The following is a 144179-nucleotide window of genomic DNA, read 5'->3' as shown; positions in this document are numbered from 1 at the left end:
GAATAATATTAAAAAATAAAATCAGAATTGAAATGACATTCGACCTTACAAGTCCTCTGTAGTTTCCTTTCTCCCGCTCCTCTACACCCTTTACCACACTGTATTATGTCTTTGTGCATATGTTTGTAACAGGCAAAAATAATCGAGATAGACCCATGGTTCCTTTTGAGAATATGTATAGAATCACTTTCTAAGTCGATTTATGCATGTCCGTCCGTCCGTCTGTCTGTCCATGTTAAATTGTAAACAAAGTACAGGTCGCATTTATGATCCGAATTTGATGAAATTTGGCACAGCTCATTTGTTTGGCCCAAGGACAAACCCTATTGACATTGGGAAAAATCGGTTCAGATTTAGAAATTTGGCACAGAGTTATGAATTAGATCGAGAATGATGTCTGCCAAGTTTCGTGAAAATCGGTTCAGATTCAGATATAGCTCCCATATGTATTTTCATCCGATTTAGGTAATTGGTGCAAATCTTTCGATTTGCACGCATTTTGGTATAGGGTACTGAATTAAGTCTAGAATGATGTTGCTAAGCTTCGTTAAAAGATCCATAGCTAGGCCGATTGACACAACGTACAGATGTTATATAAATTAGTCTCTGGCAAGTTTCCCTGAAATCGGTTCAGATATAAATTTATAACAAAACGCGTCGGCTGTTAGGATACATATGTAAAATATACCCAAAGTGGTGAAGGGTATCATATAGTCGGCCCAGTCCGACTTTTCTACTTTCCTTACTGGTTTATATTAAAATAGTTATGCAATTTGTTCCGCGTTTTGGGTTTGGTTCTAAGACTCTGTTGTAATCATATCACCTGCGGTGGATATCGAGATAAAGACCTGAACGTAAGGTTCGATAATGAACTATAACCCGTATTTAGACCTAGCCCCTGTGTGGAAGGTACCAGAAGGAGTGGACCGATATTCCCCATCTTCGAACATGAACTAAGCTTGGAAGAGATAATAAGATGGCCAAAGTTTGTATGAAATCAAAATTTTCTGAAACAAATTTGGTCCAAAGAAACATGGGGTCTAGGACCAATGTTTAGGTTTGTAGAAATGTCGGTATAGGTACACTTTTTGGTATGTTTCTTATATTTTTATTTCAAGTACCTGTCAGTATATCTATGGTGGAGGGTATCCAAAGTTCGGCCTGGCCGAACTTAACGCTTTTCACTTGTTCTTTCTAATTTTGCTCCTTTCAACACTTCTACGCTAATTATTAATTCTTTTTTTATGTTGTAAATGTGTTTCTCATTAAATTATCTTCGCTTAGGTTGAATGACTTAATATTACCACAGGCAAAGATAGAGAACATAGAAGCGTGTTGTCAGTTGTTGGCGATATGAATCTCAAATTCAATCAACATTAAACTTCTCAACAAGTCCATCTCTTGTTCGACGAAATCGCCTTGTGTTAGACCGCCGCATATTTTGCCAGCAAAGGGAAGTTTCACTTCAAGAATTGAAAACAATTATCTCTGCCAGTCAGTAATATAAAGAATATAAATATATAAATGAATAATTGGTGAAAAATCAAGGCCGAAATTACTTTACTTAGCTGGCTTGTTACAGAACGGTTGTTCCATAAGCCGAGCTTAAAAAAGATTTCCAAGCGCGTCGGTCTTGTGCGCAAATCCACCAATTTGGAAGACCACGTTCCAAGATGTTGTTTTCTACTTGGTCATTCCATCTAATTCGTGGCCTTCACCTTCTACGGGAACCATTATATGCCTTTTGAGCTGGGGCATTCTCATTCATCCTCACAGCATGGCCTATCCACCGTAGTCGCTGCAGCTCAATACGACTGACTATGTCGATGTCCGCGTATAAATTGTAGAGATCGTGGTTCATTCGACGCCGATAGTCACCGTCGACGCTGATCGGCCCGAAGATCTTTCGGCTAATTTTTCTTTAAAACACCCCAAGAGCTGCCTTATCTGCTTGCGCAAGTACCCATGCTTCTGATCCATATAATAGCACGGGTAGTATCAGCGTCTTGTACAGTGTGAGTTTGGTCTGGCGGGAGGTGGCCTTGTTTCTAAACCATCAGAATCCTCCGAATTTCAAAACTGATGTCATTCGTTTTATTTATGGTGGTACCAAGGTATATAAAGTCTTTAACTACCTCGAAGCTGTAGTTCTCAAGTTCCACAGTTGGTCCGAGTTTACTGGACGTCTTGAGCGTTGATACCATCAGCTTGGTCTTCTCGCCGTTTACTGCCAGACCCACTTTGGCAGACTCCTTTTGCGTCTCGTATGACCTTTTCCAGCAGGATGTGAAAAAGATCACACGACAAACTGTCACCTTGTATGAATCCTCGTTCGGTATTAAAGGGCTCCGATAGGACATTTCCTACTTTAACTGCTGACCTTGTACTATGTAAAGTTATCCCGCATAGCCGCATTAATTTTGCAGGTATGCCGAACGTAGACATGGCTTTAAACACCTCTGAACGGATAGGGCTGTCGAATGCGGCTTTATAGCAGAGTTAAAATCTGGTCAATGGTGGATTTGCCAGGTCTGAAGCCGCATTGGTATGGTCCAATGATGCCATTGTTCTTAGTTCTTAGTAGGTACCAGATCTCTCCACAAAATATTATTAATATAGGTTAATTTTTCGTATAGCCCCCATATCAGAGTACCCAAGACGATCTAAGGCACCATGTCCGTCCGTCTGTTGAAATCACCCTATCTTCTGAAGAAATTGAAATAGGGTGCTGAAATTTTGCATAGGGTAGACTTTTGTCTGCAGGCAGGTCAAGTTCGAAGATGGGATATATCGGTCCACGTTTAGGCACAGCTCCCATATAAGGGTACCCCCCAATTTTCGGTATTCTGGGGTCCATTTTTTCTGGTAGCCCCCATATAAGGGTACCCCCCAATTTTCGGTATTTTGGGGTTTTTGAGCGCGTTTTTCAACCGAATTCGCTGTAATTTCGAATTTTTAGTTCGTATGTGGTAACAAATCTCCCTACCAACAATTATTAATATTCGCTACCCTTTTTTGGGTAGTCTTCATACAACCTCCTTTTTATATTAAAATAATTATCTGATTTTTTTCCGCGTATCCCCATGTTTTGGCATTCCGCCATAGTAGTGTATATATTCTGTACTCGAAATATGGAATTCTATTCCGATTTAGCCATCTGTTTTAATAGTTACAATATACCTACCCATTTTCGGTATTTTTAATATTGAGCGTGAAGGAAGATACTGTGATGCCAAAATGTTTGTTTAGAAATAGAGCTATGTATATGGGCAATATTGCCAATTTTTTAACATAGCTGAAGCGGAGTTTCACCTATTTAGAACTCGGGAATTACTTAAGTATATGAAAAAAGTGAATAGTTTTGGGTTAATTGATCTGTCGTTGCAAACATTTCATATTATTGACCTCCAAACTTTATTTTGGTGGAAGCAGTGTCTACTTTAATGTAAAAAATGTGTAAAAACAGGTTGAGGCGACAGTTTCTTTATGTTCTCTATCGATTTGTGATTAAGCCACTCATTTCACTATCTTCGTGTCAAAGTAAAACTAGAAGCCAACAAAATGGGGTCTACGCTCTTTATGTATCGTTTTTCAAAAATTTAACAGCATCTACCTTTAAACGATGCTGAATTTTTGAAGCTCGATTTTTAGTTTTTTTGAATTTTACTCCTAGCTTTAATACGTAAACAGGTATTTCTAAAAACCGATTATAAGATAATTGTAGTCGCGAATTACGTTTCGGATGACATAAAATCTTCTTCGTGAAAATCCATCTACTAGAACGGCGAGGACTGGCCTTCCAAAAACACGAAATTTGGCAAAAAATTTTGTTGAAAATATCGCGGATTTAATTGCATTTTCTGTGGATAATTTATCTCAAAAATAGTGTGAGCTGGGTCCATTAAGAACCATAGATGCTTAATGGACCGCATTGAAATCGGTATAAACCGATGTATTTTTTTAAGGTGCACACCGAAATCGGATGCACGTTAATGGCATATGGAGTTTTCGGAAATTATTCGCGTTTTACGAGTTTTTGGGTACTTCAATGCATTGTGTGGTACATCTTAGCCGTCAAATAAAATTTCGCAAAATATATATGGATTGGAAGATAAACTTCAGTACTTCCTGGAAACCGCATGCGATTCAAATGATTTTGAGAATTACGCGATTTAGACGCAATTTAAAATGTACATTTCATAATATAGTTTTATTTTAAGATTTATTCCTACTTATAGAACCCCAAGATTTATCGGAAGCGTCTTGCTATAATCGGCAAAATGTATACTTATACACAAAAAGTGATTATGTTAATATATGTAAATTTTCCCGCGAAATTCGGTGAAATAGAAGAATAAACCCAACATTTTTTTCCTCAAATTTCTTGTATAAAATTAAAAAAAAATAAATTTCATGTCATTTTTTCTTCGAACAAAAAGCTAATATTTCCCTCAATATCTTGTTTTGTTGTCGTTGTAACTTACAAACCGCTACACAGACTTGTGTAATATCATTTGATTCATCGTGGTGTTTAGATTAGGTAGATATTTTTAAATTAATTTTTAGTTTGATAAATGTCATGAATACAATGAAAATAATGACATAATCCAATATATTTTTATTATTTTTCTCATATTTCGCGAAAATGTGCAACCTTTTCGCGATTATTATAATATCCGCATATTCACATTTTACGAAGTAATTTTAACCAAAAATTTGACCGCGAATGGTTTCGGAGTCAGAACATTTTCCTCTATATTTGTAGCAAAAATCATTTTAATTTCGAAATAGAGCTATATCAATTTAGCATAGCTCCTCATATAATGATAACCACAAATGTTCGGTTATTCCTGCACGATGTATAGGTTCCCTTTTTGTATGGTCCCTATATTTTCATTTCAAGTACATGTCAGTACAGCTATGGTGGAGGGTATTCAAAGTTCGGACAGGCCGAACTTAACGCTTTTTCACTTTTTAATTTTCACATTAATGGTATAAAAATTTAATAAAATGATTTCGAAATTTCCACTAGATGTGAAAGAACAAATGAAACAAGAACCAATTATAACGGAAAGACAAAGATATTTTATCATTGAAGTCAACTTTACTAATTCCATATTGAGTATCATTAATTTTCTTCTTTCAGAGAGTTGGAATAATTGATTGTTTGAAATTGAGAATGGGTGAGAATGGAAATTGCTATATTGGTGCACCCGTGCAAGGGACCAGGCATGTTGAGGTTCCATCGATTATGTCATCCATAAGTCTATTTATCGGTACCTCAACGATTAACTTTCGTCATCAGAGAATACAAATCGCTAAGGAAGAAGAAGGGGAAAGCTTAGATACTTTGACTCTAAACATTGAGAATTGTTTTTAAAAGAAATAAAACATTAATTCAGACCGCTAGCGTCTTTTAAATTAAGCGTTTTATTTTAACCAACCACCACCAGTTCCTAATTAGCAACACGTAAGTACCTGTTGTATACCTGTTGTGTTGTTCGTCTATGTGCACCAAATAATTTCGGTACACAAAGACGAACAAAGCTAGTGTTGCCGTAAAATGAGCCGGCGTTAAAATAAAACACAAATTTCTAAGAGCACTTCTTGTGCATAAATTCGAGCGAGCGCTTTAATATAATTTTGTTCGACACCGTCTTTTTACTGACAGTAGATGTCGAAGGATTTGTTTTTAATGGACTTCCTGTAGAGTAGATCAGCTGTGTGTTGCTTCTGCTGTTCTGTGTGTTAGATAATGTACTGATTCCGTTGTTCTCCTTTACCGATGAAGTTGAAACTACATTTATCGGCGGTAAAATCCCATAACCAATTTCATCTGTGATCGTACTTGCCAATTGCTGCGTCCCTCCTGTCATTGTCGGTGACGACGTTGCTTGCGGCTGTTTAAGCATATCCAAAGTAGCCGCATCGGCGAATTTCTACAACAAACATCGGTTGTTGTATTTTGATATGTCAAAAACAAAAATATTCGCAACATTTTTTTACACAAATTCTTGTAGAAAATGTTAATAAAAGTATTGCCAAACAAGTTCTTCGAAATTCGAAGTTTTCATTTATAATTTTGTTTCTTAATTTTTTGCTTCAGCATTACAACAACATTTTTGATATTTATTTGCACCAACAGCTGGCCCGATTAAATATACATTGATCAGATCCATAGAATTAGGTATAGCTTAATTAAGTGAGCCACACACGTCAAACTTGTGCTTTCGATCGTTGTGAAGCTCCTAGCCCACACGTCAAACGGATCCACAAAACTTAATTTCGTATTTATTTTTGAAGCGTTAAGATGGACAGCGATAGTGATGTCGGAAAAAATACCAAATATTTTTATTTAATATAAATTTATTAAATACTTTTATTTTTTCCGGGAAAAATATATTTATTTACCACACTGTAGAATATGTGTAAAAAACATCAAAATATCCTCCAAACATGTGTCGTCGCACAACGAAAAATTACACATTTTCAATTTCTTTCGATCGGTGTGCTCACCGACAAATCCACGATCCAATAATGTCACGTTAGAGGCGAATTGGCTAAGAAACACCTCCGAAATGTCAAATTTTGTATTGAAGCGGTGCATTTGTGAAACGTCAATTGGTAAAAACAAATGACAATCTCAAAACATACGACAATTGGAAACAAAATGGAAAAATTTAAATGTTAGTGTCTGCATAGTGTCAATGTTGAAAATTTCGTTTTCGTTAGTTGAAGGTTTTAAAAAATACGACCGTCTTAGTATAAGGACCAAAATGGTATGTTATTAAATTGGAATTTTCATTGGAAAACAAGGTCAATTATTAACACATTTTTGTTTTCCATTTCAGATATTCAATATAACATATACATTTTACGCTGGTTCTCCTCAACACTTTCATTATCAAAATGGTGGTGGTGGCTAAGTCGTAATTGTCGCTATCAAAATCAACTGCAAAGGGAGTTGCAAAATCTACAACAGTATATAAAAGTCCCCAAAATAAATTTGAACAATTGAAAGATGAAATGCGAATGCAACAAAAACAGATAAATTCTCCGACAACAGTCCATCCACAAAATTACCTACGAACATCTCAACCGGTAATGGAAAACGTTGCACCTCCCTCTCAGTTCCTTTTCCCGATAAATAATTACCAATATTCTCCAACACAAGGATTATTATTTGATTATGAGTATCAAACTATGTTACATCAACAACATCCATTACAAGGACTGAAACTATTACACAACGTCAAATGTCATCCCAATAGGTGCAACAAAATGTTCCCGTAACAAATTCTCAGAGCTCTGGTAATGTTGCAGAGTTTGTGTTAAAACGACTGGACAACAACAAAATTATATATTCAAAGACTCCAAATTTACTCAAACACAATCGAATGATGACACACCCTTTGCTGGTACAAAGCATGGTACAATTATAAAAGGTAACAGCAAATCCCAACTGATTTGATTCCAACGTAATACTAGTGTCAATATGAATTTGACAAATTATGTTTTTAAAAAGGACCCAGCAGGAAAATTGGGAACGCATACAATTTAAAATTGTTCTTTATTAAATGTGCTCCCGTATTCAATTTACTCAATATGCCTGCTGGGAAAGTTTGAGGAAGCAACTCTTTCTTCATGGAATAACTCGCATTCCCTGCATTTTCACTTGTGTTACACATATAAGTGGCAATAGCTCAATTATACGAAAGATGTGGAAGCGATAGAAATATAAATTTGACAGATGCGGTGGAGTTGTTTATATAACACGGACTAAACCCGAGTGGTGTACAAGGAAACCAAGTCTTATGTATCTGAAAACAAAGTGTGATGAAAATAATTCAACAGACTTCAACATCTAATGGCTGGCATCAATGGGCAGTTCACTGAGGTGTTAGTCAAACATGGATATCATGCTACCAAACAATTATTTATGTAAATTTTTTTTTTTGATTCAAAACAAAAATAAATGACCATGGAGTTTTGTCGTAAGTCTTTCGAATTCGTTCATTTAGAATTTCACAAAAACAGGCTGTAAAAAAAGAGTATTTGTATTTTTTAATTTATTCAAAAATCTTTAATTTAAAAAATAAATAATTTACTATTAAAAAGTCGTGGACCACTGAATAATGAAAACCAGAAATATATTGAATATGAAATGAGGGTCACTGATGGAGTGTAAAATAGATGTAGCCAAGGGTTGAAATTTGGTTGAGAAGTAGAGTCGATAAAAGGAGGTGGTTTTGGAAATGTGTAATCATGTATGCGAAAAGTACTAAACTGTACTATATTAGGTACAATTTGAATTTGGAGAAAAATATGAAGCTAGAATCCTGAAATTTGAAATGAACATTACTGTCGAAGTGTAGAATTGGGATATGTAGGTAGTTTTGGATATCTATGGATACTAAATTTTATACAAATTGGATTTACATGAAATGATAGAACTGGAATCCTGGAATTTGGAATTGAGATTGAGGAATTTGGGAAGTTTTGGAAATTCGAACTTATGATTTTTAAGGTAGTTATGAAAATTTAAATTTATACATGAACCAACGTATGCCAAATTTGGATTAGTGCACTATTTTTAAATTTGGTTATTTAATTTTTTCCCAAAAGCATATCTATAAAAGAGAATTTTAATTCTCAAATTAAATAACACATATAGATTTAGTTTATATTAATGTTTATTCATTAAATTATTTAATAAAAACAAAAATATATTTAACAAGGTCTCGTTTTCATATGAATTATTATAATAAAATTTAAAATTTACTTTTGTTTTGATCTGAATTCAATTCATAACGATACTATATATTTATTGTTAAAAATACAAACAAAATGAAACTTAAAACTTAAACAATAATTTAGGTATATTAAGTTCTTTTGTTAGCTAAAATGAAAATAGGAAACACATTCTGAATTAGATAATAGTTATATTATATAATAAATATCAGGCTTACCTCTTCATAAATTAATTTTTATAGCCCATTATCAGATGTTTGGTTTTTTGGACTTTCAGCCTCTTGTTTAAATGCCGTACTCTAAAGTTAATCCGACATTTGAAAAACAATTCTTTGACGTGAGGGGGCAGATCTAGATCAGAACTGTTACTTATTAATTGGTGTCGATTTTTATATGAGTGCGATATAGTAATCCCATTCATGTTGTTAAAATTTGATCCAGTTTTTTTTACCTGTGAGACCCTTTTTTTAAGCGACCCTTTCGATACCTGGTCGACCCATGTAAATGAGTTTTGTTGACATTCTGTTCTACAAGATTGAGCTTTTTTATAAATTACCTAATATTACTTCCTCGTTCTATATTTAAAGTCTTGCGGTGAAGGGTGGTCATGGAGACCACCTTTGCTTCGGATTGCGCCAAAGAAGTTCTCAAGCACATCTTGGTTGAAGCGCCGCGTTAGCATGTACGTCATGTCATACTTTTTCAAATAATCATACAACATTTCAAGTGGTTTATTGGATACCAAAATTCCATTCTGGAAGATTTCCAGGCCTTTTTGTTTGGCACAACAGGGACAGACATAACTTTACTCATTCTGTCTACTATTTCCTTTTGCTTCTGGATGTTGTTTCCAAATGGTTCCTAAAATTAATAATATACATAAATAAGTTTTAATAAATAATTTTACAAACAATAATAAAGGTGTTCTTCACTTAATTTAAATGTTATTGACGTATCATACTTAGTAGTATTTTTCAATAAATCGGTTATAGTCCGTGTTGTTATTAGTTGACTTTCTATTAGAAGTCCAGTATCCAGATAGTGGTTTCTAATAAACTTCAACAGGTGAGGAACATTCGCAGAAGTAAACACTTTTTCTTCTGGATTTGAAGGATGTGGAAAGCATGGGTTCTCTATATTAAAGGAAGTTTATTAATATTGGAATATTGTAAATAAAATAAGGAAAATAAAATAGTGTTTAAGTATTGGTTCAATGTTTATTTAGAAGCGAATGGATATTATGAAATAAGGTCATGCATAATGATAAATGAAAATAGCGAAGTGAATGCTTAGTTTATGTACTAGTTATTTTATTTAAATTTTTATCAAACTTTTTCTTACACATATCTTAAATTTATCTTTAATTACCGATTGTACGTTACTGTGGTATCCATTTACAAGAACAAAAAACGATGCGATAGCGTGTCAGCCCGTTGATGTGTATGTGTTGTGTTTTGTGCGGCATTCGTTACTAAATACTTACCATGTGTTATGCCTAAATCCTTCCACAACTTACGATTTGATGGCCCCATGTCGCAAACTACAGGAACTACAATGTACCCTGCATCTTTTAGCATCTTTGTGGGTTGGGTGCTTTGTTGTGGGTTGCAGAAAAACATTTTGTATTAGTACGTTCCTGGAGGCTATATCTTAAGCGGGAACAATGTTGATTACATCGTGCAGGAATTACCGAACATTTGTGGTTAACGATAACCACATAAGGGGCTATGTTAAATTGATATAGCTCTATTTCGAAATTAAAATTTTTGAATCAGAATAAATTTGTTAAGCTAAATATGAAAAATACGTAAACTCGGTAGGTATCATTATATGAGGGCTAGGCCTAAATGCGGCCTTAGTTCATTATATCCTCCGCAGGTTAAATGATTACAACAGAGTTTTAGAACCAAACCCAAAACGCGGAACAAATCAGATAACTATTTTAATATAAAAAAGGGTTTATATGGGACTAACCCAAAAAGGAGGTGAATATTAATAATTTTGCTAGGGAGATTTGTTACCATATACGACAACAAAATACCGAATTGCAGCGAAATCGGTTGGAAAATTTTGGGGTACCCTTATATGGGGGTTTTCCAAAAAAATGGATCTATATTCATAATATAATGTGGAGAGATCTGGTACCTATTAAATTTTTTGTGGAGAAATTTAGTACCCAATAAGAACTCAATTTACCAAATTTCAGCGAATTCGGTTGAAAAACGCGCTCAAGAACCCAAAATACCGAAAATTGGGGTTGCCCTTATATGGGGACTAGCCGAAGAAATGAACCTATATTTATAACTGTACCAAATTTCAGCGAATTCGGTTCAAAAACGCGCTTAAAAACTCCAAAATACCGTAAATTGGGGAGTATCGTTATATGGGGGCTACCAGAAATAGTGGAACGATATTTATAATTTGTACCCAAAAAGAACTCTATGTACTAAATTTCAGCGAATTCAGTTGAAAATTGGGGGTACCCTTATATGAGAGCTATGCCTAAACGTGGACTGATATATCCCATCTTCGAACTTGACAAAATTTCAGCACCCTATCTCAATTCCTTCAGAAGATAGCGTGATAACAACAGGCGGACGGAGGGACAGACGGACATGGCTAGATCGTCTCAGAATTAAAAAATGTTCATCAATATTTCATTTCTTTCCACTTGACACATTCTTGTTCAGTCGTCAAATACATCATTTTTTATAACTTTTGATCATTTTAAGATTACAAATATCTTTTCAAGTACCAATTCCGACGTAAGGACTTGTATTTTACATTTGCTCATTAAATTTATTAATTTGCTTTTTGTTTAATACTTCCTTCTTGTCTATGTATCTATTACTTGTTATTACAGGTCTATAAATATACCACCCAAAGATGAATTTTTATCTATCATGCTCCCAAAAACATTTTTTCTAGTCCAGTTTAGTATGATGGATGGTAATATATTACCACCGATTAACATATCAATCTTATTTGATTTTAAACATATTGGATTTAAATAACAAATTTGATTTCTCGCCAGAAATTGGAATAGTTTTAGTTAAATTATTTCGAATTGTTGTATGTGGCTAAAAAACCAAAATATAAGCCGTTAATTTCAGAATGTAAAGTGAATTGCTTTGAAAAAAATGTTTAAAGTTAGTTTGCATTTTTTTGGCAAATCAGACGATTATTTTTATAAGGTTTCGAAGGACCATGTACAAGAGGACTTTAGGGGTTTTAAATCTACAGAATAGCTTTGGAGCAGAAATTAGTTGTTGCACAAAGAAGAAGAACCATAAATGAATATTAGACAACACAACAGGTTTACATGCGAAACAAACGCGTTGCTACTTAGGAACTGGTGGCGGTTGGTTAAAATAAAACACTTGCTTCATTTAAAAGACGTTTGCGGTCTGAGTTAATGTTATTTGTTTTTTCTTTTAAAAACAGTTCTCAGCGTTTTGCGGCAAGTGTTTAAGCTTTTCTCTTATTTAGCGATTGGTATTCTCTGATGACGAAAGGTAATCGTTGAGGTAACGATAAATAGACTTATCGATGACATAATCAATGGAACCTCAACACATCTAAGACATCTTTATCCTACGATTTAGCATATATATATATGTATATATATATATGTATATATATATATTACCTCTATCTATACACCAAAAATAATAAACTTTTTGAGATTTTTCAATTCTTCTACACTTTTGAAGTTCAAAGTGTTCATAATATTTTCCATTGTTGTTCCAGATAGCTGTGCTAAACAGTTTAAAACCTTATTTATACAGTATTTTTCGGTTAATTGACCCTACGGTTAATTGTTTTCCACGCTTAAATGAACCACATGATGGGGCAAAAAATATTTCATAGGAAAATACATGTAAATTTTCTCGGATAATTAAACCCTGCTAATTGATTTTCCCGCTTAATTGGTTCAAAATTCATATAATCAAAAATAAATTTGCTTTTACTTTTCACCGGTTAATTGCATAATAATAATTGAAAAATAATCTGACATTTGTTTACATACATATTAGACATTATTTGTGAAAAAGACTAGGCGGCATCTCTACTAATTCAAAACATATGTTTATTGCTAAGGAAAGCATAGCTGTGTTCAATATGTTACGAAATGTGTTCAATAAAAAAACATATGTTTCATTGGAATTTGCAATTTGTTTAACAACAAAATTAAGAAAAAAATATGCCTGCTGGCTTATTAATTGCCCTGGTTTCTACCAGAAAAAGTCTAATGATACTGGAACGTGTTGAAATAAGCATTTATGGATATTTTGAGAGAAGTTGGTCCTTTCATACACAAGGATACCATTCCCGAAAGCCTGCAGTTAGCAGCTACCTTAAGATTTCTGGCTGTTGGTGGGTTTCAGATGATTTAAAAATAAGTGTTGATCGCACAACAATGTGTAAAATATTGTGGAGAGTAATGAAAGTCCTGGAAGACAAAGTGTGTGCAAGCTGTGGACAGCTGCATACCAGGAGGAGCCCTTTTTTATTTTCTTTAATTTTACTATAAAAAATAATGTTAATACTGTATTTTTTATATAAATATTGTAAAAACACGTTAAATATTACTTCAGCGTGCTTTTTCAACTTTTACGTGCTCAGAGCTGCGCTCAAACGAAATTCCTGGAAGAAAAGACAAACGCCCATGTGCTGCATTTCGAGTTTGCTCGAATGTGAAACATTTTCCCAAACTTGGTGTGCTCCATTCCGAATTCCCAAAAAAATATTGGGAATATCGCCCATGTGGCATGTTCCGAAAGTTTTTGAATTCCCATACTTTTTTAAATTCCCATGTTGTGCAAAATGGTGTGCTCAATTTCGAGCGAAAGTGCGGCTCGAAAGCATAGCTGTGTTCAATATGTTACGAAATGTGTTCAATAAAAAAACATATGTTTCATTGGAATTTGCAATTTGTTTAACAACAAAATTAAGAAAAAATATGCCTGCTGGCTTATTAATTGCCCTGGTTTCTACCAGAAAAAGTCTAATGATACTGGAACGTGTTAAATTAAGCATTTATGGATATTTAGAGAGAAGTTGGTCCTTTCATACACAAGGGTACCATTCCCGAAAGCCTGCAGTTAGCAGCTACCTTACGATTCCTGGCTCTTGGTGGATTTCAGAGGGTAGTGGCAAATGATTTAAAAATAATTGTTTATCGCACAACAATGTGTAAAATATTGTGAAGAGTAATGAAAGTCCTGGAAGACAGCGTGTGGGCAAGCTGTGGACAGCTGCAGACCAGGAGGAGCCCTTATTTATTATCTTTAATTTTACTATAAAAACTAATGTAAATACTGTATTTTTTAAATAAATATTGTAAAAACACGTTAAATATTACTTCAGCGTTCTTTTTCAACTTGTAGGTGCTCAGAAAAACACGTACGATCTCATTTCGTTTTCAATCCACAAGGCTATATAAGCTCGAATTATATTCCCAATATTTTTTTGGGAATTGGAAATGGAGCACACCAAATTTGGGAAAATGTTTCACATTCGAGCAAACTCGAAATGCAGCACATGGGCGTATAATTCGAGCACATATAGCTTTGTGGATTGAAAACGAAATGAGATCGTACGTGTTTTTCTGAGTACAATATATTTTTACAATATTTATTTAAAAAATACAGTATTTACATTAGTTTTTATAGTAAAATTAAAGAAAGGGCTCCTTTTATCAAAAACAGCGCGTAACATTTTTGAGATCAATCTGGCAACTCAACCACCATATAATCAAAATAAAAATTGAATCTAAAAAAAATCTTTTAAGAATTCCATTAGTCCTTTTAATAATGTTTCTTGCAGATGTGTGTACTTTATTATATCGATTTTGACAAGATCCATGCTCCTCTTGTTTATAGGGCGTCAGAAAATGTCTCTAAAGCTTAACCACTGTCTCCTAGAAGCCAACTATTTTGCATACCATTTCCTCTTTTGTTAATGCTGCCTAGCTGCACTCATATGCCAAATAAAAGCATCATGGCTGGATCCTGGTCCACAGCTTGCACACACTTTGTCTTCCAGGACTTTCATTACTCTCCACAATATTTTACACATTGTTGTGCGATCAACACTTATCTTTAAATCATTTGCCACTACCCTCTGAAATCCACCAACAGCCAGGAATCTTAAGGTAGCTGCTAACTGCAGGCTTTCGGGAATGGTACCCTTGTGTATGAAAGGACCAACTTCTCTCAAAATATCCAAAAATGCTTACTTTAACACGTTCCAGTATCATTAGACTTTTTCTGGTAGAAACCAGGGCAATTAATAAGCCAGCAGGCATTGGTCTGTTCCCGTACTGCAAGAATGTACTCGATTTTACTATTTTCTTCGATATCATAAAGGAAAAAATCGTTATAGTAGTAAAAACTAGTAGATTCTTGCAGTACGGGAACAGACCACATATTTTTTCTTAATTTTATTGTTAAACAAATTGCAAATTCCAGTGAAACATATGTTTTTTATTGAACACATTTCGTAACATATTGAACACAGCTATGCTTTCGAGCCGCACTTTCGCTCGAAATTGAGCACACCATTTTGCACAACATGGGAATTTAAAAAAGTATGGGAATTCAAAAACTCTTGGAACATGTCACATGGGTGATAAACTTAATTTTTGCATGTTCATTGCTATTTTAAGTAACATATATTAAGTAACAGTTATTCCAAATTTTGGACAGTATTTATGCTGAATCTTACCAACATTCTATCACAAAGAAAACTTTATGCCGAGTCATACACTTTTGCTACAGGAATCTCATATAAGTTTTTAAAAGGGTTGCAGTCAGGATTCCAAGACATCCGGGGCAAAATATTTATATTTTAGTCAGAAAACCAAGTTTTTGTTTGGTTTGGGGCATGGAGGGAAGCGTTATCATGGTGATAAAGTATATTCTAGTACTTTTTTAATCAAAATGTGTTATTAAAACGACGTGTAATAATACATTATACATTTCAGAATCCATTTTGTTAGACACATCACAAAGTGGAAGCTTACATTCGTACGAGTATGCACCCCATACCATATGACTTCCCCCCAGAAATTCGGCTTCGATCTTACCACATGTCTTTTTTTAATTTTCGTGTATGTTACAACTATAATAGTTTGGTCTATATAAAACAACTTACTCTCGTCAGAAAATAAGATCATTTACAATTTATTTGTCCAATTTATCGAATTCCACTAATTTCAGTAGCGTTCGTTAAATGTTGCTTGGTTATTAGTTTATTCCATCTTATTTAAGATGTAGATTTTAAATACCGTATTGTAACTGATACCTAAAAAATTCTTTAATTTTGTTGTTGGAATATCGAATTCCAATTCTACTTTATCTCTTAAAGAATAATTGGAATTTTCCTTTGTTGATGTTGTTACACCACAATTTTTCCTTTTTTAGACCCTTAATCTAATCACACACTATGAATGATTTATTAATTTTCCAATTTTTGTATTAGAATGTTTATATTTCCTCATAGAATTGATGATATTTATCTCCGAATATATAATATCTTAACTGAAACCATTTATGCAAAAAATATGAACAATTTATTACACTTTTTTATTTTTCTTTTTTGAATTGCTTACAAATATTGTTGATCCATTATAAGTTTGTTTGGTAATATTAACTTCCGAATCACCATAGAATGATTTTTGACGTATGTTAAGCATGAGTACCGAAATTGGGTGGGTATTGTTAATTGGAAGCCACTTCAGTGGAACAATGGTGCTAAAAGCTTAAAAATACCTAAAACGGAGGAGTACTAAAAATTTGGGGCTATGTTAAAACAACGTCATTGTTGCCGTTTCAATTAAAAAAAAACATCAAAATGAAAAAAAAGCCAAAACGATGGGCTTATATTTTCAATTTGTATTAAAAACCATCCCAATGCCATGTTCTGACGGGCATTCGAACAACGTAGTTCGCTCTCAGAATTACGTATATGAATTAACCCGTTTATACGACACTATTCTTAATTCATGTCATCAGAGTTTTTTTATTTCAAACTTTTTGTTTCTTGTTTCACACCAAAATTGTAACATATTTGCGTGAATCACATATGGATCTAAATAGAAAAAATAATTCTCTTTCTCCTGACTATAATATCAACCCCTATCTCTTTACTTTTAATTCATGTTTTCCATTTTTTCTGAAAATATTGTTGTTTTCAATACATTTTTATATTTTCTCAACGCAAATGTCACATTTAAAAAATGGGAGAATTTTTGTTTGGGTTTCCCCACTTTTGTTTCTCGTTTTGTACGCTAATTAGAACCAAGGGGACAGAAATGCACATTGCATTATGTAGACAACAAAATTTACATCCTTCTGCATATATAAAAACTAGAATTGTGGTTACTTTTCATTCATCATTTTCAATTTTACTGAAAAAGTTTGAAAAATTTTAAATTTTTTTCATGCTGTCAAAACTAATTTATTTTCGATAAATTCTCTCAATTGTTGGAGATGGGACAAAATTCTTTACATCTTGCAGCATATATAAAAACTAGGAAAATTTTTACTTTTCATTCATCATTTTCAATTTTACTAAAAAAGTTTGAAAATTTTATAAATATTTTCAAGCTGTCAAAATTATTTTATTTTCGATAAATACTCTAAATTGCTAGGGATTGGACAATTTTCTTGGTTATTCAGAGAGTGATTCGAATTGAAAAATGTACATACAAAAGTCGGTGTTCGCTCAGAAAATTTTGTATTGGGAACTAAGAAATTACTTCATAAATAAGGGTCGAACAACGAATGAGAGAGCGAACAACGCTCGTCTGTACATGGCATTACACTACCTTTAGTGTTTCTCAATTGCCGCATCTCGTTATGTCAAACGATCCATTTTTGCAGTTTAATTATCATCCTTTCGGCTTCTTCCAGTTCGTCAGATATTATGTGCTCACTTTTAATTGGCATTATTTTAAATTTTCTTGGAAATCGCAAAATATAGGCCATGACATACTTTTTTATATGAGGAGATCATCATAATATTGTTATGCCATTCTGTTGCCACAAAAATTGTAGCTGCATGGAGACTCAGTATTGTTGTTTAATCACTCATTCATTCAATAACCATTTGCGTCCACGAAAATTCACTATATCCACGGTAAGCGAACAACAAATCTTCTATTATCATCCAAGCGCGTTCTTTCATTGAAGAATTTGATTGATGTTTTCCCATCTTTTTTTCTGGTTTCGAAATTGGCATATGTCGGTCATTAATTAGGTATAGCCCTCATGTAATTATAACCCCAAATATTCGCTAATTCCTACACTGTTTAATCTAAATTGGAGTAGTTTGTATATTCTACCATGCGTTATTAGTATCAGTCCACGCTTTGGATTTTCATTAAAAATTCTGAAATTTGTAGGTTAGGATAGGTTAAGTTGAAAAGATGGGTCGATGATACCACCACATGTTCAACATGAGAAGGACATACACATAAGCCATTTGAGGCCTGTTGTGCGGTCTAGAAATACGGAGAAAGTCAAGACAAGAATTAGTGAAAGTTTATATAAAAACATTTGGGTTTGATTTCCCTATGAATCTAGGAATTCCGTGTTTTTTTGCGAACTCCTTTAATCTTCTCCATTCACACCCCCTCAGATCGCTTAGTCCGTGAAGAGTGTCATTTCCCAAGAATTGTCTCCGAAGGCATGTAAATACTGGGCAATGGCATAGGAAATGTTCCAGCGTCTTCCCCACACGCTCTGCACATGCTTCTACCTTCGCATCCAATCTTGAGTTGATGTGCCTTCAGGCCGAGGAGTCCCGTCAGAATACCCGTCAGTCGGCTTATTTCTTCTTGTTTAGCGTTAGGATTTGCTTAGTTTTGTCTTCACTTGAGTCGCCCCATAAGATTTTGGTGATTTTTCCTGTCCCCTCATTATCCAAAAGGGTCTCATTTGACCATTCCCTCATTTCTTGGGTTTGGCGGTATTCGCATCTATTGTAGGTAGTGCAGTAGCACTCCTGGCTAGTTGATTTGCTATCTCGTTGCCTATGATTCCTTGGTGAGCCGGTACCCATATAATTCATACAGTTTCTTGTTTTGAGAAATCATTAATGGTATTTATACATTCCAGCACAGTTTTGGAAGACATTGCCTTTATAGCGCGTTTGCTATCCGTAATAATATTTATTGTATTTTTTCCTTGGTTTGAACTTAACAATTTAAGACACTCTGTTATAGCTTGCACCTCCGCCTGTAAGATCGTGCTGTGATCTGTAAGACGAAGAGAAATTTCGGTAACCGGTTCTTCGATAAAAAGTCCCAGTCCAGCTTTTCCTTCTTATTTGGATGTATATATAATATTGTCTCTATGACCCTAGTTGGTGTTGTACGCATTGCTCCACATATTCCTAGGCAACCCATTTATTATCCATTGCTGTCCACCAGAAAACAGACGCGTATGTTAGAATTGGTCTAATAACGTTCTTATATAGCATTTCCACATTAAATGAAACCTTTTACAAATTAAATGAACCCTTTTCGAAATTAAGTGAAACCTTTTCCAAATTAAATGAAACCTTTTCCAAATTAAATGAAACCTTTTCCAAATTAAATGAAACCTTTTCCAATTGAAATGAAACCTTTTACAAATAGAATGAACCCTTTTCCAATTGAAATGAAACCTTTTACAAATTGAATGAAACTTTTTCCAAATTAAATGAAACCTTTATTCTTATCTAAGAAAATATAATATTTGCAGTAATTTTAAACCAATATTTGAAAATTAAATCAAAGAATATTAACAAATATTATTGTATGGCTATGTAATTAACATAAATATTCTTTAATTCGGTGTGATTTCATTTAATATCTTTACTACATAAAACTAAATAAATAGTAATACAAACTGGGGTATTTCTTGACATTTAAATAAATAAATATTTAAGAACAAGAATTGAATACCCGGTCCTAAATGCGAAATACATATTTGACTTAATAAATTGTTGATGATAAGGTAACTGCTTATCTTAATGAATAGAGATGGTATTTACCGGGTAAATACCCAAGGGGTGGGTAAATACCGGGTAAATACCCATTTGCGGGTATTTATTTGGGTATTTACTATATTGACTCGGTAATACAACATCTTACACCTTATTTCCGGGTTTCTGTTATCAAATCGATTTAGAATAGATAGTTTTACGATACTTTAAAGTCGTGGGTATATACTTGGGTAAATACCCGAGTTTTTACCCGAAAAATGGGTAAAAACTCATTAACTGCCGAACCACTTGACATAGGCGGCCAAAATTTTGCACACATGTTTCTAATGACAAAGCAAATATAGAAACCCAACATGGGGTTCCTGGGTCCAAGTTTTGATATAGCCCCCATATAACCGTATCTCCCGATTTAAGGTATTTTTTGCCTTGTAAAAGGTTTCATTTCAATTGAAAAAGGTTTCATTTAATTTGGAAAAGGTTTCATTTAATTTGGAAAAGGTTTCATTTAATTTGGAAAAGGTTTCATTTAATTTGGAAAAGGGTTCATTTAATTTGTAAAAGGTTTCATTTAATGTGGAAATGCTATAGATCCAGTGTATCATCTTTGGATCGAAACCCCATTTAGAGCCTAAGGCTCTTTTCATCTATTTAAGTTTCTTATCTAGAATTACTCCCACTCCTTAAATTTTATTGATATGGCTGTCGTTTTGTTTTTTAAGATGGGCTTTTCGTACTGATCTATATTTGCCCAATCGTATGCGATTTTTAGCACCGTTTCGGCTTTCATGCATAGTATGTTTGAATTCTTTCCCCTAAGAAGTATTATAACGGCATAACAGACTAGTTCAAATCCTTCGTCGATTAAGTTCCTTAAGAGTCTGTTTATGGTGGTTACCCATAGGAGCGGTGACAAAATCCCTCCCTGTGGTGTTCCCTGACCTACTTTGTCTCTGGTTGTTATGTCATGTATGCTACAGCTTATCCATATATTCCATAGCATATAGTTAACCCAGTCTATGATTGCCCGGTCAACTTGGAAGGTATCTAATACCGTAGACAGACGACAGCCTTAATTTGCATTAAAAAGTTCTTAATTTGAATTAAAATTTACCCCTGACAGACGAGAGTTTCTGCATTTATGAACCAGTTTTTTGTTTCAAAACTATTGTTTGTCTGTGTGTAGGAAGAAAATATTGACATGTGTTTACAATATTTTTTAGGATTACATCTTTTTGAAATTGATACATGGCAGGAAGGAAAACTAACAGCTATAATGAAGATAAAACAGCTCCAAATTTGAAGAAATGTTGAATTTTGCCTTTATTTCTAATTTTTATTTTCGTAAACGTAAACAAATTTGACAACAAACAATTTATTTTCTACAGCATTGCCATTGCTTAATTCAGTATAAATTCAGTTTGATTTTGTGCATTAACAACACATAAAAATGAGGATAATGTACAAGTTAATTTGAATTAAGGCTGTTAATGCAAATTAAGGCTGTCGTCTGTCTAGGCTATAAGGATTGGATAAGCATATTAGTGTTGACATTGTTGAAGGCTCCTTCAATGTCAATGCATTCCGCTAAGGTATACATACGAAGGAGCTCTCAATATAGTGTACTACCTCATGTAAAGAGGTTTCCACTGATCTCCCCTTTACATACGCAGGTTTGTATTTCAGCGTATCATTGGGTATACTGTTCTTTATTATGGTGTCGATTGTATGTTCCATGGTTTTGTGTAGGAAAGAAGTTAGTCTTATTGGCCGATATGATTTTGGTGTGGCGTAGTTTGCCTTGCCGGGCTTGGGTATGAAGACTACCCTGGCTTCCTGCGAGGCTTTCGGTGTGTACGTCAACCTTAAGCATGCATTAAAGAGTGCGATTGTTTCTATACTATTACTCTCACCGTCTACTATAGTTTCGGGTTGGGTGTGGGTCTTGGTTGGAAATTTCTAGATTTTTGAAACGTCGTTGACGCTATCTACCTGTTCGCAGAACAGCTTCCAGGAAGTGCGTTTGGCGGTTCTTGTCAATTTATTGTATTCTTTCCGTTTATCGTGGAAGTTGTCCCAGAATACTGCAGATTTTTTTCGGCGTGCTCTGTTTTCTGTTCTGTTTTCGGCGTGCTCTTGTAAAGCTTTCGGACCTCTTTTCCTTTGTTCCGAATCTCCCCTGTTATCCAGGGTTTTTCAAAGGCAGATCTCCTTTCTCGAAGAGGACAACTTTCTTCGAAAGACTTAACAATTACTTCCGTTAAGTTGTTGACGTTCCTGTCTGTCATTCGTGTCCAGGCATTCGTAATTTGGTTGCCCAAAACCCTCCTTGGCTAGTCTCCCAAATTGTATCCAATTTGTTTTGGACTTGTTTGGGAAGTGTATTTGTGGGCAGAAAAGGAGTACTCTTCTGAGACTCTCCACTCCCTGACCTCAACTATTAAGTTTGCTGAACATATTGTTATATCTAATACCTCCTCTCTAATTCTGTTAACGAAGGTAGGTTTATTGCCTATGTTAAGTGTTATCAGATCGTTAGAATGCAAATAATCTAGAAGGGCCTGACCCCTTTTGTTAGTATTTGGACGGCCCTTTGCAATATGATGTGAGTTAGCATCGCTACCAATTAGTACTTCGTTACCTGTTTCCTGTGCTTTCTTCACCCGAAAGCACTGTACTGAAGCAGGAGAGTGGTAACATGGCGTCCGATGTTGGCAACTCTGTGGAGAAGAGAAATCATAAATTTTTGTGACATATTATGCAGGTTCTCGGACGAGACCCCGTATTTGCATAAAAGAGTTGGTAATTTATATGGCTTAATCCAGATACCCTGTTTTTAATTGTCCAAGGTTCCTGGATCAGTCCAATGTGTATTTTACCTTTTATAATTGTTCCATCAAGGCCAGGGTTGCCGTCTCGCTCCGACGGAGGTTATTCTGGATGACTTCTATCAGTTGTCCTCCAGTAACCGGTTTTCTTGGGAGTCTGTAATCTTCACATCGGCTCCCTCCTCTTTGTTGCTGGGTATTTTCCCCTCGCTGTTTTCCTTGGCTTCATCGTCTCCAATCCTTGCCTTCCCGATTTTGAAGTACACGGCATTGGACACGTAGTGCGCCTCGCCCTTGGTCTTAGCCAGTCTTGCCATTGAAGACCTGTTCAAGCGAAGCCCACTGTCTCTGACAATGGCGCTAAGCCGACTTCTGACCTGAAGCCCAGTTCCAAGCTGAACCCGTGTAAGAATGCACAGGAAAAGGTAACTGAGAGTATCCCAAATCAGAATGTCACCCATAAGGGTGATCAACCTGCAGAGGGCTCTGTCTCAAAGCCCGATTCTGCGCCTAACGACAAGGGGAGGCAAAAGCTCTGGGTGGATCCAAAAGTGGTCGAAGCAGGAAGAAGGGGAAGTCAGCAAAGGAACCATCGTCTCCTGGAAGAGCAGATGTCGCCCCACAGAATAAATCTGTGAAGCGTATCCGCTCTACAGAAGGTCCGCAACCCTTACCCAAGAAGACGATGACTTCTCGTCTGGTAGATCCTTCTACCTCTTATGCGGCTTGCGTTGGACAACAAACTGCGGAGGAACGACCAAGTACGGAGAAGGCTTCAACCTCCTCTGGAAAGGCGACCTCCAAGGCTCGTAGTCAACGACAGCGTAAGCCGTATGACAGACCAACTAAGGTAGCCACCGAAGAAGACCTTCTTGTGGTAATCATAGACAAAGCTGATCCTCAGGGTAGAATCAGTGAGAGTCATTGGTTGCTATTTGAAGGAGCCCTTCGGTCGGCTATCGTCTGTTGGACGGACCAAGGGGACCGACAGTTTGGTAGTGCCTTCATGCAGAAGGGTGCCAAAGTCATTAACTGTCTAAACAAGAAATCCAAGGATTTCCTTGTGGAAACCGTTAGTGGCTTTGACGCGCTCTGGGAAGGAGCTAACCTTGCAGCGGTATCCCTTGCAGAAATTTCAAAAAGACGGGTCCTTTCGGCCTCGGTTCCCACACCTTCTGTGGATAAGGAGCTTATGCTGGAGATGCTGGCGCTGCAAAACCCCAGCCTCACTACATCGAGTTCGATTGTGGTCAGTCTAACTCCCTGTAACGAGGATGGTGGTATGGTGGCGAGAGTGGCGGTTGACCCACCAGGGGAGAAGTATCTCAGGGAGCGTGAGGGGAAACTGAACTTCGGTTCAGGATGGGTTCGGTTTCGACTGAACACATCCACCGAAACTGCAAGGCCGCAGCCGCCGAACTACTCCTGTCCCTCACGAACTCGGAAGTGGACATTGCCTTAGTTCAGGAGCCATATATTTATAAAAATATGGTTTCTGGACTAAGGAATTCCAAATTTGATATCTTCGCCGCGTCCATGGGGACAAGGTGAGAACATGTATAGTAGGTAAGAAGAACTTAAATTTAATCTCTCTATCTAATTACAGCAATGGTGACATGTGCACTGTGAGGCTGGAGCACAAGACGGGGAAGGCCACCCTGGGGTAGCAAGGACACAAACAAACGAGGTGAGTCCGTTTTTGATTTCATTTTATCCTATAATTTACGTATATGTAAATGGCGTAGTGATCCGACTTTTAAAGTTAGGGGTAGAGAGGAGGTCATTGACTTAACCCTCTCTGATCTAGACGACTCCGTCATCAGAAATTGGAGGGTATCTGATGAATGTTCCTTCTCGGATCATTTAAAGATTCTCTTCGTGTACTCTTTTGACGGAGATAGACAACAGCCTTATCGGAATCCAAGGAGAACAAACTGGGAGAAATTCACGGAGCTAACGAACTCCCAGCTGACTCTTAACACAAACTTAGGAACAGTTGTGGAACTCAAATCTAACGGAGGTTCTCTTAGGTTGCCATAAGGAATCCTGTCAGCTCACACACCCTGGGAAGAAATCTCGGCCAGTGTGGTGGAACAAGGAACTTGGTGAGTATAAGTCTAAACTCGACACTGATTGGAACTTCTATAGAGTTAGTTTCAATAAATACAAGAGTGAGATAAAACGCGCGAAGAAAAAGTCATGGGTAAATTTCTGTGAGTAGATAGAAGGAGTCAACGACGCTGCTAGGTTTCGAAAACTACTATCCAAGGACCCGAAGTCCATCGGTAGTATTAAGAAGCCGGATGGAGCGTGAACGGACTCAGGTTCTGATACTATAAATCTCCTAGCCGAGACTCATTTTCCAAGTTGCAAAGACATGGGTACCATCGACGGTGATCGTCACTTATATTCCCAAAGCAGGGAAACCAAGCCACTCTGCACCAAAAGACTATAGACCCATTAGCCTTTCATCCTTTCTCCTCAAGACTCTCGAAAGACTGATCGACCTGCAGATAAGGAGTCGTATAGACACTACCTCTCTCAGCAACTCACAACACGCATACATAAAGGGCAAGTCTGTGGAATCTGCACTGCACGAAGTGGTAGGCTATATTGAGAGGAACAAATTTTACGCTGGCCGACTTCTTAGATATAGAGGGAGCCTTTAACAACGTTAAACTTGAATCCATAAACCACTCACTTAGGGAAGTAGGCATTCCTGATACCCTGACATATTGGATAGATAAAATGCTTAACAGCAGAATTATAAATTCAAGTGTTCTATACCTGTTCTTAATGAATCAGGTATAGCATTGGACCAACGCGCTAAACTAAGCGACTATATATCACCAATCCTTAGATTTGACGATGTAGATGTCGTTATTCCTAGTAGAGACGACTGGAAACGAAGTAACCCCCCTCTGGACGGTCTGACCCTCTATACAGACGGATCCAAGATGGAAGAAGGTACTGGGGCAGGCGTCTACTGTGAAAGGTTAGGCCTTGAGTTGACCTACAAGCTGGATAGTAACTGTAGTGTTTTCCAAGCTGAAATCTTCGCGACCTGGAAGGCAGCGGAATTGATAAAAAATCTGGATGCTGAGGTCGTTGAACCGGTGACTATCTTTGTGGATAGTCAAGCGGCTCTTAAAGCCATGAAATCTTGTCACATCAAATCCGAAGCCGTCCTCAAGTGTAGAGCAGCTCTGGAAGAACTTAACAATAGCTATCGGCTGTGTTGGGTACCAGGACATTGTGACATCTTGGGTAATGAAAGAGCGGACGAACTAGCTAGACGAGGATCTCAATCCACCGATCTAGAAACTGATGACTCAATCAAACCACCCATATGCCTTTTCTATAGGAACTTTGAGGCATTCTTTGACGAAACAGCCTGCGAACTTTGGCACAACGAACCTAGGTGCAACGTGTCAAGATCAATTTGGCCGACTCTGTCTACCAAAAGAACGCACTCACTATTGAACCGGAGCAAAGCTGAAATTAGAGTGATGACGGGAATCATCACTGGTCACTGCAACATCATGGCTTTTACTAGTAAATGGGATCTTGATGCAACTGATTACTGTAGACTCTGTGTTGACGAGGGGGAGACGGAGACAATTGAGCATCTCCTGTGTCATTGCCCAGCCCTGGCTTACAAGCGGCACAGACTAATGGGTTCTTCTTTTTTTTTCTGAATCTCAGCTTCTTCTCAACAACCGAACTTGCTCTAAGCCAGATTCGTCTGCCCTCGTCAGTGGATTCTCGCGATAGTCTCCTTTGATGCTGGTTTGATTTAGCTTTCTCTTATTATTGGTCGATGGGAAGATCTTTTTCTTTTTGGCGGATTTGAGACCTTATCCTCTTCCCCGCTTCCGCAGAAGTGGAGAGAAGGTCAGGCTTATCCTTTTGAGCCTCTGCCTGTATCTCGCTCTTTTTGTTCATCCGGTTCATTCTGGCCAACTTCCGCCTTTGTGCCCAGACAACTGCTTCTTCCTGGTTGTGAGTTTGGCGATATTTTTACTCACCTCCTCTATCATCTTGTTAGCCTCATCTCTCTTCCGGCTCTCCAAGACAGTTATGTTTGTCTGATTATCATGATCAGGCTCAGAGTTCGAAGTTGAGTCCCTCCTGTCTCTGGACTCTGACGACGGGGCGTGACTCCTGGGCAGATCAACGACACCCGCCGGCACTGAGTTATTTAGGCTCTGCACTGTAACTTTTATTATGTTTTCTTCTTTATCCATCTTTGTTTTTTGTTAGTGTTGGTCCATGGGGACAGCATACACTGGTTGTACGTGCCCTGTAGGAGACTAACAACTCCCTCGGGTCACTTTTGGTATGTTCCCTATATTTTCATTTCAAGTATCTTTCAGTATACCTATGGTGGAAGGTATTCAAACTTCGGACCGCCGAACTTAACGCTTATTCACTTGTTGCTATTCAACTCAAGCTACCCTACCTTATATTATTGTACCATGGTTCGTACCGAAACATATAAAAATTAAGATAAAGAAACATTGCAAACAAGTATCCAAACATAATATGTATGCATCCAAAACATATATGTTTGCAACCAGTCCCTAACATAAATATATTTGGATCCAAACATATTTCTAATATGTATATGTATATTTTTCTGCATGTACAGATTTGTTTCTTCAATTGTATAAATAAAGACAACATTTGTCATTATTTCGTCTTGTTTACATGTAATAATGTACTAATTTACTCCTTGTTATTGACAGGGGTCAATTATTCGTTAAAATTTATGAGATAAGTTTTATTTAACTAGTAATCATTCTCATCTGTTTTTCCGCCTCCTTTAAATATCGATGAGTATAAACCTGACATTCAGACAGACGACGAAGCAATGTCGTTGTGCATAGGAGGTAATATTGTTACGAATAACTAAAAAATCAATAAACAATGAACTTCTGAGCTATACACATACATTTACACAATTCTTAGTTCATAACTTATGTAAGCTTAAATTGAAAGATTACACTATATGTGCAAGTAATAAATTTCGGTTGCATATGACGAGCGCAATTACACTGCTACTTATGTCTCGTAGAAAATATGTTTTCTTCCCATAAAAAACATAATTTCGAAGCAGCCAAATACGATCGATAGCACAATGAAACCTGAAAATATAATAAATTTACTTTTAACAATGTCTATGGCATTTAAAAACAGGGTGCGGCGAACGATTCAAATACGCACGGCGAGAATTCAATTCATCGCGAGAGATAAGCTTACAATGAGTGAACAAGAATTTGGAATCTCTCACAATGTACGAAAAATTCATGAAAGATAAAACCATAGACAAATGAATGTATAGACACCAAAGTACACAAAAACGTGCTAGTAAAGTGATTCAAAACAAAAAAAACTAAAAGCCAATTGTAGCAAAAGTATCAATATTATCTATATATATAAAAGAGCTAAGTGTTAAGTGAGTGAGTGACTGACTGACAGATCATCGCCCAGACGAAACGGCTAAAGCTAGAAGCTTGAAATTTTGAGTGTGGGTTGATGTTTGTGTGTAGGCGTGAGATAAGGCAGGGTTTTTGGAAATTCGAACTAGAACGGTACGAAATGTACCAAAAATGTTACCTTATGTATTAGGCGAACGGGAAGATCTAGAATTCTGAAATTTGGAATGTGGGTCACTGATGCTAAGTTAGAAAGATGTACAAAAGGGTTTTTGGAAATTCGACCTATTAGTGTACTAAAAGTACTAAAAATTACTAAATTTGGCTCTAATTTTATATAAATTGAACATATATAGCTAGAATCTTGAAATTTTATATGGAATACAGGTTGGGAAGTGGGTTTGATATATGGAAATGCTTTAAGAAATTCGTACTTATGTGTATAAAAAGTACAAAATGGTACTAAATTTGGTACTATTTGCATTTAGTTGAGTGTATTGAGATGGAATCTGGAAAATCGGAATGAGAACAAATATTGGAGCACAAGATTGAAGTAGCTTTAAAAATCGTACTTATGTGTACGAAAAGTACTAAATTTGGTGCATGTTGGATTTAGGTGAACAGATAGAGCTAGAGTCTTTAAATTGTGAAAAACTGACTGTTGAATGTAGGATTGAGGTAGTTACTTATTGGTACGAAAAGTATTATATGGTACCAAATTTAGTACAATTTGGATTTTGCTTGACAGGATAGAGCTGAAATCCTGAAATTTTAAATTAAGATTACTGTTGAAGATTGAGCTATAGAGACATCTTTACAAATTCGTATTTATGTGTACGAAAAGTACTAAACGGCACTAGATTTGGTACAATTAGGATTTGGGTAAACGGAGAGAGCTGGAAACCTAAAATTTGGAATAATGGTTGCTGTTGGAATATAGAATAGGGATATGGAAGCATAGTACTTATGTGTACTAAATGGTACTATATTTGATACAACTTGATTATTTGAGAACGGATAGAGCTGGACTCCAGAATTTTGGAATTAAAATTCCTGTTGGAGTGTAGGATTGAGGTTGTTTAGGAAATTCTTAATTATAGAAAAAAAACTAAATAGTTTGCAAATTGTTTTTGGTTGAACGGATAGGGCTGATATTCTGAAATTTTGAATTAGTATTACCGTTAGAGTGTAGGATTGAGACAAGTCAGTAGTTTGGAAAATTTGTCATTATTTGGTACAGTTTGGATTAGAATTAACGGATAGAGAAAGAGAAGGATAATTACAGAATTAAGGTAGTTTTGGAATTTCGTACTCATGGACAATTAATGGTACTAAATATGGTACAATTCGTTGTCTGTGAGCGGGAATCCTAAAATTTGAAATTAAAATTAAGGTTAGAGTGTAGGAAGGGACATGGAGGTAGTTTTAAAAATGCGTAATTATGTGTACTAAGTGGTACTAAGTTTAGTACAATTTAGATTTGAGGGAAAGTATAGATATGGAGAACATTAAAATTTCTGTCATGGGACAGGATTGACACATTGTTGGAAATTGGAACTCATAAGTACGAAAAGTACAAAACGGTACTAAATATGGTCAAATTGAGATCTATGTGAACGTGTAGGGCTGGTATCCTAGACATAATGATTAAAATTACTGTTGTAGTGTGGAAATGATGTAGTTTTAGAAACTCGTACTTACGTCTACGAAAAGTAATAAATGGTACAAAATTTGGTAGAACTTGGATTTCGGTGAACGGATAGAGCTTGAATCTTTAAATGCAGACCTAAGGTTATTGTTGGAGTGCATGACTGAGGTAGTTTTGGAAATTCGTACTTTGGATACGAAAAGCACAAAATTTGGTACAATTTGGACTTTGGTGAACGGGTAGAACTCGAATCCTGAAAGTTGCAGCTTAGGTTACTGTGGCAGTGTAGGAAAAGTACAGAACGGTACCACATCTGATACAATTTAGTGAACATATAGAGCTGGAACTCCTAAATTTGGATTTACGATTACTATTGAAATATTGAGATGGGTTTGGAATATGGGTACGAAAAGTAGAGAATGGTATCAAATATCGTATAATTTGGTCTTTAATGAACAGACAGACAGACGTCTGCCCGCATACGAAGTAGCGGGCACTTTGCTAGTATGTTATATATTTATCCTGTGGTATAGATTTTGCAAAAATCGAATTATATTTATCGTCTTCCTCCTTAAAAAGTTTATAAATTTGATTTAAAAAGAAAAATGCTTGTTAGATTGTTATTTGTCTATGATAAAACTTTGCATTCCTTGCTGAAGAGCAATCTTTTGAAAAACTAAAAAAAAACGTTCGCGAATGCTCACAGAAAGAAAGATAACAAGAAACAGAAAGATCATAAACGGTAAACACACTCATCGAATGAATGTGTGTGCAACAGAACGTGTTGGGCATGAGTGGAATAACAGAAAACATGCCAACAACTATTAAGATCACGAACGTTTGTTGTTATACTTGTTTCGAGCATTCGCGAACATTCGTTGGCATTGGTGAGCGATTTCAATCAATGAAATGATTTCAATCAACAACAAATCCAACAAATCCTTGTTGTGTGCTTGTACTCGTTTGTAAGGTAGTTTTGGAATTTGACAAACGCTCGTTCGGTATAGAATGGTTCGCGAGCGCATCCTGTTTGAAATAATTGTGTTTATAATAAAGATGTACACAGTTCCATCTTAACGTACTAGTTTCTGTACGTCAACAGAAGTAAGTACATGCAATTGAATGCATTAGTGTTTCTATTCTAAGTTGTTAGTGTTATTCGTTTTTAGCAGAGTGAGTATGAGTAAATGAAGAGAGAATGAGAGCAGTATATCTGCTTGCCTTAAATTTTGTCAAACATATACTAGTGGGAAGGCAATAAGTAATTATTGTGTTCGGTTCATTCAACACGAACTATAATATAAAACACATTCCTTTTAATAATAAAATTAAAATGTGTACAGGTTTTAATGTTTGTAAAGTTATAATATTTAGGTAAATAATTAACTCAAGGGAGCGGAATGAAGCGATCGACAACGAGAGAACTACCAAGCAGTTAATGGTGTATTGAATAGAAGAGAAAGTTCAAGTGAAATAAAAAACAAGCAATAAAGCTTTAAGCCGCGCTGAACTTTAGATGCCCTCCATAGTTATACTGTAGAGGTGTGCAAAAAGAAATTACTCAGAGAATAAATGAGAAATCGCCATACGAAATGACTTACTAAAAGAGAACACAGAGTTCCCATGGTTGCCCAGCATTATTATACTGAAAGATACTTGAAATGAAAATATAGGGAACATACCAAAAAGTGAACCTATACCGATAATTCTACAAACCGGTTTATGTAAACCATTACGTGCACCAAATACAAACTTCAGCAATTTTTAATGAAAAGTCCAACGTGTGGACTGATACTAATAACACATGGTAGAATATACAATCCTCAAACTACTGCAATTTAGATTACATATATAGATTATATAGTGCTGGAATTAGCGAATATTTGGGGTTATAATTATATGAGGGCTATGCCTAATTAATGACCGACATATGTCAATTTCGAGCCCATTTTGTGTCTCAATTCTTTCCTTCAGGAGGTATAATTATATGAGGGAGATGACTAAATGCTGGCCGATTTATTTCATTATAGTCAGGTTCGAGGTTTCCTTAGAAAGCGGGGGCTAAATCGTCTTAGAATTCCATAATTTGTAGGGTAAAACTGACTATTTTGAGTAACTATTATCCCCTATACTATTGTAGAACATGCCTATATGGGGACAACCCCTGTACATGGAACTAATCAGCCAACTATTTTAATTTAAGAAGGGGGTTATATGGGAACGACCCCTAAAAGGGGGCGAACATTATTAATTTTTGGTAGAAAGATTTGTTACCATATGCAACTACAATATACCAAATTACAGCGAGTTCGCTCAAGAGCCCTAAATTGCCGAGGGTGTATTATATGGGGGCTACCCGAAAAAATGGTCCAATATTTATAATTTTCAGTGAAGAAATTTTATACTCAATAAGAACCCATTGGGTACAATTCGGTTTAAAACGCGCTTAGAGGGTATCGTTATATGGGGGCTACCAGAAAAAGTGGACCGATATTTATAATTTGTAATGGAGACATATGGTACCCAAAAAGAACCCAATATACCAAATTTCAGCGATTTCGGTTAAAAAACGCGCTCAAGAAATCCAAAATACAGAAAATTGGGGGTGCCCTTATATGGGGGCTATCAAAAAAAGTGGATCGAAAGTTATGATTTGTAGTGGAGACATTTGGTACCCATTGTACTTAATTTCAGCGTACCCCAAAATATTTAAAATTGGGGGTGCCTTACATGGGAGCTATGCCTAAGCAAGGACCGATATAGATCATCTTCGAACTTGACCTGTATGTATGCTTAAATCGTCATATAATTTTACGTTCATCAATAATATATGTACATTATAGGTTTGAAATGATTATTTCGTTGAGTAATAAACGGGAAAAAATTAAGTTTGTTTTCCCGTACCCATATTACTATGGTGTAGGGTATATAAAGGTACACATTTATCCGGTTATTGATCGTAGGGTTAAGTCGGTCCACGTACAGACACAGACCAAAAATTCCTTCAAAAATGTGAGGTCTGTTAGGATGCATCTCTTGAATATAGATAATGTTGTAAAGGGTATCATATAGTCGGCGCGTCCGACTTTACTACTTTCCTTACTGGTTTTTGGGGTCTAGAAATTTATTTCTGATCTTTAATTTTACCTATGACCACCGCTAGAGGGCGTTTCAAACATATTTTAACTATTTTTGTTTATTTTCTGAGAAAAATTACAAGTTTTTCGGTAAAATTGAACTTTACTGATCGGAAAATTGTTTGTGTGCGTTTTTTAAGACACAGCTGCACGTCGTTAACTTACTTGTGTAGTTTTTATGGCACCTTTTTAAGAAATGCGTTTTTTGCAACCATTTTAACAATTAAAGTATCACTGGAATGACACAATTGCGGATCGTGAAATTGCTTGTGTTGTTTTTTTTAAGCCACTACAAGACACAACAGGTAGAATTGAAATTACGATTCATTTGAAGCATTTGCCTTCCACGTTGTTGCTGTTTTTGGTGCGTCTTGTGATATGAGTTTACTCAAACTGTCAACGAAATAGGATATTTTAAGATGTTGTTTTCTTGGCCGAACGTAACAGACAAATTGATTGAATTGAAAGAATGTTGAAATTGTAAGACAAAAAACAAGTGTTACTAGAAAATTGGGTACATCGATTGACAAGTATCAAATCGAAACTAAATGCTCCGCCAATGATACCACCAAACCGTTTACACATCGCAGCGAAGTTCGAAGCATCGTATCTGGGAGTATACGGTCCTCCCAGATACGATGCTTCGAACTTCGCTGCGATGTGTAAACGGTTTGGTGTGTCTGATAGAATATCAGCAACACTCGCAAAATCTCTTATGCAAGACACTGACGTAGAAGATGCACATGATAACCTTATCATCATGGATAAAAATACGCCTATATATAAATAACAAGTGTTTATACTGTTCAGATCGGTGACCTGCATCAATACAATTCTGAGTATGAGTCACCACTGATTCTGTACATCGTATCAATACGTCCAATGGGATTTCTCTACACATTGCTTTAATCTCATTCCAAAGAATGTCTAGGTTACGTGGTTTACGTTTGTACACCTCATCTTTTACTGTGCCCCTCAAGAATAAATACAGTGGTGTAAGGTCTGGAGAGCGTGCTGAAAACTCGTTTGGCCTCCTGCGTCCTATCCACTGGCCCGGCAAATTTTTATCCAGGTAAGCTCGTACGTCCCTGTGATAGTGCGGCGGGGCACCATCTTGGAATGGCACCTGCCGAAGAAATATAACATTAGCATTGTAGAGCGGGAAAACTACAACAGTTTAAAATGTGTATACATTTATTTGAAGCATCCTGTATATACTTTATGGGGTCGGTAATGAATATTTCGATGAATTACAATTGCTGGCTAATTACAGTTACATCAGAAAGCCGTGCAAAATACCCCAGACGTAAAAGCAAGAAAGCCTTTCAAATTATTAAATTATTTTTTTAGACATGTTGTTTTTAGGCTGAATTTCAGTTGAAAAATAAAAATAAAGATCAATTTTACCGGAAAACTTGTAATTTTTCTCAGGCAAAAATAAAGATCAGTATACCGATCGTCATATCTCGACTAGCTGAGTCGATCTATCCATATGTGTCGGTCCGTCCGCCCGTCTGTCCATTATAATTTGTAAACACGATACAGGCCACAGTTATGGACCAGTCTTCACGAAATTTTACATGAAGAATGGGTTCTGCCCAATGAAGACCCTTATTGTTTTTGGTAAGGATCGGTTAATATTTAGGGGATGAAATGGGCCAAATACTTAATTTTTGTTCTTTTTCTGGTCGCTCCAGAGACTGCAATTATAGCCCGTTTTGATAAACATTGGTCAATATTTAGAGGGTCAAATCAGACCCTGACTTTTGTCTGAAAAATGACAAATTTTGTATTCTATGGCATATATATTTATCCCTGAAGGACATAGACCCGAGAAGTTGATAGTATATCCAAGAGGAGTGGTTTACCTTTAATTTGATACCAATTATACTGTCGGACGTGGGAATTACACTTTAATATTTACTGGTGCTTACGTATTCATATATTATTTAGTATCAAATTAACACACTAATAGACGGAAATAAAGCGCTGATCGCTTGGAAATTTTCCATGATGTTCCATGGAAATTTTCAATGATGATCAGATACAAATTTTGGGATGGAGAGGACCGAAAACTTTATTTTTTATGTTATTTCGAATCGATCAATAGGCCACAATTATAAGCCGAACATCACGACACAACCCACGGTGAAGGGAATCCGGACAAGTAATTAGGAGGGCTGTACTGAATATTAGTAATATATGTTGATGTCTAATCGGGCAACGGGATGCAAATATCACTAAAATACATATAATAAACCAAAAAGTAGATTATTTTTATTTATTTATTTTTTTTTTTGCTTTAAAAAATACTTTCAATATTTTTTTAAGATTTTTTTGGTAAAAATTTTACATTTCTCAAAAATGCATTTTTGCTTTCGTGAACAATTTTTGTATTTATTATTCGAACTAATAAAAAATTAGTAACTGACATCTGAACAGTTGGGAGCTATAGTAAAGAGCGGGGTAGCAAGCTCCTCAGCGTACAAGAGCCGAAAAAATTAGAAGAGGCATTTCGTAGTGCATGTATAAAAACGCCTTAAGTAGACACGAACAAAGAAGCCGAAATTATGTTAAGTGTTTCGTGTTGTGAAACTTTGGAAATTTTTAAGTCCCAGCTAGAATTCGAAGGCAAAAAGTCTTTAAGTGACGTCCTTTTTCGGCTAGGCCTTCTAATCTATCTTTAGCTTTGGCATTATCACAACAAGTAGAGGCTAACCATAAGCGGTACACGTTTGCATGTAACTTTGCACGAAGCATTGAACAAAAACAGCAAAATTCTGAAAAGGGACGACATGAACTTCAAAGGTGAAGTAAAAATCTAGTTTTTTTAAGAGACAGCAACAAGAAGAATTTCAACCAATGCCGCCTCAAGGGCTTCCTCCAAATAATCAGTTACAGTTTCACAGAACACTCAAAACACCAGTACTCAACATGACAGTCAGGGACAAGCACGTAAAAGACCATGTTAAGAATTAACCAGTTGGTTTCCGACAACATTCCACCTGACCAAGGGGCATACGAATATCCAAATTTATCTGAAGAGTCGGTCGAAGATATTGATGAAGAGCTTCTAGAATTCGACGAACTGCTACCGTTCATACAAAAGGAAATTGCAGGGAGAAATGTTAAACTATTAATAAACCTTTTTAAAATTTTAATAGTATTGTGACTGTGAATAAACCATTTCACGTGAAGTTCTTATGGGTAAACTCGCCTAGATAAATTGTATGATGCCAGCATGAGAGTTTCGCGTGATAAATCGCACTTTTGCAGGGAAAACGTAGAATATTTAGGTTTCGTAGGGAACATGCCCCGATATGTAGGCTACTATAGGTGATTCAGAAGAACATTTTGCAAGAAATGAAAGAGGAATTCTGGTCATAATGTGGGTTTTAAAAACCCCTACTCATTCGAACATGTAGCTTATTGACATTTTTTCAACTAACTGAAAGTATTTTCTTACATGTGTAGACCAATTTTCTATTGTTTAGGTTGTATGCAAAACGGGCGGGATCTTTAAATAAGGAAAGTTTAAAATGCTTTGAGCAGAAATTTATCATGTCAGCTCTTCTTGCCAGTCGTCAGTTGTTGTTTTTAAGATTTTATGACGCACACGATAGGAAAACTCTTCTCTCATCAAATTCTATTGTTAGAACAAATATTATTTCTTATACATACATGCTGAGTCTGTTGATACATTTTAATTATAGATGCTGAAGGCATCTTTTATGCCTTGTAGTTTTCGTCCTTCGAAAAACTGAGTTGTCTCCACCAGTGCTAAGAAACTCAGTGGAACCAGCAAGAAATAAATATTATATGCAACTGGCTGAGGCAGTAGTGTAAAAAATAATGAGTAAAAAAATAAATTCGAAACTGAAGCGAATTACTCGAATGTTGGAACCGTTATAAAGGAAGTCGATGGCATCAAGGGGAATTATTTGAAATTCTATTTCCCAATCTTCGCAAAAATCTCCAGAATGTATGGTTTATTGTTTAGAATTGGAGGAAATCTTGTACTATGCTGTCTTCAAAAAGTTGTCCAATTGTAGGAAGGAGGTAACTAGAAACTGACAAATGCCTAGAATAACGCCGTATTTGGGAAAAGACAAGAAAACAGAACATAAAGCTGAAGCAACAGTGGAGACAGCTGTACGTAGGAACGCAAAAATAAAAGGAAGTTAAACATTATTCCTTCTGTCATGGTCCGATCAAATAAGCATCTGCATCGCTGGAAAAGTAAACCACCGAACGAAGATCCTGGAGAACGTAATATACTGCCTAAAAATACGTTGTTGGTTTGATTATGAGAGCCGTAGGTGAAGGTGGAGGAACTTCTAATGCATGTCTATAGAAATTTTGCTGCGACGCATCGTGGATGCTGATACCTAGAGGTAACAAATTCTCTAAATAAATTAACTATGTTAATATAAAATGTAAAAACGAAGTTAAGTTCGAGCCGGCCGAACTATTTATGTCCTCTACCATGAGGATGACATTCAAAATATCTAAAATTTAGGGCTTCTAATAGAAAACGTATGTTATGGTTAATTAATTATTAAAATTTTTTGGTTTACCAAAACCGACATAATAAAATGACTTAAATTCTCAAAATATGGGACTATAAAAAACACAGATTGATAATGAAAATTGTTGGTTGGTTTCGGAAATAAAATGAACAAAAAATCGGAAAAAATATAAAATTAAACAATTTATTAAAAAATTTATATCATTCAAAAATGTTTACATATTTTAAGGAAAATGTATATATATATATATTACGTGTATGTTCGTGATCGCTAAACTCAAAAACTACTGCACCGATATTGACCAAATAGTATGTACAAGCTCTATGGGGCGTGAGGAGTGTTTCTGTTTAATTTTAAATTCGTCCGACAGATGGCGCGCTACAAATTTTCTTTGCGTTTTGCCCGATTAGAGATTGGGTGCTTATTCAACGTTAAGCATTCCGACACTAATTCATAAAAAATTAATTTGAATCTCTATATATCTCTATATAAAAATTACGTGTATGTTCGTGATCGCTAAACTCAAAAACTACTACACCGAATTTTACCAAATTATATATACAGTCTCTATGGGACATGATGAGTGTTTCCGTGTAGTTTGAAGTTCATCTGACAGATGGCGCAATATTTAGTTTTTTTTGTGTGTTTGCACCGTAACTTAAGAACTACTGCACCGATTTTGAGCAAACTTTATGTTTATGCTCTATGGGGCGTGAGGTGTGTTTCTGTTTAATTTTAAGTTCGTCCGATAGATGGTGCGCTATATATTTTCTTTGCCCGATTAGAGATTGGGTGCTTATCGGCGTTAAGTATTCCGACAGCAATTCATACATAACCTGTTTTCGTGAATAGCGCGTGGGAGTGAAGCGAAAAAATAATAACTTATCACATTGTAGTGAAAGTAATTTAAATCTACTTATAAAAATTATGTAGAAACGTATAGTAAATCATCAATTTGAGAACGGCGGGATCGATTTGACTAAAATTTTCTTTCAGTTATCTATAATTGGAGTGGGGAAGTTTTTATGAAAGAAAATTTTGAGAAAAATACGCAAAATCGTTGAAAAACACAGTTTACAGATAAGTTTCTTACCCATAAGCGGTACACGTTTGCATGTAACTTTGCACGAAGCATTGAACAAAAACAGCAAAATTCTGAAAAGGGACAATGAACTTCAAAGGTGAAGTAAAAATCTAGTTTTTTTAAGAGACAGCAACAAGAAGAATTTCAACCAATGCCGCCTCAAGGGCTTCCTCCAAATAATCAGTTACAGTTTCACAGAACACTCAAAACACCAGTTGACAGTCAGGGACAAGCACGTAAAAGACCATGTTAAGAATTAACCAGTTGGTTTCCGACAACATTCCACCTGACCAAGGGGCATACGAATATCCAAATTTTCTGAAGAGTAGCGAAGATATTGATTTCTAGAATTCATGCTACCGTTCATACAAAAGGAAATTGCAGGGAGAAATGTTAAACTATTAATAAACCTTTTTAAAATTTTAATAGTATTGTGATAATATTTCACGTGAAGTTCTTATGGGTAAACTCGCCTAGATAAATTGTATGATGCCAGCATGAGAGTTTCGCGTGATAAATCGCACTTTTGCAGGGAAAACGTAGACGTTAAACATGCCCCGATATGTAGGCTACTATAGGTGATTCAGAAGAACATTTTGCAAGAAATGAAAGAGGAATTCTGGTCATAATGTGGGTTTTAAAAACCCCTACTCATTCGAACATGTAGCTTATTGACATTTTTTCAACTAACTGAAAGTATTTTCTTACATGTGTAGACCAATTTTCTATTGTTTAGGTTGTATGCAAAACGGGCGGGATCTTTAAATAAGGAAAGTTTAAAATGCTTTGAGCAGAAATTTATCATGTCAGCTCTTCTTGCCAGTCGTCAGTTGTTGTTTTTAAGATTTTATGACGCACACGATAGGAAAACTCTTCTCTCATCAAATTCTATTGTTAGAACAAATATTATTTCTTATACATACATGCTGAGTCTGTTGATACATTTTAATTATAGATGCTGAAGGCATCTTTTATGCCTTGTAGTTTTCGTCCTTCGAAAAACTGAGTTGTCTCCACCAGTGCTAAGAAACTCAGTGGAACCAGCAAGAAATAAATATTATATGCAACTGGCTGAGGCAGTAGTGTAAAAAATAATGAGTAAAAAAATAAATTCGAAACTGAAGCGAATTACTCGAATGTTGGAACCGTTATAAAGGAAGTCGATGGCATCAAGGGGAATTATTTGAAATTCTATTTCCCAATCTTCGCAAAAATCTCCAGAATGTATGGTTTATTGTTTAGAATTGGAGGAAATCTTGTACTATGCTGTCTTCAAAAAGTTGTCCAATTGTAGGAAGGAGGTAACTAGAAACTGACAAATGCCTAGAATAACGCCGTATTTGGGAAAAGACAAGAAAACAGAACATAAAGCTGAAGCAACAGTGGAGACAGCTGTACGTAGGAACGCAAAAATAAAAGGAAGTTAAACATTATTCCTTCTGTCATGGTCCGATCAAATAAGCATCTGCATCGCTGGAAAAGTAAACCACCGAACGAAGATCCTGGAGAACGTAATATACTGCCTAAAAATACGTTGTTGGTTTGATTATGAGAGCCGTAGGTGAAGGTGGAGGAACTTCTAATGCATGTCTATAGAAATTTTGCTGCGACGCATCGTGGATGCTGATACCTAGAGGTAACAAATTCTCTAAATAAATTAACTATGTTAATATAAAACATGTAAAAACGAAGTTAAGTTCGAGCCGGCCGAACTATTTATGTCCTCTACCATGAGGATGACATTCAAAATATCTAAAATTTAGGGCTTCTAATAGAAAACGTATGTTATGGTTAATTAATTATTAAAATTTTTTGGTTTACCAAAACCGACATAATAAAATGACTTAAATTCTCAAAATATGGGACTATAAAAAACACAGATTGATAATGAAAATTGTTGGTTGGTTTCGGAAATAAAATGAACAAAAAATCGGAAAAAATATAAAATTAAACAATTTATTAAAAAATTTATATCATTCAAAAATGTTTACATATTTTAAGGAAAATGTATATATATATATATTACGTGTATGTTCGTGATCGCTAAACTCAAAAACTACTGCACCGATATTGACCAAATAGTATGTACAAGCTCTATGGGGCGTGAGGAGTGTTTCTGTTTAATTTTAAATTCGTCCGACAGATGGCGCGCTACAAATTTTCTTTGCGTTTTGCCCGATTAGAGATTGGGTGCTTATTCAACGTTAAGCATTCCGACACTAATTCATAAAAAATTAATTTGAATCTCTATATATCTCTATATAAAAATTACGTGTATGTTCGTGATCGCTAAACTCAAAAACTACTACACCGAATTTTACCAAATTATATATACAGTCTCTATGGGACATGATGAGTGTTTCCGTGTAGTTTGAAGTTCATCTGACAGATGGCGCAATATTTAGTTTTTTTTGTGTGTTTGCACCGTAACTTAAGAACTACTGCACCGATTTTGAGCAAACTTTATGTTTATGCTCTATGGGGCGTGAGGTGTGTTTCTGTTTAATTTTAAGTTCGTCCGATAGATGGTGCGCTATATATTTTCTTTGCCCGATTAGAGATTGGGTGCTTATCGGCGTTAAGTATTCCGACAGCAATTCATACATAACCTGTTTTCGTGAATAGCGCGTGGGAGTGAAGCGAAAAAATAATAACTTATCACATTGTAGTGAAAGTAATTTAAATCTACTTATAAAAATTATGTAGAAACGTATAGTAAATCATCAATTTGAGAACGGCGGGATCGATTTGACTAAAATTTTCTTTCAGTTATCTATAATTGGAGTGGGGAAGTTTTTATGAAAGAAAATTTTGAGAAAAATACGCAAAATCGTTGAAAAACACAGTTTACAGATAAGTTTCTTACCCTACATAAAAAGCGAATTAAGGGCAATTTATAGGGTATTTGCAAAATATGGACCTTCTATAGGTAGCTAAATTGTTGAGGTATTTGTAATCATTTGTAGCGATTATTGAACATTTTGAATTGACGTTTTGATATATAGCTAGCTGGTTTCGATTCCTATTTAGAATACGTTAAAGTTTCAGCCAATGATTCAGATATCGTGTAGGGTATATGCCATGTATTGGTTTTATAACATAGAACCAGTAAGGAAAGTAGTAAAGTCGGACGGGGCCGACTCTAGGATACCCTTCACCACTATGGGTACATTAAACAGGACTATTAACATGAAATTGGATGAAATAAAATATGTGATATTTATCTAAATGTGAATCTACCTAGATTTGTCCATAAAGTGTGTAAATCGACTTCAAACAAATATAAATAGGTCATCCGGTTGACTATGTCTGTACTTCTAGAAAACGCAACTACGTAATTCTATGCTCAATTTTGTACGTTGTGCAAAATTTGATGTCAATCTGACTAACATGAGGAGTATGATGCCCAATTTGCTTGATATCGGGCGAAAAAATATATGTAAGCTATATCCACATATTAAGCGATTTCAAACAAACTTGTCACAGGTTAGGTTATACTAACTTTAGAACGTTTTGTTCCTATTGGTTCCTTGGTGCGTCAATTACATAAAATCAATCTATAATAAAATGGAGCTATATCTAAATCTGGACCGATTTTCACGAAACAAGGCAGACATCACTCTAGGCTCAATTCAGTACGTTATGCCAAATTTCGTGCAAATCGAAAGATATATAGCGACTTTGGTGAACCATTTACATGAAATCGGACGAAACTATATGTGGGAGCTATATAGAAATATGGACCGATTTTATCGAAACTTGGCAGACATCACTCTAGGCTCAATTCAGTACGTTGTGCAAAATTTCGGGCAAATCGAAAGATATATATGGATGTTGGTGCACAATTTACATGAAATCGGACGAAACTATATATGGGAGCTATATCTAAATCTGGACTGATTTTCACGAAACTTGGCAGACATAACTCTACGCTCAATTCAGTACGTTATGCCAAATTTCGTGCAAATCGAAAGATATATATGGATTTTGGTCACAATTTACATGAAATCGGACGAAACTATATATGGTAGCTATATGTAAATCTTGACCGATTTTCACGGAGCTTGGCAGACATCATTCTAGACCTAAATGATTAGGCTGTACCAAATTTCGTGCTAATCGAAAGATATATAGGGACTTTGGGGCCCCATTTACATTAAATCGGACGAAACTATATATGTGAGCTATATCTAAATCGGGACCGATTTTCATGAAACTTGGCAGACATCATTCTAGGCCCAATTAAGTACGTTATGCCAAATTTCGTGCAAATCGAAGGATATATAGGGACTTTGGGGCACCATTTACATGAAATCGGACGAAACTATATATGGGAGCTATATCTAAATCTGGACCGATTTTCTTGAAACTGGGCAGACACCATTCTAGACTCAATTCAGTACGTTATGCCAAATTTCGTGCAAATCGAAAGATATATAGAGACTTTGGGGCACCATTTACATGAAATCGGACGAAACTATATATGGGAGCTATATCTAAATCTGGACCGATTTTCACGAAACTTGGCAGACATCATTCTAGACCTAAATGATTAGGCTGTACTAAATTTCGTGCAAATCGAAAGTTATATAGGGACTGTTTACATTAAATCGGTTAAATATATATATGGGAGCTATATCTAAATCTGAACCGATTTTTCCCAATTTCAATAGGGTTCGTCCTTGGGCCAAATAAGTGACCTATGCCAAATTTCATCCAATTCGGATCATAAATGCGACCTGTACTTTGTTTACAATTTAACATGGACAGACGGACGGACGGACAGACGGACATGCGTAAATCGACTCAGAAAGTGATTCTATGCATATTCTCAAAAGGAACCATGGGTCTATCTCGATTATTTTTGCCTGTTACAAACATATGCACAAAGACATAATACCCTGTACCACAGTGTGGTGAAGGGTATAAAAATTGGCTCGCCATTATTGTGCGCTTTTAAGCCTCCTTATGTTTGGTAAATATTTTACATAGTCTGACTTTAGGTACATTGAAAGTAGTCACAAATCTCTATATATATATATATATAAATTACATGTATGTTCGTGATCGCTAAACTCAAAAACCACTGCACCGATTTCGACCAAACTCTATGTACGTGCTCTGTGGGTCGTGAGGAGTGTTTCTGTGTAGTTTGAAGAGCATCCGCCAGATGGCGCAATATTTAGCTTTTTATGTTTTTGCACCGTAACTTAAGGTCTACTGCACCGATTTTGACCAAACACTTTATGTACGTGCTCTATGGATCGTGAGGAGTGTTGCTGTGTAATTTGAAGTGCATCTGCCAGATGGCGCAATATTTAGTTTTTTATGTTTTTGCACCGTAACTCAAGACCTTTTGCATCGATTTTGACCAAATTTTATGCACATGCTTTATGGGACGTGAGGAGTGTTTCTGTGTAATTTGCGAAAATACATATATGTTTATAATTCATGTTTTTACAAAATAAAATGTGACAAAAAAACAAATACATATAAATTTTTATTTGACAATTTTTTATACTCAATCATTTGATTGTATTTGTGTATTTTGTTTTTAGTCCTGATTTAGATTAGGCGAGTGTATTTGCTACAATTCTTATCGTTCTCTTTTGAACTTGCTTCATGCGTCTATACAACGTCCGCCGCTAGAAAATATAGCCCTAAAACTCAAACATTGTGTCGCTTATTAAAACCAAATAGATCCTTTAGAGGATCTGAATTTCCACCAGACTGATAGAGATGATAATTACCAGACTATGGTGCCGAATGTGCCCCATCAAATGCTGAAGCTCCCCGGGTTGGGGCACATTAGGCGAATTTGACTTTTTTACTAAACTGTACAAATTTTTATATAATACTAATTTTTTATATCTTTTTGATACTAATTTTTATAATTAAGTGTCAGAGGACAATAATCAGCCATAAAGTTTTTATATATGTTGAATAAGTACTGAGATATAGTGCCGAAGGTTCCCCGGCCTCCCTTTATATATATATGTTGACGGCCGCACGGCCATCAAGTAGTATGTGGGTACCACACAAATGACGACCTCATCGATTTGGACTTATAAGTCATCGGTCTCCTCCCATCTCAAAAGGGTACCAAAAAATCGAGATCCCCCCATCTCTAACCACTATTGATGAAGCAGTGAACCCAAATGATCGTTCTGATCTAAGATTTATAAAACTCCAAATCAACTTAATAAAGATACTGTCGCCTGGCAGTTCAGCGTAACGAAAAGTAAAAATTCAATTCTTTTAATTGTGCCTAAACATCACGTGAGTATAATACGTATACTTGTGGTGTTTTCCGTATATTTTGTATGTCGTCTGAATTTAGACTACAGATCCTACGTCCTTGTGGGAATCTGTACAATATATATATATATATATATATATATTGGGGGCTGCTACAGTAAAACGTGAATTCTATTTTAATTATTGCAATATCAATCGCGATTTCAACAGAAAAACAAACATAAATCAATACAGAATTTATTTCTAGCAATTATTCTGATCTGTTTGTGGGGTATTCGGTGAATATTTGTTGCAAACGATGAGTTGGAATGTTGCAACGAGGCAAGGGCGTAAGTAGGTGGGGCCAGTGCTCCGGCCCCCGATGTTTTTTTTATATAAATTGCCTGATATATTGAATATATTTACATGTATATGTGTTTGAAAACATTAATTAAAAAACAAAACTGATTTTCCGTTCTTTGTGTGGATAATGTGAACATATGTGTAGTTATTAAAATATTGTGATTTTATTGGCATCTCTGTCCATTCTGGTGGAAGTTTGAATACAAATATAAATCAGTTCAAACAGAAAAACAATATCAAGTGTGTCGAATATTATTTATAACGCAATTGGCTTCAGTTTTCTAATTATTTGTTACATAAAATAAGTACAAACATAAAAATGACTCAGTATAGAAAATTCGAATAATTACTACTCAGGACTCAGCACTGTATACCAAGAATGAAAAATGTTTCAAAACGTATGGAACATGTTATGGACAAACAAGCTTCCGATACATTGAAAAAAACAAAGGTTTAAACACAAAGTGGTTATTGATACAATTTTATTGTGTGAAATTGAGAACATTGCCCTGAGAGGAAGTAAAGTTGTTAGACGCACATAATCCGAGGGAAGGAAATTTGAGAGCGCTATTGTCATATAGAGCGGATGGGGATGAAAAACTTAAAACAACCCAGTGGGAAAATGTAATCGATGGTAAACGAACGGGTAATGCACGGCCACTACGGTTTTTTTTATTACAGTATTCATTATCCGTAACAAACTGCATGTCCCACGAATATAATAAGTTCTTCTATACTATTTTTATTGAAATTATGTTAAGGATCAATAATTTCACTATCTGTTATTATTTTCTTTATTCACTATATTTGCACAACTTTTTTTACTATTTTTGCTATCAGTTTTCCCCCCGATTTTAACAAAAGGGAAAGGAGTGCTATCAATATGTATTAAATTTTTTGGGCAAGGTTTCTAAAGAAGTCAAAGAATGTTTCCTTTGCATAAAAAGGAGAGAATTATCGATCATCGATCATAATAAACACTATAAACAGGTTCGTAAACAATATTTTTGAGAGGTCGAGCGTCTACCATGTGAGACAATTATAATGGAGTGCAGGTCATTATTAAATGAAAATTCCCTTCCACAGCACACATTGTTCCTCTCACAATTTAAATTTAAGATTAAATGCAGTTCGAAGATTAGAAAGAAATTCGATGTGTATTTTCTACAATTTCGGAAATTTGCTAATTCTTTCAAAAATCTTCGAAAAGCAAATAAAGGATTACATTCATATTGTGAAACACGATGCGTTGTGGGGCATGATTGTGTATAAATATTTAACGAATCTATATAAGAGGTAATAGAATCTGTGGAACAATTAGACTATTAATTTGGACATTGTCAATGCTAATGATCACATACATTTAGTAGTTGATAAGTTAAATGATATACGACCAAGTAGTGACGAGGAATTCTACAAAATATACATTGAACCAAAAGTTATTGTCTACAAATTTGGGGTAGAAGTTCTTGTGCCAAGAAATGTTTGTACGCAAAAGTACAGTTCAAATGTAATGAGTTCGAACTTCGAATCTTTTTATAGAACTAAATTATTTGTTCAATATTTGGGCGAAGTAATTGTAAATTTAAAAAGAAGATTTCTGGAAAATGAAAAAAACAAAACTTTATCAAATGTAGTGCCATCAAGAATTATAAAATTTTTATATAACGATCTTAAAGAAATCGTACAGTTTCATGAAAAAGATTTTCGAAATTGTAAGCAGGAAGTAGAAACTGAAGTGGATCTGTGGATCACGACGTGTACTCATATTACATTTAAGGATGGAAAAATTTTACATTTTATACCCTCTACCATAGTATGGAGGGTATATTAATTTTGTCATTCCGTTTGTAACACATCGAAATATTAATTTCCGACCCTATAAAGTATATATATTCTTGATCAGGGTAAAATTCTAAGACGATCTAGCCATGTCCGTCCGTCCGTCTGTTGTAATCACGCTATATTATGAAGGAATTGAGATAGGGTGCTGAAATTTTGCATAAAGTTGTCTTTTGTCTGCAGGCAGGTCAATTTCGAAGATGGGATACATCGGTGCACGTTTAGGCATAGCTCCCATATAAGGGTACCCCCCAATTTTCCGTATTTTGAGGTTCCTGAGCGTGTTTTCAACCGAATTCGCTAAAATTTGATACTTTGAGCTCTTATTGGGCAGCAAATCTCCCTACTAAAAATTATAAATATAGGTCAATGATTTCTGGTACCCCCATATAACGGTACCCCCCAATTTTCGGTATTTTAGGGTTCTTGAGCGCGGGGTTCAACCGAATTCGCTGAAATTTAATACATGTGGTTCTTATTGGGTACCAACTTGCCCCACTAAAAATTATAAATATAGGTCCACTTTTTCTGGTAGCCCCATATAAGGGTACCTTCCAAATTCCAGTTTTGGGGGGTTTTGACCTCATTTTTTCACCGAATATAATTTAGTATTTTGAGTCCTTAATAGGTACCAAATCTTCCCACAAAAAATTATGAATATAGGTCCATTTTTTCGGATAGCCCTCATATAAGGATACCCCCAATTTTCGGTATTTTGGCTGCAATTTGGTATTTTGTAGTTGTATATAGTAACAAATCTCCCTACCAAAAATTATTAATATTCGCCCCCCTTTTTGGGGTAGTCTCCATATAACCCCCTTTTTATACCCTCCACCATTGTATGGAGGGTATATAAATTTTGTTTTTCCGTTTATAACTTTATATTGTCGGAAATGATTATCCGACAATTTCTTTGTGCATATGTTTGTAACTGACAAAAATAATCGAGATAGACCCATGGTTCCTTTTGAGAATATGTATAGAATCACTTTCTATGTCGATTTATGCATGCCCGTCCGTCTGTCTGTCTATCCATGTTAAATTGTAAACAAGGTACAGGTCGCATTTATGATCCGAATTGGACGAACCCTATTGACATTGGGAAAATCGGTTCAGATTTAGATATAGCTCCCATATATATTTTCGTCCGATTAAGGGTAAATGGTGCACCAAAGTCCCTATATATCTATTGATTTGCACGAAATTTGGCACAGCGTAATGAATAAGGTCACTTAGAAATATTTTGACTTGCACGGAATTTGGTACAGCGTAATGAATAAGGCCTAGAATGATGTTTGCCAAGTTTCGTGAAAATCGGTTCAGATTTAGATATAGCTTTCATACATATCTTCGTCCGATATAAGGTTTATTGTGTACCAAAGATTTTAGGTAAATAGTCCACTAAAGTCCCTGGAAATCTTTTGATGTGCCCGAAATTGAAATTGTAATTGATGAATTAGATCGAGAATGATGTCTGCCAAGTTTCGTGAAAATCGGTTCAGATTTAGATATAGCTCCCATATGTATTTTCATCCGATTTAAGGTAATTGGTGCACCAAAGACCCTATATATCTTTCGATTTGCACGCACTTTGGTATAGGGTACTGAATTAAGTCTAGGATGATGTTGCTAAGCTTCGTGAAAAGATCCATAGCTAGGCCGATTGACACAACGTACTGATGTTATATAAATTAGTCTCTGGCAAGTTTCCCTGAAATCGGTTCAGATATAAATTTATAACAAAACGCGTCGTCTGTTAGGATACATATGTAAAATATACCCAAAGTGGTGAAGGGTATCATATAGTCGGCCCAGTCCGACTTTACTACTTTCCTTACTGGTTTATATTAAAATAGTTATGCAATTTGTTCCGCGTTTTGGGTTTGGTTCTAAGACTCTGTTGTAATCATAGCACCTGCGGTGAATATCGAGATAAAGACCTGAACGTAAGGTTCGATAATGAACTATATATGAACTACAACCCGTATTTAGACCTAGCCCCTGTGTGGAAGGTACCAGAAGGAGTGGACCGATATTCCCCATCTTCGAACATGAACTAAGCTTGGAAGAGATAATAAGATGACCAAAGTTTGTATGAAATCAAAATTTTCTGAAACAAATTTGGTCCAAAGAAACATGGGGTCTAGGACCAATGTTTAGGTTTGTAGAAATGTCGGTATAGGTACACTTTTTGGTATGGTCCTTATATTTTTATTTCAAATACCTGTCAGTATATCTATGGTGGAGGGTATCCAAAGTTTGGCCTGGCCGAACTTAACGCTTTTTAACTTGTTTATTTTCACTACGATGACATTGAATCTAGACATCCTAGAAGTAAGGGAGACTGGGACAGCTTCGGCTTTGGGACACATTTGCCAATGGCGTTTTCTATATGAAGCTTTCATTGAACATCACTTGCTTTGATCTCTAGGTATCGAATATCAAAATAAATAACTGTCACAGGGTATGCTCTAGCTAATAAGTTTTTTTTTCGATGCAGGGGTTTTTGTATTTTTACGTATTGTATTTTTCGAAAGTATTTCGTGTAAAAAACTTTTCAAATTTTACGACAGTATTATTTATAAGTCGTTAATTAAAATGCATATTCTTATAAAAGTTCTTAAAAATATAATAAGATTAGAAGATTGATAGAAACAAATGAAAAAAGCTATAGACATTACCCCACTTTAAAGTGGGGTACATTCGTACAGATACAGAAAGTGCTACAGTAGACTACGGATATAAGAACATCCCAAAATAATCGAGAAATTTGTTCTTATAACAAACTGTTTTCAGTTATGGGCGAACCATTTTCTTATATCCGTGGTCTACTGTATATTATTTCTTTAAAGCGATTTTGGGTCGGTCTTTAAAAATAATCCTTTAATATGGTTCGAAATTGCATATATAGGATTAAAAGTGCTTTTATTGGCGAAAACGCTTTTTATATCGTCAATATCTATTTCTGATGGTGTGTGTGGCCTTAAAAGTCAAACATTGAGTCGCATTTTAAAACAAAATAGAGGGTCTGAATTCCAGCCAAACTGATAACAATGATAATTACCAGGCTATGTTTATGGGTGCGGAATGTGTCCCAATGTGTCAAATGCAGAAGCTACTTTAAAAACATTTGTTAAATTTGTCGAATTTATTTAATAAGTTTTAGATATTACAAAATATGACTTACCTGCCAAAAAATATAATGCACTGGTTATACCAGTCAGGTCAACTGCATATACTGTATATAAATTACTACAAACAGGTTTCTCCGGCTGTAGTTGCTTAAGGATATGCCTATCAAGCCCAACTTCAACAGCCCTTCGTATTCTATAAATATTAAGGAAATTAAAATGTTAAGTTTTTTGTGATGAGCAAATACAAAATAGTAAATGAAAGAAGATAAAACGTCAAACGGCGTAAAACGAACACGCCCTCCACCGTAATACCTAAAATCTTTCGAGACCTATATTTTTATGTCAAAACATGGATGGATTGGAGGAGGTGTATTGGGGAATTATATGGAGGATTAGCATTTTTTTTTTGTTAAAAAATAATTTTTACTTTGTACACATTTTTGGACCAACTCGATAATCCAAAAATATATTTACTAGTTGAATATTAAATAGAAGCTCTCAAACATTTTGTTGCTTGTGGAAACATTGGGTTAAAGACAATTCATTTGGAAAACGTATCTGAAATCCTTTAAATACCAAAAAATGGCGGTGCTGTTATATAGTATATCCGAAAAAATGTATATTGAAATAAATAATGTAATTAAAACCAGTAAACATTGGGTTAAAGACAATTCATTTGGAAAGGAAAGTGGCGGTGCTGTTATATAGTATATCCGAAAAAATGTATATTGGTAATTAAAACCAGTATATGATACCCTTCACCACTTTGGGTATATACAACAGATAAATCCTAACAGACGTCGAATTTTTAAAGACCAGTAAAATGAAATTAGATCAAAAAACATGTCATTCTACAAGCGATACTAATTTTTTTCATTTGGTCAGATATAGAAGCTATATGTAACTTAACACACATATTTCTAGACCAAATTCATTACACTGTGCCAAATTCCGTGAAAATCGAAAGATATATACAGACTTTGGTGCACAAATACATTAAATCGGACGAAAATATATATATATATATATATGGGAGCTATACATAAATTTGAACAGATATTTACGAAATTTAACACACATCACTCTAAACCTAATTCATTACGCTGTGCCAAATTCCGTGCAAATCGAATAATATATAGGGACTTTGGTGCACCAAATGCATTAAATCGGACGAAAATATATATGGGAGCTATATCTAAATCTGAACCGATTTTTCACAATTTCAATAGGGTTCGTCCTTGGGCCAAATATGTGACCTATGCCAAATTTCATCCAAATCGGATCATAAATGCGACCTGTACTTTGTTCACAAAAATACATGGACGGACGGACAGACGGACAAGCGTAAATCGAGGTAGGAAGTGATTCTATGTATATTTTCAAAAGGAACCATGTGTCTATCTCGCTTCCTTTTGCCTGTTACAAACATATGTACAAAGACATAATACCCTATACCACAGTGTGGTGAAGGGTATAAACATTGTCACAATTATTACTTGGATAGACATATGATCTCTGAAATTTGAGTTATTTTTGCCATAATAATTAATGTTTTGGTTTCTACCATCAATTCTTATAGATAATTTTTAAAGGTTTTTTTTTACAATAATTTGTGTCTGTTTTTAATTTTGATTTGCTCCAAAAATATATATAATTGCCTAGAAACAAATACCGATATAATACAGCGGTGGACATTCGTTTGAGCGCATATGATGTCTTTGAGAATTTGTTTTGAAAATACATTTTTTTAAACAAAATAGTGAATTTATTTAAGGTATCAAATATGAAATAGAAATCAAAAACTTTTTTCATACACTTTTTGATATAACTAAAAATAAGGCATATTTTGCCTTATTTTTCCAGGAAATTCTTATTAAATTAATAATTAGCATATCCACCGCCATTTTAGGTAACATATAGAATACGGTTTGATAAAGAGTATTCCAAATTTTGGACAGTATTTACGCTGATATCTAACCAGCATTCTTTCACAGCATATTTAAGGTAATTTATAAAAGAAAACATTATGCCGAGTTATACACCTTTGCCACAGGAATCTCCTATACGTTTTCAATAGGATTACAGTCTAGAGTGAAAGCCGTCCGTGGTAAAATATTTATATTTTTGTCAGAAAACCAAGTTTTTGTTTGCTTCGAGGCTAGATTAAAACGTTATACTGGTGAAGAATTATATTCTTGTCCTCTTTTGAATCAAAATGTGTTATTAAAACGTCTGACCAAAACTGACCAAAAAGTCGATTTTTAGACTTTTCGATTTTTGCCTTTGACTAAAAAGTCGACTTTTCGATCTTTCGATTTTGTCAAAACTGTTCAAAATCGATTTTCGACTTTTACAGACTTTTGCAAATCGACGAAAAATTCGATTTTTTATATGAATTATTGTGAACAGATAAGGTAAAGTTCCGGAAAGTGCAATTTTTGGGCAATTTGAGCTTTGTGATAAAAAACCAAGTATTTATGAAGAGAATCGAAAGTCAATCATGAAAAGTCGACTTTACGATTGTTTCATCGATCAAAAGACGACTTCGACTCTTAGACTTTTCAATACAAAAAGTCGATTAATCGATTAGTCGAAAGTAGACTTACTTATCCCTAGTGGACACATCACAAAGTGGAAGCTAATATTCGTATGAGTATGCACCCTATACCATATGACTTCCCCCAGAAATTCAGCTTCGATCTTAATACAGGTTTTTTACATTTTCGTGTATGTTATTCTCGTCAGAAAATACTACTTACATAGCTGGCTTCTTACAGCACGGTTGTTCCATAAGCCGAGCTTAAAAAAGATTTCCAAGCGAGTCGGTCTTGTGCGCATCTCCTCCAATTTGAAAGAGCCACCGTAGTCGCTGCTGCTCAATACGACTGACTATGTCGATGTCTGCGTATAAATTTTAAAACTCGTGGTTCATTCGACGGCGATATCCACCATCGACTCAGATCGGCCCGTAGAACTTTCGGAGAATTTTTCATTCAAACACCCCAAGAGCTGCCACATCTTCAAAGATGGCTGTTACCGCTATCAATGTTCGACCCATTATATCGATATCATTGGCGTAAGTGAGTAACATGTGTTGTTTGGTGTACAGAATGTCTGAATCCTGGTTCGGTATTGAAGGGCTCCGATATGTCCTTACCGACTTTAACTGCTTAATTTTGCAGGAATGCCAAACGTAGACATGGCTTTAAACACCTCTGAACGGATAGGGCTGTCGAAAGCGGTTTTATAGTCAACGAATATGTGGTATGTGTCGATGTGTTTTTCGTGGGTCTTTTCCAGGATTTGGCGCAGAGTGAAAATTTGGTCAATGGTGGATTTGCCAGGTCTGAAGCCGCAGTGGTATGGTCCAATAATGCCATTGACCATTGGCTTCAGTCGTTCACACAGCACACTGGATAGTACTTTATATGCGATGGGAAGAAGGCTAATTCCTCCTGATCGTACCATGGGTTTCTTGATGGTGGGTTTTGGTACACAAGTGTTGCTTTTGCTGCAGTTTGTAGGGTGCAATTATTTGCAATTGTGCTTCTATACTATTAACGGGACAAGAAGTGCTTTCGTCAAGCAGGTGGGTAAGTTGAGCCGAGTAGGCCTCGGCAACCTGTTGTGTTTGCAGCTTTTCGATGTCGAGTTTCCGTGTTGTGTTAGATCGCACCTTTGCTGCAACATTAAGACGAGTGCGAACCTTGCCTGCTACAAGGTAGTGTTCCGAATCGATATTCGCTCCTTGGAACGATCGAACGTCTAATACACTGGATAGACCTTCCGTCTATCACAACATGATCAATTTGATTTCTCGTTGCTTGATCAGGAGAAATCCAGGTGGCCTTTAATGTCATGGCCAGGGCAGCGATCATATGCTGTTTCTAGGCGCTCGTAAAATATGTCTTTGGTCTGTTCATCTTTGTCTTCGGTCGGAGCATGGGCGCAAATAAGACTGATGTAGAAGAACTTCGCTTTTATGCGAATTTTAGCAATTCGCTCATCTACTGGAGTGCATCTGTAGCCGGGGCCACAGACATGTACAACGTGCGCACATTCCAAGTGCAGATTCGCAGATCGTGGTCCTTTATAAGTTTGCTAGGGGGGTCGTCAACAGTAAGGGGGTTTGGTTTTCTTTTTCTTCACTTTTTCATAGTAGGAGAGGTTTTTCGAGTGTGGGCAACTAACCCGACGCCTCAGCCCATTTTTTTATAGTTCTTATGGGTGAAATCGCGGCACATATCAGTTCACTATTTCAACGGATGATGAAAATAGCTACCCCATGTGAAACCGCGGGGAGATCAGTGTACACAATTGAGATGAAAGGGGGACAAAGATAAGCCAATCATCCCCTACAACTCCTGTCAGAAAATATGATCATTTATAATTTATTTAACCAAGTCATATGCATTTATCAAATTCCACAAAATTTACTTGTAAGCGTTCGTTCAACGTAGCTTGGTTATTAGTTTAGCCCATCTTATTTACGAAGTCGACATTAAATACCGTGAAATGGTGCGTATTGTAACAGATAGCTAAAAAAATTCTTTAAGTTTGTTGTTGGAAAATCGCTTTTTAGATGGTTTCATTCGAATTCGTCCTTTATATCTTAAAATAGAAATGGAATTTCCTTTGTTGATGACTTTATACCACAATTTTTCATTTTTAGACCCTTAATCTATTCACACACTCTGAATGATTTATTAATTTTCCAATTATTGTATTAGAATATCCATATTTCCTCCTAAAATGCAAAAAATATGAGTAATTTATTACACTTTTTTATTTTTCTTTTTTGAATTGATCCTTGACAAACTGCTTACAAATATTTATTTATCCATTCTCAAGTCTATGTTTGTTTTTTACATTATTTTTTATTTTAAAATGAGCTGCGCTCAAACGAATTTCCTGTCAAAATACGGCCTTATTTTTAGTTTCTTCAAAAAATGTATGACAATTTTTTTGGTTTGTATTTGATATTCGATCAAACGAATGTCCACCACTGTATAAGCAAATATACCATAATAATAATAAAACATAAAATGACATAAAAAGAAATATCAATATTGTAAAAAATACAGTTACTTTAGTTACGGTGTCTTATTAGCCCATTTGAAATGTTGAGAAATCGAAGCCAAAAGTAAGTTATCGAACAAACCTAGAATCGAAAAACATGAATAAAAATCTGTCAAATTTATATTTTTATCGCTCTACATCTTTCCTCTAATTGAGCCGTTCGGCCCGGAATTCTACAATATTTAAATGCGACTACTTAAATTATATTATTATTTGAAATTATACTTGAATTGTGTGATAGAGCTTCATTATTAACTTCAATGTTTTTTCCTAATTTGTATTAATCCGTCTCCAAAAAAATAGATGAAAACCAGTGGCCGGTGCAGTTTACTGCGGATCTATATTCCGAGCCTGGGCAATATTCCGCGATATTTGCACCCTTTAGAGTGACCACACAAAAATAGGGTTTTTGGTTACATTGGTCCCCTAAATATTAACCAATCATTACCAAAAACAATATGGGTCTTATTTGGTCAAAAACGGATTTACACACACAAATTTCGTGACGCTTGGTTCAGAATCAATATTTCGAGGCGTTACAAACTCGTGGAGCCACACAAAGCTGTAATGCCCTGACAACATAGTTGTGTAGGATATACAAATTATCATATTTTAAACATTCAGTTTTGAATTTAATTTTTTAGTACGTATATGTAATGGTGCTTTACAAGAGTAAAATGTGCGTGACAGTGTTCAAAGTTAAAAAAATATATGTTAGAAATAGTTTCTCAAAAATACAATTTTGTTTCTTAAAAAATACAATCTAAATATCAATACAATCTTCAATAGCCTCGTATAGCTGTAAAAAGTATAACAATTCTATCTTCAGTTAATTCGCAGAAATTTCATATCGAAACTGATATACAATTTTCTAAGGGAACATTTTGTACAGCATGCGTACGCTACATTTTACTTAATATCTCCGAAATTTACACACATATTCATAAAAATAGCAGGCATTGTAAAGAGCGTAACTGTTTAATAAAAATTGCAAAAGAAAATTCGGAAAAAGTTTTTCTTGACTAAAAAACAATTAAATTTCGCACGCTGTACCAGTGCGATCAGAAGCTTTTCTACGTTCTGGATAAAATTAAAACTTTTTCGTAAAAATCCACCTACTAGAGCCTGTATGAACAAAAATGTTTGTGAAAATATCACAGATTTAATTGTGTTGTCTCCGTTTCAAAAAAAGAACCTAATTTTTGCGAAAATAGATTTTTAATAACTATAGCCAAAAGGGAGATATTTATCGATAGCGATTTATTCCAAAAATAGTTTGAGCTGCTACATCCATGGTTCTTGATATATGTATAGATAGATGAATCTTTAGGGTTTACATCAAAACCGGATGCACTATTTTTACGAGCTTCGAGCAACGTCTACTACATCTTAGCCGCCAAATGAACTTTTGAAAAATACTCATTCATTGGAAGAAACCGCATGCTCATGAACTGATTTTGATACGCATGGGCGCTGAAACGGAATATAGGCGCTTTTTGAAATACATATTATATTTTTAAGATTATTTCCTGTTAACATTATCCCACGATTAATTTGGAAGCACATGTTGTAATCCGCAAAGTGTACACATTTACACAACATGTTGCTAGTTTTATATATGTTAGTTGTTTGCAGGAAATTCCGCTAAAATAAAGGAATAACTCAAATATTGTCTGTGAAATTATTTTAATTACAATAACAAATAAATATGGTAACATTATTTTTTCAAACAAAAAACAATTATTTTTTCTTAATATCTTCTTTGGTTGTTCTTGTAATCTACAAAAAAAAACTACTTCGACTTGTGTGATCATTTGATTTATTGCGGTGTATATATATTGTTTTTTTTGGTGAATATACGTCATTAATATAACTAAAATAGTTATGTAAACTCCCAAATTTTTAATATTTTTCCAATATTTCGTGGAAACAATTTTATCCCTTAAAGAATTCCAAATCGAAAATTTTTTCCAAACCTATGTAGCAAGAATCGAATATTGGAATCTGATAATTCAAATTTACTACTCTTTTGAAATTTAAAACGATTTATAGCAACCTACTTAATTTATTTTATGTATCCCATTATGTAAAATCTGGGATGGAGGAATACTTTTACTAATACAGTAAATTTGAAAATAAAAAAGTTATTATAATTTAGCAACGAATTGAACAGAAATGTCGATGCTTCAATCAAGTATAACTTATTTATTTTTATTTTATTTTCTGAAAGTGTACTATTTTCTCGATGCTCCTGATGGACCAAGGCAAATAGTAGCATATGTAGGACATTTTAGTACTTGTGCACCCTTATAGTACGAATTTGTAATATAATAGGTTCGTTCCCGTACTTTTTGATAGTAAAGCTAGTAAAAGAGCGAACTATCAAAAATTACTCTCACATACAAGAATTGCGCAAAAAGTAAAGGAACGAAAAATAGTTAAAACATGAAGAAACGCCAAAATCAAAAATTTCATCAATTAAGGACAAAAAAAAAAAAAAAACAAAAACAAAAACAAAAAGTTAAAGGGCGTCCATTGTATGATTTTGATATTATTAATACTTATTGTTAATTTTTTATTTGTATAATTTAGATGAAAACATTATCGAATATTTGGAAGTGGAGTTTCCGACGACTCCAAGTCCGGAAAGCCTTACATGGCTGGACGCTCCCATAATGTTAATGTTTAGGCGCTCCACTCGGATCATTTTGAAATGATTACCGTAAGTAGCCCTCCTTGTGCTGACTACAGTGATATACATTTCATGTGGAGAAATACATACTTCCCGAGACATTGGCCTTGCAATTTCGGAGCATATTTTGTTTAAAACAACCTTTTCACATATGGACAATCGCATACATGGCTACGCAATCCAAATTCTTTTTTTAAATTGTATATACATTATGATGATATATTCTTCATCTAGTTTTAAAGCACAAACCGTAACCTTTAAATGATACTCATATTATCTTGCTGGAAATAGTCAAATGGCTGATTAAAACAACATACTCTCCGAACTTTCAAGGCCCATATCTCGGGAAATATGCATTTCTCCCCATAAAATATATATCACTGTAATCAGTCCACAGAGGACTACTTACTGTAAAAATGTCAAAGCGATCCAAGTGGATCCCCTAAACTTGACATAAGCCCAAGATATTTTGGGCCAATGTACACACATTGGTTAGTACGATTAACCAGTAGAACTTGATGATGCACGTTCCCAACCCAGGTCTTCTTTCTATAGTATCTTCATCTGAATCTTCTGCCAGCCATTCATCTTCGGTTTGTCCATTTTTTAATTACTTATTTGTTTTTTTTTTTCAAGCAAATGTGTGTGCGTGTGTCCCTTTTGTTGAAGCGCTAACTTTCATGTGCTTTATTTCGGACTGTATATCTCTGGCAATCAAATGTCAAATTCATAATTTACTACATTTACTATTTCGTGCTAGGCCAAATTGGTCTTGCAGAAAATAGGAGAAGAGAACGCCATTTTGGTTTTAACTCTCTTAAATTTAATTTCAAATTGTCCTACTTTTCGGCGTAAGGGAACGCTTTTCTAGCAAAAATTGCAAAACTAGTACAATATAGTACTATATTGCAGGTTTGGGAACACAGCTAATATTTTGCACAGTGCAGATACCTGCCTTTGAAGGGATGATTTCCATTATAATTGCAGAAATTTAGTATTTCTGGTGCGTTACGTGTTACAAAATTTTCAATGGAAAAAATTGTCGGAATGTTTAATATATCTTCGACATAAAGATCCAGCCCGTTATTCATTACATCGGAAGTCGCTGCAGTATACTATATTTCCAGTGTGGTTGGAAACATCATTGGAAATATATCAGTACAATTATTTTAGAAATGTTTGAAACATTTGCGTTTAAAAGTGCCTTAGTCAAAGATAAATACTAAAATTCGGATATCTGTGTCTAACCTGTCCTATTTAGTACTTTTTACTAAAAATTTTCAAAAACAAAAACCTTTTTTAATTTGTTATAGCTAAATGTTTAATTTGTTATAGCTAAATGTACATACAAAATTTTCAGGACTCTATCTATACTCGTTCTGTCGTATATAATATTTAGTACTTTAGCATTGTTTTCCATAGAAAAAGCCTTATATCCAAATCCTATATCCACCCTTACTGTCGTATACAATGTGTTGTACTTTTTAGTACATTTTATAACTTATTTCTGCAAAATATGTATGTATAAATGTTTATTGTCATAGTTCCAGATAAGTATTTAATAACAGGTTGCTATCTTTATCCGTTCTACTGTACACAATGTTTAGTTGTATTCCATTTGTATACTATTTGCTTATAATATACAAAACTACATACCGAATTTCTGATTTATACTTTTTCCTACACAGTGCGATATTTTGTATTTTTGATGTCATTTTGTATAAATTTCCAATAAACCAAGCCTCTTATTTGTACTAAGAGTTGGACATTTTTGTACTCAAAATTTACATTTATATTTTTACCATTCACTGTGATACAATATTTAGTACAATTTTGTACAAATCGCTCTATTTGTAATAGTTAAGCTACATACTAAATTTCAGATTTCAATCTTCAACTTTTCCATTATAATTTAATATTTTGTACGGTATTAATTTCCAAAATTTATTAGTATGCTATATTATTTGTAATAATTAAATCTATGTTCCGCGTTGCAGATTTATATTTCTTTCGGTTTCCTTATACTACAGTATTTAGTACTAATTTCAAAAGAACTATGCATAGCATTCTATTTGCAATAGAATATTACATACAATTTTCAGGTTTTTATATTTTGTATTTTTGATGTTTTTATCACAACTTTTGTTTCCATAAAATTTTATGCCTATTTGTAATAGTTAAAGCTATATGCAACATTTAGACTTTTATACATATTTGTACTAATTTCGAAACAGCTTAAGCTACATATCAAGTATCGTATATATATATATATATATATTACGACATGTTACATTGTATTTTTGGCAAAGCTACGTACCAAATTTCAAAATTTACATTTATATTTTTACCATTCACTGTGATACAATATGCCAAGTTTCAGATATGAATCTTCACCGATTCCATTCAAATGTAATGTTTAGTACTTTCTAGTAGGGGAGACTGGGGCACCTTCGGCACTTTTTGTTTAGAGCTCTATATCTCAGTACTTATTCAACATATATAAAAACTTTATGGCTGATTATTGTCCTCTGACACTTAATTATAAAAACTAGTACCAAAAAGATATAAAAAATTAGTATTAGTTAAAAATTTTTACAGTTTTATAAAAAAAATCTAATTCGCCGAATGTGCCCCAACCCGGGGTAGCTTCGGCATTTGATGGGGCAGATTCGGCAACATAGTCATAGCCTGGTAATTATCATCGCTATCAGTCTGATTGAAATTCAAATCCTCTAAAGGCTCTATTTGGTTTTAATACGCGACACAATGTTGTAATTTGTACTAATTTTTTTCACACATACCACTTCGCTTATCGTAAGCCGTTCCCCATGCGTTGATGATCTTATATGGGCAATATTGCCAATTTTTTAATATTCCATTTTCAAAAAATCGATTTTTTTTTGTTTTCGTGGTACATCAATGATTTTTGGTACACATAAAGAGAAAAATGTTCTGACTCCGAAACCGTTCGCGACCAAATTTTTGATTGATGCGCGCAAAAGTTATCGAAGTTTCAATTTTGGACATTAAAAAAATCTTTTTTATTTTTTTAAAAATCTTAAAATAATAATGACCAAAAATGGGTAAAAATATAAAATATAGGAGAGTACGTCAATATTTTCATTATATTAATGTCATGAATCAACCTAAAAATTGATTTAAAAATATCTACATAATCCAAACACCATGATGAATCAAATGATATCAAAATCACACAAGTCTGCTTAGCGGTTTGTAAATTTCAGCGACATTGAGGAAAATTGTTTGTTTTTGGTTTGAAACAATTATGTCATCATAATTATTTTTTAATTTTATACAAGAAATTTCAGAAAAAAAATGTTGGGGTTATTCTTCTATTTTACCCGAATTTCGCCGAAAAAGTGGTATATATAAAAATAATCCCTTCTTGTGTATAAGTATATACCTTGCGGATTGTAGCAAGACCCTTCCGATAAATCTTGGGGTTCTATAAGTAAGAAAAAAATCTTAAATCAAGGTCCGTATCAGGTCATTTATAGAAAAGGAAATGATCCACAGAAATTCAAATGATAAAATTCAAAAAAAAAACAAAAACACTCAAAATCGAGCTTCAAAATGTCAGCATTATTTAAAGGCAGATGCAGATACAATTTTGAAAAATTATACATAAGAGACTAGTCCTTATTTTGTAAGCTCCTGGTTTTACTTTAACACGAAGACCACGAAATGAGTGGCTTAGTCACACATATATATATATATATATATATATGGGCAATATTGCCAATTTTTTAATATTCCATTTTCAAAAAATCGGTTTTTTTTTTGTTTTTGTGCACATCAATAATTTTTGGTACACATCTAGAGAAAACTGTTCTGACTCCGAAGCCGTTCGTGATCAAATTTTTGGTTGATGCGCATAAGAAAAAAATCTTAAAATTACGCCTTTTATTATATTGACCAAAAACGTTGATATATATCTTCCTTCGTAAAAAAAGAATTTGAAAATATTATAAACATCGCGAAAAAGTTGCACATCTTCGCGAAATATGAAAAAAAAATAGTAAAAATATAGGAGAAAAATATTTGTTTTTGGTTCGAAAAATTAATGCCATCATATTTTTTTTTAATTTATACAAGAAATTTCAGAAAAAAAATGTTGGGATTATTCTGCTATTTTACCCGAATTTCGCTGAATAATTGACTTATATAAAAACAATATTTTTTTGTGTATAAGTATATGCCTTGAGGATTATATCAAGACCCTTCCCATAAATCTTGGTGTTCTATAAATAGGAATAAATCTTAAAATAAAATAATATTATAAAATTCTCAAAATCAGTTGATGCGCATGCAGTTTCCAGGAAGTACTGAAGTTTATCTTCCAATCCAAATATATTTTGCGAAATTTCATTTGACGGCTAAGATGTACTACATGTTGCATTGAAGTACCCAACCCATGAAGTACCCAACTCGTAAAACGCGAATAATATCCGAAAACTCCATATTCCATTTCAAAAACATTTTTTGCCAAATTTCGCGTTTTTGGAAAGCCAGTTCCCGCCGTTCTAGTAGGTGGATTTTCACGAAGAAGATTTTATACCATCCGAAACGTAAAAACCCTTATTGATCGCGGGTACCCATATCATTCAGTTGACAGATCTAAAAAATTGGGCCGAAAAATAGGTTTTTTAGAAAGTTGATCGCACAATATTTTCACCATCGGATGGGTATTACTCTGAAGCTGTGCATACTACATACATACTACTACATATCAAATTACGCAGATTCGCGACTACAATAATCTTATAATCGATTTTTAGAAATTCCTGTTTGAATATTAAAGCTAGAAGTAAAATACAAAAAACACTTAAAATCGAGCTTCAAAATGTCAGCATCATTTAAAGGTAGATGCAGTTATAATTTTGAAAAATGATACATAAGGGGCGTAGTCCCCATTTTGCTGGCTTCTAGTTTTACGTTGACACGAAGGCCGTGAAATGAGTGGCTTAATTACAAATCGATAGAGAACATATAAGAACTGGTTCGCCTCATCCTGTTTTTACACATTTTTTACATTAAAGTAGACACAGCTTCCACCAAAATAAAGTTTGGAGGCCAATATCATGAACAGTTTACAACGAAAGATCAATTAACCCAAAACTATTCACATTTTTTCATATACTTAAGTAATTCCCGAGTTATAAAGGAGTGAACCTCCGCTTCAGCTATGTTAAAAAATTGGGTGGGTGCTTATCGACGTCAAGTATTCCGACACCAATTCATACATAACCTCTTTTCGTAAATAACGTGGGAGTGAAGCGAAAAAAATAACTTTTAAAATTGAAGTAAAATTAGTTTAAATCTAATTATAATATAATTTTGTTCAAATTTCCGATTTGAGAACGGCGGGACCGATTTGTCTAAAATTTGCTTTCAGTTATCTGTAATTGAAGTGGGAAGGTTTTTATGAAAGAACATTTTGAGAAAAATACACAAAAATCTGGAATAAAAGCAATTTACAGCGAAGTTTCTTATCCTACATGAAATACCAAATTAAAGGTAATTTATAAGGTATTTGTTACTACTTAGCTAGCTGAATTGTTGAGGTATTTGTAATCATTTGTAGCGAGCATTGAAAATTTTAAATGGACATTTTGATATATCCTAGACATAACAACGTATGTATATATATTGACATTTTTTCACAAATATGGCTGGTTTCGATTAATATTTAAAAGTTTCAGCCTATGATTCAGATATCGTGTGGGGTTTATGCCATGTGTTGGTTTTATAACATAGAAAAATTGGCTCGCCATTATTGTGCGTTTTTAAGCTTCCTTATCTTTGGCCCATTTTTTGCATAGTCAGATTTTACGTACTTTGAAAGTACTAACAAAAAAATTGCCTTTAATTCGGTATTTCATGTAGAATAAGGAACTTCTTTGTAAATTGTCGGTATAGTACTTTATGGTATATGTCCCACATAATGGCATATCTAGGCATATCTGCCCAGCCGTTCTTTCAAAATATGTTTTTCAAGATTTTCGCGTATTTTTCTCTCAATAGTTGCTATACATTGTTAACATAATTTTAATAATCTTTGTTTTTCACTTGACTCCCACGCGCTTTTCACGAGTTAGAATTTGTGTCGGAATACTTAACGTCGATTAAGCAACCAATCTCTAATCGGGCCAAACGCAAAGAAACTATATAGCGCGCCATATGTCGGACGAACTTAAAATTAAACAGAAACACTCCTCACGCCCCATAGAGCATATACATAAAGTTTGGTCAAAATCGATGCAGTAGTTCTTGAGTTACGGTGCAAAAACACAAAAAAACTAAATATTGTGGCATCTGTCGGATGAAATTCGAACTACGCAGAAACACTCCTCACATCCCATAGACCCTGTACATACAATTTGGTCAAAATCGGTGAAGTAGATTTTGAGTTTACACGTAATTTTTATATATATAGAGATAGAGATTTGGGAAGTATAATCCTACAAACAATTGCGCATTATATGCCCTAGGTATCTAACTTATATGTGCCATTATTGTTCCTCAAATATATTTTTCATGATGTGAAAAATGTTTCCATTGAGTACGACTGCACCAATTTGACTCACATTTTAATTGCTGTGGGAAAAGTTTTTCCAAAGAAAATGTTGAGAAAAACATAAAAAAGTCGGAGATTAAAGTAATCAAATGTTTACACCTTTTGTAACTCGAGAACGTCTGCATCAATTTTAATGATTCAAAGGACTTATGAATCGTATGTGATCAAAATAGGAATAGTAATTACGCCATCCATTCTAAATTACCTTTTGAGGTGAGAGTAGTTAGATCTGCTGAAAAATTTTTGGTGGAAAACCTAAATTGATGCAGTTTTGATACGGCAAAACAACGTTTGTAACGTTTCCTTAGAAATATATATTTATAGAATAAAATAAAAACCGGGCCGAACTTTTTATACCATTCGATGCAGACACATTCCACCTCATGGTGGAGTGTATAAATCCACACGAAAACGGATTTGAACCTAGAGTCCAGATTTTTAAAGAACGCGCACAACCCACTGAGCTACAATCGCATTCCAAAAGACGTCAGCGATTGTATGTACATTTATGCTAGTTTTGTGTCAATCCTCTGAGAAACTGTTCTCACGTTGTTTTCACAATGATAATTCATGCACACCAATAAACTTCCTTAAATAAATTCGTACGGAATTCCCAGTAAGCAGAAACAGAAACAGCTATCGGCTATCAAATTTGTCTACAAAAAACATATCAGTATACAATGGCGAGGGAAAGTGTAGGAATGTTTGTACATTTTCAATTAAAACGTCTACAAAAAGTATTCCAGCTAAGATATTTCAATCCCAGTTTGTTGCTTTTATAAAAAAAACAAGTATTTATTAGTGGGGAATGTATGACATTGTCCGCCGAGGGGTAAGACAGTGAAGACTAAAGTTTCGGATCTCGCTACTGATCCCCATCAGTTCCCTTAGTTTTTTGTTGGGATATTCTACCCAGAAGCTATTTATTGCTTCTTTACAAAAAACCTTTCATACCCAAATGTCTGTTGTGACAATTCGAAGTTCTTACGTTACGAGCGATACGACCCCAATGAGATGTTCGTCAAAATAGTTAGGCTGAATCGCAGTTTGCCTTACCCCTCGGCGGACAATGCCATACATTCCCCACTAAATAATAGTTGTTGGGATTCAGCCTGACTATTTTGCAAAAACAAAATACAAATGGTATCCCAAACAACCCGCCAACACTACTCAAGTTGTAGACGCAGGCACGGTCATACTGTTTGATTTATTGCTTTAACTAGCAATAGCAACATGACGGTCGATAATTCTTATCCTGTTAATCCTTCTACTTCATGTAACAAAGAAATGTGTTGTATTTTGTGTTATATATGACGTCGCGTCTAACATTCATTGTTCCTCCCACATTTTAAATTTAAGTTTAAATATAGTTTCGAAGGTTCTTTCGAAAATCTCCAAAGGTCTGCTACTTTATGTAGAATATTTCGAGAAGTAAATAGTAGAATCGTCGAAAGAAAAAGGGGAAATGGTAAGATTTAATTTGGATTAGATCAAACAGCTGTAGTGTTAATCGTATCTAAACATTTATACACATATTAGGTATTTTCAAAATTAATATTAATGCATAAAAATTATACTTCAGTTCTGCCGCTTACCTAAGAACACACTTGTCCCAGTCTCTTCAGACTAATAATCTGGACAATATCAAAGGATATGATCACATACATTTAGTAGTTGATAAGTTAAATTTTATACGGCAAAATAGTGACGAGGAGTTCCAAAGATACTTCAAACATACTTGGTAGGAAGATTTTATACTTCATAAGAATTTGATAAAAAAAATTAAAACGAATTCGAATAAAAAACATGCCCGAAACAGCCAAAATGAGGGCTACCCGGAAACATTGCAGTTTTCGTTGAAATATCTTAGCTACAATAATTTTTATAGACGTTTTAAGTGAAAATTTACAAACATTTCTACACTTTTGCTCGCCATTGTATACTGATATGTTTTTGTAAACAAATTTTGTAGCCGATAACTGTTTCTGTTTAAAAATGTGTTTAAAGCCCCCAAAAACCGAATATTGGGTACCGTTTATTGATCAAAACAACAAAAACGTGAAGCGATATACCTCATTTGCAATACCAACCATCTTAGGAGCAATATCAAAGCTAGTGCAAAATGTATATGTATATAAACCACTCTTAAGGGAACCCCACCCATTCTCGATTTTAATTTTTCAAGATTTTCATTGGGCTGTTAAATCAATACCAATGCTTGTTAAGGTTTGTAACTTTGCACATATATATTTGAAGATTTAAAAGAGAAGAAAAATAATTTACAAAAAATTGTTGTTATTGTTTTGTTGTTTTTTTTTTTGTAATTAAAGAAAAGTCTTTAGCTAAGTCCGATAGCTATACACTCACAGAGAAACGTGTAAAAATTTGGAATCGATTGGGTTATTAGTTTTTGAGTTATCGTGCCCGCCATTCGCAAAAGAGAAAAACGGGTTTAAAATTTGAGAAGCCCTTTAGCCGTCACTTGATGCTGACACAATAAATCGGCTATATCTTCAAGAGTTCTTGAGATTTTCACTTGAAATCTTGTAGGGACATTCTTGAATTAGTGCAGAATCAAATTAAATCGAAAAAAAAATTTGACCCCGAGAATGGGGGGGGGGCCCTTAATTCATAATTAACCACTTTTTATAAGCAAAAAAGGGTTGTAAAAGACTTTTTTGCACGATTTCTAACGAAAAAATCTTCAAAATGCTTACTGGGAATTCCGTACGAATTTATTTAAGGAAGTTTATTGGTGTGTATGAATTATCATTGTGAAATTTCAAATTGTTTTTCAAAAATAGAATGAAACAACTTGAGAACAGTCTCCCAGGTTATTGAAAAAACAACTAGCATAAATGTACATATAATCGCCAATGTCTTCTGGAACGCAATTGTAGCTCTTTAAAAATCTGGACTCTAGGTTCAAAAAGGACAAAGCAATTAATTAATGATGAAATAAACAATCAACAAACAGTTGCAAAAAATAATAATGATTGGGCTACTGAAGCTAGCAGTGTCTTCAGTACGACCCCAGCAAAACCAATAATGAAGTCGAAGCGCAAAGTAAGCTGTAACGAGGAACCAACGAATATTCAATCTACTACAACCACCGGAACTAAAGGTAAGATCAGCCTACCCCATTGTATGTTTATAATGCAAATGTAAAAGAAGTTGACAATAAAGTAAGGCGTCATATAGGACATGACAATTTTACAATTGATATAAAAAATAAAAACAAAATTAAACTTACAGTTATTAAAAATAAAGATCACACAAAAATCAGTAATATATTTAAAGAATTAAAATATAATTTCTACACTTACTCACTAAAAAGTGAGAAACCATTTTCACTGACGATTACAAAATTATCATCGGCATATGAAGTCGAAGACATATTAGATTTTTATAAAGATAAAATTATGAATGTAAATACAAAACAAAACAAAAATTATAAAATTAAAAAATGACAGATGGATCTTTCAACTGACTAATGATTCAGATATTAAAGCCTTTAAAAGGCAGCAATATATTCTACGTAATAAATTTTTCATAGAAAAGTACAAGAGAAGTGGTACGATACGTTGTCTCAATTGCCAACGTTTGGACATGCAGCAACAAACTGCAACATGACTCGAAGATGTTTTAAATATCAGTACGTTCACGAGCCTGGAAAATGTTCAATTCCAAACTAAGGAAGAATATAACAAAGAACATATCGTTACTGACCCAGTAGTTGGGAAAGTTGTAAAACAATTGGAAATACTTATGCAAAAGCCCCAATATCCAAATATAGTGGTAATGCTTTTGAGATATTTAATGACGACTGTAAGAGATACATAGGCAAATACATGCTTACATCACTTAAAAAAATTAATGAATATGCGAAATTCATTTAAAAGTGACGAAGAAAAAGCCCTTGCAATGTTTGGACTTTTGTTTGAACTAAGAATTAATTACTAATTTAAAAATAATATTTCTAAATGTAAATTCAGTGGTATCTCGTCAAAAAAGACACTACCTACATTTATTTACAAAAGAACATAATCCCGACATTTTATTAATAGCTGAACATAAATTATCATATAGAAATAAAATTGAAGTAAATAAATAGGCAACATTTAGACAAGATAGGATCGGTGGTCGTGGTGGAGGAACTGCAATACTTATAAAGGATCAAGGCAGAGCGAATACATGTAAACTTAGGTGAAATTGAAGGTACAGTAGTGAAACTGCGTAGCCATTATAACGACATGAACATCATGTCGCTTTATAAGAGAGCAAATGAAACCTTAAGAGACATTGATCTCGCAAATCTTAATAATAGGTAATAAAGAAGCCGTAATAGGAGCGGAATGCAAAGCACCCATTATGGGGTGGAAATTGTACAAATACAAGTGGTCGAATTTTGTGCGAGTGGCTAGACACCTCACCAAATCTATTAATAAGGCCTACAAATGAAGCAACCAGATGTTGATATAGTATTCAATCCATATATGGGCAATATTGCCAATTTTTTAATATTCCATTTTCAAAAAATCAGCTTTTTTGTTATTGTGGCACATCTATGATTTTTGGAACACATATAGAGAAAAATGTTCTGACTCCGAAACCGTTCGCGATCAAATTTTTGGTTGATGCGCGCAAAAGTTATCGAGGTTTTAATTTTGGGCATAAGAAAAAAATCTGCAAATTACGCCGTTTATTATATTGACCAAAAACGTTGATATATATCTTCCTCCGTAAAATAAGAATATGAATATATTATAATAATCACGATAAAGTTGCACATATTCGCGAAATATGAGAAAAATAAAAAAATATACCAGATTACATCAATATTTTCATTATATTATTGACATACACACACCAAAAAGTTAATTTAAAAATATCTACACAATCTAAACACGATGGTGAATCAAATGATATCAAAATCACACAAGTCCGTGTATCGGTTTCTAAATCAAAGCAACAACAAAACAAGATATTGAGGAAAAATATTTGTTTTTGGTTCGAAAAAATAATGTCGTCATATTTATTTTTTTAATTGTATACAAGAAATTTAAAAAAAAAATGTTGGGGTTATTCTGCTATTTTACACGAATTTCGCCGAAAAATTGACATATATAATAATCACTTTTTGTGTATATCAAGACCCTTCCGATAAATCTTAGGGTTCTATAAATAGGAATAAATCTTAAAATAAAATAATATTATGAAATATACATTTTAAATTGCGTGTAAATCGCGTAATTCTCAAAATCATTTGATGCGCATGCGGTTTCCATGAAGTACTGAAGTTTATCTTCCAATCCATATATATTTTGCGAAATTGCATTTGACGGCTAAGATGTGCCACACTTTACATTGAAGTACCCAAAAAATCGTAAAACGCGAATTATTTCCGAAAACTCCATATGCCATTAACGCGCATCCGATTTCGGTGTGCACCCTAAAAAAATACATCGATCTATACCATTTCAATGTGGTCCATTAAGAACCATGGATGTGCCAGCACAATCTATTTTTGAGATAAATTGCGTACATCTCTCTTTCGGCTGAAGTTTTTAAGGTTCTCTTCTCGAAAAAGATCAAAATCCGTATGAGGTCATTTATTGAAGCGGAAATGATACGCAAAATAAATCCGCGATATTTTCGAAAACATTTTTTGCCAAATTTCGTGTTTTTGGAAGGCCAGTTCCCGCCGTTCTAATAGATGGATTTTCACAAAGAAGATTTTATATCATCTGAAACGTAAAAAACCTTATTGATCGCGGGTACCCATATCATTCAGTTGACAGATCTAAAAATTTGCCCGAAAATAGGTTTTTTAGAAATTTGATCGCACAAAATTCGCACCTTCGGATGAGTATAACACTGAAGCTGTGCATACTACATACACAAAATACATATCAAATTACGCAGATTCGCGACTACAATAATCTTATAATCGATTTTTATAAATTCATGTTTGCGTATTAAAACTAGAAGTAAAATTAAAAAAACACTCAAAATCGAGCTTCAAAATGTCAGCATCATTTAAAGGCAGATGCAGTTAAAATTTTGAAAAATGATACATAAGGGGCGTAGTCCGCATTTCGTTGGCTTCTAGTTTTCTTTTAAAACGAAGACCGTGCAATGAGTGGCTTAGTCACAAATCGATAGAGAACATAAAAAACTGGTTCGCCTCAACCTGTATTTACACATTTTTTTACATTAAAGTAGACACAGCTTCCACCAAAATAAAGTTTGGAGGTCAATATCATGAACAGTTTTCAACGACAAACCCAAAACTATTCACTTTTTTCATATACTTAAGTAGTTCCCGAGTTATAAAGGGGTGAACCTCCGCTTCAGCTATGTTAAAAAATTGGCAATATTGCCCATATATATATATATGAATTGCTGTTCGTTAGTCTCGCTAAAACTCGGGGACGGCTGAACGGATTTATCTGATATTAGTTTTGAAATGTTCGTGAAGGGTAGGGAAGGTTTAAAAGGTGAGAAAATATCGAAAACCGCTAAAATTTTGCAACAATTATTATGCAGTTTTTCCACGAATTTAGTGTCGAGCTATTTTGATAGCACCACCTCGTAGTTGTTATTTTGAGATATTTTTGCGAAAATTGGTAGCGTATCATTCCTTTAAGCACATATTTGTCAATTATGAAAAATATTGAATATGAAAAAAAGATTTATTTTTGTTCAATTGGATTGAATTCAATACTCTCCTTTTTTTGGGAGAATACAAAAAAATAATATCAGTGAATGTACACGCGATCATTGTAGAATGCACGTACATTTTGGGACTAATACAAGAATGGAAAATCAAAAGACATTCTGAATCAAGTTCATGTCCATTCAGGGTAGTCGGATTCTGAAAGTCGTGTAAGTGACTGCGGAATTGCCCATGTATGCGATACCAAAAATGTGTATCAGAGAGAAAACTAATATATATATATATATATATATTTTGTAAAAGTCTATCAACATAGTCAGCTGGAAAGAGAACAACTAACAAAAACAAGCAATATTAGAAAAAATAGCCAAGACATAATATCTAATTTTAAGGTTATACCAAAATCTCCGTCCGATGTTACCTATTCGAATTGAACATGCCAACCGATAACAGTCAGATTGAAAGTAAGAACTTCAACATACCGAAAATTTAAAGGGAAATAACTATGACATCTTTTTAAAACGTTAAGCTATGGTGCATAATTTCTTGGATGATGTTCTTTATTCACAGGAATCCGTTATACCTAATTATAGCCAACTCTATGGGAAAATTCGGCCAATGTTTTAATAACACCGAAAATGGGACAAGACCTGTATGTAGCTATATGAAAACAAGGACTTAAAAAGATAATTGTTTGTAAAAATGTGTCCTACCCCCAAATATTCCGGAATAAGATATTTTAGCTACTACAATGGGAGTAGAGATACATTAATTTTAGGTAGGAAGATTTGACACCACATGATAAATGTGGTATACCCAGAATCTTCGACCAATAATGATAATTCTTTGTAAGGAGATTTTGTACTCACTGTACTCTAAAATATAAAGTTAAAGCCAATTATGTTGAAACACCTGACCAAACGCCCAAAATACAGAACATTGGACCAATATTGACATTTTTAGAACGATTCATGCTGAAAAATAAAACAACCAATTACAGCTGATTAGGTTGAAAAAAGTTTCCAAATCTCTAAAGGTTCGTATAATGTGTAGTGTTATTATATGAAAGCTTTTCGGAAGCTTGGACAAATTTTGCTAGGAACATTTTCTACTCAATGATCATCCAAAATATAAAATTACAGCCAAATACCGAATATTAAGGTGTTACCCGGATACTTTGGCCAATATGGATAATTTTAAGTAGAGTGACTTTCTGCTCAATAAGTATCCCCTATATTAAATTAAAAGCAATTCTGTTCAAAACCGTTCCCAAGATCTTCAAAATACGGCTACCATTATATGGGCGGTACCCCGAAACATGTGCCAATATTGATAATAATTGGTACGGACACTTTCTGCTCAATTACAACTAATTCTATTGAAAAATCATATTGCGAGGTACCGTTATATGGAGGCTACCCTAAATAGGGAACTAATATTAAACATTTTCAGAACCAAATATCCTAGGAGTAGTAGCAATGTATGTGCAAATTTCAGAACACTATCTAAAATCGTGAAGGGTAGAAAAAAACTAACCTAATATTGGGCTATCGTTATATGAATTATACAACAACAATATTGCTATGCAAGACAACGTTTGCCGGGCCCGCTAGTCTTACATAAATATATTTATAACATCAACAAATATAGGGATAATGTCAACAGATCCAAGTAGATGTAATCAGGGTAGATTGTAATCAGGGTTATATCTAATAGACTTGTTCGTCGAATAAGTGGTAGGAAGTATGACTACAAAAGTTTTATATACATTTAACATTATTATTAACGAACAAAAACATAAACATAAATTACCAATAAACAGAAATACTTCTACACAAGAAATTGATGATGAAGTTGAAACTCTCACTCAAATCATAACTAATGCTATGGAAAACAGCATGAGAAAATTCCAACGTACATACGGAATAGTAGCGGGACTGCCAAATGATATACTAGAGCTGATTAGACAAATGAAAAATTTAAAAAGACGAAGGTTTATGATCACCAATCTTGATGATTACAACACATTGACATCAATAATTAAAAGAATTGACAAAATAATTCAGGAAAATATAAGGAACTTTGAAGATGAATATTATACAAACAAACTAATGAACAATTAGCCAAATTGAGACATGTACAAAAAGATTAAGAACTTTTGTGGTACAGTAGACCGAAAAATAGTTGACCAAAAAACTGACCAGAATATTAAAGTTTCCAATAATAGGGAAAAGGCAGACATGGCAGACACATAGCCGAAGTGTATTCAACAATTCAAATTAATTTTTCTGGCGCAACAGCGGAGGCCGAACCTCATACTCCCCTCTATAACTTCAACGATAACATCCTAGCTGACGGTAACAATAATACAAGAGGATATTTTAAACTAATTAAACCAGAAGACATTGACATAGCTCAACACAACCTTAATAGCAAAAAAAGTAGTGGGGAAGACGGAATTCCCAATTTTATTCTGAAAAAATAGACAATAGGCATTGGGGTCGTGTAGCAATATTGTTAAATATTGATTACTTTCAAAAAAAAAAAAAAAAATGGAAAATAGCAAAAATTACACCCGTATTAAAACCTGGTAAAGACCACACGCCCGCCATTAGCTACTGGCCAATATCACTGCTCTCAAATGTGGCAAACTTTTCGAAATCTTTCTTTTAGAAAATATTTATCAACATATAGAAAACGAAAACATCATAAAAGATATCCAGTTTGGATTCAGGAAAGGGCTGTCAACAACACATGCTCTCCTGGCACTTTCCAATAAAATTTCCAATGGATTCAATAATCGTAGAGCCATAATTGCAGTGAGTTTGGATTTCGAAAAAGGATTTTGATACAGTGTGGCAGGCTGGTATCATACAAAAAATGGACGAAATCTATAATTTTTGGAATGCATTGAAAAGATTGATTAAAAATTAACTTAGTGATAAATCATTTTCAGTTCAAGTTGAAAATGCTAACTCTACTTCACATATGATAAAATCAGGTATACCACAAGGCTCTGTTTTTGGTCCGGTTCTTTATAATTTGTGTTTTTGGCAGATATTCCTCAGCCTGAATGCGGGCAATTATTAATATCATTTGCTGATGATATTCTCATTGCAGCCACACACCCAAGGGCAAGAATTGCACAAAAAATTAATGAATACATCGATATACTTCATAACCATTTTACAACGTGGAAATTAAAGCTCAATATAGATAAATGAAAAACAATAATTATTAGGGGGAAAAGAAAAAAATTATATAAAAACTGCAGAAAGTTTAAACCATCAGTAAATATAAATGGATAAAATATAGAAAACGTATCAGAACTTAAATATTTAGGAATAATAATACAGTTAAACTATACATTTTCAAAACATATTGACTCTATTTTAAGGAAAAGCAAGACAGATTTCCAGAAAGTCGCACAAGTTTTATCACGAAAAGAGGGCTAAGTACTCAAATTTAATTGTGCGTACGCATTTCTTATTTGGTTCGACATATCATCGCGTCAGATGGAAAAGATACGGATTTTTTTAAAGAAAAATGCTTTCTTATTGTCTAAACATGAAGACAAAAAAAAAAGAACAGTAGATGGTTGCTATATATCACCATCGAAAAGTCAACTGTATAATAAAAGTAAAATTAAAATAGTAGATAAATTCATGACAGACTTAGCTATAAAAATGATTAATGCCTGCAATACGCACGATAACACTTTAATTAAGAAGGGAATAATAGATGAAGAGTTATTCATAAGATATATACAAAATGATGGTCATTTGTCACCAATGTGCCTAACAAACCTTAATGAACATAATATGTTATTCAATGAAAATGGTAAAATTATATACTATAATAAAAGATATGGTACTTATAATCTAGAAGATTTAGTGTATTGTACTGAACAGTATTTGTAAATATTTATTGTATATAGTGTAAATAGTAGTTTGTAAGGAATTTAGTTTAGTTATCTCTTAGTTTGCAAGTTGTTAATATTGTAATAATATTAATAAAAACAAGTTTTATTACTTTTCTTGTTTACTTATTTAAAAAGATTGACGAAGTCAAAATTAATGTTAAATGAAATATGGGCTGATCTTCCTTTATTGAAAAAGTTTAAGCTGTAAGGAGAAATTTATAATGTTATGTATTAGATTTAAGAAACATATGTAAACAAATGAATTCTGGAAATAAAATCTATCTATCCTTTGTAAAAAAAAATATCCCAACAAAAAACTAAGGGAACTGATGAGGATCGAGATCCGAAACTATAGTCTTCCCTGCCTTACCCCTCGGCGGACAATGCCATACATTCCCCACTAATAAATAGTTGTTTTTTATAAAAACAACAAACTTGGATTCAGCCTGACTATTTTGCAAAAACAAAATATATACATTTTATATACTCGATTATATCGCTCATTTGCTGCAAGACAGACTTAACGAAAAAACCCGATTTTGCAAAAAATTCATTCAGATATTCACATGAATATTTTACACAACATTATAGCGAACAGTCGTGCATCAGTAACTCGAAAATTAGGTGTTTTGATTTATGCCTGTCTTCAAATAAAGCGCGAAGTGGATTATCTAGTTCGTAATTATGTCTTATTAAGTGTTCCTATTTAACCTGTTAAAAAGTTAGAGTGAAGCAGATGTATACGGTTAACATACGATGGATTCCAATGTAATCCCCTAAGATCATACAAAAGGAACTGGGTTTGAAACAATCCTATTTCATTAGAAAAATTTTTATAAATGGGCTCCAAAGAACGAGGCTAATGAATCTATGGACGTCTTAGCTATATTAACACATGATCCAATATGTAAATTTGCTATCTAAAATGATACTAATGGTGTTTTTACACGATATGTATTTTACATATGTGCTGTCACTTTATTATGGAAATCGAACTCGTCATGTGAAACATACGGAACAAGTCAAAGAAAAGGATGAAAAGGCAACAATTACAAATTATTATTTCGTTTGTAGGTGTGTAATAAAAAAATGATGTTGATTTAAGAAAAAATAAAAGTGTTTTTTTAGTTTATAGGTTATGTCATATGTACATATGCCGATTTGAACACAAAAAAAAAGGTTTTGTGTACGCTGCTAATTTTGACACACATAAGGAATTGCATATGGATGAAATAAGTGACAGCACATTTGAAAAAAATAAAACAGGGATCAAATATTGTTTCCAGAACATAGGTACACAATCAATGTTATTGTCACCTTAAACCCATGTTAAATTTGTCTAAGGTAAACGTAGGTTTCAGTGTTAGGGGTCATACATGCAGAGGTTAAGATAAAAACTGAAACTAAATAATTTAATCGAATGCAAATAAATTCAGTATCTAAATTATTGTTGATTGAAATCATAACTCCACCGATTTTATTAAGTCCGTCGTGTCTATAAATTTGATATTGATCTGTAAAAAAGTCAGTACCACCACTCTCAGGTTTAAGCCATATTTCAGAGAAGATACAAATTTTATAATCGCAATCGAGATTCAAGGTAAATATTTTTAACCTCCACCATAGTGTGGAGGGTATATTAATTTTGTCATTCCGTTTGTAACTCATCGAAATATTCATTTCGACCCTATATAGTATATACTTTCTTGATCAGGGTAAAATTCTATGACGATCTAGCAATGTCCGTCCTTCCGTCTGTAGTAATCACGCTATCTTCTGAAGGAATTCAGATAGGGTGCTGAAATTTTGCACAGTTTTGTCTTTTGTCTGCAGACAGGTCAAGTTCGAAGATGCGATATATGGGTCGACATTTAGGCATAGCTCCCATATAACAGTACCCCCCAATTTTCTATATTTTGGGGTTCTTGAACGTGTTTTTCAACCGAATACCCTGAAATTTGGTAAATTGGGTTCTTATTGGAACTAAATGTCTTCACAAAAAAAATATAAATATAGGACCACTTTTTCTGGTATCCCCCATATAACGGTACATCCTAATTTTCAGTATTTTAAGGGTTTTGATCCCATTTTTCCACCGAATTGGCATTTTGGGGTTCTTGAGCGCGTTCTTCAACAAAATTCGCTATATATTGGTATATTGGTATTTTCGCCCCCTTTTTGGGGTCGTTCCCATATAACCCCATTTTTTTTATAGTTTTATGATTTGTTCCGTGTTTGGGATTGGTTCAAAGACTCTGTTCTGACGGGCATTCGAACAACGCAGTTTGCTCTCAGAATTATGTATATGAATTATCCCGTTCATACAACACTATTCTTAATTCATGTCATCAGAGTTTTTTATTTTAAACTTTTTGTTTCTTGTTTTACACCAAAATTGTAACATATTTGCTTGAATCACATATGGATCTAAATAGAAAAAATAATTCGCTTTCTGCTGACTATAGCATGAACCCATATCTATTTACTTTTAATTCACGTTTTCCATTTTTTCTGAAAATATTGTTGTTTTCATACATTTTTATATTTTCTGAATTCAAATGTCACATATGTATATGTAAATAAAAAATTGAAGAATTTTTGTTTGGGTTTCCCCACATTTGTTTCTTGTTTTGCACGCTAATTAGAACCAAAGGGGAAAAAATGCATATTGCATTACGAAGATAACAAAATTTAAATCCTGCTGCATATATAAAAACTAGACAATTTGTTACTTTTCATTCATGATTTTCAATTTTACTGAAAAAGTTTGAACATTTTATAAATATTTTCCAGCTGTCAATATTAATTTATTTTCGATAAATGCTCTCAATTGTTAGGGATGGGACGGATTCCTTTTTGTTTGGAGAGTGATTCGAATTGAACTACGTACAAAAATCGGTGTTCGCTCAGAAAAATTTGTATGGGGAACTAAGTAATTACTTCATAATTAAGGGTCGAACGACGAATGAGAGAGCGAACAACGCTCGTCTGTACATGGCATTACCAATTCTTGCGAAATTACACAATCACTTAGCGCAGTCAACGGCTTTTACCGTTAGTTTTTCTTTATGATGTTGTGTGTGTGTTTCATTGTCAGTTTGTTCGCTGACTCAGTGGTGGTGTGACAAGAATTAGAGCGAAACATAGAATGACAAGCAAACGTACGAACAAAACTTTGTCTTTGTCGCAAAAACAAAACATTATTTAAGCAGTTGATAATGGAGCAAAAAAATTGACGTGACTAAACAATTTGAAATAGCTTCATCAACGCTTACTTCAATACAGTATTTTTCGGTTAATTGCACATCAAAAATTGCACAATTTTTCAATTAACCGAGGAACCAATTATCAGATACCCGTTTAATTGAACTGTTTGTTCAATTACAGAAATCACACTTACGCTCTCTCGCGGTTTTTCCTTACCAATAAACATATTTTTCAATTAGTAGAGATGTAGCCTAGTGTTATTCATTAATGATGTCAAATATGTATCTAAAACCAGTAAGAAAAGTAGTAAAGTCGGACTGGGTCGACTATATGATACCCTTCACCACTTTGGTGTGTTCTACATGTATCCGCTCTTCGAAGGAACATTGACATGAAATTGAATGAACTTTAATAAGTGATCTTGATCTATATTTATGTGAACCGACTAACATCAATCCATACATATGCCATTCTACAACCTATGCTAAATTTAGAATTAGAATTTCAATAGGGATCGTCTTTGGGACAAATAAATTCATCTAAATCGGATTATAAATGCGACCTGTACTTCGTTTACAAATTAACATCTACAGACGGGCGAACATGCATAAATCGACTCTGAAAGTGATTTTATGCATATTCTCAAAAGGAACCATGGGTCTATAAAAGTGCGAGATTATTTTTATTATTAAGTCCGTCGTGTCTATAAATTTGATATTGATCTGTAAAAAAAGTCAGTACCACCAATCTCAGGTTTAAGCCATATTTCAGAGAAGATACAAATTTTATAATCGCAATCGAGATTCAAGGTAAATATTTTTAACCTCCACCATAGTGTGGAGGGTATATTAATTTTGTCATTCCGTTTGTAACTCATCGAAATATTCATTTCCGACCCTATGTAGTATATACTTTCTTGATCAGGGTAAAATTCTAAGACGATCTAGCAATGTCCGTCCATCCGTCTGTAGTAATCACGCTATCTTCTGAAGGAATTCAGATAGGGTGCTGAAATTTTGCATAGTTTTGTCTTTTGTCTGCAGACAGGTCAAGTTCGAAGATGCGATATATGGGTCGACATTTAGGCATAGCTCCCATATAACAGTACCCCCCAATTTTCGGTATTTTGGGGTTCTTGAACGTGTTTTTCAACCGAATACCCTGAAATTTTTTATATTGGGTTCTTATTGGAACTAAATGTCTTCACAAAAAATTATAAATATAGGTCCACTTTTTCTGGTATCCCCCATATAACGGTACCTCCTAATTTTCAGTATTTTAAGGGTTTTGATCCCATTGTTCCACCGAATTGGCTGTAATTTAGTATGTTGAGTTCTTAATAGGTACCAAATCTCTCCCCCAATTTTCGGCATTTTGGGGTTCTTGAGCGCGTTTTTCAACAAAAGTCGCTATATGTTGGTATATTGTAGTCGTATATGGTAACAAATATTATTTAATTTTCGCCCCCTTTTTGGGGTCGTTCCCATATAACCCCATTTTTTTATAGTTTTATGATTTGTTCCGTGTTTGGGATTGGTTCAAAGACTCTGTTCTGACGGGCATTCGAACAAAGCAGTTCGCTCTCAGAATTATGTACATGAATTATCCCGTTCATACAACACTATTCTTAATTCATGTCATCAGAGTTTTTTATTTTAAACTTTTTGTTTCTTGTTTTACACCAAAATTGTAACATATTTGCTTGAATCACATATGGATCTAAATAGAAAAAATAATTCGCTTTCTGCAGACTATAGCATGAACCCATATCTATTTACTTTTAATTCATGTTTTTCATTTTTTCTGAAAATATTGTTGTTTTCATACATTTTTATATTTTCTGAATTCAAATGTCACATATGTATGTATATGTAAATAAAAAATTGAAGAATTTTTGTTTGGGTTTCCCCACATTTGTTTCTTGTTTTGCACGCTAATTAGAACCAAAGGGGAAAAATGCATATTGCATTACGAAGATAACAAAATTTACATCCTGCTGCATATATAAAAACTAGACAATTTGTTACTTTTCATTCATCATTTTCAATTTTACTGAAAAAGTTTGAAAATTTTATAAATATTTTCCAGCTGTCAAAATTAATTTATTTTCGATAAATGCTCTCAATTGTTAGGGATGGGACGAATTTCTTTGTTGTTTGGAGAGTGATTCAGAAAAATTTGTATGGGGAACTAAGTAATTACTTCATAATTGAGGGTCGAACGACGAATGAGAGAGCGAACAACGCTCGTCTGTACATGGCATTAACAATTCTTGCGAAATTACACAATCACTTAGCGCAGTCAAGTAAGCGCCATCAACGCTTACTTCAGTACAGTATTTTTCGGTTAATTGCACATCAAAAATTTTTTGTTCAATTAACCGAGGAACCAATTATCAGATACCCGTTTAATTGAACTGTTTGTTCAATTACAGAAATCACACTTACGCTCTCTCGCGGTTTTTCCTTACCAATAAACATATTTTTCAATTAGTAGAGATGTAGCCTAGTGTTATTCATTAATGATGTCAAATATGTATCTAAAACCAGTAAGGAAAGTAGTAAAGTCGGACTGGGTCGACTATATGATACCCTTCACCACTTTGGTGTGTTCTACATGTATCCGCTCTTCGAAGGAACATTGACATGAAATTGAATGAACTTTAATAAGTGATCTTGATCTATATTTATGTGAACCGACTAACATCAATCCATACATATGCCATTCTACAACCTATGCTAAATTTAGAATTAGAATTTCAATAGGGATCGTCTTTGGGACAAATAAATTCATCTAAATCGGATTATAAATGTGACCTGTACTTTGTTTACAAATTAACATCTACAGACGGGCGAACATGCATAAATCGACTCAGAAAGTGATTTTATGCATATTCTCAAAAGGAACCATCGGTCAATAAAAGTGCCAGATTATTTTGCAATAATAATGCAATTAACCGGTGAAAAATAAGATGAAATTTATTATTTATGACATGAATTTTGAACCAATTAAACAGGAAAAACAATTAACAGGGATTAATTATCCGAGGAAATTTACATGTGTTTTCATATGCAATATTAGGGATACGTAGTCGAGCGCAAAAGTCGACTTTTAAATTTTTGCATGTGACCAAAAAGTCGATTTTTAGACTTTTCGATTTTTGCCTTTGACTAAAAAGTCGACTTTTCGATCTTTCGATTTTGTCAAAACTGTTCAAAATCGATTTTCGACTTTTACTGACTTCTGCAAAATCGACCAAAAATTTAATTTTTCATATGAATTATTGTGAACAGTTAATGTAATGTTCGGAAAGTGAAATGTTTGGGCAATTCGAGCTTTGTGATAAAAACCAAGTATTTATGAAGAAAATCGAAGGTCGATCTTGAAAAGTCGACTTTACGATTTTCTCATCGATCAAAAGTCGACTTCGACTTTTAGACTTTTTAATACAAAAAGTCGATTAATCGATTAGTCGAAAGTCGATTTACTTATCCCTATGCAATATTTTGTCGCCCCATGTGGTTCAATTAAGCGGGGAAACAAATTAACCGTAGGGTCAATAAATCGAAAAATACTGTATTAAAAAAGAGATATTTCATTTTTCAATCTTCTCCTAGTAGCAAAGCAAAAATTACCAGAGTAACCCGATGTAGAAAAGGCTTTAGTTTTATGGTAGACAATGCCGAGAGTCTAATACCATAGACAGACGACAGCCTTAATTTGCATTAAAAATTTCTTAATTTGAATTAATATTTACCCCTGACAGACGAGAGTTTCTGCATTTACGAAACAGTTTTTTTGCTTCAAAACAATTGTTTGCCTGTGTGTAGGATGAAAATTTTTTACATTTGTTTCGATATTTTCGGGATTACATCTTTAGGAAACAGATACATGACATAAAAGAGGAATAGCTACTATGATCTTAGCAAAACAGCTCCCAATTTAAAAAATGTTGAAATTTGACTTCATTTCTTATTTTTATTTTCATAAATATAAATAATTTTGACAAGAAACAATTAATTTTCGACAGCATTGCCATATTGAAATTGCCTAATTCAGTATAAATTCAGTTCGATTTTGTGCATTAACAACTCATAAAAATGAGGATAATGTACAAGTTAATTTGAATTAAGGCTGTTAATTCAAATTAAGGCTGTCGTCTGTCTAGGCTATAATATAGAAAACTCAGTAGATAAAATACGAGAAAATAGCCTTAAACAACCTTATATCAGACTTTTTTCATGTTTAATTTCATTTACTTTAGTTTTTAAATCAAGTGTACTTTTTTAAGCTATATGAATTGAAGATTTTGTTTTTTTCTGAATGTTTATATTAATATTTCAATAAATTAAAACACCTCGGAGGGTATATTAGTTTTGTTTTTCGTTTGTAACGCATCGAAATAATCATTTCCGACCCTATAAAGTACATATATATATTCTCGATCAGCGTAAAATTCTAAGACGATTTAAGCATGTCCGTCTTTCTGTTGTAATCACTCTAGCGTCTAAACGAATTGAGATAGAGCCCCAAAATTTTGCATAGAGTCGTCTTTTGTCTGCAGGCAGGTCAAGTTCGAAGATGTGCTATATCGGTCCACGTTTAGGCATAGCTCCCCTATAAAGGTACCCCCAGTTTATTCTTGAGCGCGGTTTTCAACCGAATTCGCTGAAATTTGGTACATTGGGTTCTTATTGGGTACCAAATTTCCCCACTAAACATTATAAATATAGGTCCACTTTTTCTGGTAGCCCCCATATAAGGGTACCTCCCAATTTCCAGTTTTTGGGGGATTTTGACCGGATTTTTTCACCGATTTGGCTGTAATTTAGTAATTTCAGTTATTATTGGATAGCAAATCTCTCCACAGAAAATTATAAATATAGGTCAATTTTTTTCGGGTAGTCCCCATATAAGGGTACCTCAAATTTTCGATATTTTGAGGTTCTTGAGCGCGTTTTTAACCGAATTCGCTAAAATTTGGTATTTTGTAGTGGTATATGGTAACAAATCTCCCCACCAAAAATTATTAATATTCACCCCTTTTTAGGGGTAGTCCCCATATAACCCACTTTTTTATATTAAAATAGTTATATGATTTGTTCCGTGTTTTGCGGTTGGGTAGTCGTTACGGGGAATAGTCAATTTTTACCCTACAAAGACTATTTAGCCATCTGTTGCAAGCATTCCGCCTTTTAAAGTATTGTGATAAAAGAAACCTCAAACATGGATCTTTTTTGTATCTTGCAGATTTTAGGAAAAATCCCCATTAAAAATTGATGAAGTTTGTATTTGGTGTACATAATGGTTTACATAAATCGGTTTGTAGAATTATCGGTATATACCCACTTTTTGGTATGTTCCCTATATTTTCATTACATGTATCTGTCAGTATAACTATGGTGGAGGGCATCCAAAGTTCGGCCCGGCCGAACTTAACGATTTTTCACTTGTTTGGTGCCTTGAATTATGAATTATCGAAGTTCTACTGTATATATATTCATATATATGAACTGTAACCCGCATTTAGGCCTAGCCCCTGTGAGGGAGGTACCAGAAGGAGTGGACCGATATTCCCCATGTTCGAACTTGAACTAATTTTGGAAGAAATAATAAGATGGGCAAAGTTTGGATGAAAACAAATTTTTTGAAACCAATTTGGTTCAAAGAAACATGGGGTCTAGAACCACTGTTTAGAACAATAATCGGTGTGATGTTTCCACTCATGACTCGAATTGGCATGTTAATTTGGCTTTATTTAATGTAAAATAATAAAGGAAAATGGGGTCTAAAATCAAGTTTAACTTTGATATTGCTTTATAAATTCACATTTCATACAAAGCCAACTTAAAAGTATAGGTCTGAACCCTCGTATGTGTTTCCCACTTAAAGGTCTCTTGTCACATAACGATTTTTATTTGTGTTTAGTAATAAATAATTCATGAATGATTTTTAATACTTACGCGATGCGAAAAAGTTCGGTATATGGACTGTTTTTGTGGATGACAAAATTCAATAGTTCGGATACTAAAAGGCCATACACTACTCGCAAATCACATATTTCTGCAACATCAAACTGTTTTGCAATTTCGGGATACGCATCAACGACTTCACAATGAAAAGCATACCCTCCTTTCTTGATATACGGTAGAGCTTCTTCCAAATTGGTGTATACTGGCAAATCTTTCGGGTCTCTATAGGGTAGTACCTTCTTTTCAAGAAGCTGCCTTATTCCTTGGCTTTTGTTGTACTAGAAGAAATGTATAATACACGTTAGAACATGTACCTAAACCAAACTACATGTACTTAATTACAAATAAAAGACCTAGGGGTACGAATGTAAAGAATCCAGCTATGAAATTTCGAAAAGTGTTTTTATTATAACAATACATTGGTTTAATTTATCTTTATCCTTTTATTTGTAATACGGCATTTACATTAGAACTTTTTACCGGGTTAACCTACTTTATGAGGATTTATTTGGCATATATTCAAAGGAATTGAAAATTTAAACCCACTGGGTTAATCAAATCCGGTTAAATGTAAACCACCTTTAATATTCAAGGAGGTTTTTCCCTTTGAATGCAATATTTGTTGCTACATCGGATTTGAAAAAAACTATTTATAATTACATATATTATATAATAGGTTTAACACTTTTTGACAATCTTATACCCTTGTATTATAATTCGCTTAATAAATATTTTAAATTTTTTAAACAATTAACACTAACAGGCAGCCATTGGAAACTATGAAATGCCCTCTTCCCCCTTAAATTGAATGGAGGAGTACCTACCATAACTTTTAGTGTTGTTTGCCGAGGGGTAAGGCAGAATATCCCAACAAAAAACTAAGGGAACTGCTGAGGATCCCACAGTGGGGAAAATGCAGATCTAGCGCGCAGAAAATAAAAGTAGATGTCTTACTGTATGTTTAACGATATTTTGGATAAGAATAGATTTAGATAGACAATTTTAATTATTTTATGAAAAAAATTTGGCAATTTTTTTTATTAACCCATTAAGCGCCGGGTTTTCTTAGAAAAAACTTAAATTTTTAGGTGAAAATTACTATTTTGAAGCATTTGAAACATTTTATAAGCAACATTTTTCGTTATAACTAATAGTACTCCTAAAATGGGAGCTTCTTTTAAAAATTCCGAAACATTTGGGAGGTAAAAAGTGGGTTAAGGGCAAACACTATTGTTATTATATATATCTTTATTATTGTTAATATTACATATCTAAAATATTGAACTATATATATTTTACAAAATTTAGGCGTTACTTATTAAATACAAATGACACTCAGAATCCGAGTTTTGATCGGAATTAGTTGGTAGCATTGGATCCTCCAGTAGTTTAAGGACTTCTTCAGATAGTGACTCACTATATCGATGGTTAAGAGATGTACTACGAGACAAACTTGATATTTTTGGATCAGAAGAAAATAGCAACCTATTGAAACGATCCCTCATTGTTTCCTCACGACTAATTTTTCTGGTGTACAGTTCCCTGTAGTTCCGAAAGTCTTTATTTCTGGATTCCATGGCTTCTTCAGACAACATTCCTATGGGCAAAGCTGCACATTTAATTATATCTGCCAATTTCCATACTGACGCTCCATTTGTTTTTTCTTCCTTCTGGCGCCCATCCATTTCGTTTTAACTCGCGTACATAGCGTGGTAACTGTTCGACAAATCCCTTTAGCGTTTGCATAATCGGTAGCATTAACTCCAAGTCTATTTAATATATATTCTTTTACATCAGAACCATTTTTAGATTTTAGCCAACCTTCAAAGAGCTCTCTGTACAAAATTGACATTTTCCACTTCACTTGTTTAAGAACTAAAATAAATTGTTATTCACTTGTTTATAACTTGTATAATCCCGTTCTTTGACACTTATTAAATGAGGAAAATCTATGAGTGAACATTTGTTAAATGCGGATTTTTCATTCATAGGTAGAAAAATCTATAAATAATATGTATTTTTGCATTCATAGGTAACTGATACCTGTATCTGACCCTAACGAAATTCGTATGACAAAGTCATCCGAAGTCATGTCAGTCATTGGAAACCCCATAACAGGTATAATAAAAGTCCATAAACTCCACCTCCACGAAAATCATAAATATAGATAAAACAGTGTATATATGAATGTTACACCAATGATATTTTTCCAGGGTTCATAAAGTGGACTCTTTACCTGCGGTATTTTAGAAGACTCTTACAACCGATTTCGTTGTAATTTCAATTTTTATTTAGAGAGACATTTGGAATAAATGTATATTCAGTGCATGAGTTTACAATCAGCGTTTGGGCAGCTTACTTAAATACCCTCATTTTCATACGCACATCCAGTACTCTGGAACCTTAGGATGGACATATTGGACTTGTTTTTTTCTTATTTGCAATGCAGTGATCTATTCCAAGTCAAATTTGATAAATTATATCAAAAAACTTCACAAATTTTTAATTTTATTTGAACAAAACCTTAAAAAAGCTTCCTACACCAAATTGGCATTTTTTCAAAAAATTGCCATAAATCCGAGAGTCGCAGGAAAAAAATTAGTATGATGTTCTAGACAGACACCCAAGAAAAATAAAACAAAAATCAACGCTGAACTCGACTGCACTCCATACTAAACCCCTATTTTAATTGAAGGTATTTAAAAAAACGGACCTTACATATATTTAGCCCGAAACACCTAAATTAAAATAGATTATGGGTTATATAACTATACCATTAAATTAAATACCGATACTATATATCAAAATGGACAAAATTTTATAATAATATATTCACAAAATCCACACGGCCATCGCAATTTTAAAGCTAAAAAATACCATTTTTAACATTGGAAAACATTTCTATTTTAAATGTACCGTTATTCCGGATTATTTTATACGGACTTAAGTACACTCAACACTCTACTTTAAAACTGCAATAATGTTTTAAAGTTTCCGTCAACTTCATTGTTTTATTTTCTGCGCGCTAGATCGGCAACAATGCCATACATTTCCCACTAATAAATAGTTGTTTTTTTTATAAAAACAACAAACTGGGATTCAGCCTGACTACTTTGCAAAAACAAAATTTTTCAATATTTCTTACCATTTTCTAAAGAAATACAACTTTCGAACATATGCCAGAATTGCAATTTTCGAAATTCGAAAAAAATAAAAGTTGTGCTGGGTTCTGCTCGCAGAGCACAATTGTGGCGTTAAAATTTTTTGAATATCTTTAACCGACCTAGGCAAAATGCCTCGTCCAAAAATTTGAAACAAAGTCTTTGATTACAAGGACTGTCAATAGCCTATATAATATTTTTCTTATTTTTGGCACACTAACTGTTGGCACAATCACTTTTTTAACTATATCGCGTTAGTTATCACTTTCACTTCACAACACAGACCTTTATCCCAGTGGGAAAAGTGAGAACATTGAGAATCGATTTAGTAATACATTATAATCATCACATTTTATAGTGTATCCATAAGAATCGAGAAAAGAATGTAATTGAACAAAAAGTTAAATTATTAAAGGCATTATAGGAGATACATTATACAATATATCCAAAAGTTAACGGGAGGGTAATTTCAATTGACAGAAAACTTCATACTAATTACCTACTCCTTTCTCAAAGGATACGATAAGGTAATGAAATGTTTCTCTCATTACTTGATTTTTATTTTTGAATTCCCGTTATCTGCCCACTCCCTCATGTTGGAGTATAAATTTGTCAGTTTTGTATGTGTCATGCACCAATAAGGACGTAGTTTTCAAAAGTCGGTAGAAAATTATTAACAAAAAATAATAAAAAAAGAAACGTTGTGCAAATAAAGTGAATAAAGATTACAATAAAAACAAATTGTGGAGTTGATCTTTAACATAATTGCAATAAAACTGGATACCGTTCTTTGGCAGCATTCCCATAAATTAGGAATATGATCTTAAAAAGTGTAAGTGATAAAATCATAAAAATATTCTTATTATTATTTTTTTTAAATCTAAATGTAATGTCGTTATATTTGTAATTCTAAAATATTTGAATAAAAACAATTGTTTTTCATTTAAAACCAACAAATTATTTTATAAAATCTCGAGAATAAATTATTTAATATATTAGTAAGGACCTATAAAATAATATATTATCACTTATCGATTACATTATGCATTATATGGATAGTATTATACAGGAATGTATTATTTTCCTAGGACATGCAGCGTGTTACGGATAATGCATACTGTGATCAATAAATCGTAGTGGCTGTACATTACCCGTTCGTTTACCATCGATTACTTTTTCCCACTGGGTTGTTGAGTGCGCTGCTTTTTTACTCTCAACAGAGAGCTTTCCACACACTACTCAACGATCGTTGTAAAGCTCTACTCCAGTGATGCACACGGTGAGAGAATGTCAAAGTGTGAATGTATGTGTGAGACAATCAAAAGAAGCACTGAAAGAAATTGTGTGTTGACGTTTACTAGTGGAAAATAACTGTTTCGTGGAAACACATGCAACTTCCTTCCATATCATCGAAATTAGGAATTATAAATAAATAAAATAAATTAGAAAATAGAAAAAATATTCTTGGAGATTGCAAGAAACTAAAAAAATATTGTTATAAAAAATTTAGTTTTTGAAATATAAATAATTCATGTGATTATTACTATTTAATGATTGCGTTAAACGCACTAGTTCAATGTATGAATATATTTTAGATAGAAATAAGTGTAAAAGCGTTAAGTTCGGCCAGGCCGAACTTTGGATACCCTCCACCATATATAGCATTTCCAGATTAAATGAAACCTTTTACAAATTAAATGAACCCTTTTCCAAATTAAATGAAACCTTCTCCAAATTAAATGAACCCTTTTCCAAATCAAATGAAACCTTTTCCAAATTAAATGAAACCTTTTCCAATTGAAATGAAACCTTTTACAAATAGAATGAAACCTTTTCCAATTGAAATGAAACCTTTTACAAATAGAATGAAACTTTTTCCAAAGTAAATGAAACCTTTATTCTTATCTAAGGAAATATAATATTTGCAGTAATTTTAAACCAATATTTGAAAATTAAATCAAAGAATATTAACATATATAGTTGTATGGGTATGTAATTAACATAAATATTCTTTAATTCGGTGTGATTTCATTTAATATCTTTACTACATAAAACTAAATAAATAGTAATACAAACTGGGGTATTTCTTGACATTTTAATAAATAAATATTTAAGAACAAGAATTGAATACCCGGTCCTAAATGCGAAATACATATTTGACTTAATAAATTGTTGATGATAAGGTAACTGCTTATCTTAATGAAGGGGTTCCCGACTTGCAGCTTGTGGGATTTTCAAAACCATGTCCATAACGTAGTTAGAACAATCTTGCCGAGTAAGCTTTTGAATACTTCGCTCGATTACATCAACAATGTTATGTTCCATTGAAACGTCGCACAGCTCAGCTCTTGGACATAATTTTATTTTTGAAAATGCATTTTCGATTGGATTCAGCATTGGAGAATAAGGCGGTAAGAATTTAATGTTGCATCTTTTGGACTCGATCAAATTTTTTATGTCATGTCGCTTGTGTATTTGAGCGTTATTTTACAACTCTGAATTGATTTTCTGAAAAAAAAAATTTCTATAAATAATTTAAATCTATCTGCATTGACACTGGAATTAGAAACGATTGTGTGATGTACAACTCCCGCGTTGTTTATTGCTGCAATTATAGTGACATTACGACCTCTGACCATAGGCAACACAATGTGTGCTCTTGTTCCTTGTCTTGAACGGGCTTGGGTTCTTCGTATGTGAAGATTAAATCCACACTCATCAATGAATATTAATTTTTCTCCTTGTTGGGGTATCCATTTTGTAAAGTCTTGAGCATATTTTTGTCTCAAGCCTAATGTTCTGGAGTCATTCATTCGTTCTATTTCAATAGAGGCCATCTTAAACGTAATTTTTAATTTCCGTAATCCATATTCTATGCAGCTTGTGGAAATATTTATTTCATTTTCTCTCAGCAGTTTAGTTTTGAGGGTAATTCCAGGTTGACTTTCTATATAGAACTCGATCAGACTTAAAACTTGTGGTGTCAACAACTTAGTTCTATTTCCTCCACGCTTCTTTTCCTTCAATGTTCCAAAATTTTGTTTGTATCTTCTTATAAATGTTTTTTCGGAATTTATATTTATGCAGGTTAAATTTGCAGCCTCGGAAATGGTTCTCCCCTCTTCATAAAATTTAAATAATACAGTATTTTTCGGTTAATTGACCCTACGGTTAATTGGTTTCCACGCTTAATTGAACCACATGATGGGTCAAAAATATTTCATTTCATAGTAAGCGGGTTCGGATAATTGGTTCCTCGGTTAATTGAACAAAAATTTGGGCAAATTTTGATGTGCAATTAACCGAAAAATACTGTAACAATTTCATGTCTTTTGTTATACTGACCCAATTTGTTTCGGGGTCTTGTAGATGTAGCTTCGGTAGGTTCTGGAGCATTTCCACTTGCAATACTTGGCGAGGATATTGATTCTTCCTCAGGTTCCCAACTATCAGAGCTTCCCGAGCTAAAATAAATTTCTCATTTATTTTAAACGTTGCTATTTTTAAATACAGTGAACTCTCGATAATGTGAACATCCAAAGAGTAAACTCTCTAAACTCTAATTGGTTTCCACGCTTAATTGAACCACATGATGGGTCAAAAATATTTCATTTCATAGTAAGCGGGTTCGGATAATTGGTTCCTCGGTTAATTGAACAAAAATTTGGGCAAATTTTGATGTGCAATTAACCGAAAAATACTGTAACAATTTCATGTCTTTTGTTATACTGACCCAATTTGTTTCGGGGTCTTGTAGATGTAGCTTCGGTAGGTTCTGGAGCATTTCCACTTGCAATACTTGGCGAGGATATTGATTCTTCCTCAGGTTCCCAATTATCAGAGCTTCCCGAGCTAAAATAAATTTCTCATTTATTTTAAACGTTGCTATTTTTAAATACAGTGAACTCTCGATAATGTGAACATCCAAAAGAGTAAACTCTCGACAATGTGAAGTAATTACAAACAAAATTTTGGAACATTGAAGGAAAATAAGCGTGGAGGAAATAGAACTAAGTTGTTGACACCACAAGTTTTAAGTCTGATCGAGTTCTATATAGAAAGTCAATTGGAATTACCCTCAAAGCCATAAAAACTAAACTGTTGAGAGAAAATGAAATAAATATTTCCACAAGCTGCATAGAATATGGATTACGGAAATTAAAAATTACGTTTAAGATGGCCTCTATTGAAATAGAACGAATGAAATATGCTCAAGACTTTACAAAATGGATACCCCAACAAGGAGAAAAATTAATATTCATTGATGAGTGTGGATTTAATCTTCACATACGAAGAACCCAAGCCCGTTCAAGACAAGGAACAAGAGCACACATTGTGTTGCCTACGGTCAGAGGTCGTAATGTCACTATAATTGCAGCAATAAACAACGCGGGAGTTGTACATCACACAATCGTTTCTAATTCCAGTGTTAATGCAGATAGATTTAAATTATTTATAGAAATTTTTTTTGAGAAAATCAATCCAGAGTTGTAAAATAACGACATGACATAAAAAATTTGATCGAGTCCAAAAGATGCAACCTTAAATTCTTACCGCCTTATTCTCCAATGCTAAATCCAATCGAAAATGCATTTTCAAAAATAAAATTATGTCCAAGAGCTGAGCTGTGTGACGTTTCAATGGAACATAACATTGTTGATGTAATCGAGCGAAGTATTCAAAAGCTTACTCGGCAAGATTGTTCTAACTACGTTATGGACATGGTTTTGAAAATCCCACAAGCTGCAAGTCGGGAACCCCTTCATTAAGATAAGCAGTTACCTTATCATCAACAATTTATTAAGTCAAATATGTATTTCGCATTTAGGACCGGGTATTCAATTCTTGTTCTTAAATATTTATTTATTAAAATGTCAAGAAATACCCCAGTTTGTATTACTATTTATTTAGTTTTATGTAGTAAAGATATTAAATGAAATCACACCGAATTAAAGAATATTTATGTTAATTACATAGCCATACAACTATATTTGTTAATATTCTTTGATTTAATTTTCAAATATTGGTTTAAAATTACTGCAAATATTATATTTCCTTAGATAAGAATAAAGGTTTCATTTAATTTGGAAAAAGTTTCATTCTTTGTAAAAGGTTTCATTTCAATTGGAAAAGGTTTCATTCTATTTGTAAAAGGTTTCATTTCAATTGGAAAAGGTTTCATTTAATTTGGAAAAGGTTTCATTTAATTTGGAAAAGGGTTCATTTAATTTGTAAAAGGTTTCATTTAATCTGGAAATGCTATATATACTGACAGGTACTTGAAATAAAAATATTGGGAACATACCAAAAAGTGTACCTATACCGACATTTGTACAAACCGATTATGGTCCAATTATTGGTCCTAGACCCCATGTGTCTTTGGACCAAATTTGTTTCATTTCCATTCTCGATTTTAATTTTTCAAGATTTTCAATGGACTGATAAATCAATACCAATGCTTGTTAAGGTTTGTAACTTTGCACATATATATTTAAAGATTTAAAAGAGAAGAAAAATAATTTACAAAAAATTTTTGTTGTTGTTTTTTGTAATTAAAGAAAAGTCCTTATTCTTGATGGCGGGCATGAAACTCCTCACTGGAATATCGGAATCCGAAATTATCCTAGTTCATACGATAGCTATACACTCACAGAGAAACGTGTAAAAATTTGGAATCGATTGGGTTATTAATTTTTGAGTTATCGTGCCCGCCATTCGCAAAAGAGAAAAACGCGTTTAAAGTTTGAGAAGCCCTTTAGCTGTCACTTGATGCTGACACAATAAATCGGCTATATCTTCAAGAGTTCTTGAGATTTTCACTTGAAATTTTGTAGGGACATTCTTGAATTAGTGTAGATTCGAATTAAATCGAAAAAAAATTTTTGACCCCGAGAATGGGGGGTCCCCTTAATATAAAAATGGGGTTATAGGGGACGACTCCAAAAAGGGGGCGAATTAAACATTTTTGGTAGGGAGTTTTGTTACCATATACGACTACAAAATACCAAATTCCAACGCATTCGGTATAAAAAATGCGCTCAAGAACGCCAAAATACCGAAAAATTGGGGGTACCCTTATATGGGGGCTATCTATAATTTTTTGTGGAGAGATTTGGTACCTAATAAGAAATCAAAATACTAAATTACAGCCAATTCGGGGGAAAAGTACGATCAAAACCCCCAAAATACTGAAAATTATGAGGTACCGTTATATGGGGGCTACCAGAAAAAGTGGACACATTAGGCGTGTCACAGATTCCGATCGGAATGGTTTCAATTCCGTAATTGCATTTCGATTGTTTTCGTTTTAGCTTCTTTAGATTCCGATCGATTTTATGAATTCCGGAAACTGAAACGAATCGCTTTGCTTAGTTGAAATATGGCAACATTGCTATAATCAAAACAAAACAAAACCATATGATTAAAAACAACGTAAAAGAGTATCGGGAAAAATGATGCATTTTAAGTAATCTTATTTCTTTAAACCCAGTGAAAAACACAATATTTGTTAAAAAAAATGCCCGGAGTTTCTATTGTTTCTGTGGTTGAGGCTCAAATTAACCAACAGGGTATTGAAAAAGTACGCCGTAAAAATTTAAGAGATGCTTCAAACCCGTTGTCCTATCCCAAAGCAGTGTGAGTATTTTTGTTATTACCATTTAAAAAATAAATTAAAATAACTTTTTTAGTTTTATTAGTTATTTCCGATTTAACAAAGAAGCCTTCATTTTGGTAATGGTCAATATAAGCCAGCATCTTCCAAAATCATCAATTCCTCCAATACTACAATTGACGACAGCACTTCGGTTTTTAGCTACTGGTGCTTTCCAGGGTGTAATAGGTAAGAATTACTTAGCACTCCCCACATCTGTTTACTAACTTCCCAAAATTAAAGGCAAGGACGTTGACATTTCTCTGGGAAGAAGCACATTTTTCACAATTATATGGAGAATATTGTACGCAATTGAAAATACAATTTGCCCACAGTGGATACAATTGCGATTGACTACAAATGAAAAATCTGATTCCAAATCGCATTTTTTCCAAACATGTAAAATACCTGGAATCATAGGGTGCATTGATGGCACTCACCTCCTCTTTCTTAACAGAAAAGGGACGTTTAGCCTTAACGTCATGATTGTAAGTATTCTAGGCTAATCTTTATCTACGTTAATATTTCAATTTTTAGATTTGCGATTATAGGAAAGTGCTTGCTGTAGATGCTTTCAAGTTTGGGTCTTGTCATGATTCCTTTATATGGAACATGAGTAATGGCAGGAATTACTTTTTAAATTCGTATAACCAAGGGGACACAAATTCTTGGTTGCTTGGTGATTCGGGGATGTTGCTGCTGGAGCAGTCCAACAGAAATTTAACAGCCATGCATCCGGTCGCAACATTGTTGAAAGGACAATTGGCGTGCTAAAAAGCCGATTTCGAAGTTTGCATGGTACTTTAGGGTACACTCCCGAAAAGGTGGTTACCATTACAAACGTGTGTTGTGCCCTTCATAACATATGCAGGGAATTGAATGTGGCATGGGAGGAAGTACGTATACCTGAGACAAATGGAAATGATGAAGCAAACGTAGGCGATGTTGAAGAGTCACCCCAAACAAATATGTACAACATCGCCAAACGACTGAGGGATAACATAGGCTTAGGTTTAAGTTAAATAACAAAATGTGTATAATGTAATTCATTTTTTATTTAAATATTATTAATAAAAACATTAGATGTAAAAAAGGAACTTATTTGGGATTTCATTTTGACTTAGAAACTTAAACTTATTTTTTATTTAAATATTATTAATAAAACTAATATTAATACATTAGATGTAAAAAAGAAACTTATTTGAAATTTAATTTTGGGATTTGATTTCATTTGAACTATATAGTTGCGGAGATCAAAATATGATTAGAATTGTTTTGCCTTCTCTTTTTCAATTTTAAGCTTTAAATCTTCAATTTCGAGTATTTTTAGTTTTAACTCATTTTTTTCTTTTAATAGTTTTTGCACTGCAACGTTATGAAGCTGTCTAGCTTTAGAATCATCATGTAGGATATTGCATAGCTTCTCTAATTTTTCATTTTGTGCCTTCATTTCATCCCGCTGTTCTTCCATTACATTAAGGATCTCCCCTATTTTCTCATTTTTTTCCCTCCTTTTCCATAACATCGAAAATTCTTTTTAAATGGCTGTTCTCCTCCTTTAATAGGTTATTTAATTCTGTTTTAGGAGTACAGGGAGTCCGTGCTCTAAATCGTTTCGGCGACGGTAACGGTGAATGAGAAACGGAGTGGGAAGACGATAATGTAATATCCAAGCGGCGAAAAATTAATCAACATCCACCTCTCCAAAACTTTTTGATCCATCAATGCCTTCAACACTTTTATGGAGACCACATAATACTGCCACTGATACCTCAATTTCACTTAGTACATATTTGTTATAAGGACCACCCCAAGTTTTTACATTCTCTTTTTTGGTGTGGCACATCTTTTGTTTAATGTACACTTTCCAGTCTGCCCACGTCTTTTTCCATCCATTGCAATCCTTGGTGGGTGGTCCTGAAGAATTCAGTTTTTCGGTAAGTTGTGACCAATATGCTTCAGCAACAACTCTATCACCTTTGACATATCCTCTGTCTAAGTCCTGGTGGCTCTCCATAAAATCTATAAAAATTTTTTCTTGCGCCGAACTTCTGTGTTTTCCCCTAAATTAAGAAATAGTTAATTTACATTTCCAAGTTATACATTTTAAAATTTTTTACAAAATGCTTGGAATGGAAACTTTTGTTTTGTTTTTCGTTTGTCTACTTTTGCTTTAGTATATCATTCGTAGTGCCAGATTGTAAATTTCCTTCAAATTATTAAAGAAAAAAGGTGGTTGTTTTAAAGAAACAACATGTGGAAACACTTTGTTAAAAAGTGGTTTCATTTATTGAAAAATAACAATTGATAACTAAAATTTAGGAAATTTTGAAATGAAAAGCCCAAGAATGTTAATTTTTATGTGAATTTATTATTAAAAACAATATTTTTATTATTTTAAAGTAATTTCAGAGTATTTAAAAGCGACAAGTTCTCAAATAAATGCAATTCCACTTTCAAAATCAAAAGTGGTTTCATTTGGTTTCACTTGACCTGCCTGCAGACAAAAGACAAACCTATGCAAAATTTCAGCTCCCTATCTCAATTCCTTCAGAAGATAGCGTAATTACAACAGACGGACGGTCGGACATGGCTAGATCGTCTTAGAATTTTACCCTGATCAAGAATATATATACTTTATAGGGTCGGAAATGAATATTTCGATGAGTTACAAACGGAATGACAAAATTAATATTTATTTTTTTTTAACTGTATATTCAAATTAATATAAAAAATAAAATTAAATTATATTTTTTTTAAGTTAATAATTCATACATTTAACTAAAATGTCTTGCTATTTAACGGTTGCGTTAAAAGCTATATATAATAAAATAATAAAATTAAAAACATTTAACTAAATCGCATTAAATGCATAATTCCACTATTTTTTGTTGAAAAAAAATAAAATTAAATTATATTTTTTTAAGTTAATAATTCATACCTTTAACTAAAATGTCTTGCTATTTAAGGGTTGCGTTAAAAGCTATATATATAATAAAATTAAAAACATTTAACTAAATCGCATAAAATGCCTAATTCCACTGGTTTTTGTTGAAAAAAAAATAAATTCAAATTCGAATAAAAATAACAAACTTATATTAATTCAGTTTGTTTTAAAAATTTTTAAACCTTGTCTGGATGTTGATATTAATTTGGTGTATAATACTAATGTATTCAATCCTCTTTTCAGAATAGTCATCTTTATACACTTGAAACGTGTTGGGAAAATTTCTAAAATCACCTGATTCTACTTCGTCTTTAATAGCCTAGACAGACGACAGCCTTAATTTGCATTAACAGCCTTAATTCAAATTAATTTGTACATTATCCTCATTTTTATGTGTTGTTAATGCACAAAATCAAACTGAATTTATACTGAATTAAGCAATTTCAATATGGCAATGCTGTAGAAAATAAATTGATTATTGTCAAATTTGTTTACGTTTACGAAAATAAAAATTAGAAATAAAGGCAAAATTCAACATTTCTTCAAATTTGGAGCTGTTTTATCTTCATTATAGCTGTTAGTTTTCCTTCCTGCCATGTATCAATTTCAAAAAGATGTAATCCTAAAAAATATTGTAAACAAATGTCAATATTTTCTTCCTACACACAGACAAACAATAGTTTTCAAACAAAAAAACTGGTTCATAAATGCAGAAACTCTCGTCTGTCAGGGGTAAATTTTAATTCAAATTAAGAACTTTTTAATGCAAATTAAGGCTGTCGTCTGTCTATGGTATAAGACAATTTAATTTACATTTAAATCTACTAATATAATTCCACAGTTCGTTTAAAAATTAAAACGCCATTTATTAATGTTGAAATATCAGATAAAAATGCAAGGTCAATAATAAATTTTGAATCTGTCAGTAGTGCAGATTCCTCCATATTTCCTAATTCTAAGAACTCCGCCATATAAGTTCTTAATTCAAATAGTTGTTTCAATCTTTTGCCTCGTCTTAGCCTGTAGTGCATGTGTGTAATAATTTTCAAACGTTGCAATTCCCATCAAATTCACAGTTCCCACGATTTAATTGTTAGCTAAAATTAATTTCAATATTTGGTGTTTGATAAAAGTGGGTTCCCACATTAAATGGTCAACGAAAAATGATATTGGATCCAAAATAAAATATACCAAAACGCACGCACACTAACACTATTAAATTTAAGCTTATCCGTGAAACTTTGTAATTCGTATATGACAGGGGCTCAACTAAAGCATTAAGGGGCCCCCCCATTCTCGGGGTAATTTTTTTTATTTAATTCAAATCTACACTGATTCAAGAATGTCCCTTCAAAATTTCAAGTGAAAATCTCAAGAACTCTTGAAGATATAGCCGATTTATTGTGTCAGCATCAAGTGACGGCTAAAGGGCTTCTCTAACCCAATCGATTCCAACGATTCACGTTTCTCTGTGAGTGCATAGCTATCGTATGAACTAGGATAAAGCCAATCGGTGAAGATCTTCCTTATTTTTTAACTTGTTTGTGGTCAAAAATCGTCGAATTTCCAAAAATATTTTTTCAAAGGTCCACCATTTTGTTAATTTTAGAGCGAATTCAATAATCCTAGTTCATACGAGAGCCAGACATGTACTCTTTCTAACACCGTTGAAATTTTCGGATTCCGATGTTTAAGCGAGGAGTTATCATGCCCGCCATCAAAAATAAGGACTTTTAAAAAACAATAACAAACATTTTTTGTAAATTATTTTTCTTCTCTTTTAAATCTTCATATATATATATGTGCAAAGTTACAAAACTTAAGAAGCATTAGTATGGATTTACCAGCCCATTAAAAATCTTGAAAAATCAGAATCGAGAATGGGTGGGGTGCCCTTAAAAGGGCATCTGATGACATCGGACAATTTGAGATGTCAACCTCAACCTCTAACTATTGAGGAATACAAGAGAAGGCAGCAAAAGCCGAAGAAGGAAGAACCAAAAGAACAACATAAAGTGCCACAACCCAAACGAAGAAAAGGAGGATATACAGCCATCAGACGCCGGAAGAAGGCCATACTCCTCAGGATTATTAATAGTGACCCGCCACCACTGTAGTGCACGTGCGTAATAGTTTTCCAACGTTCACAGTTCCCACGATTTAATTGTTTGCTAAAATTAATTTCAATATTTGGTGTTTGATACCAAAAGTTGGTTCCACAATTAAGTGGTCAACGAGAAATGATATTGGATCCATCTACTAAGACAACGGGAATAAGTTAACGCAACCGTTTACCAACACACACACACACACATTAACACTATTAACTGTGTAACTTTGTAATTAGTATATAAAAACTTTACTTAAATAAATAAAATCATAACAATTAGACAACAAACCAAGTTGTACATCTAAAAATATTATAAGCCATCTTACTTCCGTAAATATTTGTATGTCGGAATATGGCGCTCCTTTACTCTTCAAAAACGTTACGAGTTTTCGTTGACAGAGTGAGTGGTGTGGTTGAACAATTTTGAATTAACTGTGTCAAAGATAATGTTTCCTTTAACAATTGTACGCAAGGTCTCAAGTGGAAACATGGACTCAAAAACATTATATTCGCTGCCTACATATATTATTCAAATTAAAAGTTCACATAGATCGTTAATGTCAGTGCTTTCATCTAGTGAGATGGAAAAGAATTCACAAATTTTGAATTTTTTCTCTTATTGCTTTTCTATAGATTCTGCCAATATAACGCCACGATAGTAGTACGTGACAGTGGCAATACCTTTACAAAATCTGCGTTGTTATTGATTTTAATCAATACTTTATACAAATATATTTAATAAATTTTCCATCAGTAAATGGCTTTCATTGTCGAATAATTTCCAGACTTATAGTTTTAGATAATTCTTGCTTTAAACCAATTATTTCATTTTGGTTCCCATTTTCGAATTCATTTAACCATTTTTTAAGTTTTTGTATAAAAATATATATTTTTTAAACATAAAGATTATTTATTTTCATCTAGGCCTAAACTATTTTCTTTTAGATGGAGCTTTTCTGACATCTTTCCTTTTTCATCTCGTTCTCTTGTCTTTTCCTTTTTTTCTGATCTTGTTATTTTATTCCCATATTCAAATTGTGTAAATATGTTTTTATTTTTGTTTTAAATATTTTTATTTTTTTTATAAAAAAATATGTTGTGTTTATCGTCCTGCAGTTGTATTCTTTAGAACTAGTAAAGGAACTATATGGAACAAAGGAACTACATTAAGGAACTAGTTCATTTAAAAAAAAGAGCGAAAGATCGATCCGCTAATTGAACTAGATTGCCCAACTCTATATGATTCCAACATTTTTACATTAGAATCAAAATTAACTGCCATTTTTTTATGTGTAGAATACTATGTGGTTGCAAAAATGATGCGCACCCTTCATACATGTGTTTACTTCAGGGATGCACGCCCTTGCACTCTAGCGGTCAGCTCAGCTCACACGGATTCTTACGCTCATTAGTTTAGTTGTTGTTGAGACTTCAACACGAAAACATGTCTGTGGTGGTGCGGATCATTTTGCGGCTACGCTTAAGCAGCCCACACATGTCAAACATGTACGTTTGATCGGTGTGAAGCTTCTAGGCCACAAACGAACCACCAAAACATAATTTCGAATTTGGTTTTTGGAGATGATCAGCGATAGTGACGACCGAACATTTTATTTTTATTAATTTCATACAAACGATGGAGCGCACATGTTTAACGTGTGTGGACCTCTTTAACTTTGTGTACAAGTCTCACAAATACATTTACAAATTGCCATCCTCTCACCGTGTGCATCTCTGATTTACTTATTGAAGTCTCAACAACGACTGAACGAATGAGCGTAAGAATTCGTGTGAGTTGAGCTGACCGCTAGAGTGCAAGGGCGTGCATCCCTGGAATAGATGAAATGTTCAACAGCTGGTTCGATTAATGTTACTCCAATGCGTAACGCATGACAAGAATATATCATTATGTTTACGTTACGTTAAGTTATATGGTTTACATTATAATACAGTATTTTTCGGTTAATTGACCCTACGGTTAATTGGTTTCCACGCTTAATTGAACCACATGATGGGTCAAAAATATTTCATTTTATAGTAAGCAGGTTCGGATAATTGGTTCCTCGGTTAATTGAACAAAAATTTGTGCAAATTTTGATGTGCAATTAACCGAAAAATACTGTACTACTTAAACTACATGACCGCTACAAAATTAATTTTTATGTTCACCTCATGACATAATTACAAATTGTTGGAAAAATAAATTCCATAAAATTTTATGCATGTCGATTGGCATATTTTTAAAAATTAAAAATGTGTACTTTCTCTAAACAAATGTTTTCATTTTTTGATTAATACTGCTTTTAAGATATAACTATAGATGTTACAAATTATAATTATAGGTTACAGAGGCCACTGAACACGTGTTGTGCGTACATTTCGAAGGCGGATATTTTCATTTGAATTTTGAAAGCTGAATGTTGTCAAACGTAAAATTATGAAAAATTTGGAATTATATACTTGCATGAGACTAACTTGTGTAATTATGCCATGTGTTCACCTCTTCAATTTTATGTTCAAACTAGCACATTTGGGATGCGCAAAACTACGTTCATTCTGTTTTTGAAGAATTTCTGTATCAATTTTTATACCATTCACTTTAGCAAAATCACTCTTTAAGATCCAAAACTGTGAAATACCTATTCTTTGCAAATTGGGTTTGGGGTTCCACCATAGTATGGAGGGTATATTAATTTTGTCATTAAGTTTGTAACTCATCAAAATATTCATTTCCGACCCTATAAAATATATAGGAAATTACAAACAATTTTTAAATTTCTTGAAACTGAGGTTTGCAAGCGTATAACTCGCGAAATATGAACACAATGCATATAATTTAAATTCATTTCTATAAAATGAAGTGATTTTGCCAAAATCTTAAAATATTGGTGATTATGGTGGTTGTTTACGCCACTAACGGCCAATTTTTTAATTACACAGCAGCGTGGTGCTAGCACCACAATCAGCTGATTGACCATACTAAAACTTATCGCTGTTATCGAAAGATTGTGATCTCAATCCATATTAAAAACTAAAATCATTTTTTGTAAGGTTATAATTCAACGTGTTTCAAAGTTCATAACCAACGTTCTAAAATTAAATATTATATCTTTCGTGCTTTGTTTCACACTAAAAAGTAACTAAAACCATAAAAGTCTGAATTTAAATATGTATATTCTAATTTATAATTACATTAATTTATAATTTACAATTAGGAATGTCAACATGCAAATACAAATGAATTAAATAAAGAATTGAATTTCCAAGTTTTGTATTTGGTTTTTACAATCTGGTGAAACTAAGCGCTTGGGCAGATTCACGCAACAAATTTGAAATTCTTTTTATGAGTAAAAAAATCTCGTTTCTGTCCCACGGATGCTCATACATAACCAGCCATAACAGCCCAGACCACACCCAAGAGGAAATAACATCCCACCGGCCAAATCTGTACGTCCTAAAAATGGATAACTTTTCTCCACAGGGTCAACCGTCACAAAACCAAATTACCTCCAACGCCAACTCGCCATCTACAGAAAACTGTTCGGTTTGTAATAAGCCGCTCTCGGGCCAGCGTGCACTTTGTCACAAATGCCAAAAAATTTATCACCTAACTTGTGTAAACGCAAATGATGATAACGAGCCTTGTACATGACATAATTGTAGCAATATTACACTCTCATCAAGCTCACCGGGATCTGTTCGAAGTCATCGCAGCAAAGCCTCCAACGTTTCAAGAGGATCAACTCTCCGTAAGAAACAATTAGAACTGCAGCGACTCGAGGAAGAAAGGCAGCTCGCTAAGGAACGAGACTCCGAATTCTTAAGACAAAAGTATCAATTGTTACAAAAACAAAACGAAAAGAGGGATGACCGTAGCTCCGTAGATATTAATTCCGTACACGAATGGCTTAATAATCAACCCAATCCCCCTGACATACCACAAACAACCCAAACAACACTGCCACCTCTCAGCGCACAAAACCGTTCTTCGGAGAATAATAACGTAGTATTTCATATTCCAACGTCAAGCCAAGGTCAAGTAGCAACACAATATTTACAAAATAATCTGCCAACAAACACAACAATCCCTAATTTGCAAAATAAATACCACATCGTTATTTAAACTCAACATCATACAACAACACAACCACATTTATAAATAGAGCAGAAATTGCAACAACACCAACTACAGCTTTTCTTCCAATCGTATATTCCGGAGCACCTGCTCATCACCCCTTTCCTACGCCGACCACATCTCATCCACCCGCCGTCTCTTCAGGGGCACCTGCTACTCACATTTTCCGTCCACCAACAACAGTTTTGCCACCCAACGTCTATTTAGGGACACCTGCTAATGACTCTTTTCCTCCATCATATTCCTCGGCTCCAAACCATACCATAACTTCTAACCTCACTCATCAGCAAATGACATCGCGACACACTGTTCCCAAAGATCTGCCAACTTTTTCTGGCAATCCAGAAGAATGGCCGCTTTTCAGTTCCACATTCGATTGGTCTACGGAAGTTTGTGGTTTAACAGACGCTGAGAACAGGATTCGTCTCCAAAAAGCGCTGCGTGGAGATGCTTTGAAGTCTGTTCAACACATTTTAATTCACCCCTCGTGAGTATCTTCCGCAATTTCGATACTTAAATTATTGTATGGCCAGCCAGAAAAGATTCTCCATTCACTGAAACAAAAATAAGATCATTACCAACAGTTAATGTAAACAAGCTGGATACAATTACCTCATTTGCTGTGCAGGTTAAAGGTCTACAGGCCACAATATAAGCCTGCTGCCTTTTTGATGAGCTAAATAATCCATCATTGTTACAAGAGTTGATTGCTAAATTGCCTTCATATTTCCAGATAATTGGGGTACACATAAAATGAACTTAGCAAAACAAAATAAGAAAGTGAACTTAGCGGAGTTATCTGCATGGATTTTTGACATTGGCGTCTCTGCCAGCAGCGTAAATATTGAGAGCAGTTCTAGTGCTGCAGTTGAAAATCTCTCACGCAATAGACCGAAAAATGCGTACATACATACTCACACTGCGCAAAGCAGAAAACGATGTATCGTATGCAGTGGTGACTGCAACAATGTTGCCAGCTGTGAAAAGTTTAAGAAAGAGGATAGAACAAAGAAATGGAATATCGTAAGAGAATTTAATCTCTGTAAACAATGTCTACGAAAACATTTTGGCAAATGCAATAACAACAATATCTGTGGTGTTGACAACTGTCAATATAAACATCATTATCTCTTGCATAAACAAAAGGAGAAGGGTGATCAAAGAGAAACGTCGAATGTGGATGAGTCAAACGAAAATAAAGACTCAATGAAAACCGTGAAACCCAGAGATGTAATACTCACAGCGCCTCGGGATGTAATAATTTATTTAAAATTATTCCTGTCAAAATCTATGGCAGTGACAACAAAGTCGTAGAAACATTTGCGTTTATTGATGACGGCTCTTCAACGCGTTTGGTAGATGAACAGATCATCACCGACCTAAATCTTTCCGGTACCACTGAACCTTTATGATGAGTGCGATAATAAAATTCTATCTGATCTAATGAAAAAATATCACTCTTTGGAATCTGCATGTTTAGATACAGCAACAACCATGGTGAGTAAAGACGACGAAAAGGCCATGTCCACCCTAAATAAATATACGATACAACGACCAGATGGACATTATGAAACTTCACTGTTGTGGCAAAACGACAACATAGAAATGCCAAACAGTTTTGATATGGCTCTAAAGAGATTTAAATGTTTGGACAAAAAATTAAAAAATGATAATAATTTAAATGATATTTTTAACAAAACCATTTCTGAATATGTTTCAAAAGGCTGCATAACCAAGATCGAAAATGGACGTATAACGTCAGCCAACGAAAAAAAGATATGGTATTTGCCGATTTTCCCAGTATTTAATAAAAACAGGGAAGACTAGAATCGTATGGGATGAAGCTGCGAGAGCCTGTGGGCTTTCCCTAAATGATATGCTGCTAAAAGGCCCAGATATGTTGTGTTCCCTTCCCTCAATTCTTATTCGTTTTCGTGAAAAAGCTATAGCCATCTGTGGTGACATAGAACAGATGTTTCACCAGGTGTTTATAAGGGAAGAGGATCGTAATGCCCAAAGATTTCTGTGGCGTAGCGAGAACTACGGAAACCCCGACGTTTATGTTATGAACGTAATGATTTTCGGTGCATCATGTTCGCCTTGCATCTCACAATACGTGAAGAATATTAATGCGAATAAATTTTTTACTAAATGTCCGAATGCGGCGGCAGCGATAAAAAACAACCATTATGTTGACGACTACTTGGATTCTGTTGACACCGTTGAGGAAGCAATTGAGTTAGCTCGAAACGTAAAATATATTCACGGAATGGCTGGTTTCAACATAAGGAATTGGATTTGTAACAACAAAAATGTTTTGACTGCAATGAACGATAACAATGTTCGACAGCAAAAGAGGCTTAATTTTGGAAAAGAAATACAAATAGAGAAAGTTCTTGGTGTTTTTTGGAAATCCGCAGATGACAATTTCACTTTCAAGCTTTCACCAAATATTTCCAACAATATATTAAAAGGAAACAAAATTCCTTCATAACGCGAACTTTTGAGATTTTTAATGTCAATATATGACCCATTGGGTCTTATTGGGCACTACTTAATCTACTTAAAAATGATACTGCAGGATGTATGGTGGAGCGGCGTAACATGGATGAAGAAATACATCCATACCACATGACGAAGTGGACAAAATGGCTATCATTCTTGCCAGAAATTGAGAGAATTTCAATACCACGATGTTACCTCCAGACGTGTAGTGATTATCGTAATGTTGATGTGCAGTTGCATACATTTGCTGATGCCAGCGAAAATGGCTACGCAGCAGTTTCCTATTTTAGGATTTCGGATGGTAACGACGTCGTTGTGTCTCTTGTTGGTTCAAAAACCAGAGTTGCCCCATTGAGAGTGGCTTCCATTCCCCGTTTGGAATTAATGGCCGCAGTAATTGCTTCACGTTTTGCTAGTAGCATCAAAAAGAGTACCACCATAAAACTCAGCAAAATGATATTTTTGTCTGATTCTAAAACTGTCATTAGCTGGCTAAGGTCAGACCAAAGAAGGTATCATCAATTCGTTGCTTTTCGTGTTAGTGAGATTCTCGAGAGCACTGATGTAGACAACTGACGATGGATTTCTGGCAAATTAAATGTGGCAGATGAAGCAACAAAGTGGTGTAAAAGTGGGCCAGACTTGTCAAGATCAATGTTTGTGGCCGAATGAAAATGGCGTAATGCCTAACGTTGATTGTGAACAAAAACAACATTTGCTTCATATAAAAGAAATTCAGCACTTAATTAAAATCGATCGTTTTTCACAGTGGCGTAGAGCGCTTAGATCAGTCGCCTATGTCATACATTTTATAAACAAAATCAAAAATGGTAAAATTCCGAACAACATATCTCAATATGAATTAAAAAAGGCAGAGATCGTTCTTCTTAAGCAAGCTCAAATGGAAAAAGATGGTGGTAAAATTAGCAAAAGTAGCTCTCTTTATAAGCTTTCACCTTTTCTAGACGGTAACGACCTTTTACGCATTAACGGCCGAATAGACTATGCTGATGTTCCAGAAGAATTCAAACATCCGGCGATTATGCCAAAATAAAGTTACATAACAGAGCTACTATTATTTTACTTTCACGCTAAATACCATCATGGAAACCACGAAACGGCCATTAATGAAATCCGGCAACAATATTATGTACCTCGCTTAAGATCAACTTATAGAAAACTTATACGAATATGCCAAATGTGCAAAGTAAATAAAGCAGAGCCAACATATCCACAAATGGCAAGACTTCCTAGCGCTAGGCTGTCCCCACACGTGGCACCCTTCACATTCACTGGGCTTGATTTTTTTGGCCCAATTTTAGTTACACTAAATAGACATAAGGAGAAACGATACGGAGCACTGTTCACCTGTCTCACGATTCGAGCTGTCCACATTGAGATAGTACATTCTCTGACCACCAGTTCCTGTATCTTGGCAAACCGGAATTTCATGGCTAGACGTGGTACACCAAGGGAATTTTTCAGCGATAATGGGACCAACTTTATTGGAGCGGAAAGAGAATTGCGCGATGCCGTTAAAGAAGTTGATGGCAATGAATTTCTTCGCAATTTTACAACTGCTACCACCAAATGGAATTTCAATCCACCCGCTGCCCCACATATGGGCGGGGCGTGGGAACGCATGGTACGTTCTATTAGAACAGTTTTTTATAAAATAATGCCGACGAGATCCGTCAATGATGAGACCATTCGAAGTATGATGGCAGAGGCCGAAAATATTGTAAATTCTCGACACTTACCTACGTGCCAATAGACAATGAAAATCAGGAGGCACTAACTCCTAACCATTTACTGTAAGGGAGTTCAAATGGCATGAAACCGTTGGCTGATTATGATGACTCCAGCGTGGTGGTTAAAAATAGCTGGTTACAATCGCAGATGTATGCACAACATTTTTGGAGAAGGTGGCTGTCAGAGTATTTACCGACCCTTACATGTCGCACTAAGTGGTTTGAAAACAGTAAACCTTTAAGCAAAGGCGATTTGGTTGTTGTGGTTGACCCTTCCTTCCCGAGAAATATGTGGCCCAGAGGAAAAGTATTAGAGACTACAGTTGCAGCTGATGGCCAAGTTCGTAGAGCGAAAATTATGACGTCTCGAGGTGTACTAGAAAGACCAGTAACTAGATTGGCCTTACTCGACGTGGCTTCGACTAGGGAGTTGGGCTGCGAATCCTTCTTGCCATACTGCGGCGGGGTGTTAGCGCCACTAACGGCCAATTTTTTAATTACACAGCAGCGAGGTGCTAGCACCACAGTCAGCTGATTAACCATACTAAAACTTATCGCTGTTATCGAAAGATTGTGGTCTCAATCCATATTAAAAACTAAAATCATTTTTTGTAAGGTTATAATTCAACGTGTTTCAAAGTTCATAACCAACGTTCTAAAATTAAATATTATAAAAAATATTATATCTTTCGTGCTTTGTTTCACACTAAAAAGTAACTAAAACCATAAAAGTCTGAATTTAAATATGTATATTCTAATTTATAATTATTTTACAATTAGGAATTTCAACATGCAAATACAAATGAATTAAATAAAGAATTGAATTTCCAACTGCAAAAACATATTTTGATTAATTCGCGTATATAATCGGGGTTTTCTTCGAATTGAAAGTCCTTTTTTCGCGTAGCCCACATATAAGGGCACCCCCAATTTTAGAATTTCTAGAGCGCGTTTTTCAACCGAATTCGCATAAATTTGGTACAATGGGTTCTTATTGGGTACCAAATTTCTTCAATAAAAATTATAAATATGGGCCCATTGTTTCGGGTAGCCCCCATATAAGGGCACCCCCAATTATAGGTGTTTTGGGGCTCTTGAGCGAGCGGAAAAACTGCAAAAACATATTTTGATTAATTCGCGTATATAATCGGGGTTTTCTTCGAATTGAAAGTCCTTTTTTCGCGTAGCCCCCATATAAGGGCACCCCCAATTTTAGAATTTCTAGAGCGCGTTTTTCAACCGAATTCGCAGAAATTTGGTACAATGGGTTCTTATTGGGTACCAAATTTCTTCAATAAAAATTATAAATATGGGCCCATTGTTTCGGGTAGCCCCCATATAAGGGCACCCCCAATTATAGGTGTTTTGGGGCTCTTGAGCGATTTTTTCAACTGAATTCGCTGAAATTTGGTACATTGGGTTCTTTTTGGGTACCAAATGTCTCGACTAAAAATTTTAAATATCGGTCCACATTTTCTGGTAGTCCCCATTTTTTTCTATCACTTACTTATATGAAATATAATAATAATTCTCTCTTAGAATATATAATAATATTACTTATTTTAAAAACACACAAAATAAGATATTTTTTAACAATTTTAGAATTAGGAAAATAAATGAACTTAGGAAATCATATGAAAATAATTATAGTGAAGTAAAAAAACATAGGAATGTTTTCGATTTTAAATTGGCGGCCTAGAGATGAAATGAAAAAGAAAACAAACTTATAATTAATAAATAAAAACAAAAAATAATCTTTGGGAAATTAGTAATACAAAAAGGTTATAAACAACAATGACCAATCAATAAGTACTTCTTCGACAGATAGGAAAAAATTATTACATCAAAGTAGAAAAAATGCAATGGTGTGTACAAAAGCTATATAAAAAAATTGTGTATATGTGTTACTGTTGTATAAACAGAACAGAATTCGACGTGAGGTGTGTTATCTATTACAAAGGAAATCGATTAGAAAGAAAGCTACATGTTTCAAGTGTATTACGATATTATTAATATGTTAGATTTGGGACTCTAAATAAAACAAATACATATGTATGTAATGTGTCTATATATAAGCAGCAAATATAGATTTACACTGACACAAACACATAAATACATATGTTGCGCGCTATGATTAAAAGGATATTTTTCTTTTATTTGACACCCTACAATTCTACTGAATACAGCAACTTCGTACCGAATGGCTAAATTTGTGATCATCTTCGATATCCTTGGCACTTATAAGACTCTTTATACTTTCGGCTTCTTTCATTCAGAAATCCAACTGCTGCAGTGGCAATGATCTTCGTTCACCCTTGGGTTCCATATTTAAAAATGGCACCAGTATACCCAGAGCCGATGTAAATGATTCCAATTTCCGTTCAAATAAATATAGCTCACCTTGACGTCCAATTTCAAGGCCAGATTTTAGAGAGGGGCTAGAGTGTGAGAGAGCATAAAGTAGTTTGTAACGTGTTTCGGTTCTAAGGCTTGTGATACAACATTTGTTCTTGTTGTTGTTGCGGCACTTTGGTTTCCACTTGTAGACGAAGCAGCATCGGCAGCAGTAAACTCCTTGCCACTTCTGGCTTGTCTCAAGGCTAACGCTTTAAAAACATTTTTTATGTTTATTCTATAAGAAGACCGTCAGCTCTTCTATAAGAAGACCGTCAGCTCTTCTATAAGAAGACCGTCAGCCCTTCTATAAGAAGACCGCCAGCTCTTCTTTAAGGAGACCGTCAGCTCTTCTATAAGAAGCTATTAAAACACTTTTTTTATTTCCTGGGCGCGTTTAACATAAGTTTGAGCTCTTTGACGTAAGGTCATACGTTTAGTGGCATCAGGTCCATCCGTAATCAAGGGTACAAACTATTGCAGAGAACTGCAATAGAGGTAATAGGCCTCTTTGTACTTTTTTTCATCATATTCCACGGCCTGGCTGGCCATATAAATGGCTTTTTGAAATGTCTTTTCTGAGGGCCCTGTTTTGAGATCAAGAAATGCATGATTAAAGAAATCATTAAAGGCTATACGCTTGGTTGGATCATGCTGTAACAAACGTCTGAGCAGGTCTTCACATTTTTTATTGATGCATGCATTGGGCGGCAATGTTATCCCTGTATGCGTGCCAGTAGCTCTTCGATGGTCTTCGAAGAGTATGGCGCACGTCCAAATAGACATTCATACAGAATAACACCTACACTCCAGAGACCAGCACTGGCATCATACCTTTGCTTAGTATTATTTCCGGTGTCATATACAATGGTGATCCCTTCAATAGTTGATTTATTTCACCCAATTTTATATGCTGGGCAAATCCAAACTCTGCCACCTTCAACGAAACATTATTATTATAGTATTTGGTCAGCAACAGAGGTTTTAAATCAAAACGACTAATTTCATTGTTGCGCATATATTGCGCAGCAGAGCCACTTGATGTAGGAAGTACTTGCAGGTGGCCTTAGGCAGTGATTTTTTCGAACGTATAAAAGACGAGAGGCATTGCAGTATTCCAGTACAATGTAAATTTTGTTATCATGCTGGGCAAATCCAAACTCTGCCACCTTCAACGAAACATTATTATTATAGTATTTGGTCAGCAACAGAGGTTTTAAATCAAAACGACTAATTTCATTGTTGCGCATATATTGCGCAGCAGAGCCACTTGATGTAGGAAGTACTTGCAGGTGGCCTTAGGCAGTGATTTTTTCGAACGTATAAAAGACGAGAGGCATTGCAGTATTCCAGTACAATGTAAATTTTGTTATCATCCCAAAAGAAATCCTGTAGCGTAACAATGTGTTTGTGGTTCAATGACCTTAGCAGGCGAATTTCCGTAATTAGATTCTCTCGGGAACTGTCCGACAAGGAGGACATCTCCACAAATTTGATGACATGACATGTTTTACTTTTCTTGTGCCTGGCTCGGTACACCGTGGCATAGCTGCCTTCACACAATTTTTCCAATATACCAAAATCCGTTATGCGAGGCAATGCAATTTTCCGATACTTCTGCACTAAATTAAAAACTTTTTTGATGTGAAATGATGTTGTGTTGCAAAGAAATAAATATAACGGTACTCCCATTTTTTGGGGTAGGCCCAATATAAGACACCCTCAATTTTCGGAATTTTGTAGTAATTTGGTATTTTGTAGTCGCATATGGTAACAAATCTTCCTACCAAAAATTATTAATATTATTAATGTATATGCAATACATTATTTGTATAGGAAATAGATATCTAAATTGTGTCCTTCAATTCCTCTGTATATCAAAAGTTACATACTTTTTCCCCGAAAAAAAAAAAATTCTAACCACTGTGTCATTCTCCTTTACTCCTTTACATAAAACAATGCCAAAATAACGTGTATATTGAATACATTACTTATAAAGCAAGTAGATCTAATATACAGTATACAACACCCTGGATTCGACTGGGCTAATCTCAGCCGACAGCAGACCACGTCACAAATTTTGACCTTGAAATCCTCTGTATATCTTGATCCGTTCAAAAGTTACTTACTTTACTCCTTTACATAAAACAACGACAACATAAACGTGTCATAAATGAAATCCTCACATGTATCTCTACCGTAAGGGATTTCGTAGACATATTGAATTTCTAGAATTATAATTAGATAATTAAGCCTCTTCTCACCAAAACTAACTAAGTTTTATTATGCAATTCCAAATTGGTTAAAATGGTTTCGATCAAATAGTTATTGTGTTGTAACATTTTAACATTAACATTAAATATAAATATTTTTACCTGAAATAATATTTTATAATATCCAATGTCCTCAAACGATACTTTCAATTGGCTAGAAACAATGGCATCAACTGTCGAAGGACCTTCAACGGTATTGCCCAGAAGACCACCTACAACTGACGATGTATAATAATTGTAATATAACAACGAAAATACAAAAGTTGTAAGCGATATAACACGAGATGAGATTCCAAAAGGACTTGATTCCAGTCCTTGCTGGCACATAGCACCGATAACATTGATTGGAACAATAAACAGTATTTGAAATTTATTCTCCTCAGAAGACATTGCACATTCAATACATATCCACGAAAGTGTTAGAATAATACAAATGCCGATCATAATAAACCACACACGTTTTTCAAATGGAGTAAAAAAATCACCGTTTGCATTTTTATACCCAATGTTAGGCGTTAATCTATAAATAAAGGCAGCTTCGAGTTTCCAGCCCTGATGAAGAACGTCGAAGTAGGCAAACCGATTTAAACGGTTATACGATGCCGAAGCACCGATATCTGCTTCGTTCCTTTGCATTATTCCTATATAACCAAGGCGGAATGATGAATTTCCCAGTGTTCCAGCCCACCCACGCGCATTTCGGAATGTCACCTTAAAATTGAATCTTTCTCTGATTATACAAAATAAGGCATAATGATATTTTGCAAAAGCTGCGACGCCAGATTCTTTATGAGTACTTGATAAAATGTCATCTATTTGCTTGTCAGATGTAATATTGTTTCGGTCAATCTAAAAGTAAAAGAAAATGTAAAAATATTTTATTCATATTGATTTTACTCGGATGAGTTATAAGTAGACCTCGGATTTTGCATTTTTTTTAATAATGAAGATATCGAAATTCTGATTGGACACAAATTCGTTTCAAAGGATTTAGAATTGTATGAAGGGTTCATATTTTTTGCATATTTTGGATATTTTTGCATATTTTGGATATTTTTGGCATATTTTTTGCCTATATTTTGCATGTTTTTGCATATTTATTGCATATCGATCTAGCATACCGTGCAGATTTTTTAGATATTTTGCATTTTTTGCATATATAGAATTGTATGAAGGGTTCATATTTTTTGCATATTTTGGATAATTTTGCATATTTTGGATATTTTTGGCATATTTTTGCCTATATTTTGCATGTTTTTGCATATTTATTGCATATCGATCTAACATACCGTGCAGATTTTTTAGATATTTTGCATTTTTTTGCATATATTTTGCATATTTTTAACATGACTCCAAATATTGATCAATTGAAGCATGAAACGCCTAAATACAAAATTTGTGTCCAATCGGATAAAACATAAAAAATGTGCAAAAATCCGAGGTCTAGTTATAAGCTATAAAATGTTTTGGCTTGGTGGCTTGTATTACAGGAATGAATTTAGTAAATAAATAGATATAGAGGGAACGATCCTTTAAACTGCATGCACATAACATTTACCGGGTTAAACTCCTCTATGCGGATTTATATGCAAGTTGACAATTTAAGTAAATACAGTACAATGCAAATTTATTATTGCATGGCGACTAGATTTTGGAAATGAAAATAGATGTCATTGGAAATAAAATAAACAATTTACTTGCTTTCAAATTTTTTTAAAGAAAAATAAATAAATAAATACAAAAAGCAAATATATATTGCTCTGTTCACCAACCTAAAACTAATCAAAATAGTTTTCGATATATATTTTTGCAACTTTAATATACATCACTCTAAACTCACCTCTGCCAAATTTCGTATAAATAGGCTCTTCGGTGCACTATTTACATAAAAACGCACGAAAATATCCGAAATAAAATTGACGAAAATCATCTATCTGAACCTAACTCCGTACACTGCGCAAGATTTTGTATCAATCGGACAAATATTGGGTGTTTGGTGCACGGACGAAACTATATATGGGAGTTATCTGAATATGAACCAATTAAAAAAACTGCACAGCCATTAAACTGTACGCTGTGCAAGATTTTCAATCGGACAATCCTTGGGAGTTTGGTGGACCATTTTGATAATATCGGACGAAGCTATATTTAAATCTGAACCGATTTCAACCAAACTTCTTAGACATCAAATCGGACTTAATTAAGTTCGCTGTGCATATTTTTTGTTTGAATAGGACAAATAGTGGGTGTTTGGTGCACCATTTAGAAAAAATCGGGCAAAAATATATATGGGATCTATATCTAAATCTCAATATGGACCTATTTCAGTACGCTGTTCAAAGTTTTGTTTGAATCGGACATATAATGGGTGTTTGGTGCACTATTTAGATAAAATCGAGCGAAACTATATATGGGCAATATTGCCAATGTTTTAATATTCCATTTTCTAAAAATCGCTTTTTTGTTTTCGTGTTACATCAATGATTTTTGCTACACATATAGAGAAAAATGTTCAGACTTCGAAACTGTTCGCGTATGCGCGCAAAAGTTATTTAGGTTTTAATTTTTAGCATAAAAAAATCTTAAAATTACGCCGTTTATTAAATTGACCAAAAACGATGATATATATCTTCCTTCGTAAAATAAGAATATGTTATAATAATCTCGAAAAATTTACACATCTTCGTTAAATATGAGAAAAATAATAAAAATATAGGAGATTTCGTCAATATTTTCATTATATTAATGACATGTATCAACCTAAACATTAATTTACATACATACATAATCTAAACACCATGATACATACATAATCTAAATGATACATACATAATCTAAACACCATACATAATCTAAACACCATGATGAATCAAATGATATCACACAAATCTGTGTAGCGGTTTGTAAATTACAGCGACAACAAAACAAGATATTGGCGGAAAATGTCATCATATTTAGTTTTTAATTTTATTCAAGAAATTTCAGAAAAAAATGTTCGGGTTATTCTTCTATTTTACCAGAATTTCGCCAAAAATTGGAATATATAAAATTAATCTCTTTATGTTTATAAGTATACACCTTGCGGATTATAGCAAGACCCTTCCGATAAATCTTCGGGTTCTATAAGTAGAAATACATCTTAAAATGAAATATATTATTAAATATACAATTTAAATTGCGACTAAATCGCGTAATTCTCAAAATGATTTGATGCGCATGCTGTTTCCAGGAAGTACAGAAGTTTATCTTCCAATCAATGTATATTTAACGAAATTTCATTTAACGGCTAAGATGTGCTATCTACATATGCATATCTACAAAAAAGAAAAATTGATTTTTAAGAAATTTGATGGCGCAAAATGTTCACCTTCGGATGAGTATTACTGAAGCTGTGCACACTATATACACAAAATATATATCAAATTACTCAGATTCGCGACTACAATAATCTTATAATCGATTTTTAGAAATTCCTGTTTGCGCATTAAAACTAGAACTAAAATGCAAAAAACAGTCAAAATCGAGCTTCAAAAGGTCAGCATCATTTAAAATTAGATTCAGTTAAAATTTTAAAAAATTATACACAAGAGGCGTAGTCCTCATTTTGTTTGCTTCTAGTTTTACTCTGACATGATGACCGTGAAATGAGTGGCTTAGTCACAAATCGATAGAAAACATAAAAAATCTGGTTCGCCTCAACCTGTTTTCACACATTTTTTACATTAAAGTAGACACAGCTTCCACCCAAATAAAGTTTAGAGGTCAATATCATGAAAAGTTTGCAACGACAGGTCAATTAACAAAAAACTAACCACCTCATTTCATATACTTACGTAATAATAATAAAGGAGTGAACCTCCGCTTCAGCTATGTTAAACCAGTAAGGAAAATAGTAAAGTCGGGCTGTGCCGACTATATGATACCCTTCACCACTTAGGGTATATTCTACATATGTATTGGAAAAGACGTCGCTGTACTGTTTAAAATTTAATCCCAATCAGAAACCCATTGATAATTTAGTGTACAATCAACAGTCGAAATTATATATGGAAGCTAAGTTATATGTATATCTGAACCGATTTCAAGCAAACCTGCCAGAGATTAATTTATATTAACTTCAGTACGTTGTCTCAATTGGCCTAGCTATGGATCTTTAGTGCACAATTTACTTAAAATCATCACATCATTCTAGACTTAATTTAGTACGCTATGCCAACATTTTTGCCAATCAAAAGATTTGCAGGAACTTTGGTGCTCCATTTACCTACACGCAGAAAAATATATATTTGCATCCAAACATATTTGTATTTGGGACTGGTTGCAAACAAACATATGTTTGGATGCAAACATATTATGTTTGGATCAAAACATATATTTGTTTGCAACATTTTGTAACATATCTTTATTTTATATGTTTGGGTACTAACATATTTTTTATGTTAGAACATATTTTTTATAGTTTGAGAGAGGTTTTTTTTCAAAGAGCGTAACAACAGTGCTCTCACTTTTTATATTAAAGGCTGTGTGTATGGTCATTATAAGATGCAGAAGGGACGATGGGAAGGTGAATGAGTAAGTTGTACTTTTGTGGTCTGTATGCGGCAAACGCTTTTGTTTAGTTCTTTGCTGTTGCTGCCGCGAGGGGACGCGGCCGCGTCCCTTTCACCCACACACACACCTACGAGTCAAGTTTTTTTTTCTGGTTCTTGTTGATTGTTATATTCTTCTTCTGTCGTTTGTTTATTTGCTTCACAAGCAGGCCCGTTTTTGTAGGACGGTGGAATCGTCACAGCAACAAAGCACAAAAGAATGCGTTTCTTCGGCTGCGAACTAAAAAACTTGACTCATAGGTAAGTGTGTGAGAGGGAACGCAGCCCTTCGGCTGCGTTATGTGCTTTGTTTCCATCGTCATGCAATAAAGGGACTGCTTGTAAAACAAAACAAATCGTCAGAACAACCAACACATGCGTTTCATCGGCTGCGTCCCCTTACACATACACTTACCTATGAGTCAAGTTTTTTGGTTATTTTTGCTTGTTTTATTCTTCAGCTTCTTTACAACATTACGATATTTTGTTTCCATCGCCGTGCAAAACTCTGCTAGTGAAAAAATAGTCCCAACAACAATTTCGTTCATATTGTTGCGTTTGCATTTATTTTTATTATTTCATTTCATTTATCTTATTTAATTTAAAGCTTGAATTGTTTGGAGATAAATATAGTCATTTCTAAACAAATTTTAATACAAAGGGTGTTTGGAGAGAACAAATTTTTTGTCGAAAAAGTTCTTCTTCAGTAGATGTCAAAACCAACATTTTTTTTTTAAATTTTATTTGTCCCAGGGACTTACTTTATTGATAAAAAATTGCATACATTTCATTATTCTACGAAGCCTTACATTGGCTTGTATGTAAAATAAAAATTGTAATTATTTTGAATAAAGTTATTATTTAAATACATAGCTGTAGACTTCATGTTTAGGGTACTTTTGATAATGTAGTTTTTTACAATTCATTTATTTAAGAAATACTTTTTAATCTTTTTAAGTCTGGAAAATTTGTTTTTGGTCTCTAAAATCTCCATCGGAAGTTAAGAGTGATTGGAAGCGTGACTTCTAGTGCATGTTTTCCATGTTCATTCTCAAATTTCGGTACTGCGAAACGTCCTTCTAGTCTTCTTCTGGTTCCATACTGATGGTTTATGTTCGTAGTAAGACTCTTGTCGTCAGAAAATTCTCCTGTGATCGTTATTGAATATAATTCTTCTATGTTTAATATGTGTTGGGTTTTATATATGTTGCTTGCGTTGCTGATACGTTGTTGTGTGTGATTGTGTTTATAATTAAATTTTTTGTAAAGGTGTTTAACAATTCTGTCTTGTGACTCTTGAAGAGTTCTGCAGCATCTTGCGTTTCCCCAAGCCGTGATCCCATGCCTTAAATGTGATTCCACCATAGAGTGATATGCTTGCTTTAACACGTAGTACGGGCACAGTTGCCAAGATGATAAAGCGCGAAAGCTGATTTTCTTAATTTTTTCTTCAGATTATCGATTTGATCTTTCCATTTAAAATTGTCGTCTAAAAGAACACCTAAGTATTTGTAATTTGGTACGGTTTCCACCTTAATGGTACAGTTTTCCTGATTTGATTGTTTAGAATTGTCGTGCAGACAGTCGTTGTTATGGAACACAATTTCAATGTGATGTTTTGGAACACTTCTCGACCTAAAGTGCATAATCTTTGTTTTGTTTGGGTTTATAATAAGACCATTGTCATGACACCATTTAGCTACTATGTTGAATTCACCTTGCATTGTTGAAGTTGCTTCTTTTACATCTGTATGTGATACAATTATTGCAGTATCACCTGCATATGTGAACGAGGTACTTCGTTGTAGGTTTTTGGTCATTTCGTTGGTATAAATTAGATATAATATGGGTCCCAGTTTTGAGCCCTGTGGGACACCATATCGAGTTGGTAGATCAATGCTGTTGGTACTATCAAGCTTTACGCTAAATGAACTACATTCAAGGTAGTTCTGGAACCATTTTAATGGATGTCCTCTTATTCCCGTTTTTTCCAATACTTTCACTATCTTTCCATGAGATTATGTATCGAAGGCTTTGCTGAAGTCTATAAAAAGTGCTATGCAGCTTTTGTGGAGGCTGAGATTTTTGTTTATATGATTCGAGAAATGGCCTAAATGTTGATTTATATTTTTGTGCTTTTCGAAGCCATATTGATTTTTATTTATTATTTTATATTTATTTAAAAAACTGTTCAGTCTTCTCACAATTACTTCTTCTAGAACTTTTTCGAATATTGGTAATATAGAGATTGGTCTGTAATTCGCAAAATCTGCCTTCGTACCACCTTTGTATATTGGTCTGATAATTGATTTTTTAAGCATATGTGGTATATGAGATTCATATATGCTTTGGTTAATTAATTTTGTGACTATTGGTGTGAGAAAGGTTGTGTTGTTTTTGATATCAACAGCTCTAATGTTAACACAACCTGCAGATTTATTTGTATTTAAAGTTCTTAATATGTCGAATATTTCAGAATCTGTTGTGTATTCGAGATACATTGAATTTGGTATTGTTCTTTCTATGCATGTATCTAATGTTTTTATTTCGCATTGGTGAATTATGTTCGTGACATTTCGGCTGAAGTTAATAGCGAAGTTGTCCGCAATTTCTTTCATATTAGTGCTATTAAAACTGAGCTTGTTATGCTCGTCATTATTTTTAGTTTTTATACCAATGACATAATTTATTACTTTCCAAGTTCCACGTATGTTATTTTTGTTCTTTATGAATTGTTTGTATGTATATTCGTTTTTGGCTCTAATTATTAGTTTATTCAGTTTGTTATTGAAATTTTTGTAAATTTTTTCGTTTGTTTTGTTTGACTTATTTTTATGCCACTTTTTGAATAGTTTGTCTCGAATACTGCATGATTTAAGTATACTCTCTGTAATCCAAGGTTGACCACTACGATTTTTGTATTTAGGTGTTTCATTTTTTGAATTTTCATATATTTGGTTAAAAGTGTAGAGGATGTTACTAAAGAGCTCATTTGAGTTACTGGACATATTTATAATATCATCCCATTTAGTGTTTCTAATTTGCCTGTTTACGCTTTTGTTTACTATTATATGTTTCGATACATTTTTTGCGTTTGGTTTTGTACATGCTTTATTTTTGTCTATGCATGCGAATAATGAGTAGTGATCAGAGATATCAGTGGTTATAACTGCGGAGTGAGCTTCTATTAGATTTTCATTCCATCTTTTAAAGATATGATCTATGCAGGTTTTAGTTATAAGATTTCCATCTTCTCTCGTAGGCATTGATATTATAGATCTTAATCCGTTTGTTGACGGTTTGTTTTATAATATCTATATTTATATCTCCTACTACTATTAGGTTGGTTTTGTTGCATATTTCGTTTAGATTTTTTTCCAATTCGAGTAGGAATTGTGATGCACTATTATTCGGAGGTCTGTATATTGCCAAAAGTGAAAAATATTTAGTGTTTTTTATCGTCACATCAATCCTTACTACCTCAGCCGACATCATTTCTATGTTTGTATTTTTAAACTGTATATTTTCTTTTATATATAGCGCAATTCCTCCTCCTTTTCCATCTCTATTTAGGAACACAGAATTAATTCCTTCTATTTCATAGAAAGAAGTTTCTGCATCTGATATGTTTGTTTCGCAAAGAATTATAATTTGTATCTTATTTATTATTTTTGAGATATTTGTGATAAATGTCAAGAAATTCTTCTTTAAAGACCTTATATTTAAATGTATCATAGATACAGGAAAGTGCATATATTTTTTGTAAGTTCATTAAAATTGTTAATTTTTTCTTCCGAGTAATTCATATTTGTAGATAGTAATTCAGTGATTTTAAATTAATATATATATTTTGTGTTTTTAATTTTTATTTTATTATTTTTCAATATTTTAGAAAAAAAGACATAAATATGTGTCTGTAAAAAAAAGTTTATTAAATTATGAATATTTTCTTTTCGTATGGCTTTTAGGAATATCGCTTCCGAACTTTTATTGAGCACACTGTATTTTATTTAATTTGTTTTCGTTATATTTTCCACATCTGATGTGTTGTTTATAATTATAAATCGAGAACTCTCATTTTTACGTGCATATATGCATCCATTTCGAACCCAAAGAAATCTCCACTCACATTCTTTAGCTTTGGTTTTCGTCATCCAGAGCAGACGTTTGTTATGTGGTGTAAGTTCTTCATTTAAATATATAGTACTCTCATTCTCCCCTGATTCTCCATTTCCATCATTTATTTGGAGACGATGTCTCTTTATTTTATTCATTATTTCTCTTTTCTTGCTTATCGTTGAGAATTCAATGATAATTTTTATTCTTTTTCTGCAGTTTTACCGTTTTATCAATATCGTTGTTGTTGATAGTCACTTGTGTCTTCTCAGTAATTTTCGATATTATCTCTCTCACATCAATACTCATATCTGGTATGTTGCTAATCTCTATGTTTTTATTTAAAGCCTTCTGCTCTAGCTTCTCAATTCTCTGAGTAAGCATATCATACTGTACGTCTCTTTTTCGATTCCTCTCTTGCAGATCCAAAATTTGTGTTGTTAGTGTTGTAACGTGTTTATTCATGCCTTCTGCGTATTGTTCTAGTTTTGTACTCATTTTGTTCATATCTTGTGATTGTTGTTCCAGTTTCGTGCTCATTGTTGTGACGCTCATGGTGAGCTGCTTAATGCAGTTCTGTAAGTCAAGCATACCTGTCTTCAATTCTGACATGTCGCTAGGTTTTGACAAGCCTGCATCATCATTGTTGTTGGAAATTGAGTTTTTAAATCTCTTGCTATTGCTGTCATCATTACTTTCGTCTCTCAATTGCTTTTGTGTACTCTTATCTCTGGTATCATTCTCAGAGTAACAAAAATACGCCGAGTTGGATGACCTAGCTTCGCATTTTTGACATTTCCAGTCTGTCTTTCTCACATTACTCATACTATTGTATGAACTCTCAGAGAGTGATGAACAAGGTGAGAAATGAAATTGACGATTGCAATGGTAGCAACAAACGTAAGACATTGATTTTATTTCTAAATTATATTGTATTGTACATTGTATATTGTCCACAAATGTTTTATTTCGCACTTCGATTACCGACATTTTTGCAAAAAAGATTGTTTAGATACTCAAGCCGTTAATTTGCGATATATATTAAATTTTAAAGATATCAAAAACTTTCGTTGCCGTTTTCATTAGATCGAAAAAACACTTAACATAAATATAAATAATATATATATATATAATATAAAAATACAAATTTATAATATAAATAAGATATCAAATTTATAATATAAATAAGATATCATATGTACCTATAAATGCAAATATCTATCATTTCAAAATATAAATAGAAATTTAAATATATATAATTTTAAATATATTTATATTTGAATTTAAAAATATATTTATATATTTATAAATATCTATAAACTTATGTATACATAAATTCAAATATATATGGATTTAATATATATATATATATATATATATATTCTTTGAGCTTGAGGTCTTTTTTTTAAATTAGCTCAAAGAATCTCATTACTGGAATATCAACAAAAAAGGTCGAAAAAACACTTAACATAAATATAAATAATATATATATATATAATATAAAAATACAAATTTATAATATAAATAAGATATCAATGTACCTATAAATGCAAATATCTATCATTTCAAAATATAAATAGAAATTTAAATATATATAATTTTAAATATATTTATATTTGAATTTAAAAATATATTTATATATTTATAAATATCTATAAACTTATGTATACATAAATTCAAATATAAATGGATTTCATATATATATATATATATGGGAAATTACAAAAATCTTTTAAATTCCTTGAAGCTGAGGTTTGCAAGGTTATAACTCGCGAAATATTAATTAAAATTCATTTATATAAAATGAAGTGTTCTTTGTGGCTAAACTACACAACGCACGCACATGTGATCAGTGACTAAGTTGCAGAATACCCCATGGACAATATGATTCTAATGTATGATTTTTCGATATAATCACTGCATCCACCCAGAAGGGATGCTGACATTTTGAAGCCGGATTTTCGGTGATTTTTGAATTTTTCTTATAATTAGGATGCGCATTCAGATAATGGACTAAACTCATTACAGGATTGTAGAACTCGTGATTTTGCTTCGTTTAGTGTATATCTCATGAATGTGTAGCTTCTTTGCAATTGGGTTCCAAAGACGAAAATTTGGTGCTTACATTTTTATAAAAAACATATTTTTTGAGTCTAAAATTAAGAAAGTCTATTCAAATTCCGTGGAACCCCGCGTGATGTTAGTTTTTTTACGTGCCGGATCTAATGAGCCCATCCATGTTCAATTCCGCCCAATAAAACGGCGGATATAGGTACCTTGATTGTGGGAAAAACTGCAAAAACTTATTTTGACAAATTCGCGTATATAATCGCGTTTTTCTTCGAATTAATTTCACATACATTCATTCTTGTGTTATCATATACGCGAATCTGTGTGAAAATAGGTCAAAAATATATCTGTACGCGAATAATATGCGTATTTTATCCAAAACCGATTGTGGAGGCACATCCGCGATTCTTAATCGATCCTTTTAAAATAGGTGTCCTTTTGTGTATTTTTATAGGAGATTACTGAAATCGGATGCGCATAAAAATCGTATGCACGTTGCGTGATTTTTAGCAATTTTTAGGGTTTTTGCATATTTAAGTGCATCGAGCGGCACACTTTGACCGTTAAATTAAACATCGAAAAATTCATAATTATTGAAAGACATTGATTCGGTTTATACGAAAACCGCACACGCATCAACTGATTTCAACCAATACGCGAATTGCATGCTTTTAAATATTGATAATTTTTATGTATTGTAACTGCAATATATTTAGTCATTTTTACAGTCGAAACTGTTATCAACAACGAATTACAACAAATAGGAATTCATTAAATTTATATTTGAAATACAAGATTTAAAACCGCAATAACTTTTGTGCGCAGCATCCGAATTTGTGAACGCGTACATATTTCGAATCAGCATATTTTTCTTAACCTATGTACCAAAAATCATGAACGTGCTCGCAAAAAAAATTTTCAATTTTTTTTTTATGGAATTTTAAAAGAATTTTGTAATTTCCCATATATATATATATATTTCATTTTATATTTGTAATAATATTAAAATATAAATTTTATAATAAATAAGCATTTAAATATATATAAAGTTAAATATAAATATATTTAAAATTATATATATTTAAATTTATATTTATATATCAGTTACTATAATTAAGTTTTTATATAATTGAAATATAATCATTATTTATATATATATATATATATCATTTCGTTTTATGGTTGTAATAATATAAAAATATAAATTTCATAATAAATATACATTTAAATATAAATAAAGTCAAATATAAACGTATTTAAAATTATATATACATATATATATTTTAAGTTCTATTTATATTTTGAAATTTTAAATATTTACATTTATAGATTGATATCTTATTTATATTATAAATTTATATTTTTATATTATTACAAATATAAATAAAATATTCATATCAAATAAGTCCATACTTCCTGAGATATAGGTCCTATGAACAGATGGCAACACCGGCTACGCGACAGAATCTCCTCTTAATTAGAACAGAGTTTGTGGGTAGCCGGCCTTCGGCCGGGGATTAAGAATAGATTCTGTCGCGTAGCCGGTGTTGCCATCTGTCCATAGGACCTATATCTCAGGAGGTATGGACTTATTTGATATGAATATTATATTTATATTCGTAATCAGGGCTTCAAATGCTTTAAAATGATACCCATATTGCCAAGGGTCCCAACGTAACATTGGAGGCCTATATCTCCGGAAATACCGATTTCCGCAAGAAATAAAGTATACTGCTGTAATCAGGGTCCCAAGGACTACATGTGGTAAAAATTTCAAAACGATCCGGGAGGAGGCCCTTAAACTTGACTTGTTCCATAAAAAGACTGCATTAAGTGCTATTGGAATTATAAGACGAAGACCTCGAAAGGATCTGAAGCGAAAAGTAAATACGCCTGATACATGTAAGTTATTGGTTCTAGCCTAGGTTTATAAACCTAGAAATTTAAACTGTGATTTTTTTATTAGCTGAAGCAAAAAGTATTGATTATCTTTGTGAGCATACGTCGGATTTAGCGACAATAATTTTGAAGTGGGAGGAAACACACGAATAACGACGAAAATAATTAAAAGGAAATATTTCAACCTATGACTGTATCTCGAAGTACCCAGTTCTACAAGGTAACAACGGCATCAAGGTAACCGCTCTGGATGTACAATTATTGTTAGGCAAACAGGACAAATCGAAAATTGGCTGGAGTTGTATCCAAAAGTCTTACGTCACTCACGTACTCTTCATTATGGAAGAATTATGAATGAAGTTGGTCCACTTAAACATCTGTCACCAATTCGATTTGAAGCTTTTCACCAGCCTTTCAAAAAAATTGCAAATTCCACCAGTTCTAGAGTTAATTTAATCAAAACATTATTCACAAAATACCAGCTAAACATCGCCAATATATTATTAAATTTTGCAGACTTTAATTCTTACAAAATAGAAGTAGGAAGAATTGTAGAATGTGAAACAGAAAGTATTATACATAAATTTAATTTAAAAAATCCAATATCGATTACAAACAAAATAAATTTTAATGACATTATATATAAAAACAAAATGGTTGTACATATAGGATATAGAGAAGACCAACTGCCGGAATTCGCACTTGTTTTGCATATTTGCAATCATCCACAACCAATCTTTTGCTTGCAAGAATTTTAAATCATGGATTTGATAACCACTTCTATGCATTTCGAGTGGAACTCGACGATTTTTTTTACACTTCCAGTGGATTCATTGTACACAAGGGACACATCGTATATATAGCATTTCCACATTAAATGAAACCTTTTACAAATTAAATGAACCCTTTTCCAAATTAAATGAAACCTTTTCCAAATTAAATGAAACCTTTTCCAAATTAAATGAAACCTTTTCCAAATTAAATGAAACCTTTTCCAATTGAAATGAAACCTTTTACAAATAGAATGAAACCTTTTCCAATTGAAATGAAACCTTTTACAAATAGAATGAAACTTTTTCCAAATTAAATGAAACCTTTATTCTTATCTAAGGAAATATAATATTTGCACTAATTTTAAACCAATATTTGAAAATTAAATCAAAGAATATTAACAAATATAGTTGTATGGCTATGTAATTAACATAAATATTCTTTGATTCGGTGTGATTTCATTTAATATCTTTACTACATAAAACTAAATAAATAGTAATACAAACTGGGGTATTTCTTGACATTTTAATAAATAAATATTAATTAACAAGAATTGAATACCCGGTCCTAAATGTCTAATAAATTGGTCCTTATAAATTGTTGATGATAAGGTAACTGCTTATCTTAATGAAGGGGTTCCCGACTTGCAGCTTGTGGGATTTTCAAAACCATGTCCATAACGTAGTTAGAACAATCTTGCCGAGTAAGCTTTTGAATACTTCGCTCGATTACATCAACAATGTTATGTTCCATTGAAACGTCACACAGCTCAGCTATTGCACATAATTTTATTTTTGAAAATGCATTTTCGATTGGATTTAGCATTGGAGAATAAAGCGGTAAGAATTTAAGGCTGCATCTTTTGGATTCGATCAAATTTTTTATGTCATGTCGCTTGTGTATTTGAGCGTTATTTTCCAACTCTGGATTGATTTTCTCAAAAAGAATTTCTATAAATAATTTAAATCTATCTGCATTGACACTGGAATGAGAAACGATTGTGTGATGTACAACTCCCGCGTTGTTTATTGCTGCAATTATAGTGACATTACGACCTCTGACCGTTGGCAACACAATGTGTGCTATTGTTCCTTGTCTTGAACGGGCTTGGGTTCTTCGTATGTGAAGATTAAATCCACACTCATCAATGAATATTAATTTTTCTCCTTGTTGGGGTATCCATTTTGTAAAGTCTTGAGCATATTTGTATCTCAAGCCTAATGTTCTGGAGTCATTCATTCGTTCTATTTCAATAGAGGCCATCTTAAACGTAGAACTCGATCAGACTTAAAACTTGTGGTGTCAACAACTTAGTTCTATTTCCTCCACGCTTATTTTCCTTCAATGTTCCAAAATTTAGTTTGTATCTTCTTATAAATGTTTTTTCGGAATTTATTTTTATGCAGGTTAAATTTGCAGCCTCGCAAATGATTCTCCCCTCTTCATAGAATTTAAATAATAACAATTTCATGACTTTTGTTATTTTGTTATACTGACCCAATTTGTTTCGGGGTCTTGTAGGGGGATGTAGCCTCGGTAGGTTCTGGAGCATTTCCACTTGCAATACTTGGCGAGGATATTGATTCTTCCTCAGGTTCCCAATTATCAGAGCTTCCCGAGCTAAAATCAAGTTCGCATTTATTTTAAACGTTGCTATTTTTAAATACAGTGAACTCTCGATAATGTGAACATCCAAAAGAGTAAACTCTCGACAATGTGAAGTAATTACAAACAAAATTTTGGAACATTGAAGGAAAATAAGCGTGGAAGAAATAGAACTAAGTTGTTGACACCACAAGTTTTAAGTCTGATCGAGTTCTATATGGAAAGTCAACCTGGAATTACCCTCAAAGCCATAAAAACTAAACTGTTGAGAGAAAATGAAATAAATATTTCCACAAGCTGCATAGAATATTGATTACGGAAATTAAAAATTACGTTTAAGATGGCCTCTATTGAAATAGAACGAAAGAATGACTTCAGAACATTAGGCTTGAGACAAAAATATGCTCAAGACTTTACAAAAAAAGGAGAAAAATTAATATTCATTGATGAGTGTGGATTTAATCTTCACATACGAAGAACCCAAGCCCGTTCAAGACAAGGAACAAGAGCACACATTGTGTTGCCTACGGTCAGAGGTCGTAATGTCACTATAATTGCAGCAATAAACAACGCGGGAGTTGTACATCACACAATCGATTCTCATTCCAGTGTCAATGCAGATAGATTTAAATTATTTATAGAAATTTTTTTTGAGAAAATCAATCCAGAGTTGGAGATAACGCTCAAATACACAAGCGACATGACATAAAAAATTTGATCGAATCCAAAAGATGCAACCTTAAATTCTTACCGCTTTATTTTCCAATGCTAAATCCAATCGAAAATGCATTTTCAAAAATAAAATTATGTGCAATAGCTGAGCTGTGTGACATTTCAATGGAACATAACATTGTTGATGTAATCTAGCGAAATATTCAAAAGCTTACTCGGCAAGATTGTTCTAACTACGTTATGGACATGGTTTTGAAAATCCCACAAGCTGCAAGTCGGGAACCCCTTCTTTAAGATAAGCAGTTACCTTATCATCAACAATTTATTAAGTCAAATATGTATTTCGCATTTAGGACCGGGTATTCAATTCCTGTTCTTAAATATTTATTTATTAAAATGTCAAGAAATACCCCAGTTTGTATTACTATTTATTTAGTTTTATGTAGTAAAGATATTAAATGAAATCACTCCGAATTAAAGAATATTTATGTTAATTACATAGCCATACAACTATATTTGTTAATAATCTTTGATTTAATTTTCAAATATTGGTTTAAAATTAGTGCAAATATTATATTTCCTTAGATAAGAATAAAGGTTTCATTTAATTTGGAAAAAGTTTCATTCTATTTGTAAAAGGTTTCATTTCAATTGGAAAAGGTTTCATTCTATTTGTAAAAGGTTACATTTCAATTGGAAAAGGTTTCATTTAATTTGGAAAAGGTTTCATTTAATTTGGAAAAGGTTTCATTTAATTTGGAAAAGGTTTCATTTAATTTGGAAAAGGGTTCATTTAATTTGTAAAAGGTTTCATTTAATGTGGAAATGCTATATATGTTTAAATTCAGAAAACAAATTATATATAAATTGGATGTAAATATTTTTTTGAAATAAACTTTGAATAAAATAAGAATTTATTAAAAATTTGTTTTTCCTTATATCTGGCATAAGTATTCAAATGCCCCAAACATTCATTTATTTAGTCTGCTTTTCCACAGGCAAATTTTTATTTGGCAAATACTGAGTTTGTAGGCGAGAGGGGTGCGAGGAAGAAAAACAAAAATTTGCCTGTTCAGAATTTGCCGTACACGCAAATTCTGCTTTGCTCTGTTCCTTGAAAATAATTTTGTTGACATTTCTTTTTTAACCTATTCGCTTTACTGGCACACAGCCGGCTTTTGTTTACAAACCTGTTGCGTTAATTTGTGCAAGTGAAATTTAATATTTAATTTTTGCAATTTATATAATAAAATATATAAAAAATAAATAAAATATTAAAAAAATCTTTAAAGTGCAAACACTTTTGACTTTTATTTTCTTTCTTTTTATGTTGATTCCCAAATTTGACAAAGAAAAATTTGGTAATGGAAAAGCAAGCGAAACAAAAAAAAGAGAAAACAAAAAATTTGCCAAATAAAAGTCTGCCTGTGGAAAAGCAGACTTACATCGAAACATTTATATGTTCACATCCAAAAATTTATATGTTCACATGGAAACATATATATGTTTACATTCAAACAAATATATGCTTAAATCCAAACATATATATGTTTGAGTGTAAACATATATATGTTTGGATACAAACTGTTTAATTAAGAATAATATTCAGATTTCTATTTATTTGTCTTACTACCTTAAATTGCAACTTTGCGCATTCGGGGCAAAGTATTGCTGTCAAATCACTGACGTTTGTTGTTTACGCGCCCGCCTTTGCATCAGCTAGTCTAGAAAAAAGTGTCAAACTACGCTTGGTGGATTTCGTCCACTGAGCTAGCACCTATCATACAAACACAAATTGTAATAAAAAGGTAATATTGTTTACGACAATAAAACGCCAATATTCTATTGGATAAATTCTAATATAATTGTGTTTCACTTTTATTTGGGTTTTTATTTTCATATTCCCCACTTAAACATTTGGTCCGGTCGAGCCGGATTATACGATTCGCATTATTGCCTTTACGAGGAACTTAAACATTGCAACAACAAACTCTATCTAACCTTCTACAAGGTATTGTCATCAAAACACTGTGATCAATTATCACATATTCACATAAAGGTACGTACCGAACTTACAGTGAGTGTTTTGTTATATTTTACATTGCACATATTGAACTTAACCTAAGGTTGTCAACAGCAATAGTTACGCGATAGAATTTACTTCATTTCTCTTTAATAACATTCATTACGTACGACTCTCATCATTTCTTTTCGAGAATTAGTGTGGTGATAAGTGTTTTTTACAAAAACAATTTGTTAACAGTGATCAACTACGTTGATCGCACAAAAGAGAAAAGAAAAAGCAACAACAATAAATACACGTTGCCGCTGTAATAGTAACATACATCAACACAACAAAAACCACACTGATTAGTGAAGTCATCTCTTGGTTGTGCGTTACATGAGTAGTCAGTAACCACCAACGCATCACATTAAGGTGGGTCGTATAAAAAACAAAATTTATAATTAAAAAAAAAATTAAATAAATATTTTAAATAAAATAAATAACTTCACATTAAAGTGGGTCTTATAAAAAATAAAATTTATAATTGAAAATATTTATTTTAAAATTTTAATTAAAATTATAACAATATAAAATTATATAAAAGTATTGCACTTTTGTATTGCTATTGAAATAAGATAATCTACGTTTTTTAATCGATCAATTAATTATAAAATTATTATAAAACAAACTTGCATTCCGTGCATAGATAAAAATATACAGTCCATTTACATTTCTATTGAATTGATTTTGATATAATTCCATAAAATGCCGCTTACTCCTTTAGATTTCTTTATCAGAGCCACTGATGCTCTAATTAAATTTGATGCAAATTACTCTTCCTCACGGGATGACGATTTGGATGTGTATTCCCTTGAAATACAAGGATCTGAATCAAGAGAATTATGGAGTAAAGTGAAGGACAGGTATGAACATTGTGCGAGTTACCTTCAAACTTCGGAAGACGCATGCTCGGACGACATGACTTCAGCTGACAGCAAGTACGATGTCGCTTATAAAGCATATGTTCACGTGTTGTCATCAATAAATAGAAAAATAGATCAAATTCGAGCTACAAAGAAGACCGACATTTCCTAACCTCTTTTCAGGTGTCACGCACCAAACAGGAAATTTTGTAGAGATTTCGTCTCCAACCTTACTTCATAGCATAAATCTTCCGCCATGTGACATAGATATATTTAATGGTGATTTTCAGTCGTGGCCTACATTTAGAGATTTATTGTGTCATTTAGTAATGAAAACTAGCGGTGAGGCGCGAGATATTGTTTCCAAATTTCCACTCACTCATAAAAGTTTTAATTTAGCATGGAAAGCCTTGAGAGAAACTTATGACAACGTCCGTATTCTCGTTAATAACCAAATCAAGTCTCTTTTTGACCTTCCGGTCATAGAAGCCGAAACTAGTTCCGATTTGAAAAAATTACAACGCGGAATAAATGGATGCATTTCTGCTATGTCAATCTACGACATTTCAACTGAAAGCTGGGACCCTATTTTAGTTTTTATTTGCCTTCAAAGGCTTCCAAGATGCACTGTTACGTTGTGGGAACAAACTGTTAAAGATAAATCCGCTTTGTCAACGTGGAAAGATTTGGATTCCTTTCTTACGGAAAGAATTCAAACTCTAACATGCCTTCGTGATATAAAAGGCATAGATACCACGGAAATTTTAGATAATATTAGTAATATTGCACATTCTCCGAATGCTGCTAAATTTAATAGTCCACGTCTTTCCTCTCCAAAACATTGTTTTATCTGTCCCAGAAAAAATCACCACCTACGTGATTGTTCAGAATTCCGTAGTCGAGCTCTCTCCGATCGTTTTTCAATTGTGAAACGACACCATTACTGTGTCAATTGCCTCTCCCGAGGTCATCATGCAAAAAATTGTAGAAGTACTCACAATTGCAGTGTATGTAACAGACGACATCACACGTTATTACATGGGGAATTAAACATAAGCTCTAGTTTTGGTTTACAGTCACGATCTACGTCGTCCACTCCTACTCACTCGGCTACTCCAATTAGAAGTACAAATCATACTACTCCAGTTTCGAATACGGTATCTATCTCAAGACCTCCAAACCTTCTGTCGTGTAACGCACAGGAATTTCTTCCAACTAGAATATAATAGGTCTGGTAAAGCAATTATTAAAAATTTTCTAAGGACTTCAATTGAAAGACAAGTTTGTCGCCTTCCTAAACATTGCTCAATGACAATTTCCGTTGTCTGATTAACTGTCTACGACATTTCATATGCAAACAGTCTAAATTGGTAAAAGCATTTAACGATTACGTCGCCAAACCTTTGTAATTGTCTAAACATATTTAAGTTAAATCACCTTACAGGTAAAATCCATGGCATATTATTATTGCAATACCTTATGTTTTTAAAATGTATTATGTTTTTTATATACGAATGCACGTTTGCTTAATTCATTTGTCTACATCAACTATCGGCACCATTAATAGTCAATCTCCTTCGGATATCGTTTTAGTTGAATTAATCATTATACTTCCGGTATAAAACGCGATATTGGAACGGATGATCTGTGGCACATCGACACGAACAACTTCCTGCCACTTCGTGGTTATTAGGCCGTTTTACAAATCTCGAAATACGACCTGTGGTTAAGTTGTTCCCTTTAAACATTAAAATCTTCTCTCTTTCTCGTAGATAAGGAAATATAAGTAAGATTTTTAAGATTCCTTACTGAGGATGACGTCCGCAAGTCTAGGAATGAAACAATTTAAAATTATGATGCTCATGGTTTCTCTGGCCGATACCTACAACTAAATTAAGCTGCTGCATATATACCACCGATTTTCGATACAATCTATAGCTTTGTCGGCGTTAACGGTGATGCTCATAGAGTGAATCGGCTGAATCCTTGCACCTTAAAATATTAAAGGTGATGCTCATTGAGTGGATCAGCATGAATTCTTGCACCTTAAAACGTTGTCGGTGATGCTCATAAAGCGGATCACATTAGATCCTTGCACCTTACAATACTATAGATATATCGAAAATTGATTCCAATCGGCAGTCCACCGAAAACTACTAATTTTATGCTGCCTTCGAGGTCAATCTTCTATTGTCCTCGCTGCTCTACGAGCGCTAATTTGCACAGCATAAATATATTTGAAAAAATGAAAAGAAAAAGTTATTAAAATGTCCACTACTGATGGCAACGCCTTTTTATTTCAATATTTTATTAAAATCAATATATTTCTTTGTCTTTGCAACATAACTGGATGTTGCAACGGCGGCGGCAATGTTTAATTAAGAATATTATTCAGATTTTTATTTATTTGTCTTACTACCTTAAATTGCAACTTTGCGCATTCGGGGCAAAGTATTGTTGTCAAAGTCAAATCACTGACGTTTGTTGTTTACGCGCCCGCCTTTGCATCAGTCTGTCTAGGAAAAGTGTCAAACTACGCTTGATGGATTTCGTCCACTGAGCTAGCACCTATCATACAAACACAAATTATAATAAAAAGGTAATATTGTTTACGACAATAAAACGCCAATATTCTATTGGACAAATTCTAATATAATTGTGTTTTCTTTTATTTGGGTATTTATTTTCATATTCCCCATTTAAACAGTCGTTTTATTTTCATAAAAAATTATCTGACCAGAAAAGCCCAACAAGAAACATAAAGATTCAATAAGAAAAAACATTGGTCAACAACAGAAATAGGAATATATAATAGTTTCCTCCGAAATAGTGCCCCAATCCTCTTAACTAAATCTTCAATTCTAATTGATTGTAATTCTCGTATATGTGGTTCTGGTTTTACATGTATTCAATTTTTTAACCTTTTCCCATGATGTAAGATATTTTAATTTCGATACGTACAAAAAAATGACATCAGTATTTGTTTCTTATTAATTTGTGCTTGTTTTTCTTGTTAAAATCATGATGTGTGTACGAATGCGTTTCATTAACAGTTGGCATGTGCCTATTTTATAAGCACGCGCATCAACAAATTCAAAGGTCATTAACATCTTAACACGAGTATGGTAAATAAAAAAATAATTATTTATTATTATTTTTTTATTTACTATAACAATTAAAATATTTCTCATTATTTGGTTATCCTGTGTTGTGTTTTTCATGTAATGCCACATTTTTTTCTGCAGCACGTCTGGTCATTTGAATTAATTAAGGTGTCACCATTTCAAAGGTCATCGGCATTATTGCAAAAGATTAGACGTCATGGCGCTCATTTTTAATGACCTTACAATTTGAAGCATTACAGTATAATGTTATTTTCACAGCTGTAATTCAGATCATTCAGAAAGTATCAAATTCATATAGATAAGAATGGAGGGGAATTTATTAATTTGTACCAACTACTTCAGGTCAAGTATGAGATTGCTAAAACATTGTGATTGTTATCGCATCAGACACAACGAGTATCAGACCTTATTATATTTAGTATGTTGTAAAAAATTGATACAAGATTAATGGGCAATTATTTGGAAAAGTTGTCTGACATCTGTCATTAGAGACGGATTAAACCAGTAAGGAAAGTAGTAAAGTCGGACCGGGCCGACTATATGATACCCTTCACCACTTTGGGTATATTGTACATATGTATCCTTACAATTACATGGCAATGTTCCCTCGAAGGAATATATTCCTGTCTTTCTGCAATCTATGATAAATTTAATTTTATTCGGCCAGATTTAGTATCGTATGCGTACTATGGGACAAATTTATGGAAAACGATTTATAGCAAATTTAATGTTAAAAATTTAATTTTAATCACAATTCGAACCACCAATTTCAATAAAACGCAATAAACATTGGGAGTTTGGTCCACCGTTTATGTAAATTCGGACTAATATATATGTATATGTGGGAGCTAAGTCGAGATCTGAATCGATTTTTCCGAAACTTACCACACATCATTCTGCAAATCGAAAGATATTAAGGGAATTTGGTAGACCATCTACCTTAAATCGGACGAAATTATATATGGGAGCTATATCTAAATCTGAACAGATTTTTCCCAATTTCAATAGGGTTCATCTTTGGGCCAAATAAGTAACTTGTGCCAAGTTTCATCCAATTCGGATAATAAATGCGACCTGCACTTTGTTTACAATTTAACATGGACAGACGGGGGGTTCTTTGGCGCGCTTTTCAACCGAATTCTCTGAAACTTGGTACATTAGGTTCATTTTTGGTACTAAATGTCTCCACTAAAAATTAAAAATATCGTTCCACTTTTTCGGGTAGCCCCCATATAAGGGCACACCCAATTTTCGGTATTTTGGGGTTCTTGAGCGTATTTTTCAACCGAATTTGCTGTAATACCCGTTTAGGGGTAGTTCCCATATAACCCCCATTTTATATTAAAATAGTTAGCTGATTAGTTCCGTGTGTACGCCATATAAACGTATTCTGCCATAGAATGGGGGATTGTCGTTACTCGAAATCGTCAGTTTTACCCTACAAATTATTTCTATGGAAATCGTGATAAAAAACTTGAACCTGGCGATAATGAAATATATCGGCCAGCATTTGGGCATCTCCTCCATATAATTATACCTCCTGAAGGAATGAATGGAGAAACAAAACTAAAATATTGGGTATGAAATTGGCATATGTCGGTCATTAATTAGGCATAGCCCTCATTTAATTATAACCCCAAATATTCGCTAATTCATACATTATGTAATCTGACTTTGTAGTCTAAATTGCATTCAAAATTCTTCAAATCGATCGGAACGTGTATATGGAAAATATGTTATGTGATTGCAGCTTATTCATGCTTCAAGAAACAGTGTTCCAAATTACTGGCAATCTAGTTTCAAAACGTTAACGGGACTTTTTAAATTTATTTTTATTCACCAGGAATACCATACACCAAATCATATAAAAATGGGTTAAAAATGTATTTCTATTGAAAAACAAACGGACATTTTTTTGTGGTATTATAACAAAACTTGGACCTAAATATAGAACGCACAAGTTTGTGTATAAGGCAGCCTTCCACAATCCCATATATACTCTTGTCCGATTTAGTGTAAATGGTGCACCAAAGTCCATATATATAATTCAATTTGTATGAAATTTGGCATAGCGTACTAAATTATGTCTAGAATAGTTTGTGCTGGGTTTCGGGAAAATGGATTCAGAATTAGATATGTCTCCCATATATATGTTGAACTGATTTTCACGAAACTTTGCACACAAAATTTTAGACTCAATTCAGTACGGTGTGGCAAATTTCAAGCAAATCGAAGAAAAATTAGAGACTTTGGTGCACCATTTACAATAAATAGGACGAAAATATATATGGAAGCTATGTCTAAATCTGAACCGAATTTCACGAAACTAAGCACACATCATTCTAGTCTCAATTCCGTACGCTATGCCAAATTTCGTGCAAATCGAAAGAAAAGTAAGGACTTTGGTGCAGCATTTACATTAAATCGAACGAAAATATATATGGGAGCTATATCTAAATCTGAACAGATGTTCACGAAACTTAGCACGCATCATTTTTAACTGAATTCAGTACGCTATTCAAAATGTCGAGCAAATCGAAGGAAAAATAGGGACTTGGTGCACCATTTATTAATATATCGGACGAATAAATATATGGGAGCTATATTGAAATTTAAACCGATTTTTCCCAATTTCAATATGGTTCGTCCTTGGGCTAAATAAATGAGCTGTGCCAATTCGGATCATAAATGCGACCTGCACTTTGTTTACAATTTAACATCAACGTCTGTTCATGATAAAAGACCTACGGACATGCATAAATCGATTAAAAATTGATTCTATGCATATTCTCTTAAGGAACCATGTGTCTCTATCGTTTCCTTTTGCCTGTTACAAACATATGCACAAAAATATAATACTCTGTACCACAGTGTGGTGAAGTGTATAATAACTGAAAATTATAAATTGACACTAGCAAAGTAAATAAACCAACACGAGCAAAAGCGTGTCAATTGTCATTTATTGTGATTGTTCATGATAACCAAAGTAGTGATTGTTAATGTTATTATTTTTTTGCACTATAATATAATCCAACATATCGCGGAAAATGTACCACCATTCGTCCACTTTCGCACACCTCTGTATATCCATATAAAACACAGTCGGGCGAACCACCGCACGCGTGCACTCTCGCGAGAGTAAATATCACTCACACACATTCAACTGAACCAATTGAAAAACCATTAACACACACACACGGACAAGTGCATGAGAACAGAATTGTTTACGCTCTGCCCGATATAAAGTCCAGGCGGTGGACGCCAATTTTTCGAACAAAATGTCCTTTAGCGATGAAGCACATTTCTCACCCAGTGGATATGTAAATAAACAAAATTTTCCTATTTGGTGTTCTGAGAATCCGCAAGGCCATTACATTCAGAAGAATATGTAGTTTCAAGAAGACGCTGCCACACAACTCGAGCGAATATGGCTTTATTGCAAGAGACATTTTCAGGCCGTGTAATTTCTCGTCGTGGCGATATCAAGAGACCTCGAAGGTCATGTGATTTGAAAATATTAGACTTATTTATGAGGCTAGTTGAGAGATCGTGTTTATGCAGATAAACCTTCAACTCTTGAACAACTACAAACCAACATTCGTCACGTTGACCTAACCTTAAAAGGATCAATGCTTGCAACATTTCGCGTGGTTGTCACTCAAATGATTTCTACTGATAACAAGCCGCTAACGTGATTATTAACTATTAACGCGTATACGTGGGGATTAGAGTTCCCCATAATGCCTTTTTAATTCGAATTTGAAAACAATTTCAAACTTATTATTCAATCTTTTTGGCTATACCACGGGACTTACTTCATAATGGTTGAGATTATCTCTCTCTCTTTTTTTGAGATATTTTAAACTAAGTTATCACAAATTAATGCAATCACAATTGTATAATTTGTAATTTTAAGCCTTTTACTGATGTATATTTCAATATCAGTCCATTATAGTAATTATTCTTTTTTAATATGTCTATATGATGTTTCGGCCCAAACTTGTCACGTTAATGAAAATCTGAAATTTGCCGTTGATACCGTTACGTTGGAAATTAACTTAGGTACTAAACCTCTCGATATGATGCTTCAAATTTCCAACCTGTCGATGCTATACGAATGACTTTAATCGTTATTTTATGACGGCACTTGACGTCGACGGACCCATGGATACTTGCCGCACATACCAGCAGCAGCAACAACAACGTCCAACAGTACACAATAAAAGTTAAATGCAATAAAGCAGTTTGTTTATTTGCTCGGCTCTTGGTTAAACAAAGTCATTTTTTATTCTTGCCTTTTTTATTTTTTGCCTTAGATTTTAGTGTTTATAATCAGTTCCATAATCTCAGTTCGTATGACGAGCAATTACAAAAAAATTAAACACTTTTATTACTTCCATTTTGTGATAGATAAAAGCTGCTTTTGCAAATTCCATAAACCTTTATCGGCTGAAAAGAAAATATAATTCGTGGAGTATTTGCCCCCGTCGATTATAGGGTGTTCTGGAAAAAAATGATTCTTCGTTGTAGATTTTAACAGGTAATTTCTCGCATGGTCAAATCGTGAGGATACAAATTGGTAGTCTTCCTTACATCAAATTTGGTTTTTAACACGATCAACCAAATTGCTAATCGAATCATCAGATTTACACTCCAAGTTTCATTGAAAACAAATCAGTTTCAGACAATTTGGAGCTGATTAAGACATGTTCGTGGGTCTGTCTGACCATGGCCATGACATTAAAATTCTGCTAGGAGGTTTTACTACAAAAATCGGAAGGAAACTATTTTTGGCCCCATCGTTGGAAAATTCAGCCTACATGAAGAAACATCCGACAACGGCATGAGATTGATTGTCTTTGCGACAGCAAAAAACATACACAAGGCCACCTGGATTTCGCCTGATCTAGTAACGATAAATCAAATTGATCGCCTTGTGATAGAGGGAAGGCATTCATACAGTCTTTTAGACGTTCGATAGATCCGAAGAGCGAATATCGATTCGGACCATTACCTTGTGAAAGCCAAGGTTCGCAGCCGTCTTAATGTAGCAGCAATGATGCGATCTAACACAACACGGAAACTCAATGTCAAAAAGCTACAAATGCAATAGGCAGAAGCCTACTTCGCTCAAATTAACCACCTGCTTGACGAAATCACTCCTTGTACAAGAGATATACAGAATGAAGTCCGAAAATTTTACCAACGAGTAAAACACCAAACCGAATGCTTTGAAGATGGAAACCTGATGACAGATATCGCCTTGAAGATCTTGAAGGAGTATTTTGAAAAGTTTTTGATATCAGTAGTGTTGGCCGGTTATTTGGGATACCATTTATATTTTGTTCTTGCAAAATAGTCAATAGGCTGAATCCCAGTTTGTTGTTTTTATAAAAAAAGTACTTTATAGTGGGGAATGTATGGCATTGTCCGCCGAGTTGTAAGACGAGAAAGATTATAGTTTCGGATCTCACCACTGTTTCATCAGTTCTCCTTAGTTTGGTTCCTTTTGAGAATATGCATAGAATCACTTTCTGAGTCGATTTATGCATTTCCGACCGTCAGTCTGTCTGTCGATGTTAAATTGTAAACAAAGTACAGGTCGCATTTACGATCCGAATTGGATGAAATTTGGCATATGTCGCGTATTCGGCCCAAGGACGAACCCTATTGAAATTGGGAAAAATCGGTTTAGATTTAGATATAGCTCCCATATATATATTTAACCGATTTAATGTAAACGGTCCCTATATATCATTCGATTTGCACGAAATTTGGTACAGCCTAATCATTTAGGTCTAGAATGATGTCTGTCAAGTTTCGTGAAAATCGGTTAAGATTTAGATATAGCTCCCATATATATTTTCGTCCGATTTAATGTAAATGGTGCACCAAAGTCCACATATATCTTTCGATATGTACGAAATTTGACATATCGTACTGAATTTAGTCCAGAATGATGTGTGACAAGTTTCGTGAAAATCGGTTGAGATGTAGATACAGCTCCCTTTTAAGTAATTGACACACCAAGGAATCAGTAGGATAGGAACAAAACGTACTGAAATTAGTATATCCTAACCTGTGACAAGTTGCGTTGGAATCGGTTCATATTTGGATATAGGTTCCATATATTTATATATTTTCGTCCGATTTGAAGAAAATGGTGCATCAAACTCCTCATGTTTGTCAGATTGTCTGAAATGTTGCTGAAAGTGAGCGTAGAATTACGTACATCTAGGTAGATTCACATTTAGTTGTATATCACATATTTTATTTCATCCAATTTCATGTTAATAATCCTGTTTAATATACCCATAGTGGTGAAGGGTATCATATAGTCGGCCCCGTCCGACTTTACTGCTTTCCTTACTGGTTTTTGTTTGGATATCCTCCCCAGAAGCTATTTATTGCTTCTTTACAAAAAAACCTTTCATACCCAAATGTCTCTTGTAACAAATCGAAGTACTTACGTTACCAGCGATACCACCTCAATGAGAAGTTTGTTGGTGCCTGACTTCGTGGTTAACAAGGCATTTGTATGACATCAAAAAGTGGCGGTGAAGAAGATACCCCAGAACCAATAAGAGATGACGGTATAGATTGTGTACCACCTTGCCAAGAGGAGATCAGAATAGCAATCAATCGGCTGAAGAGTATTAAAGCAGCAGGTGCCGATGATTTACCAGCCTAACAATACAAGGCCGGTGGTCAGATGCTGGTCAGAAGCATGCAGCAACTGATAGGTACAAATTGGCTACAGAAATGCGTGCCCTATGATTGGAATCCCAGAATACTGTGTCCCGTGCACAAGATGATATGTGTCAACTATAGAGGAATAAGTCTCCTTCCCATCGCATATAAAGTGCTATCTAGCGTGCTGTATAAACGACTGAAACCAATGGTCATTGATATAATTGGATCTTATCAATACGTCTTCAGATCTGGACAATCCACCAATGGCCAGATTTTCACTAGACGCCAGATTCTGAAAAAGGCCACGAAAAAACATCGACACTTAGGTGTCGATGTTTTTTTGTCGACTATAAAGCCGCATTCAACATTCCTAGGCAGTTCAGTGGTGTTTAAAGCCTTGTCTGCGTTCGGCATTCCTGCAAAGTTAATAGGGCTATGCAGGTTAACTTGAACTGGCACAAGGTCAACATTTAAGGTCGGAAAGGACATATCGGATCCCGTTAATGCCGAATGAGGATCCAGACAAGGTGACAGTTTGATTTTAAGATCCTGCTGGAAAAGGTCATACGTGAGGCAAAGGTGAACCGAAATGGCACTCTGTACACCAAACAGCATATGTTACTCGCCTACGCCGATGACATCGATGTAATGGGTCGAACATTGCGAGCTGTAACAGCCATCTTTGAACAAATTGAGAAGGACTCGGCTAAAGTGGGTCTGGCTGTAAATGGCGAAAAGACTATGCTGATGGTATCAACAAAAATTAATATATATCCATTCCCATTGTAGTAGCTATAATATACCATAACGGGATATTGAAGGGTAACACACATTTACGAATAGGTAACATCTCTTTTTTTGATATGAACTTTTTGCACAGAAAATATCATCGTACATATCGCTCATTTGCTGCAAGACAGGCATAACTCAAAAAAGCGATTTTGCAGAAAATTCGTTTTAAGTTTTCAATTTCCTCACACTTTATATGGGACAGAGGAACTTCTAAAGCTTCTCAATTATAGTGTGTAAGAAAGATTCATATGATTTTTTACACAACATGAGGTCTATTATAGCGAACAATCGACATTAATTCGAAAATCACGTTTTTTGAGTTATGCCTGTCTTGCAGCAAATGAGTGGTATATTCGTTTTATCTGCGATACACATTATTAGTATCGGATATTGAGATTATAAGTTCAAAGATACTAACCAACGATTAGGCAAATAACCACCATATAATGGTGCCATCTGATTTCCCGTGACATAGCAACATTTTAGGTACTTTAAGAAATAAAATGTCCCTATGGAACTATTATTATTATTTGAAGAAAATAATCTTGGGCATGGATCTTAGAATCAGAACTCTATTCCGCATGTCTTCTGATTTTCATCCTTGCATTTGTCCCAAACGTACGGGCATTCTATGGAAAACGGGTACAATCAATGATAGTCCTCAATTATTTTTAAATTCTTACAAAAAATTTCAATACAATGTCAATCCAATTGAAAAAAATATGTATATTTTTTTCAAAGGAAAACCAAGTTAGTTTCTGACTTCCACGAGTCGCCCTGATGGCCCCATGTAGTCTAGGGCCACAAAAATTTGCAGAGGGGTTGAAGAACACCTAAATAAGATCCCAATAAAAAAATAATTATAAAAGCTTAACAAATTCGAAAGCTATAACGAATTTACTATGATTGTTTTAGATAGATTATAATCTAAGCATGGATTCAAATATATATTATTTTAATGTATATATAATTTTGAGTTCCTACATCTAGATCAGATCCGTATAAACTAATTTAAAACAGAAAACCTCACGATACTCCAATTTTTTAATGAATTACAGAGCTATCTTTGTATGGGTACAAATGTACCACGGTTATTGATCTACGTATACTTTTTTGGTTATAGGGTTAAGTGGATGTATTCACATTACTACCTTCATTTGACACACCTTTTTTGCAATTTAAAGATTTGTAATTGTTTTCAATAGTTTTCCTTCTTCAATTGCAAAGATAATTTTTTGTCGTTAACTGATTTGAGTTGGTAAATATTATTGCTATTATTAAAACAAAAACACTCACACACACACACACACAATTTATCAACAATAATGAAATGTTTTACCTATCAGAACTTTGAAATAAGTGTTTTTTCTGTGGCCCGCACTAAATTGCATGTTGATCGGACAGGTGTAGGTAGCATCGTAACCAGCACTATCCAACGTATTGTTATCGTCATATCGTCAATTGCTCATACGCACAGTGGGGAGACTATCGTTTTAATAAATAATTGCTCTATTCTAGAAAATGCAAGAATATTTTTTCTAAACGAAATTGTTTTCTATTTTCCTTTTGCAAAGTTTTATCTCTTCTTTATACAACATTACCAATGTATTTATATCTTCATATCCAATGTCACATTCGAGGTAAATTTTTTTTTCTTGAAAACGCAGCGAACTATACTATACAGGGTACTGTTATGTCTTTGTGCTTGTAAATAGTAACAGGCAAAATGAATGGTTCGTTTTGAGAATATTCACACAATCACTTTCTGAGTCGATTTATGCACGTTCATCCGTCTGTTGATTTTAAATTGTAAAATAGTATAGGTCACATTTTAATTCGATTTGAATGCAATTTGGCACAACTGATTTATTTGGCCCAAGGACGAACTTTGTTGAAATTGGTGAAAAAGGTTTAAGATTTAGATATAGCTTCCATATATATTTTCGTCCGATTTAATGTAAACGGTGCACCAAAGTCTCTATATATAGCCTCCTAAATTAAGTGTAGAACGATGTGTGTCAAGTTTCGTGAAAATAGGTTCAAATTTAGATATATCTCACATATATATTTTAATCCGATATTATGTAAATGATACACTACAGTCCCTATATATCTTCCGATTTGCACGAAATTTGGCATAGCCTCTTATATTAAGTGTGGAATGGTGTGTGTCGATCGGATTTAGATAAAGCTCCCATATATATTTTCGTCCGATTTTATGCAAATGGTGCAACAAAGACCCTATATTACTTTCGATTGGAGAAATATGACATAAAGTACTTAATTGAGCCTAGAATGATGTGTGTTAAGTTTCGTCCGATTCGTTTATGTAAATGGTGAACCAAAGGGCCTATATAAATTTGGATTAGCACGAAATTTGGCATAGTGTACTGAATTGAGTCTAGAATGATGTGTGCTAAGTTTCGTAAAAATCGGTTCAAATTTAGATATAGCTCCCACATATATTTTTGTCCGATTTTATGTGAATGGTGCACCAAAGTGCCTATATAAATTTCGATTTGCACGAAATTTAGTATGTTGTACGGAATAAAATCTAGAATGATCTGTGTTTAATTTCCTGAAAATCGGTTGAGATTTAGATATAGCTCCCATATATATTTTCGTCTGATTTCATATAAATGGAGTACTATTTTCACACGAAATTTTACAAAGCCTACTGAATTGAGTCTAGAATGATATTCGCCAAGTTTAGTAAAAATCGGTTTAAATTTAGATATAACTCCTGTAAATATATATTTTCTCTTCCGATTTCATGTAAATTGTATACTAAAGTCCCAAAGTTTGGCCGATTGGCACATCATTTTGTAAAATGTACTATAGGTAATTTGGACAGTTTTT

General features: G+C 33.8%; 1 protein-coding gene and 1 pseudogene across 1 annotated transcript; both read right to left on the bottom strand.

The window, feature by feature from the left end:
- Positions 1-33858: 33858 nt before the first annotated feature.
- Positions 33859-121590, bottom strand: LOC133321796 (ionotropic receptor 75a). Its single transcript, XM_061530870.1, has 5 exons — positions 120991-121590; positions 112163-112909; positions 84124-84410; positions 50037-50176; positions 33859-33920 (listed from the first exon to the last, which is right to left on the bottom strand). Exons 1-5 carry the CDS (start codon positions 121588-121590, stop codon positions 33859-33861), a joined length of 1836 nt encoding a protein of 611 aa, XP_061386854.1.
- Positions 109567-111479, bottom strand: LOC133321795 (serine/threonine-protein kinase ULK3-like; annotated as a pseudogene).
- Positions 121591-144179: the final 22589 nt, after the last annotated feature.

The sequence above is a fragment of the Musca vetustissima genome, unplaced genomic scaffold (genome assembly GCF_032173495.1).
Source record: "Musca vetustissima isolate MV318-11 ecotype Yass unplaced genomic scaffold, APGP_CSIRO_Mvet_v1 utg11485, whole genome shotgun sequence".
NCBI lineage: Eukaryota > Metazoa > Arthropoda > Insecta > Diptera > Muscidae > Musca > Musca vetustissima.
The sequence above is the reverse complement of the archived record's forward strand: the minus strand, read 5'-3'. Positions and strand labels throughout refer to the sequence as shown.

Excerpts from the sequence above, each read along its gene's own strand:
- LOC133321796 (XM_061530870.1), bottom strand. The coding sequence starts at position 121,590 with ATGAGTAATGTGAGAAAGACAGACTGGAAATGTCAAAAATGCGAAGCT. Across the intron at positions 84,411-112,162 it reads ATTATAAAATATTATTTCAG|TACAACAAAAGCCAAGGAAT; the intron begins GTAAAAATATTT and ends CATTTCTTCTAG. Across the intron at positions 50,177-84,123 it reads ACCGAACTTTTTCGCATCGC|AATACGAAGGGCTGTTGAAG; the intron begins GTAAGTATTAAA and ends TAATATTTATAG.